The sequence below is a fragment of the Podarcis tiliguerta genome (assembly GCF_965153285.1).
Source record: "Podarcis tiliguerta genome assembly, chromosome: 3".
Taxonomy (NCBI): domain Eukaryota; kingdom Metazoa; phylum Chordata; class Lepidosauria; order Squamata; family Lacertidae; genus Podarcis; species Podarcis tiliguerta.
Genome location: NC_139536.1, coordinates 29672809 through 29797256, shown reverse-complemented (window position 1 = coordinate 29797256; position 124448 = coordinate 29672809). Strand labels below are relative to the sequence as shown.

Genomic DNA, 124448 nt, shown 5'->3' with positions numbered 1-124448 from the left:
TCCATTTCTCTTTCTCCTGTCGTCGCCCTTGTGTTGAATTTTAGATTGGAAGCCCCTCAGGGCAGGGATCTGCCCCTTTTGTACTCTGTAAAGCGCTATGCACGCGGATGGTGTCATGTGAATAACAACGCAGGGAGCTCTCGCCCTTCTTGTAAAATTGCAGCGCCTCTCCCCATATGAACCAACCGTGGACCCTGCAATCACCACCTGAATCCCTTTTCTAGCTGCCCTATCCCTGGGTTTCCATCCAGAAGGTGGAAACAAAGAAGGGGTCTTTTCAGTGGTGGCTCCTCACTTGCGGAATGCTCTCCTCAGGGAGGCTCCCTGCTGATGCCAACTTTTTCCATTTTAAGCACCAGGCAAAAGAAATTCCATATTACATGCGGTTTTGCTTATGATTTGAATGGCTTAAAGTACTTGTTGCCTCTCTTGTGCAGCAGGATCTGCAAGTCCTGCCTTTTATTGGTATAGATGTGTTGTTTAAATTTTTATTGGTGGTTTGCTATAATTTGTTCTAGACTAGAGTTTATATTTTGTTTGCTTTGAGTCACCTGGGAAGAAAGTGAACGATGACGATGCACAGCAAAGGTAAAGTGGGGGGACGACAAAGTAGAATATGGAAGGAAGGAAATGGTAGATTTGAAAGAGACTGAGGAAACACACATACACAAGTTGACCATAGGGAGTATGCTGGGTGTTACTGCAAATGAATTTTTCCTAAGTCTTAGCATCCAGTTGGAGTCTGAAAGACGTTCCATGAAAAGATGGATTCACATGGCTGTGGAAGAATGATAAAGTAGCATTGCCATTTGGATTACATAGACAGTTCACATGTCTGTCATGCTAGAAGGTGATCCTGCTTGTAGAAACGGATAGGGGAATAAGGGTCAAATTTTGTCAATTTCCCCTTCAGCCTCCTTCATTCTGAAACATCCCCAATACTCCTGAAGCATATTTGTGGAAGGGCCTTTACGGGGAAGGAGATGCCAGTAAAAAAAACACTCTTAGTAACTTCTGCTAGCTGCAATTCCATTGTTGTTGTTGTTGTTTAGTCGTTTAGTCGTGTCCGACTCTTCGTGACCCCATGGACCAGAGCACGCAAGGCATTCCTGTCTTCCACTGCCTCCCGCAGTTTGGTCAAACTCATGTTGGTAGCTTCGACAACACTATCCAACCATCTCGTCCTCTGTCGTCCCCTTCTCCTTGTGCCCTTCATGTTTCCATCTTGAGAGCCAGTGTGGTGTAGTGGTTAAGAGCAGTGGACTCGTAATCTGGGGAACCAGGTTCGCGTCTCCGCTCCTCCACATGCAGCTGCTGGGTGACCTTGGGCCATTCACACTTTTCTGAAGTCTCTCAGGCCCACTCACCTCACAGAATGTTTGTTGTTGGGGAGGAAGGGAAAGGAGAATGTTAGCCGCTTTGAGACTCCTTCGGGTAGTGATAAAGCGGGATATCAAATCCAAACTCCTCCTCTTCTTCTTTCCCAACATCAGGGTCTTTTCCAGGGAGTCTTCTCTTCTCATGAGGTTGCCAAAGTTTTGGAGTCTGAGCTTCAGGATCTGTCCCTCCAGTGAGCACTCAGGGCTGATTTCCTTAAGAATGGATTGGTTTGATTTTCTTGCAGTCCATGGGACTCTCAAGAGTCTCCTCCAGCACCATAATTCAAAAGCATCAATTCTTCGGCAATCAGCCTTCTTTATGGTCCAGCTCTCACTTCCATAGACATTGTCAAATCCAGGAGAATCCCCAGGCTGCTATCGTGGTCCTTTGAGGGAAGTGCAACCAAGTCCAAGACAGGTTGCAAGCCTGCATCTAGATCAGCCTGCTGCCCTGTCCTGACTTTGCCTGAAGAAGCAAAGACATGTCTCTCTGTGTGAAGGAATAATGCCTTTGTTTAATGTGGTGCTCTGCAGTTTATATAAGCTCTTGTTGTTTTTTAAAGTCTGCTTCCCAGCTTATTGGGGTCACATTAACAAAAGGTGGGGTTTTTTTCATTGATTAGCCCTGGTTAATTAATTATTGGTTAATTAATTAAGGATTTAAGCCCTAATTTTCATCCATTACATAAATGCTGGAAAGGTGAAATGCTCAAGGAAAGAATATAGCTGGGGCACCTGCATGTACTTGAAGAAAAGCATGCTGTTTTCAACCACAGGCAGTCAGACCTGGGGAGCAATTTGGCATATAATTGCTACCACCTCCTAAGACACAGGACGTCTGACTTTGTTCCCTTTAGCAATGAATTATGAAAAAAAAGATACTGAAATGTTTTCAATTGTGTAACTTTTAAATTATGAAACTTTTGAATGGTTTTTTTTTTAAAAATAGGAAGGTGCCATTAATAACAATGTACTGTTGATATACTTACCGTACATTATTTTCATGCTTTGCTGTGAATCTCCCTGAGTATCCAGAGATGAGATATGCCCATGAAGCGATTATGACTAATAGCTGAGGACTGTAAAACTGAAGTATAAACAAAGCAGGAAATAATCACAGCTAGACTGCTTTTTCACCATTTAAGTGAAGTATTCAAGAGTGAGGCTTAGAGTGGCTGGGGAAATGCAGCCAGATGGGCAGGGTATATTATTATTATTATTATTATTATTATTATTATTATTATTACCTTGCTGGCTATGAAAATCTTAAACTGGCCCTGACATAAAGCTCTTGTCAAGGTACAGATAATCCTTCCCATGGACACCAGGTTGTTTCTGTACTCTCACGTCTTCTCAGAGAAGGGGAAAGAGTTGAAAGGGATGATAAGAATATTTCTGACTCAAGCCTTAACACTGTTAAAAATTCGCTTGCTCTGCATAACAAACATAATCCCCTCAGGAACTGGATAACCTGTCAGTTGCCAGATTCACATACTTACATAAATATATTCTTATCTATGGGGTTTTATGCTCAGGGAGGCTCCAATCCCCTATAACCTTTGAGTCCCAAAAACATTTTCTTTGCAGACAGCTGTGCCGTACACTAGAGCTGACATCTTTTTTTCTGGCAAGGTTCCTATGGGTTTGGTGGGGAGGGGGCTAACACGTGAGCTTCCAAATGTAATTGGAAATACAGTTCCCATCACCCCTGACCATAGCCCTTGCTGCCTTGGGCTGCCAGGAGTTAGAATCCAACATCTGGGGGTGGGGCACAGATTAGCTACCCCTGCTTTCATAACTGCTGTAATAGGAGAAAGCTGCACCTGTTGAATTTAAATTAGTAGGCAGATTTTAAAGCCACAGAGTCTCCAGCACAAAGAAAGGGCAGCAATCTAATTGGAGACCTTTATTCCATCTGAAATAGCAAATGTTTTCCCTGTGATAATATTCAGCTATGTTTGATGGTCACACATACTTAGCTGAATAAAAAAAGGCTCTGGCAACTGATGCCTCTTCTCACCCTTATAGTGGGAACTTGGGCAATAAACTGGTGTTCATCTCTGTAGGATACATTCGAACTTATTGCCTCTGAGCATCTGTGAAGTCTGCTCCTTTAGTATTGTATTTCCAGATGGAGATCCTGGGAAGATTTGAGGCCCAGTGTGTAACTTTTAAAAAAACAGCAACACTTTTTCATCCTAGTGTCAAATATATCTGAAAGTGACGTTAAGAGAATCATACTAATTCTGGTTGATCAAATAATCTCCTGAGACAACCAGGAAATTGTGTAGAATGTACGATATACATTGAATGCTGCAAGCAACAGTCATACAGTGAGATCAATTTCATATAAGTGTAACTTTAAATATGCTATCCGATTCTGTTTGACTGGTTTAGCATGATGACCTCATCTTTGATTGGAGATGGAAGAAGGCACTGGTGTCTCATTTTGTCCAGTTGATAAATCACTTGGCCTGGAAAGCAACTATAGCAATGGTGGAATACCTATGGTCCTCTAGATATTGCTGGACTACAACCCAGCATTCCTACTGGTTATGCTGGCTGGGGCAGATGAAAGCTGGAGTCCACATCTGGAGGGCTAAGAGTTGTCCCACCACTGTTCTAGAGCCTCCCCACTTCTCTCTTTGCCACCTATTCCCATAGAAAATGATATGACTACAGTTCAAGACTAGATGCCATTTTATTTTGGATGTCTGGTCATTTTGGGGAGACCCCAAGGTGCTTTGAAAAGGTATCATTGTACTTTGCATGCTGTGCCACAATATTTGGTAAAACAGGGTGCACAAGTTTTATAGCTGCACACTGTGGTTCCGCTCCTTTCTCTTGGGCCGTGTCCAGAAAGTGGGGGGAGGATGAGTGTTCAGACCCCTGGGCTCTCACTTGTGGGTTGACTCAGGGTTCCGTCCTCTCCCCCATGCTTTTCAACTTCTATATGAAGCCACTGGGAGAGATCATCAGGGAGTTTGGGCTGAGTGTTCATCAGTATGCAGATGACACCCAGCACTACCTGTCTTTTAAATCAGAACCAGTGAAGGCAAGGAAGGCCTAGAGGCAGTTGGAGGATGGATGGCGGCTAAAAGATTGAGGTTGAATCCTGACAAGACAGAAGTACTGTTTCTGGGGGGCAGGCGGGTGTGGGGGACTCCCTGGTCCTGAATGGAGTAACTGCCCCCTAAAGGACCAGGTGTGCAGCCTGGGAGTCATTTTGGACTCAAGGCTGTCCATGGTGGCGCAGGTTAATTCTGTGTCCAGGGCGGCTGACTACCAGCTCCATCTGGTACACAGGCTGAGACCCTAAATGCCTGTGGACTGTCTTGCCAGAGTGGTGCATGCTCTAGTTATCTCCCGCTTGGACTACTGCAATGGCCTCTACGTGGGGCTACCTTTGAAGGTGACCGGGGAACTGCAACTAATCCAGAATGCGGCAGCTAGAGTGGTGACTGGGAGTGGCCGCCGGGACCATATTGATACCAGCCCTAAGAGATCTGCATTGGCTCCCAGTACGTTTCCGAGCACAATTCAAAGTGTTGGTGCTGACCTTTAAAGCCCTAAACGGCCTCACTCCTGTATACCTGAAAAAGCGTCTCCACCCTCATCATTCAGTGATGAGGCATCCAGCGCTGAGGGCCTTCTGGCGGTTCCCTCATTGCGAGAAGTGAGGTTACAGGGAACCAGACAGAGGGCCTTCTCGGTAGTGGCACCCGCCCTGTGGAATGCCCTTCCATCAGATGTCAAGGAAATAAGCAGCTATCCTATTTTTAAAAGACATCTGAAGGCAGCCCTGTTTAGGGAAGTTTTTCATATTTTATATTTTATGAACCCTTGAGTCACATTTGGCAATGATATCTCATGGGGCATCCCATAGAGGACAGACAGACAGCCAAACAAACACAAGCCACTTTCCAAAATATATAGTAGATTCTTCCTTGAATAAAGCAAACACTTTGTGTCAATAAACCAAATAATTACTCCCGACATGGTGGGCTGCTAAAGTGCCAATTCAAACCCAGATTACAACCACCAAATGAACAGGAACCATTTTCCAGCTGAATGAATTTGTTGTGAAAACAAAAGCAGCCATGTCTCTTTTTACTGGAAGTCTGTTGTCTTGGGACAACTTGAAAAGTCAAACTCAAAATTAGAGATTGTCGTGCAGTGCCACCTTGTGGTGAAATATAATGAGACTACCCCCAATTAAAATTGACGAGTATATTCTGGGCATGAATAGGTCCGTTCAGCATGAAGTTCCAGTAACAAGGCAAAGCTGTGTGGTTTTTTTTATTCAAAGCATTCCATATTTAGATGTGCATCAAGTGCTTATTTACAAACTTGACAGTGGCTAAAGTTCATTTTGGACTGGGGAGGCTACCTTCTTCAAGTTCATTGACCACTGCAACAGTGTTTTCCGGAGAATATGCAGGTGTCTCTTTAGAATCAGTGGACCCATATCCAAAGCTCCGCCTCTCCAGGTGCTCTTTTTCATTTGATGCAACAGTCCCCTCCATCTCCTGCATCTCTTCACCATCTTCATCACTTTCACTTTCCTGAAACGAACCCCCAGACAATAGCAAATTCAGGGCACAAAACCAAAACGATTTGGATGTCTTAAAGGAGGCATGTGACAACAGCTAGACAAACGTTTTCTTATTTTGCATAAGAGCCTACTGGATCAGGACAGTGGTCCAGGATGTCCACAGGAATCTCACATTCTCCTGTCCTGCGGTTTCCAGCTGACAAGCCAAGTGTCCCCATCTTATATTGGTGCAGCTTGTACTTCCTGCCCAAATGTACAATCTTACATTTGTCCCTACTGAAATTCATTTTGTTAGCTTGCGCCCAGTTCTCTAATCTGTCCTTAGCTTTAGCTACCCCTCCCAGTTTGGTGTCGCCTGCAAATGTGAAGAGCATCCCCTCAATTCCTTCATCCAAGTCACTTTATAAAGATGTTGAACAACAACAGGCCCAGGACAGAACCCTGCAGCCCCCCACTTGTCATTTTTTTCCAGGATGAGGAACCTTTACTGACCACTCTTTGGGTTCAGTCAGTCATGCAGCGGTCAACAGTGGAAAAGACTCTGAAGATGATGGACCCTCCTTCATTGGAGATTTCAAAGCAGAGGCTGGATGGCCATCTGTCATGGATGCTTTAGTTGAGATCTGTGCATTACACGGGGTTGGACTAGATGACCCCAGGGTCTCTTCCAGCTCTACAATTCTATGATTCTATGGAGGCAGAGCACGGCCATCATGGCTAATAGCCTTTACCAATTTTTTTTATAATCAAGTGGTACATAAATTTTGTGAAATAAATATCATAAGTATTAGTGGAAGCTGAAACGTAGCAGAATGGAAACAGCACTGATTGTGATAAACACAGAACAAGACAGCCTCCCAATATTCCTAAGCCACAGCCCGCCCTATTCAGCCAAAGAAAAGCTTTTGGGAGCCCTCAGGAGGACACCAAGGGGGAGGAGGAGAGAGTGAAAAAGTCACCTTTCCTCCCATCTCCTTTGCTGGTGTTTCTCTGGATCCAACAACGTAATTTAGGTATATCATCAGTTGTAAAGGCAGACCTCAGACATTTTGAAGAAAAACAAGTGTTGTTGCTTCCACGGTCAGCCTCAGCACAGTTGGAAACCACTTTTAGGTTTCTGCATCACAGGCCGACTTCTCACAAAACAGCAGGTGAAATGGTAAATCTGTACCTAGTTCGCCTGCTGTTTTGAGAAAAATTGGCCTATGATGCAAAGTCTATAAGCAGTTTCCAGCTGTGCTGGGGCAAGGGAAAGAGAAGTCTTCCATATGACTCAAAATTGCATAAATTCAGGCTGGAGGTGTGAGAGAGTGCTATCTTAAGAAATGCTCCGCCATCCAACACTAAGTCAGGGAAAGAGACTGCAAGTTTTCTAGGAAAAGATGAAGTCTTGTGGATTCCCACCTGCTACAAGTAATTCTTATCAGCTGTTTTGGAGACTTGTTTGCAGAAACACTTAAAAGGGACCGCAGGAAAACAAAGGTGTTTGTTTTGGGAAGTGAGTGCTAACATGCCTTTAATAGTCCCATGTAACCCAATTTCAAAAGGACCCTCCTTTGTTATTTCCTGCCAAACTTCACAGCCAGGCCCATTTTTCTTTGCTCTTCTGAGATCCCCACATCCAAAGCTGATTGCATTCCAGCCTCATCCTTATTGTCGCTCAGCAGACTCACAAGAAAACAGGAGGGCTTATCCCTGAGCAGCTTCTTAGCCTCCAATGAAACAGCCAGATAACCGGGCAAGCAGTAAACAAACAGATTTGCTCTGAATTCTCTGAAGAGTTGCCAGAGAAAAGGAAGTCATTCCCCGGAGATAAATTCAATAGGATCGGTGCTGTGGGCTTGAGCCATAATAAAGCAACCCTAATTAACCAAACACAAACAATCCCAATGATCTTAATTCCTGTTGCCTTTGCTCCACTTGGAGCTATACTATACGTACCTTGTTCTGTGTCCTGTAGTATTCGTCTATTGCATATTGATATTTGGATTCATTGAGTCCAAACAGCGCGGCAAACTTCCCACCAAGGAATTCGCAAGCTGTAAGGATATTGAAGAAAAACAGCAATTGGGACCTTCATCTTAAAGAGAGAGAATAGAAAATGGATGGAAGGGAAGTGGGAATCACCAGTGGATCCCAACAGATACAACAAGCCACGTCCCACCTGAGTTGAGCTCTTGTTGGATCTCTAGCTTGTGAGCAGAATATATGGAGACCAAAAGATGGGCCATAGTGCAACTTGGTTTATGTGGACTATGGATGCACATTAATCCTCCCACATCATATGCACCACATTTTAACTTCCATTAAAATGGCCTTCAACCTGGTGTCTCTCCAGATGTTGGGCTACAACTCCCATCAACCCCAGCCAGCATGGTTACTGGTCAGGGATGATGGGAGTTGTAGTCCAATAACACCTGTTGGGCCCTACACTGGGGGTGGCTATAGTAAGATAGGCCTTGTTCCTGGTTTGCTGGATGAAGATGAAGACAGACAGACCTTCTCACCCAGGAGCAGTCCACAGACCCAACATGGGCATTTTTTTAAAGCAATTGTGAATTGATGTGGTGACTGTTCTCACCCCATCAATTTGACAACCATATTGAAAAGGAAAATGCTTACTAAAAAAAGTTGTCGCTGCTATTCGAAGGACCCAAAATCGCAGGTAACTAGCCCAGGAGAGGCCAACCTATGAAACAAAAGCAACATTTTACCAATGACAATACAATACACTCCATTAACAGCAGGATTATATATTTGAGATCGGGGCTGTGGATGTCTCTTTTGTCCTCAGAAGACAAAATGTCTTCCTTGCAGCTCAAAAACCTCTTTCTTGACCTTATAAGTGAAACTAATAGAGAGTTATCTTATCTTATCTTATCTTATATATACTATATTATCAAGGGTGTTTAAAATTTGGTAGGGCCTTCACATCCAATTATATGTCTCCTCTGATATTTCTAATTTCTTGTAGAAAACACCTCTCATTCAAGAAATAAAGATGCAGATTCGGAAGGAGTTGAGATGGGGAGAGGAACACTTGGACCTTTGCTGTTTAGACCACAATTAAATAATCTTGTCCTTGTTCCTCCCCCTCATTACAAACTCCTATAATCCAAACCAAATGAGGTAGACTTGCCATTCTAAGGCAGAAGTGGGAAAACTCAAGACTGTGTGTTTGTGTGTGTGTGTGTGTGTGTGTGTGTGTGTGTGTAGGCTAAATTGAGGCCCTCCAGGCCTTTTTCTCTGGTCCTTTGAACGCTCCTCAGGCCACACCTCTTCCCAGCCGTGTGCCACCCACTCTGGGTGCTTCTGCTTGCCTGGACAGAGAGAGATGTATATGAGGGTATTGAAAGACCTTTACACGGCTGGAATGTTATATGTGGTAGAAAAATAAAAGTCAATGTTGCTTCACTTACTCTTGGCCTCTGGAAGGTTGCCCTTGAGGGACTGTGGCCCTGAAAAGGGGTTCACACCCCTGCTAAGGAGAGTTATCCCACAAGAGCATACACAAACAAAATTGTCAGAAGGCCTCCTCAAAACCCATCCTTCTGAAATTTGGCAGGTGGAGAAAAGGGCCTTTTTTGTCATGGCACCCAGCATATTCAAATGCCCTCTTTAGCAAAGCTTGCTTAGACCCCAGTCATTGCCAGGTATATATATATTAATGCTTAGGCCTTCCAGAATATTAAGTCTGATGCCAAGTGATGGTCATTATCAGCTCAACTGAGATTTTAATTACCTGATGTCATATGCTGTGCATGTATATTGCTTTTCAAAGCACATTATTTTTGTCAAGAGTTATGGGCGCTGTCATTACAATTCCCAGCCACCTTGAACAAACTACAGTGTCCAGAATTCTTTGTGGTGTGTGTGTGTGTGTGTGTGTGGATTGTGCTTTAAAGATATAGTGTGTATGCAGTGGGAAATTAGATATATTTACTTTAATTGCTTTTTGTTTTGTGTTATTAGCTGCCCTGGGAGTATTTTTTCTTAAACGTAAGGTTATATACAAATTTGCTGTTTCTAAAAACATTCTCACAGTGTCAGGAAGTGGATTGTGGTCGCTTTCCTCCATATCTTCTTCCTCTGTACTGTATTCTTCCATCGTTTCACCACTTGTAAAATGAATAATCCTCCTTGGAAGTTTCCCCCCCTTTGAACTTTCATCTCCTGGCTGTCTGCCACCATTTTCTTCATTCTGCTCATCAGAAAGATAGTGATCAGCTGAGACAATTTTAGGAAAACTGTGAGAGCATCTATTTGCATCATTATTTTTATCTCATTCACGGTGAGTTGGTAATAAGGTTGTGTGCTGCACATATCCTCTATGTATATATCATATACAAATATGGAAGCTACTTAACATTCCATTGCACTCTTTGCAACTTTTGGCCACACTTTTAGAGTGACCAAGAAACTAAAAACCAAGCAGAGCTATGAAGACAAGAGCAGGCTTGATTCTAGGGTACGAGTCCTCCAGATGTTGAACTACAATTGCCATCATCTCTGACTACCAGCTATACTGGCTGAGGATGATGGGAGTTGGAGTCCAACAATATCTAGAGGACACCATGTTGGCTACCCCTATTCTAGGATAACAGGGAAAAAGTTCAGGACATACAAACACACCCCCATGACGTGCCTGAGTTGTTTTAAATTTGTGCTTAGCTAGAGGGAAAGTGTTTGTCTTCTCAGGCCGATAAAGTATAAAATATGAGAGTCTAGATGTGTTGATTATGAAGCGCTCAGGGCTTCAGCACAGTCCATAAAATCATATTGTGCACTTAAAATATTTTGCACACATATTTTACAATGCATCGGGGGATCGTGCGAAAAACACATCTAGCTCTGGAGCAGAAAATTTTGTTTACCGCTCCATTATCTCCCAGCTACTGTGACAAACAGCAGGGGAGTTAAAGGCAGGTTCAAAGGATTTTCTCTGCTGCCGTGTGCGAGGAATTATAATAGGCAGCTATTGCTAAAGATCTATTAAAAACCCACAATAGTCACTCACCTTCAGAATCCCTTGGCTACCTTCCATCACAGAAATGAAAATCTGACTAAAATGCTGAAGAAGTTGGGAGGAAAACAAGAAAACATAACTGGGCCTCCTCCTCTTTTGGGAACATTAGCAGCTCATAACTGAAGACACCAGCCAGGAAAAGCAGAACTGCTTCAGGAGGGAATTGCGCTCATAAAAAGGGCTGGCTGTATTTGAATTGTGGGCTGGGCTTTTTTCTTCCTTTTTCTGTCATGCAGATCTAAATGATTGCAACAGAAAGGTGGCGAGCCAAGAGGAACAAGTACCTGCAAAAATGATACTTTAGGAGGCTGCCAAATCTGTAATTTCTTTGTTCCAAATCTAGTTTTAGGGCTCCATTTTCAACACCTCCTTTTGATGCCCTCCCTCCCTCAAAATGTTTAACAAGGTTAAAAGTCACAGTGGTATTTGCTCTTTCCCAGCAGCTGACCAGCCAGAATCAACGCCACACCTTTGTTGAATGGAGAGAAGCCGCTGTGACCTGGGATGCTGCGCCACCTACTGCTTGTTTTGTGAAAGTGCCACGTGTTAGGAAGTTACACGTCGCAATCGCAGGTCTTCTAGCTATGCTGCGGATTCCCGACAGAACCGACTTGAACAAGACATTCTCTCATTTTTTAATCAGAAGCTTTTGTCGTATGCATAGCAAAGAATAAGGCATAATCAGACTTGGTAAGGGGATATTTATTTTGAGTTTAACAGCTCCAAAGCTTGAATGATTCTGTCCCACTCTGATTCAGTCTGGTAATAGGTTTTAATTTATAGTGTACCAAGGTATTCAAAATTATCCATAGTCAATCACTGTCAGTAGTCCTAACAACAGTCCTATAAGGTAGCCCCGGCTTTCTCCACTTGGATCCCCAAATGCTGTTGGACTACAACACCCATCATCCCTAGAGAAAAGGGCCAGCAGTCAGGGATGATGGGAGTTGTAGTCCATCAACATCTGGTTGGGGGCAAGGCTGAGAAAAGCAGAGGTAGGCGATTCTTTGCATATCGCAAAGGGGCAGAGGTTAAGAGATGGGGCAGCCAGCTGCAAATAAGACTTGTGCCGCATGGGAAACTATGAAGGCACATTATGGGATGTGCGGGCAGGACAAGTTGTTGCTGCTGCTGCTGCTATTCCAGTTTCCACATGATTGCTTTGCCTCTGACCACCCTACTGAAAGATACTGGCTTGCCTAAGTCATGTAGGGAGTTCATAGGCGAGACAAATTTAACCTGGGAGATGTCCCAGCTCAAGCTTGTAGTCTTAAGACACTATAATATACAGTGGTACCTCGGGTTAAGAACTTAATTCATTCTGGAGGTCCGTTCTTAACCTGAAACTGTTCTTAACCTGAGGTACCACTTTAGCTAATGGGGCCTCCCGCTGCCGCTGTTCCGCTGTTGCACTATTTATGTTCCCATCCTGAGGTAAAGTTCTTAACCTGAGGCATTATTTCTGGGTTAGCGGAGTCTGTAACCTGAAGCGTCTGTAACCCGAGGTACCACTGTACAGGGAAGCACCTTAGTTTAATAGCACAAGAAAAGCCTGCTGGATCAGGCCAGTGGCCTCTCTAGTCCACCATGCAATTCTCACAAGCAGGATCCAAGCACAATAAGAGTCCCCTCTTCTGTGGCTTCCAGCAACTAGTATTCAGAAGCATTGCTGCCTCTGATAGTTGAGACTGAACATAGACATCAGGGTTAGTAGTAGCCATCAATAACCTTATCGTCCATGAATTTGCCTCCTGCTTTTTAAAAGCCATTTGAATTGGCAGCCGTTAACAGCTGCTATACCATGGTTGAACTATTGGGTTGCAACATTGGTACTTTGGTTGGCGCTGGGCTCCTGGGATGTCATCAAGCGTTTCCAAAGGATGAATGACAGAAGAGCCTTTGCATGAAAGCTAGTTGCTTATTTCACAAGAATTGACATGTAAACTTTTAGGCGCCAAAAAGAGAGAGCACCAGGATATGGAAGAATTCACACACACAACCCCATAACAGCTTGCCGTAAAAAAGCCTGTCGTTTCCCCTGCCTGGGGTTAAGCCTTGAGATAAGCAGAGGCTAACAGAGACTGTGAACTAATCAGGTAACAGGCGACCTTGCAAGAATAATTCAACATAGGTTTGTAATCTGGCCTAGCTCAAGGAATCAGGTAGGTTACAGTAGTCAATCTTCTACTTATAGTATCTTGACCAGTACAAGTAGCATGTGATAATTCACAAATTTGTAAGCAGCATCACAATTCTTAAGTGCAGAGTTGTCTTTGCAACAATACATTAATATCCAGCTGTGTGTAAGGCTGTATCACAGGATTCATCGGGACACAAGCAGATTTTTTTAAAATTAAAGGAATCCAGTACCTTTGGCCTCAGCGCAGGTTCTCACATGCTTAGACAAAAATGCTTAACTATGATACATACTAATCTTTTGAGCTCGAGCACTGCACGCTCAATGAAAACCTGGGTGTAACACATGCTGCTTTAGTGTTTCTTCATTGAAAACCAATAATCCTACTGATTTGTCTGAGATATCCAAAGGGGAAATTAAGCTTTTAGGGTGGCGTGTCTCTAACAAAGCTAGCTATTTCCTGCGAGCTAAAATAAAACAGAAAACAGTCAGAGGAGATTTCAGGCATACCGTTTATCATAGCATATTGTTTGCTGAAACTGCAGTTTATGCAGTTCTTTTTTATTAAAGGCCATATCATGCTGCCAAATTTATATATCTGGTTTAATAAAAATGGTTTTAACACTAGTATCCCAAGTTCTGTAAAGTCTCTTAAACCTTGCATTACTCTCAGTTCATGTAAAAGTATATATAATTTGTATAGTCCACTTTAACGCCCAGAGCATATCTAAAAGTGTTTTACAATAAAATAGTGTCACATTCAAATTCTGGTACAGGAAAAGAATTTACATAGCATAGTGGATAATGTTGGACTAGGACATGGAAGACCGGAGTATAATTCCCACTCACCTGGGTCACCTTGGGCCACTTACTGACTCTCAGCCTATCCTACTTTATAGGGATGTTGAAAGGATAAAATGGGGAGGGGAGAGCTACGTACACCACCTTGAACTCCTTGGAGGAAAGGTGGGATGGAACTGTAAGAACAGTAAGGAAAATCAATTATCCAGGCTGTATTTCCTGCCATAATAATAATAATTAATTACTTATACCCCACCCATCTGACTGGGTTGCCCCAATCACTCTGCTGGCTTCCCAGAAAATATAAAGGGACAAAACAAAATATCAAACATTAAAAGCTTCTCCCTACAGGGCTCCCTTCAGAAGGTTGTATAGTTGTTTCTCTCTTTGTCATCTGCAGGGTGGGTGCCACTACTGAGAAGGCCCTCTGCCTGGTTCCCTGTAACTTTGCTTCTCACAGTGAGGGAACTGCCAGAAGGCCCTTGGAGCAGGATGGGGTGAATGATGGGGTGGAGACACTCCTTTGGCTTTAGTGGGTCTCTGTTGTCATACCAGGTAGCAGCTCCCACCAAAATTTCCTTGAGGCTGGGGAGCCTTCCCAGTGCACCAGCAACATCAGAGCAGCTAAGCCAAAAGGTATTCAGAGGGGTTACGTGGTCCCACTGCGACATCAGGGATCTGCTGAAGAATTAACACTCGCAGCCTACAAGCTGTGAACATGCTAGGCATTTTATTATTCCTACAGCTCCATCAACATACATGGTGCTTTACAGAGCAGTGTTTTAAAATCAATTGCTACATTTTCCATCAGATACATTTTAATTATGAGTGCATAAGGAAAAACAGCCCAACATTCAGAAAATAATATGAAAATGTTCAGCTTGCATGTTAAGCAATTCATTCGTCCATAAAGTCCCAACCAGCTTCTCTTAAGAATGTTATGGCAAGCAGGGGAGCAAACCGAAGAGGCAAATCAGAAGTATTAAATGTAGGGAATGCATACTGATACTGAATAGCTTATCCTTCAAGAGAAAAATGTCACAATTACAAAAGAGAAATCTATATACACTGGAGTGTAAAAAGATCATGCCCTGTTTTCATTAATTATATACATAATTATATATACTACATGACATCTGAGTCAAAATAATGGTAAAAGGCAAACAGAAATCCAAGAGCATGTTGATTCATTTCCATTCATACCACATTCTTGATATGCAGTCAAAGGCCACCCAAGCTTGGGAAAGGGACCAGGAAGATCTGTTAATTCCCTCTTGATACAGATCTCAACCAGCATTCCAGTAATGGCAAGACGTAAAGAGTAAAGTTTCCCCAACTCCAAAAAAGCAATCAGGAACTTTCAGCATGTGTTTTCGTATGCGAGTGTGCAAACATGTACACTAGGAAACCTTAAATACATAAACACAGCTGTTCTAAAAATAAATGGAATGTTTTTTTACTGCCAAGGATAATTTTGGAATCCCAAATCTGCAAATACGCTCACTAACATGCTGCCTCATTAGTGACCGGTACAAAAATCAGTATATTCTTCAAAGCATCTTGCAGCGCCAGCTAACATTTCCACAGATTTGAAGCAGTGCCTTTTCAACATCAGAAATGCACCAACAAGCCAGAGGGTTTAACCAACCTTACCTTCTGTCCTGCTCTTTCCAGGCACAGGAATACACTTAAAAGCCCCATGTCTAAGCATTGGTTGTTGGGAGCTTTTTGCCCCACCAAAACATCAGTTCAGATTTTCTGTGGATTGCTGTTTGCTCTGACTGAGCTTTAAAGAACAGATTTTCACAGGGAAAACCCTGGAGGCACAAGAAAGGATGCTCGGACACAGAGCCTTAAACTGTGGGCTGTGCCTGGAAAGAGCAAAAGAGAGGACAGTGCCGATAAGCCCACTGGAATCACACATTTCTATTTAATTTAAAACTGGCCTGTGTACTGAAGACTTTCAACCCGTCATCTCACACCTATTCCTCCAATAGCTTCAGGAAGATCTTACCAGTTGGGAATGTGTGGTCAGAAAGGGAGTGAGGGAAGCAGGAAAGAAGCAGGGTTGAAAGAAAAACTCAAGAGATGAAAAAGTGGTGTACATACTAATGTATGTAACATACAAGGGCATCCACTACAAGCTGGAGTACTGGGCTGGGAATCACAACCCTGACCACACAAAGCGCTTTGTGCAGTAGTTAGTAGCAGCTTCAGAGCAACCAAAGATAAGGGGCTGAACAAGAAAAAGAACATGCAGCCAAAACATCTTACACTGCTGGTTGAGAACTACAGGTGGCTGAACCTGCAGGCATGTGGTCGGGGGGTAGGGACCCACCTGATGCAACAGAGAGGAAAAGAAGGTTATGGAATAAATAAGAGCATGAGAAGTATGGGTGGTAAGTGAAAGCACGCAAAGGCAGCACTTATATGTGAGTTAAGCTCCACTGAAATAACTGTCTGTTTACCTCTGAATACATACAACCAGGACTGAGCTATGAAACATATTTTCGATGCTAAGCCTGGGGGCAGGTTGTTTGCCAACTCCTAACTGTTCATTACCTACATTTTACAAACTGGTTAATTTAAGGTTACTGACCAGAACCCCTAATAAGAACATAACCTACAGTTCCTTAGCACAATACATTCCAAAGATTTGTTAAGCCGTTCAGGCTTATCTGATCCCTACTAATCCCTGGCTGGACATGCTCCCCGTCTTTTACATATGCCATGAGCTTCTCAGTGCATATTCATATATGTTTCCATACATCAGAACACTATTCTTTCATCCAGTGTGGTGTAAGGCAGCAAGAATACATCCTAAACCACTGGATGATTGTAAATTTTGATGGAAATGAAGGGTCCGGACCTGTACTGGCACAGCTGGCACAAATAATAAAAGGAGCCCTGCTGGAGCCAGAAAAAAGTCCATTCAGTTGAGTGTTTCATCCTTACCAGGTGAATATGGGAAGCCCTCAAGGAGGGCATGAGCACAGTAGCATGTCACATCTTAATGGTGTTTTTAGGCTTTGGCAAGTCCAGCCAAGCTGATACCACACTGCATTAAATAACCTTACTTTCTCCAAATACATGTAGCAAGCCAGAGTAATCTACTGAGGACGCTGGTTATACAAATATATACAAATTCAATTGCAGGCTGCAGCAGCAATTTTTCCAATCATGTGTTAGCGGTAGTTGTTTTTACAGGACATTTTTCTTTCAAAGCAATGTTCTGCAAACCAGATTCTACTAGTTTCCCATAGCATAATCCAAGTAGCTCACACAGAGATACAGCAACATTCTTTTGCCTTGACTCTCAAGAGTCAACATTTCTTTGTTTCCAGGTCACAATTCTAGATCTTTGAAATCTGCTGGTTATCCACAACCAGGGCCTCAGTCAGATTGGTAACGAAAAGGCGATTTATAAGCGTTGTATATGCGATATAACATTCTGCCACCAGATGGCGATGTGGAGTCTCGTTTTTCGCTACCCGTTTTCCCTGTTTAAATTTACAACTCATTTAACTGAAACACTTTTTTGATGTGTCTAGACGCAGCCCAGGTTTCTGAACGGAATCAGTACAGCTACTCTATTCCACAAACATCATCCCCATCCTCCATGACACGTTTTGATTCTGCTTTTCCATTCCATTAGTTTTATCTCGTTGCAAGTCCCATAACTCCACAATTTTGTTTCTCCTTCATCCTTCATCTACACTCACAATAACCTTTTAAATTGATTTTACCCCATTTCTGATAACAGCAGTTGGCACAAATATCGAATACTTAACATGAATCCTCTCCATATTTGCTACACAGATCTGCCATTATCTCCAGACTTTCTCCATAATGTGTTATTTACTAGACTCTGGAGTGGGTAGAATTGATTTTTTTAACACAACAGAGCAACTTGATATTTATCCATGGCAGCTCTGCGTTCAATTAAGAGTTGCACTGTCCTTCTGTAAAAGTTTTGCTTCTGTTAAGCCCTTATGGTGCAAAGGCTAAATCTTGCTTAAGATATGTTCCTATAACCTCTCTTCCCCAAGCATGACCAAAATAAGACATTTTGTTTCTGTCAAAGGACTTCAAGGTCAAATACCTTCCAAAAGCATATTTTATGTGTATTTCACTTGCTGTATCTGAGGCGTCAACATGGCATCAGTTGTATTCCTGCCAGGGTAAAAATTACATGAGCTAAAACGTTCCCTTAGCAAGGTGAGGCACTATATTTCCATACCATTTCTTTAAATAGATTATTACTTTGATTCCCCTAGAAGTCTCCATTGCCTCAACTTAACATTCTTGCTCTTAAAATTCAGTACTATGAATTTGTCCTACCTTTTAAAAATGGTCCTTGACTTTTGCATTTTCAGTCAGCTCTTTTACATGCCACCTTAAAGCTTCTACAAAATGTCCTCCTGTTCAGTCTTCCTCCTTCGCAAAATACTGCCTCTCCCAAGACTCACCTGCTGTTTCATCTCTTGTATTCACTATCATTTATTCCACCTTCCAGTGCAAATTCATCTAAACACTCACTTTCGATGCTGAGAGGGTACATTTATGACAATTCCAATTTTAATCACTTAATTCTTCTGAAAGAGAGCTTAAAAGAAAAGTATCTATAAAAACTCGAAAAGCAGTGAATTCCTTTGTAGGATGAGAAAGTCCAGAAAACAAGGTAGATGATAAAAAAAACCCAGAGTTCACAAAATGCAGCTCACAAGGGCTATTTCAAAGCATTTAAGAGATCTGGCACCCAGTGTCTTTTTGAGGTTTTATATCAGGTTCTTTCACAGGTTTCACTTCCTCCTCTGGTTTTGGTTTAGCCTACAAATAAAAAGGAGGAAATGGTGTTACTGGAGAGCAAATGTTTTTTTTCCCTTCTTTTAAATACAGATTTAAGCAATGTGGCTTTCAGAATCAAGAGACAAATAAGCCCCATTTGTGCATTTATATTCACCACATGAAAACAGCCACAAGATGGAGACCTTTGGGGGGGGGGGGTTGCTATCAATGCCTGTGGCTTCCAGTGAGTCAGCTTCAGTCTATAAGTTTGAGGGTAAAGGTTTTGAAGTGGGTAGCCTCCACTTCTTGTAGATCTTCGTTCTCCAACTTGTGGAGGGCTGTAAACAGACAGCAGGACTTGATAGAGCCCCAACCTTTCCCCTGCTCTTTTCACAAGAGCAACACAAATGCCAAACAGGGCTATATTACTCAGGTTTTTGTTTTTTGAATTTGGTACACAAGAATGTAGAAGGCACTCTAAATTTAGACCAGTTCTTCAGCTACTATAAAACTGCAGCTGCATATTATTCGATGGTGGTCTCAACCAAGGCATATTTTGAAAGCTTTTCAAGGGAGTAACATTTCGTGCAGGGAGCCCTTGGAAAAAGGCAAAGATATCCAAGACACCAAAATCCAACGCTTTCACGGCACCAATCTCTATCAACACCATTCTTCCTCCACAAAGCAAGAAAGCAAGGTGATGCTGATGCAAAAGGTAACTCAAGTTGGAAAAAGCAGCAAGAATTGCTTACACTGTCCTCCTTTGGCCTTTTGGTGAGATCAAACGCAGAAAGGGCTTCTGAAGTCCAGTGTGCATGTAAATCAGGGAACTCAAAAGCAATCGGCTCAACCAGACCATAGTTTGCCTTCAGCTCCAGCTGGGGAGCCTCTGGGGGAATCTTCTGGAAGTAACTGGAAAAAAACACCACGTTGGATTTTAGCAACCTCCTCGTTCTTCTCGTTCAGGACTCGGGATTCATGCCATAGGGCAGTGGGCACAATTAAAACAAACACACTTCACAGTCTGCACATTCATTCCTATATCAGGAGTGGGGAACCTCTGGCCCACGGGAATAATTAGGCCTGTGCAGCATCCTTTGGCCCACCAAGCTATGCCTACTGACCCACACTATGACACCATAAAGTATAAATCTGGCTCAGCTGAAAGGTTTGCAGGCACTGCCAATCAGCTATGCTGTAAAGCACTGTGCAAAGCACCAAGTGAGGCAGCACTCTGAAAGGGGCTCTTGAAGATCCAATCATCAGCTGGATGCCAGATCTTCATGTCCCTTTCAAAGCACTGGGCAAGACAGTACAGTGGTACCTCAGGTTACAAACTTAATTTGTTCTGGAGGTCCGTTCTTAACCCAAAACCGTTCTTAACCTGAGGCACGCTTTCGCTAATGGAGCCTCCCGCTGCCACCGGTGTGCGATTTCTATTCTCATCCTGGAGCAAAATTCTCAACCCAAGGTACTACTTCAAGGTTAGCGGAGTTTGTAACCCAAAGTGTTTGTAACCTGAAGTGTTTGTAACCCGAGGTACCACTGTACTTTGAAAAGGGGCTTCTGAACACTCCTGTGGGTCGAAAAGGTCAACTGGCATCACTGTGACATCAAGTGATTGATAGGTGGGCTGCTCTGCCTACTTGCCAAATGTGGCCTGTGAGGAGCAGGGGAGATAATGATCTCACCCACTGGCCAGATCCAGTTCTTCACTGGCTGTCCTGTATTTAAGGTCTTCAACACAGGAGCTCAACCCAAAAAGAATCCTGGAATGAAGATTTCACAAGCACTTCAGGCTGCTTATTTTATTGCTGAAGTCTTGTTATAATTGGGAAATGGATAAAGCACATGCCCTGCCAATTCCTTCTTTAACCAGAGAATGAAGTATGAAAGAATATCATCTTCTAGTGGCCTTTAACATCATTACTCTCAGCCATACAAAATGGCTGATCTTCACACGCTCATGTGCACCCATTAGTACTAATTAATTCCCATAGAACTCAGCAAGATCTACTTCAGCCTTCCTCAACCTCGTCCCTCCAGATGTTTTTGGCCTACAACTCCCATGATCCTTAGCTAGCAGGACCAGTGGTCAGGGATGATGGGAATTGTAGTCTCAAAACATCTGGAGGGCCAAGGTTGAGGAAGCCTGATCTACTTCTTAGTTAATATGTTTGTGGCTTACTTGGCTCATACTGTATTTCAAAAAACAAGCAAGATCATTTAAAAACTGTGCAAGCATTTGATGAAAGCACAGAAGAGACATAACAAACTTACATGAATCCATTCTCTCGCTGGCATTTTTCTAAGGTATTTTTCACCAGAGTTCCCAGTTTCCGAAAGAAGAGGTGGCCGGAAGGCTTAGCTGTAGTTCCAGGACCTTTGGTTTCACCGTATTCTTTGCACAAAGCTTCAGCCTTGGCAAAAACTGAACAAGAAAACAAACGAGACCATACTCTTTAATTACTCCTTTTTGTAAAACCTGGTCAATCTACTGTTTTCACCAGAAAGGAGATTTGAAATACTGAGAACACAATCATGGGCATATCCTTTACACTTTATAGAACAATGACATGTACTTGGAAAAATGACAACAAGCTGAACAGTCACAAAGTGAGAATGTTGCTTTTTAAAAAAAAAACTTTTGCTGATTGTTCTACATTGGCAAAAACCAGACTACAACAACCATTGCATTTCCCCCTATGTAAATCATTCTAGGCTTTTTTAAAGCAGAATCTCATATAGACGATTAGCAGATACAAAATCTGACTATCATATCTTTGTAGAAAATACTTTCAGCAAACATTTATGTTACAATTTTGCTCAGGTACAGTGCAGTCTTTCCTAGACTAATGATTTCTCTGCACCTATCAGTTTGGCACAGGAATATTTACCATAGTAAGTCCTGGACCTATTAAGAATGTTCTGAGGGAGATTTAGGTGACACTCTGATTCTCTGCATTTATGAGCAAGACTTTGGATGTTTTGATGTGTGGTAAATAGAAGGTAAAATCCCATATTTTCTGGAAGGGAGGAACAAGGTACAAAAGAATGTAAGAGCAGGCCTGCTTGATCTGACCCAAGGCTATACCTTGTCTAACATTCCATTTCTCAGTGGCCAACCAGATGCCAGGAGGACAATAGCTCTCTCCCACTATTGTCACCAGTAGCCATTTCCGCCATTTCCAATTTGTCTAAGCTTATTTTAAAGTCACCAGAAGTGGTGACCATCACATGTTGTAGAAACAAATTCCATAGTTTAACTGTGTGCTGTATAAAATAGTCATTTCTTTAGTCAGTTTTTAAAACCCAGTTTTAGTATTACAACAGAAGAAGAACATAATCTCTCTATCTCTTTCTCTTCACCTTATAACCTCTATTATGTCCCCTCATGTTAAGACACATTCTTGAACCAGCATCCCCAAGCATTGCAATCTTTGCTCCTGCTGCCTGAATTTTTTGGTTGCCCTCTTTGGGACCTTTCCCACCTCTAACATGTCTTTTAGAGGTGAGTAATCAAAATGGGAAACAATATTCCAAGTGTAGTCGCACCAAACATTTGTATGCAGGCATTATGATGTTAGCAGCTTTGTTTTTTATCCCTTTCCTAATGATCCCCAATAGGGAATCTGCATTTCTCACAGATGCCAAACCCTGTGCTGACACTTTGATGGAGCTAAATGCTAACAATGCATTTTACCATTTTAATGTCCATTCACCCAGCTTGGAGAAAACTTTTTGGAGCTCTTCCCAAGATTTGTTTTTAACCACCTGAATAATTTGGCATCATCTGTGAAAGCCTGGCCACTTCATTATTGTTCACCCTTAACTCCAGATTATTTATGAACAAGTTAAAAAATTTTTTTTAAAAACCACCATACATACATTTTTCTGATTCCTGCAAAGACCTAATGGCTTCTCCACATTTATCACCAGCCAGGAGTGTTTGACCATGGTAGCAGTAGGCCTGGTGAAAGAATACATTTGTTAAACAATTATGACATGGGTAGGCAAGCTAAGGCCTGGGGGCTGGATCCGGCCCAATTGCCTTCTAAATCCGGCCCGCGGATGGTCTGGGAATCAGTGTGTTTTCACATGAGTAGAATGTGCCCTTTTATTTTTTATTTAAAATGCATCTCTGGGTTATTTGTGGGGTATAGGAATTCGTACTTCTTTCCCCCCCAAAAATATAGTCTGGCCCTCCACAAGGTCTGAGAGACAGTGGACCAGCCCCCTGCTGAAAACGTTTGCTGACCCCTGAATTACGACATGCTGTGGAGCAACATTAAAATGCCACAGCAGAATCATGACCTGGGAAGCATCACCAACAATCCAACCAGGGAGCAAAAAAGGAGAACATGTACGAAGTGCATTTCTGCTCTCGTTCACAACACACATCTTCATCTGAGACAGTACGCAATTGTCACTGTCCATTGCAGCAGAATCGTACAGGTAATGGATTACTGCTGTGGGGACAAGATGCTGGGCCTGATATATTATAGGAAATTTAAGAGCATTCTATCAAAAATACACTCTTCCTGAAAAGTACTGCTTTAAATCGAACACAAAGCTTTGATCGCATTCTATGCTAGTATTTTATGACCCTTTGGAAATCTTCTTGAAATGTTTATAAACAATGACAGAGCACTCACATAGGCCATATAGAAACATGACTTCAGCTGAAGGTATTTTCGCCACTTGGTTGTATATGCTGGGTCCAGACTGGATAACATTTGATCTGGAAGGAGAAGAGAGCATTACATTTACAATAGCAGTCTATTCACAAAGCCATCCTCTTACTGTGACTGCTGAGACCCTAATTTGGTATGAAAGCTCCAGTTACTCTGGAAACTGTCTTTAATATGTATGGTTGCAAGATACACCTCACTTATTTGGAGAAAACTACAGCAAGTCAATTAAGTTCTCAACCTAAGTTTGTTTCTTGCCCCAGTTAGCTATAAAGAGGGAAAGGTAAACATTATCAAGTCAATCTACTTTCTGGAATCATGGTTAACCCAAACCAAGACCCTTCTTAGCTAAATCTGAAAGCCATGGAAATCATTTACTGTCCATAATATTTCCTTGGTATTCTTTCAACGCTTAGGAGCCTGTACTTTAGGACTTGCTTAAGAAGCTATCAAGAATTCATACAGCAATGCTTTTTGACATACCTGCTCTTTGATAGAAATTAGCTGTTTCATAGGCCAGAGCAGCTATTAGACCAGGGTTGTGTTTCAGTTCAATAGCTCGGGCAATAGTCACTGAAACAAAAAATAGATATGCTGAAGCTATTTGCTGTAGTTGATGGTGATTAAAAGTATAAGTGAAAAATTGGCCACACAAGTCCTGTTCAGAAATAAATAAATAAATAAAATCTTTCTAACACTTGAGCTGCACTGAATGAACACAGAAGCCCCCTGCAGGAACAGACTAAAAGGCACATTTAGTCCAGCATCTTGTGCTCACAGCGGCCAACCAGATGCCTCTGGGAAGCCCACAAACAACAGCACTCTCCACACTTGCAATTCCCAGCATATGGTATACAGAGATACACTGCCTCTGACAAAGGAGATAGAACACAGCCGTAGCGGCTACTAGCCACTCAGAGCCTTACCCTCTTTTTAAAAAACCACCAAAATTGGTAGTGATCACTACATCTTGTAGGAGCAAATCCCACAATTTAGCCATACACTTTGTAAATACTTTGAGACCCTGAGACCCCTGCCCTAATTATTGAAGGAAATCGCTCAAATACCAGGCCCTGCTATCTTAAAGTTAAACTGAATTATTCATAGCCGCTGGTAGAAACAGGAAAGGTCAGATTTCACAATGAAAAAAGGTACAAACATTGCTCATGGCTGAATGTAGCTAATTAAATTAGCAAAAGTGATATCATGAGTAATAGAACTGGACAGATGCCCCAAAGCTAATAACACGGGCATTATACCAAAGATCACAATAATGTTCTAGTATAGTTGTGCATATATGTCAGGATGAAAAGGATGGGGACACAGGTGTTCAAGCCAGAACAGAAAATTGAAATTACCATGTCAAGAGCAATGTCAGAACATGAGGAGGTCAGCAGTAACCCTGTCAACCTCTCCTCTTATCCTATTACTGCTCAGCTTACTCAGGAGCATTTGGCGAGGTACTTTATCAAAGGCTCTTGAAGGTCTTAAGTACATGACGCTGACTGGCTCACCTCTATCTATATGCTTGTTGACACTCTCAAAAGACTCCAAAGGACAGAATTTACCCTCACAGAAGCCACGCTGACTACTTCAGCAAGACTTGTTCTTCTATATGCTTGGTAATCCTATATTTCCAGCAGTTTTTCCAGAACAGACATTAAGCTAACCAGATCCTCTCTGGATCCTGTTTTTTAAGTATTCCAGCAATTGAGTATTTCCATTTCCAAGGATCAGAAATAGAAATATTCCTTAATTAACTTGATACAAAGGAAGAAAATCAGTTAAATAAATAATCTACTGAGTTTCATAACCAATGTTTTCAAATCCATTACGAGGAAGGACATTAGTCCTGCATGGAGGTTACAGGTTTGATTGTCCAATTATTGGGATGAGGCAGCAGGTGATGAGAAACATCCAATTATTGGGATCAGGTAGCAGGTGATGAGAAACATTCAATTATTGGGATCAGGTAGCAGGTGATGAGAAACATTCAATTATTGGGATCAGGTAGCAGGTGATGAGAAACATCTCTAAATCACTGGGAGCTGCTACCAGTCAGAGCAGACTACATGCAGCTAGGTGAACAAATACTGGCCAGGGGCATCTTCCTATGCCCCTAAAATATCTGGATTTTGCATTATTACTATATAAAAGGAGCCCCATTGCATCAGGCCAAAGGCCCATCTAGTCTAGCATCCTGTCCTCACAGCAGCCAACTAAATGCTTACAGGCAGCCCACAAGTATGAGGTAAAATGCCAAACCACATTCCATCCTAGAGTTCCCCAGGAGAGAAAATATAAAGAAATCCAGAGAGAGCCCTTAAAAATTTAAGGAGTACCTTCTTGTGCTTCAGCTTGGCACTGGATAACGTAGGAATCTATCAGTCGAGCTTCTAAATCTCTTCCCTTTTCTACAGGAGTGATCAGCTTAGGGATGTGGCTTTCCTAAAGGGGGGAAAATGTAATTTAAGATATGTTTGAAGTGCTATAACCAAACACAGGTAACATCTGAAGGAAATGACCAAGGAGTAATGAGATCACAGGTATAACCCTGGACTGGCTCTGGGATGGGCACTCGTGGCTTTCAGATACTTTTTGGCTGCCCCCTGGCACTTCTGCTATGGGGTTCCTCAAGGTACCATCTTTCCCCCCAATGCTTTTAACAAACTACTGAGAGTAGTCAATAGAAGACTTGGAGCAAGACGTCACCAGGGACCTGATGACACTCAGCTCTACTTCTTTGTAACATCTAAACCAGAGGAGGCTGTGCAAGTCCTGGATCATTATCTGTAGTCAGTGATGGGATGGATGCAGGCAAATAAATAGAAGCTGAATTCTGAAAAGATTCCTGAAGGAGCAGGGACATGATTGCTACATATTAGTATTTTTATTTATTAAACCCGGTTTCTAAGCAAACGAGACTTTTAGCATCATGGCACCACTATTTTAGAACACGCTTCTATTGAAATCAAACAGGCCCCTACAGTTTTTATATTTCATTACCTGTTGTTGAAAACATTATTCTTTTGACACAGCTTTTTATAGAATTAATTTGATCCAGTGCTGGGTCAACCATTCTGTACTTAATACGTTTATAATATTATGATGTTTTAATGAATTCATTGCACACTGCCATATTTTTCACATGTAATGTGGGTTTATAAATAGTCTTGCAAATAAGTAAAAGTATTGTGCCATTCTACTTCCAAGCAAAGGAATGAATTCTCTGACTTTGTGAAGTGTATGGAGCATTTATGGCTACCATGGAATTCCAGAGGAATGCGGATCAACAAAAGACAGTTGCTATTAGACCAGGCCCCACTAGTCAATAAGTCATTCCACAATTAAGAAACAGCATGTGGTATAGTCTCCCTAGGGCTTGACTGCTTGCTTGAATGCACCCTCACATCAAAATCTCCTTGCATTAGGAAGATTTGCCCTATAAACTACAAAAAGAAAAAGAAAAAAAGACAAGCTTCCAAGAGATTTGGAGTGCATTTTTGAAAGGGCATTACTCAAGAGTAATATCTACACAACTAGAAGAAGTGGGAAGCACAATGCAGGGATGAAACCCTCTCCAGTTTAACAGTTTTTAATTTGGGATTCAATCAGAGCAGTGGCACTCATTTATCCTAACCTTTTTCTGAGCATGTGAGCCTGAACAATGAAATGAGGGCAGGCTGGGGAAAATTGGGCAGGGGTGGTTGTGGGAGGGAATAAGAGACTGTTCTGTTTTCCTGTAATAAGGTCAAAACCCTAATAACCATTCCCCCCCCCCCCAACCCACTGTTTAGCTAGTTTTCCATGCATACAAATATGGTGATATTGGAATGCCTTCAAGCAATTCCCCCATATAAATCCTGATGTGCAACTATCCCATGGTGGGTATTCCACAGACTTTTCATAAACATCTGAAGTTGTTCTTCGTTCTCTAAATTAAGTTACTGTATAAAAGGAGGGGAATCAGAACATCCCCCCAAACAAGAGCTGTACTGACCAAAAACAAACAGGAAAACAGGATCTTCATAAGAGGAAATATGTGTGTGTGTGTGTTTTGTTTTTGTTATTTAAATAAAATGGGTTTGTACCTTTAAGTGTTTGAAAATCCCAGCTGCTATTTTCATACTCCTGTGGACGTCTTTTGCTTCATCTTCGGTTATGCTAAAGGAGGAACAACAAATTAGTACTGCAACTCTCCAAGGATATTAAACATCACCCGAATTTACTCCCATTTAACCTCATCAAATTTTCCAGAATTCTCATTGGCCAGGTTTATTTCTAATGTCTATTATCTCACCCCATTTCAGGAGGGGTTGCTGTAAATAACCTTTGTTTTAAATGTCTGATACAGCCAAGACAGTCAGAAGGTAAAAGCTGTCTTATACCAGATCAAAGTACAGTCATACCTTGAGTTTAATGTGCTTCGGGAGCGCGTTACCTCTGGGTTTCACCGCTTGCGCAGACGCTCAAAATGACGTCACACGCATGCACAGAAGCGGCAAAACACGACCCGCGCACACGCAGACATGCCGCCGTGTCTTGCGTTCCATTCGGGATGCAAACCAGGGTCCAGAACGGATCCCGTTCGCATCCCGAGGTACCACTGTAATTGTGTTGTGCATCTAGCTCAGCATTGTCTGTACTGACAGACAGACAGGGTCTCAAGCAGATGCCTTTCCCATTTCTCACACACTGATTTCTTTCACTAAGTATGTCAGGGATGGAACTTGGGGCCATCTGTCTGTAATGTGTGTTCTGTCACCAATTATAAACGTCGTCAACACAGCCCAACAACTGCAGCTCCAGTATGTATCTGTTTCACCACAAATACCCTTTGGACCAGGCACCCCCAAACTTGGCCCTCCAGCTGTGTTGGGACTACAACTCCCATCATCCCTAGCTAACAGGACCAGTAGTCAGGAATGATGGGAGTTGTAGTCCCAAAACAGCTGGAGGGCCGAGTTTGGGGATGCCTGCTTTGGACCCTGGCCTATGTTTCCATATGTAAAACATAACCCTCAAATGGAAAGCGTAAGAACAAAAGATGCAACATATATATCCCATGAAAAACAAGACTGTCTTCACTTGCTACCTTATGGCTAGGAAGGCAAGTGTCAACAGAGCATTCCATAACCAGAGTGCCATCATTGAAGAACGTAAGAGCCCTGCTGGATGGGATGAAAGCCCCATCTAGTCCAGCATCCTGTTTCCATAGTGACCGGCCAGATGTTTAGGGAAAACCTACAAACAGGACATGGGCACAACAGCACTCTTTCATTGTCTATTGGAGGAAAAGAACAGAGAAGGGCCTATATCAGGTCACCAAGTACCAAAAACTCTGAAGGAAGGGGAACCTGGAGCAGGGGCTCTGATGAGAATATCAGAGAAGGGCAGGCTCAGATAACAATAGGCAGTCCTTCAGATATGCTGGTCCAAAGCCATATATAACCACTATATATGCTACTTCACAATTTCGTCTGTTGGCTTAATTGATGTTTCAATGGGCTTAAGCACAACTAATGCTGCACAGGAAAAGAGGTAGATAGTGTAGAAGCCTATTACTAAAGTGAGAATACTTACTCTTCTTTCCCTGCCAACCTCGATGCATATTTTGTGTACCACAAAGCCACATTAAATCCCATGGAAATTAATTCAAACACAGCATCTTGTTGGGCACTAAGGGACAAGGGAAGAGAAAGAAAGAAAAATATAAACTCAAATGGTTTTTTGCATCAACTACAACACACTGTTAAGTACTCCACCTCTCTTTTAGAGACTTCTAAGGCGAACAAACAATCTTATGTTTAGTTCCTTCCTCACCCTCCCATCCCAAATCATGTGAGCAAACCCCAGAGTATTCAAATGTATGCTCCTCACATAGATTTCAGACAACTTGAAAAGGATAATTGTTTAGTCAGAAACAATTTATGCTTTGTTTTAAACTGGATTAAGAATGGTTGAAGCATAACTCTTGTGCAAAATCCAAGTCTCCATCAACCCCTCCAAACAAAGCACAGAATAGCAGTCAGAACTTTTACAGTTCCCTATAAAGAGCAACTGAGAATGTACTAGTTGATGTTTTAAATAGAACATTTATCTTAAAGCAGAATTATTCACATGCCCTGTAAAGATAAATTTCATATGAACTAATCATCCTCTCTGGGATTCTATGATAATAATTTATAATAATAAACTATTATTTATACCCTGCACATCTGGCTGGGTTTCTCCATCCATTCTGGGCAGGTATGGTACAGTAGAGTTTGCAATTCAGGGGGGGGGGGACTGCAATTACCCATACAAATACCCTAAATGTGCAGGTATTGTGGAAGACCAAATCATAGGAGAAAAAATAAATATAGTTTTGTTTCCAGGCACCAACATCTTGCCTAATCATAGTGGCCTGGTTTCATGTGAATGAGCAATGTGCTCTAGCATTCTGCTGAAAACACAAGTGCTTTGCTTGCCCCTCATTCCTGCCAAGCCAGAGAGGAAGCAAGTCACTGTGCAGCTTGTCATTAGTATTCATTTATAAAAATATTTATATACCACTAATTCATAAAGAAAATCTAAGCAGTGTTGTTGTTGTTTAGTCGTTTAGTCATGTCTGACTCTTTGTGACCCCATGGACCAGAGCACGCCAGGCACTCCTGTCTTCCACTGTCTCCCGCAGTTTGGTCAGACTCATGTTTGTAGCTTTGAGAACACTGTGCAACCATCTCGTCCTCTGTCGTCCCCTTCTCCTTGTGCCCTCCATCTTTCCCAACATCAGGGTCTTTTCCAGGGAGTCTTCTCTTCTCCAAAGTATTGGAGCCTCAGCTTCAGGATCTGTCCTTCCAGTGACCACTCAGGGCTGATTTTCTTCAGAATGGAGAGGTTTGATCTTGCAGTCCATGGGACTCTCAAGAGTCTCCCCCAGCACCATAATTCAAAAGCATCAATTCTTCGGCAATCAGCCTTCTTTATGGTCCAGCTCTCCAGGTGGAAAAGCAGTACAGAACAACTGTACAATCCAGCCTCTCAGTTACCAAAATATGGACTACTTGAGAACCCAGGCTCACAGGTTTTTTCTCTTGGAACAAACGATAAGTGGAAGCCAATCAGCTGATAGGATGCAATTGTTTTTAATCATTTATACAATGTTTTAAATGATATTTTTACCACTGGGCCTTGAAAAAAAGGGCACAGCATAAAGAGAAGGAATAAAAATAGTTACAATAGGCACTGAAAACCATACTACATGTAAGTAAGTACCTTGGTACTTGTCCTTGCAAGGTGTCTGTCCACTTAAAATTCTGAATATATCTCAGCTTGCTGTCCTGTGAAGAGTCATCCAATGAAACTATAAAGCCTGTTAAAACAAACAAACTCCTCTAAAATTCAAAGTAACTTTCCAAATGATCTTCAGCAATTGTTCCTGAGTCTACTACTCAGCCTTATATACGTAATTTGTTTGTATGTGCACTTTCACTATTTAATAGCCCCCAAGATCTACTCCACTGGGCTAATTGGGGGCCAGTTTTAATGCTTCATATTGTACTGTACATCTTCTACAGGCTCATTGCATAAACCGGCTAATAAATATATTAAATAAAATTGTTTCATTATTAGTTGGAAAAACAAAATTAAGAAAGCTATAGAAGTACAGCATTTTCCTACTGGTTTCAAATATGTCAAGTACATCCACTAGACATATGAATCTCTGGGCCACTGATACACATATCATGCCCATTGGGCTAGTATCCCATTTCTATCTTTTATTAGCACAGCTGAGAATTTGTGCTCTCTATGCCAAGCACAGAGGTTTATTTACTGAAACTACTAGTAACCAGAACAACTATGCCAGCTGCACTGATATCTTACCTTTCAAGAGTGAAAAATAGGAATCAGTTGCGTTTTTCATCATATCTGGATTACAACTAAGATCTGTAAAAAGCTCCAAGAGTCGGCTTCGTGATAATCTTAGATCACTGCATTAAGAAACACACCAAAAACACAGTTCAAAGACAGATACTTTGGAGAGATTCAGTGTTGGATTGTCTCTTATTTCAGTACTTGCAAATGCATGTTGTATGTTGAGAAGCCCCACTGATTTTTTAGAACCACTTACTTGCAAATCTTTGTTGCAGCTGGAGTGGTGGCTACCCCATAGTAATTGAATGAGACAGGAGCTGTAGCCTTTAAAGGGTTTCGATGAAACCAGTGAGTCATTTCTGAGTGTCTCCGGCAGGTTTAGAACTACAGCAAGCCTGAAACAGCAAAGGGGAGGGAAGAAACTAGAGATTATAAACATAAATACTTCAGCAAAAACAATAATGATAAAGTATCTAATTACTTAGAAATAATTCTTCATTGCAGGAAAGACTTAAGGGTACAATCCTAGACACATTACTACAACGCAAATCTCCCTTACAATTTATTTACTGTATTAAAATTATTTGTATATTGTCTTGCATTTCCAAACACAATAAAGTGGTTACAGGGCAATAAAAACGGCAACATTTAACAAAATGTAACAATAAAAGCTGTATCAGTAAAACATCCATTACAATTACAGTGGCCAGATATGCCAGGAGCTAGTATTAACAGTCAAAAAGAGGTTGGGTAAAAGGAATGTTTTTAGTGGCTGGGGGAAGCATCTAATAGTTGGTGCCTGCCTGATCTCCAGAGCACTTACTTCTGAGAAAGGACTGCACTATATGAAACATCTACTGTATTTTTTAAAGTCAGTATTAGCTAAGGTGGCAGCACGGAAATGCTTAACCCTTTAACACCCAGTTTAATATGACTAGTGCAGCAGAGATATGCCGTATTTTTCGCCCTATAGGGCATACCTAGGTTTATTTTGGGGGAGGGGAAATAAAGAAAAAAAATTATTTCCCCCCCAGAACAGGCTGCTATCCGCAAGCCTGGGGATACCGGCGGGAACTCCCGCGGGCTCCCAAGGCTTGCGGAGAGCTTCCTGAAGCCTGGAAAGCGAGAGGGGTCGGTGCGTACCGACCCCTCTCGCTCTCCAGGCTTCAGCGAAAGCCTGCATTCGCCCCATAGGACGCACACACATTTCCCCTTCATTTTTGGAGGGGAAAAAGTGCGTCCTATAGGGCGAAAAAATACAGTACTACATACCAATCATTCATTTATCACATGATATACTTTTGCAGAAGGATAAATCTATTTTAAGTTATCTTTTCCAGTTTTCATAAGCTAGGCATTGTTCTGGAATAAACACAATAACACAATAACGACAGCTTCAAGAATATTTTAAGAGGCAAGAAGTACAGAGCACTCATACAACTGCATCAACTAGATTTGCTACTCAGAATTTCTATCAATGGGGCCATTATTAACTTGTCTTTTGTATCTGTGAGTTCACGCTAGTCCATAAGATGCCTTTGCTTTAGTGTCAGAAATATTTGCTTAGAACTAATTAAACTTGACTGTTCAGATCTGATATCTGATTGGTTTTTGTTGTAAGCCCACTCCAGAATTAGTAGATTTGTTCAACTGTGAGGCTTACATGTATGTAAAAAAGCATCCAACCCTTTCACACGCTTAGCCTACATTAAAGCAGAAGAAAGTCTGCAGCAGCTGCTTTTGGAAAAAAACCAATATTTCCTAGCAGAATGGACTCCTAGTACAATTAAATATTAAAAGCAAGTAGATTGTGATTAGGATAGTTAAAGCAACACTTTGAACAATCTAATTACTGTAATTTCACCCCCACTGTGTTTTTCAAGAACTTAAGAATGGGATACCTTTACAACAGTTGCCCCAGACAAACTATATTTACAGAAAGCACTTCTATATAATTAGAAGTTGCTTGTGCTCTCTTGATTAATGCGTATCACTTTAGAGCATTAAGAAACTTCTGCTTGAGTCTATTGAAAAGCACTTCTATATAATTAGAAGTTGCTTGTGCTCTCTTGATTAATGCGTATCACTTTAGAGCATTAAGAAACTTCTGCTTGAGTCTATTGACTGAGATGCTGCACAACCACTAAACTTATACTGTACAACATAAATGCTGATGTTCATCTAATATTTCTTAGCAAGCTTCTTTAGAGCAAAACCCTCAGTGCAGGCTTCCTTTACAAATAACATTACAGAATCTTTTCCCATTTGTAAATGGCATAAACAAGGGCTGTGATCCAATGTGCATATGAAGCTATGTACACATATAGTGAGAACACATACAGCTGGTATTATCTTTGAAAGTTCCATTGTAGGCACTTGCCCAGCTCAAGAAGCAAACTGATTTTAAACTGTAAAGCACCTTGTCTGATCCGTCATGCAAGAGGCTCCAGCAAAAAATATAAAAGACACCCCCAATTGTGCATGTAGTTTTCTACCATTACAGCACAAAGGTTTAAAACCACAGCCCAGGTTCTACTCTAACACCATTGTGCATCTAATATCTATTTTATTAAAACAGTTCTTAAAAATAAATATTGTCCTTCTCAAATTGGTTATTTCAGTCCACCATTACAGCTTAATGCATATGTGGATGTTTAGACAAGAAGTCATACTTATAAGGTCAGGACTGGTTAACTGAGCTATTAACCAATAGTCATAAAGACACCCAAATAATAGCCTAACAATGCCTAAGCCACTACACTGACCTCTGTTTCATGCTGGAGAATCATAGCTGTCAATCTTCCCTTTTTTTGCGGGAAATTCCCTTACTCCAGCGCCATTTCCCGCTGCTTCCCCGGATTATTAGATATCCTGTATGTAGACTGACCGCAGGACAGGTGAGGCTGCTGATCCCTTATTTTCAAATCTAAAAGTTGACCGCTATGTGGAGAATCTTGCAAGTCCTCAGTCTGCTGGATGACCGTTAGGCTAAACCAGTGGTTTTCAACCAGTGTGCTGTGGCACCCTGGGGTGCTTTGAATGATGGTCAGAGGTGCTGGGGGCAACACTGGCATCCGTCCCTCTTCCCTCCCCTCCTTCCTCTGATGCCCTCACATCTCTGCCTCCCAAAGGCTTTCACAGCTGTTTATTGCAGTTGCCCTGGCTATCTTTATGGAAGGTGGCAGCTCAGAGACCAGGGATGACTTTAGCAGCTGCCCAGAAAACTCCTAAAGAGATGGGAGAGGAGAGGAGGCTGAAGGAACACTCCACAAGGGAGGGTAATTGAAAAAGGTGAGGCACTGCCAGCTCTGCAGGCAAGGGGTGACATAACTGGGCTCCTGAGCCCCACAGGGGTGCCACAGAAAGAATGTAGTTGGTTAAGGGAGCCACAGACTCAAAAAGCTTGAAAACCACTGGGCTAAACAAAAGGAGATTACTGCATGCTTCTCCTTAGTCTGGGACTAATGAGAGAATGGAAGCAAATTGGGATTGAAGAGGTGTTCCTGATAGCACATATACCCCTCAAGGATTTTTTAAGCTGTTAGATGTCTACCTCTTCACAATGCAATATAAAGAATCTATTGGGATACTTAATTTGGAGCCTCCAACCTAAATCAATCACTTCACAGAACTATTTAAGCCATGAACAGGAAAGAGCCTCCACCAGGTTAATAGGGTAGATCATTAATGGAATATGTATCATCGGAGATGTTTTCCCCGAAATCTCCTGTTTACCACACACACACTTTCCATGCAATGTCTCAGAGGAGTCAAGGATGGCCATCATCCGCCCCAGCACCAGAGCACTATAGTGACCGAACAGATTTCCCCCATCGCTTATCCCCACCTCACCCCCCCCCCATACAAATGTTTGCACTGAATCAATACTTTTCTACTCCAGAGCAGCAATCCTTTACCTCCCTACTGGGCAGCAGGCCCCAGTGAACTCAATGTGACTTTACTTCTGAGTAGACATACGGCATGTAGGATTGCACATACCTCCCTCAAATCCCTGTCAAAACTCAGCAGATTGAGAAAGGCAAAGTAGTGCTTCTCTACAGGGCGTGGTCATCTTTTGCTTATAAAGATTACTTCACTCGTCCCAGGCCCTGCGAAGGGGAATCTCTTCCCAGTCTGGCCTCACCAACACACAACCGGGCCAAACACCGGAGTATTAAAAAGGGCACGAAGTCGCGCCCCGCCAACCCTCCCGCGTGTGTGTTTGTGTCTCCCCCACCACCGGCCGCCTTTCTCGGCCTTTCCTCCCCAGGGCGGGGCTGCTCTGTTTACCTTCTCTCCGCCAAGCTCTTCCTGCTGCGCCGCTGCTACGGCAACCACTTCCTGCTTGTGGGTGCGGGAGGAAAAGAGACCGAGATATAATAAGAAGGATCCCGGGCGGAGCAGCTCCTCCACTTCCGGCGCCGGCTTCTCCTCCCGCCGGTCTCTATGGTGCCGCGCGGATCCGGGAAGCAGGCACGAAATGGCCGCGCCGCGAAAGCCGAGGGAGTTGCTCGCGCAGCGGAGCGGCTTCCCCCCAGTAGCCCGAGCGCATCGATACCTCTCAAGCCTGCGAAGGAGGAAGGGGGGAAGCGGATCCCCACGCCTCGCCCCTGTCTCTTATTGCTCCCAGTCGGAAAGAGACGGGACTGCGAGGGAGTAAAGCCCACGGAGCCCAGTGGGATTTTGAGCCAGCCTGCACCCGGTGGCCTTGCCAGTCTGTTCCTCAGGCAGGTTGCCATGGGCTCAGTGCAAGACACATAGGTTCCAGTCTTGCTTGGATGCAAACCCTGCCGATTAATGGGTGATCCGCTTCCCACAAAGTGTACATTGTACAGGCTTAATGAGTTTCCTGCTTTAGTATCTCCCACCCGCGTGCATTCTGAGGGACTCATCCTGCAGTTTTTTCCTCTCCTCTCAACCCCTGATAAGGAGCCAAGACCCTATCAGCGGGGAAAGGTTATCCATGGCCTGCTCATCGGTTTACTCCAGCTAACTCCTTTGGTTTGCTCCAGGACGCTTACTATGGATGTCAAAGTTGCTCAGTGTTAGAGACCGCAATGGGGCGAGAGGCTTTGCACAACTGCGGTATCTGGCGCGGTTGCGGCAATCCATAATAAACGGCTTGCTCCGAAGTAGTCCCGTTGACTACAGCAAGACCACTTTGATCTGGAATAAAAAGTTGTAGATTGCGATCTCTCTCACTCGAGCTAATGACCACCACAAGCTATCAATTGCAAGAGAAAGTAGGAGGACCTTATTGTTCCATCCTTCCCTTTTGTTAGTGCAACTGCCTTAGGCAGATATAACAGGGAATAAAGGGGGGGGGTCTAATTTTTCGCGGGATTCAGGCTACAATCCTATGCCAATTTACTGAAGAGTAAGCGCCACTGAACGTTTTGGGGTTTGCTTCTAAGTAATCATGCATTCTTGGGCTCCATGATCACTGCAGATGGTGACAGCAGTCACGAAATTAAAAGACGCCTGTCCTTGGGAGAAAGGCGATGAGAAACCTAGACAGCATCTTAAAAAGCAGAGACATCACCTTGCCAACAAAGGTCCGTATAGTTAAAGCCCTGGTTTTCCCAGTAGTGATGTATGGAAGTGAGAGCTGGACCATCAAGAAGGCTGATCGCCGAAGAATTGATGCTTTTGAATTATGGTGCTGGAGGAGACTCTTGAGAGTCCCATGGACTGCAAGAAGATCAAACCTATCCATTCTTAAGGAAATCAGCCCTGAGTGCTCACTGGAAGGACAGATCCTGAAGCTGAGGCTCCAATACTTTGGCTACCTCATGAGAAGAGAAGACTCCCTGGAAAAGACCCTGATGTTGGGAAAGATGGAGGGCACAAGAAGAAGGGGATGACAGAGGATGAGATGGTTGGAAAGGTAGTCAGGCTGCGGACTACTGTGTTAATACGAATCTTTGTTCCCGAGCCTTGTTCCCAACTGTCTTTGGCTGCGGTCATCAGTGAATTTACTTTTAAGGTCATCCTACCTGAAACTAATGGAATTCACTTCCTAGGTAACTAAGTTGCTAAAACTCTTAGAATTATCACATGGAAGGTAGGAACTTGGGTTTAAGTGAAGATGCAATCCGTGCCCATTGAAATCAGTTCCATTTGCTTTGGAGTCAGCGCTGAGATTGTACTTCCTATCAAAAGGATTGTAATAGAAAAGCGGGAAATGGATTGTTTAGTGAGGGGAGCGGGGGGGGGGGTGATCGCAGCCTGAAAAATAGAACAAGCCTTCGAGAAGTGAGGTCTATGCTTAGCTAGGCAATAATATACATACTGTACAAGAGTAGACAAAATAAAGCCAAGGAGGTGGCACTAGAAGGAAATCCCCCAGTGTACAGAAGTTCTCCTATGTCCACATCCACAAATATCCCCTACACAATATAAGGATGAAAACATGCCTTCTTAGCGCCCTGTGCCTAATTCTGCATGAAAGCATCGGGTTCTCGCGGTGTTTTGAGCCCTACCTGAATGCAATGGCACTTCCGTGTAAACATTTTAAAGGATTGAGCTGTTGAAACACTACGATCGGCAAAGAGAGGAAGGAGACAGGTTACATACCGTTGTCTTTTAGTTCGGATGCTGGTGTGGAGGGGTTGAAACGCAAGAAAAACATACATTTTTAGATAACAAAAATAAAATCTGTGGCACTCACCTCTACGCACGGCGGATTCGTTAGCCCACTTATGTAGATCCAGATGTGGTAAGCAGGAGCGTGATGACAGGTTGATCCAAGACCTTGGCAATAAATGCGCTAAGAGAGACCCTAAACTCCCGAGATAGATCTACTAGCCGAAGATCACGTGTCCTCCCTTGCCCTGGCAAGAATCAGGCGGAAGTGCTTCGGCCGGTGCCATCGTAGAAATTGGGCGGGGCGGCTGCTTCAGTAGCGACGACGCCAGGAGAGCAATAGGCAAGGTTAGGTGCCCCTTGGGGAGGGAACGGCTGAGTAAGATCGGGAAGCAGAGAGCGCATATAGGCTTTTTATTAGGGAAGCTCGCCTCCCGATTCCCTCTGAATGCCGCAGGGCAGAGCCGTAATGCAGAAACGGGGCAGTCAGTCTAACATCCGTGTCTCTGTGTTGCCCTGGCCTTTTTTCTTTGCATTGGTTGCCCGGCACGTTGCCCACAGGAGGTAGCCACGCCCACGCGCCCCTCCTCTGCCTCCGGGTTTGAATTTGAGTTTTTAAGCGCGCTGTGGAGGGGTGCAAGCCCCGACGAAGTGCATGTAAGGCAAGGCGCCTTGAGCCCCAGCTGAGCGCTGCGTATTGGTGGAGAGGACAATTCGATTACATTTTTCCTAGAATAACCCTATGGATTTTGTATGTGTTTGCGTGTGTGTATGCGAATATCTATATAGCCCTAAATATAAAGTGACATGTAGGGAGCACATAACTTCTATTGCAGGGCCTACCTTTAAACTCCGCTAACAATATAATCCCCGGGGGGAATTCCGTCGGGCTACTACTGCCTATTGTTCTACAAAAGGAGGGCGACGGTGCATTAGATGCGCAATTACGCCTGATGCTAAGCCTGGACTACACTGCTGGGTTATGGTCTCATGCGCTTACTCAACTGCTCACCTGCCAGTATGGGGAAAGGGACACCAGACTACACGGGAGGGCTGTCCTAAAAGCCACCCTCTCCCAATTTTTGACATGGAGTAACAATGATCGCTTGCGTGCGCACATAGAAATGAATAAATATTTCCCGCAAGAAATGCTCGAGCTCTATCACGAGCAGCCCTGTCTTCGCTTCTGCCGTTGGATCGCAGCCTCCGCGGACTGAATTTCTCTGCGGGCTTCCTTGGGAAAGCCCAGCGAGCATGTAAACCCAGCAGCGCCTTCTTTAGGTTGCCGTCCTTATATCCTCACTGACCAGGGAGTTAAGCCCCCGTTGAACTCAAGGCGGCTTTACTCCCGAGTGGGAACAACGGACTGGCAGGAGGCCCCGGCGCACCCAAAGCCGACGCTCGCTCGCCAGTGTCACCGCGGCTCTAAATGCGCCCGAGAGCAGAGCAAGGAAGGCGGGTCGGGCACAACCGAGCATGATGGCGCGGAGGCGGAGCCGGCCCAGAGGCGGCCGCCAGGTTTGGTTGCGGTGGCAGATGGGCTTGGTCGGTGACTGAGTAGCGGTGCTGCAGGCTTTGGACGGAGCGGCGGTTGCCCGGCGCGAGCCCTCCTCCTCCTCCTCCTCCCCCCCGCGCGGCCCCGGGGGTGAAAATGGTGCCCTAGCAGCGCTGGGACCATGTCGGAAGCGGCCCGGAGCCTCCTGCAGCGCTGGGGCGCCAGTTTCAGGAAAGGCACCGACTTCGACTCCTGGGGGCAGCTCGTGGAGGCGATAGACGAGTATCAGATGTGAGTGCGGGGTGGGCGGCGGCGCCTGGGGCTTCTGAGGCGAGGCGGCTCCGAAGGGCTGGGCAGCCCGGCGGCGGCGGCGGCGGGTGAGAGAGGCGGCGGGCGGCACTGGGTGGGGCAAAGAAGTTGAGGCTGGGGCGAAGGCACTTGGAGGGCTGCGGGCGCCTGGGTGGGTCTGGCGCTTCTGGGCGGAGGCCGAGGGTGGTGACCCGAAGGGCACAAGCATCGAAAAAGCTCTGGGTGGGGCTGAGGAGCTGAGAGGCTCCCGTTCCTCAGGAGACGAAGGCGGTGGAGGCGGGGGGGTCTGAAGGCTGCGAGAGGTTCTGCCTGCTTGGAGCCCATGTGTCGATGCTTCACTTCAGGAGGATTCTTGTGGGGGTTTTTTGGGGGGGTAGGGCCACGAAGGTCCCAGGGGGGGTTGCCTGTGGGTGAAGATGAGGCCGTCTTCAGTTGAGGAGTTGGGGAGCTGTGGGATGGGCTGCTGAGCTAGATCATTCCTATCTCTATTTCTAAATATTTGCCTCCAACATTGAGCTTTGAAGCCTTAAGGAAGGATGGGGAGATATCTCCGCCTCAGTGTCCTTGCCCTGGGTCTCTCTCTCTCTCTCTGTGTGTGTGTGTGTGTCTTGTGCACTGAAACCTAAAGTTAACATTAGAAATAAGACTAAATGATTTTGTTAACGTTGTCTTGCTTCCCCAGGCACAGAACTATCTATGTGTTTGCCAGTTGTGTGGTGTCTGGCGAAAGTTTTGCCTTTGGGAGCCACCTGTTGTTGTCCACATTGTTAATCTGGATGCTGACTATCTCTCAGCCCTCGCTGGAGCTGCCAGATGTGCTGTGGCACAGGGCTTCTTGCAACTCTAGAAACCATCTGTGGAAGAAGGGTTTCTGCAGGTGCAGGTGCTTTGGATGCCGTGCCGTGGAGATTCGTGCTTGCCAATTAGATACCTACCCTCCATAAAAATCGGATAGACCCACCTTTTCTTTCCTGCCAAGCTTTCATGTTTCGCCGATCGGCACCCAGCTGGCACTTGGGGACTGCTGCATAATATTAATAGCTTGCTGGGAAGCAATTATGACTGCTGTTCTTGACTTGAATCAAATCTGCAAAAAGCCAGAAGACAGGCTGAGATCCAAGAGAGCTGCTTAAGCCTTAAACTCATGCAAGGGGCTTTCAGTTAAATTTGTTCCTATTCAAACAGCTGACATCCTCCCTGCCATACCGCAAACAGCTTTTAAAGCGCCTTGGTGACTTCCACTCAGTATGGCATGGGGAGGGCTCCAGTTCAAGAAAAAGAAGTCTAAAAACCCATTGACCTCACAGAATGAGATTAATAATTCTTTGGCATCTTGTCCTAGAGCATGCACCCTTCATTTTTTAAATAGTTATTCGCTGTGCGTTACAAGTTACTTCATAATCTTTTTCTGTCCCTCCCACAACATAGGAGTATCCCTTTTTGAGTGCCATGTAGGTGTGAAGTGTAGAATCAGTTATATGCCCTCTGTTGACATACGCTGAAGCTTGTTCTAGGCCTCCCCTTGTTAGTATATGCCATGCCACCACATCATTGTTAATCAGAGTACAGTGACCCAGTTATTATTATTTATTAAATTTCTATACCACCCTTCATCTGAGAATAACAGGGCAGTTTACAATATTAAAAAACCCACACAATATAGCAAAAAACTAAACAATAGCACCCCCTACACACAGTTTAAAAAGCCATAAAAAGGTAAAGGTACCCCTGACAATTAAGTCCAGTCACGAACAACTCTGGAGCTGCGGCGCTCATCTCGCTTTACAGGCCATAAATTGTTTAATTAGCCAAAGGCCTGGGAGAAGAGGAATGTGTTTGCTTGACACCTAAAGATATGTAATAAAGGCATCAAGTGAGCCTCCCTGGAGGGAGCGTTCTACAAACAGAACCACCTTAGAAAAGGCCCATTCTTGCGTTGCCACTCTCTGAACCGCTCATGGAGGGGGTGCATGGACAGGGTATAAACTACTACTACTACTACTAATAGTAATAATAATAATAATTTAGAACAAACTGACCCTCAGAACATTCCCTTCTGGGCCTTCAGGCTGAACACAGTTCCCCACTGCTGCTCTGAGGAGCTCAAGGTGGCATTCATGGGTCTCAGTTTCCCCATTTTGTACCCACAACCCTGAGAGCTTGGTTAGGCTAAGAGAGAGTGATTGGCCAGATGAGGGGAATAGTCTCTCCATAGTTCTGGAAATTTATGGGGTTCCTAGTTAACAGTCCTTTGTGGCACTTTTTAAAAAAGTTTTACCAATTCATACTGCAATTCTGTTCATATCAGGAAGCAATCCCTATGGAATTCAGTGGGGCTTATTTCTGAGTGATGTACATTTATTGTGGCATGAACCCACAGTAGGCATTGTCACAGCAGGCATATCTTTTGAACCTGAGATTCTTCGCCAACCAGCTTTTACTGAGGTGCCTCAAGTTGTTAATGTTTTTATTCTAGAGTTGTGCTTTTAAGTTGTAGCTGCTTGTAACGTATGAAAGTGTGGTATATAAATAAATAAATAATTTAAAAGTTAAGACATTTAGTTAGGTACTAAGTATCGTGCTCTGGTCCATGGGGTCATGAAGAGTCGGACACGACTAAACGACTAAACAACAACAACAACAACAAAGTATTTGTACAACTAAACCAAGAGACTCAGAACAGATGGAGGCCATGCAACTTTTCTTCTAGGAGAGAAGTAACTGTGACTTCTTCTGAACCTAAAGTATGACACTTTTCAGTTTAGTTAGGCACTAAGTAGTTAGTTGTACAAAGGCAATAAATGTCCACTATATCCTTGCAAGGGAGGAGGATAGAGAGAAAACCAGTGCAACTTGGCTATGTCCCCATGGCCTTATTGGCCACCCCTCTGTGACTTCCTTGCAGTCCCACTGGTTTCAGCTACCTTTGGCTGCCACTGATTTGCAATTGGCGTTACTGATTTATGAGTATGTATCACTTTTTATGTATCATGCAGGTTGTCAAGTAAGAAAACACTTAAATACCTGCTGTTGACATTTGCTGGAGCTGTTCTAGGTCTCCACTGGAATTGCCTGTAAAATGTTAATACAGAGGACAATTCACGCAAGGAGATGCCAAGTACAGTACTGCATCAGATGGTCTGTGCAAATAAAGGTTCATTTCTATGTTTGCGATGGAACTTAATATAGATTTTACATGGAAAATGTTGTAGGGTTTGACGGTAGGCTTGTGGAACTCCAATATTTTTTTCTTGTTAAATTGATTTGGTTTGTGCAGTATGCATTAGTTTCCGACTTTCCTGGAAAACCATGCAAATGGTTCTGCGATAGGAATTTAGCCATTCTGTCTTGCCTCTTTAAAATTTCACAGGTTTTTGAAGGAGGAGATAAACCAGGCGGCAGAAGTGATGAACCTCATCACTAATGTCTCATCAGAAAGCAGTAGTAACAGTGTGACACTCTTTTCCCCTGGCAGCTGCTTAAGTGGTGGAGCATAACATCCCTTTTCATTGAACTGTATTTCAGGGCCGTCTACTGCAACACTTTCACTTGATATGAGTGTGCAAACCTGTCCTAAGTGATGTAATGGTGAAATCTAGAAATGGCAAATGTGGTCCTGTATTTCTAGGACAAAAATAGGGCAGAGTAATCCTGTGGGCGGATTTGGATTTGCATCCAAATCTCATGCACTCAGAGTTGCAGTTTTGCCAGTTTGACTCATGGTGTGCCTTTGGATAACTTGCCAGCTCCCAACTTGGCTTCCCATCTTTAAAATATTGAAAATGGTGCCTCAATAACTGTTAGGTTCTTTGACAGATTTGAGCAACCTTTTGCGTACCAAGGGCTTCATTCTGTGATGATGGTAGATGGGGCTGGAGCAAAAAGTAGGTGGGACCATTCTTCCATTCTCCTTTTTCATACTGCCAAGGACTTGCTCAGCTGAGCAGGCCACAGCACTCTTGCTAGAAGTGTGAACTTGCAGGGACCTTTTGAAATTAGACTGAGGGCCACAGATTGCCCATCCCTGTTCTGCAGCAATATGGAGGCCTGCGAATATTGAGGGACAAAACTTTTTTCCTGTTTTCAGCCTTACATGGGAAAATTGAAAATTTTAGGTAAATGGGGAAAACATTAAGTACTTATCTCTTTTAGAATATTGGATGGGATGCTTTTAAAGGCACTGTTTTAAAATATTGGTGTTCGCTGAACTTCGTTCCCTTAAAATGGTTTTTAAGAGCAATCAACTTTGCTAGATTTTATTTTATTTTTACAATTATATTCTGCACTTCATCATAAAAAGTTCTCAGGGTGAGTCACAAAACATACAAACACATAATATCAAAGATGAAAATAAGACACACTTAAAACCCACTTTGAGAATTGTTCCTTTGCTATTCTTCCTAAAAATGTCCGGTTTCACCTCTTCATATTATATATTTTTTGTAGCTTTATAGATGGGTAGGGACCGTCTTTGCTGTTCTGCCTTAACATCATTCAGGTTTAAGATGAGCAAATTCAATCTTCGAAATGAAATCACAAATCTCATACTTCAGAAAGGCAAAAGAGGGTGTGCTGGACAGAAATCATTGTATGCTTGTATAGAAATCTTGCAAAAGTGACAGTTTATAGTACATGTACAGAATTAGCAAGTTATATATATAGTTCAGACTGTTCCACTTAGATTTGTGGAGTTGTTTGGCAACATCAACTGGGTACAGCTTTCTTTGTCTCTTTCCAGGTAGGTAAGTATGAATTTCCATTTGCAAGTTTAGATCATTTCACTGTTTTTCTTGCTGTTAAATTGATAGCCCTTGTCACTTTACAGGGTTGTATAACCCTGCAAAGGGATTTATTGTCTCTTTTAAATGTATGCTGCATGCTATGCATTTAATTTATATAAGCAAAGTAAAAAGGTAAAGGTACCCCTGCCCGTACGGGCCAGTCTTGCCAGACTCTAGGGTTGTGCGCTCATCTCACTCTATAGGCCGGGAGCCAGCGCTGTCCGCAGACACTTCCGGGTCACGTGGCCAGCATGACAAGCTGCATCTGGCGAGCCAGTGCAGCACACGGAACGCCGTTTACCTTCCCGCTGGTAAGCGGTCCCTATTTATCTACTTGCACCCGGAGGTGCTTTCGAACTGCTAGGTTGGCAGGCGCTGGGACCGAACGACGGGAGTGCACCCCGCCATGGGGATTCGAACCGCCGACCATGCGATCGGCAAGTCCTAGGCACTGAGGTTTTGACCACAGCGCCACCCGCGTCCCCTATAAGCAAAGTAGTACTACTTTAATGAAGTCATATTTTTCCATGTACCTAAGCTCAGGCTTCCTCAACCTATGTTTTTGGCCTACAACTCCCATGATCCCTAGCTAGCAGGACCAGTGGTCAGGGATGATGGGAATTGTAGTCTCAAAACATCTGGAGGGCCGAGGTTGACGAAGCCTGCCTAAGATCTTCAAACACCTTTTTGCCTTCTCAACTACATACCTCCAAAATCTCTAGCATTTCCCCACCTTGCTTTTTTTTGGTCTCCCATCTCTTATTCCATTACACAAGAGGTTTAGAAGCTTGACACTCAGGAGGAACCTGAGCCTATAGCTCCTGGCAAAATTTGTACTGCAACTTGGGCCATGAAGAAAAGTGGACTGAACTCTTGGTCCATCTACTTCTTCAAGCACCTGAGAAAAGAGGGTGCTTCCACTGCAGCATTTACATCTCTTGGCTTTGTGCATTGCTGGAAGCAGCATATAGGTAACATAAATACCAAATGGTCTGATGGTTGATCTGTAAAAACCCTACTAGCTGAAATCATGTGTTACAAGCCGTGTGCTGTGTAGGCTTACATTTCCCCCGTAATTTGAAGGATTTATCATGGAGGGGTATGCAGTTGTGAGGAGAGAGGCAAGCCTTTTCTGATTTTTTTTCCACACCACCTTTTTGGTTGGCCTGCATAATGGGTATAAAAGCTTTCCCCGGTCTTTTGTTTGTTGTTGTTTTTAAAAGTGGAAAATTGATGCCCTGTTTCCATTTACTGCAGGGCTAGGGGAACTTTTTCAGTCTGAGGTCCACATCCCCTTTCAGGTGACATGGAGGCCACATGCCAGTGATGAGCAGGCCAGAGGGAAGAGTGGGCAGAGCAGTAATTGTAAATTTTACCTTAATGCACCAGCCTAGTTTCTATACACACACGTACCCAATTCTATATCCTCCATCCAGGCAAGCAAGAATCTATCAGAGTTAAAGGGCACATTCCAGCCAGGCAAAGGCACTCAAGGAGGGTGGGGAAGCAAGGCTGTTAGGGTGTGTGGCTTTGGGGACAGGGTATGTAACTGGAGAGAGTCAGATTGAGAGGCCCAGAGGGCTACATTTGGCCCCTGAGTATCCCCACCCTTAACTTAGTGTGTTGAATAAATCTGCGGGTGACCAGTCAAAACAACCTGTTTTCTGCATTTTCTTGGGCTTCTTTGCTGGGGGATTTGGGGCATGCCACATACTTTGCTGTTTGCCACTGACCTGCATGGCCCATTCCCTGAGGCAAGAATTAGCTTTGTCTTTGTTGCCACACAGGCAGAGGTGCAATCTTATTTATTTTAGACTTGGGAGAATATTGGTACATTAACTTTCAGAGTCCCTGTAAGCTGTGGCAACCATTTTCAAGCTTTCTGTCTTCAACTAGCCCTGTGCACATTGGTTTGCCTGCTGGGGAGCTGCTATGTGTTGCAAAGGTTTCTAGGGTACACAGTTCACAAAGGCCGTTAGCCAGAGATACAATAATTGCTTTTCTACCCTGGAACACAGCAATGAGGTCGTGTAAGGAAAGATCAGTAAAAATAAGAGGGGTTTCTGATGGCTCCTGCTCCTAGGTAGATTCCTGCTAAATGAATTTTGTCTCATCTTTACCCTTTCTCAATAATAATAATGAACTTTTTCAGTGAAGTTCCACATGTTACCGGCTAACTGATTACGAAACAGAATTGCCAACAGCCTGCTTCTGTACGAGTATTTTTTGGAAGCAAGTATAAATTGTTTAGCTTTGATTGAAATAGTGATAGAAATGGATCATAAAAGTTCAGTGTCTAGATTGGGATGAATTTATTGCTCTTGATCATTATTCCAAGGAATCTCCAATAACCTAATGTTCAGCAGGCTCCAGCAAGACCTTTAGGCACACCTCCTACAGGTTTCCACTGCCTGCTGCTCTACTACACTAGTACCTTAGCTGTTGGGAAGCTTCCCAGTTCCGGGTGCAGCTTTTGGGGCATTGCCAACAAGGGTGGGTAGCTGCTGTTGGGAGGCAGAGATTCGGAAGCACTGTTGGGCGTACTTTTGTTTATATACTAGCCCTAATTCCTGCCACTTGTGTGAACTTGGATTAAGTTGCCTGGAGTCTGCATTATCTTTACATGAAACAGCATAACTTCAGTTCCCTGTTACGTAACTCCTTGGTTTGATTGCATCTGCTTAGAAAGTGTGTTGGAAGTTGTATATCTGCTTCAAACTCAACTTTCCTGCAAGTCAGATTATAGATTTTAAAAATGATAGGAACAGGGATCTCGTTTTGAGAGTGTTTTGGTGCCCTTGATCACATAAATGCTTCCTCAAATATAAAGCAATTTCTGTCATTCTCTGATAAGGACTTGACCTACAGAGATGCTAAATGGTATGGATATACTATGGCTTTTTATAGAGAATAGTAACAGGTGTTGTTAGGGGCTTGGTTGAGATGTACAGTAGTAGTTTTACTATTTCTTATTTACTCAGAACTTACATCATAGGTGGGAGTTGCGTTAATGACAGTAAGAATTTCCATGCAGAATGTAATGATGGAGGCAACATAGACCAACACAGTTGTGTTTTCCAAGCATAAACATAAGAAACATTGGGTGGCTAATTAGTGTATCTCTCAATTAGTTCTAGGTGAACATGTTTGCAGAAGTGCATGTTTTTAAATCTTGGTTTGATTGTCCTTATTTTAATTCTTGTATACCTTCCTAACACTATACAATATACATGCTGTTTCATTACTGAGAACACTGTCTGCCTCTTAACATAAAAAATACAGGTTCCTGTTTAAACCTGTTTTTAAGAATTTTAAGAGCACAGTTACCCTTTTTATAACCCTAAATTTCACTAAGTGTCTCCCCTCTTTCCAGATTAGCAAGGCATCTACAGAAAGAGGCCCAGTCTCAACCCAACAACTCAGAATTCACAGAAGATCAAAAGGTACATGATGGTGTATGTTCATTGGTGGTGGAATATTCTTTAAAATAGTTTTTAACCCTTTCCTTGCAGTCTTTGGGTGGAGGTAAAGAGAAAAACAGGAAGTACTATCTGGGCAGCCATTTAAAAATATTGGGTTTTGTGTGGCAGTGAATGTCTGAAAACTGCCTTGTCATTATCTGCCTTCTAAAGCTTTGGGCATTCAGCTTTCAGGAGAAGAAATTTTGTTCAAAGAAACTTAACATAGATTACCATAGATAGAAAGTACTCTCACTACTAAGTAGGAGATCCCTGCTTCACCATGCACCAACAAGTTTGCCAGGCCATTGAAAATTCATTCATTTTATTATACAGGTGACATTTTGGCTTTAAACCAAATCTTTCCATTCACAATTTGTTAATGAGAAGGCCAACCTGGCTGCCTCCATTGCATCATTCAGCAGAGCTTTTCTGTGTAGTACAGGGCGTTTTATACTCTAGCCTGATGGAGGTGGTAAAACTAATGGTGTCTCACCGTGACTTGTTTGTGCAGCATTTTGAGGATAAAATTACTTGCATCTGCTGGACCTTGACTTCATAGCAGGTGAATCTCAAGAGGGATCCAGAACATTGCTTTGTCTTGTTTTGTTGGATGAACTTCAGTTGGTATGGTTTGAGGATGTGAACAAGGTGCTTGGATTGGTGTGGGTCCGTACCTTTGGTCTTCATTGCTGATAAAAACTAATAAAGAGGGGAAGGCCAGTTAGGCCAGATGTGATTGATGCCTCTTTACTAGAAAGAACGGTCCCTGTCTGCTTAAAGGATGTAGTGGTAAAACCACTCCTTAAGCCTTCCCTGGATCCACAAAATTTAAACAGCTGCCAGCCAGTTACTAATGTCCCCTTCTTGTACATACTTCTTGAGCAAGTGGTTGCTAACCAAATCCAGGCTCTCTTGGATGAAACAGATTTTCTAAATCAATACCAATCAGGGTTTATCATAGCCTTGGGGCTATGATGTGTGATAGAAGTGAATGTGTATGGGTAACTTGTCCACTGAGATCTGGAGCTTGAATCACTTAATAGGTAAATGCTTCCAGACCTAAATTAGGAAAAAATGTATGCTAAAATAGTTTTGATTGAGTCTCCATATTGCTTAACTGACTCTGCCTGGCCTTAAGTACAACAGACAAAATTTTGCTCTTGAACAGAGCTCCTCTCTTTTTCCTACTTCAGTCCTCCCTGCAAAAAATAATAATTAGAAATTGCTTCTCAGAACACCATGAAATATGAGGACTATAGCTGAAGGAAGGATCAGCAGATTGGTGGTCTCCCCTTGCATGAATGGAAATGTCTTCTACTCTAGGGTTCTGTTGAATCCCTGCCATTGTGTAGTAGAGCCTTCAAATGGATCTTAAATAAGAGTATGCATGGTGAGGATTTGGAGATTAATTCCCTGCCTTTCAAGGCACATTCTAGGATAGCATGGAAGTATAATCTTCACACTCTTCACAATAGGGAAGCCAATGCGCACTCTGAAAAGTTTTGGTTAGATCTGTGGTCCATCTTAATCAAAAGAGTGATGGGTGGATAAAGGCAGAACAAGCAGGTGTTAATGCCAAGGACATTTCTTCATTTCTTCACTGCTATATGTTTATATCTGCTGTGACGATTGTACAACTATCATTGCAAAATGATGAGATTTAATGGATCTTGCTTTAAATGTCAAGATACAGTTTCTGAAAGAATAACCAGCTTTGTTTTGGACTATTTTTTAAAGTAAAGAGAGTCTTCTTCCTATCTAGAGTAGCAAATTGCTACATGGCAATTAGAAGGGGGCGGGTCTTCCCTGGACATTGCCATCTCAGTGCATTAATTTCTGATGTTCAGGGGCGGGGGGAACAAGAGCAAAGAAAGCATTCAGGTTCTGATGTTCTAGGAAGGAAGGGTCAGGAAGCAAATGAATGATGTGTTTCTTTAGGGAGAAGGGGATAGGTGACTAAATGAAATGGAGTTGGGTTTGGAATTAGACTGAGAACTTTTTAGCCACATGTCTCTTTTTAAAAAAATATGCAAGTGCCAAAAACATTTGGAGAGAGAAACTGTGTTCAGACATTAATACTAGAATCCACCAAACCAAGTGGGTGAGCTGGAGTGCATGGTCTTGAAGACAAGCATAGATAGAATCGGCATAGCAGAAACCTGGTGAAATGGAGAGAACCAGTGGGACATGGTTATCTCTAGGTACAAACTCTATAGGAAGGACAGGTGTGGGCATAATGGACGTTGTGTCATTCTATGCATCATAGAGGACATAAAAGTCAAATGAGACAGAAATTTCACTAGTTTAATCCCTTTGTTGCTTAATTTCTTCTTACTGGTCACACCTCTCTTCCCATGGTGAGTTCTTGGCTCTTGTAAAAGGGGGGTTGTGTCTTGATCTTTCTGTTACATTTAGCAGTATCAAGTCATGAAAATCCTGTTTCATTGCAAACTATCACTGCGTTAAAACATACCGAACTTATAGCTGATTACTAGCAAATAGACTTAAAGCTCTAACAAAGCAAAATTCAATTTGGATGAAAAACATGTGCAGTAGCACAAACATTACTTGCACAGCAGAGCTAATGGTTAACATATCCAATAGCGCACTCTTAAGATTTAGTTTTAACATAAATTGTGGACAAAGATTCTCACTTGCAAGGACATTACAACTTTAATGCTTTTAATGTGATAAATGTTTTCCCTGCTGAAAAATGAAGCATCTTGTTGGGGAAAGCAACACTTGGAAAAACATTAGCTGTATCTAGCTGTAGTGTTTTGGATTTGGGTTTTTTTTTCCTTTTAAAAAAAGTTAGTGTTGGGTGTGGTTCCTGAGAAATAGCTATGAATAATGCTTGCTGGTATCTTGCCACCATTCAATAGATCTCAGTTTCTTTCTTTAAAAAATAACAAACCAGACCTATTCCTTGTGGCTCTAAATCTCTCCCAAGCAAATCTGAGTGCATTATCATTCTTCAACTCTCAAGTGCCTTCTAACACATCTCAAAGCTTTCTGCTCCACAACAAAGTGCAGCTGGCAAGTTCAAGCAGCTGTAATGCTCTAATTTGGGGAGAAGAAATAGGGCTGTAAGCCTAGCTGTTAAGCCAGGAAAGGAAAGCAGACTGATACCTCACTTGCCTCTGGCTCAGTGCAGGGGGTGAGTGGGAAGGAATGTGGGTGGAGGAAAAAGAAGAGAACATCTTTAGCCCTCTTGTTTACAACATTGTATTTGGGAAGAGTCTCATATTAGAATTTAATATATTCTGATTTGCGTTCTTCTATGAAGATGTGGTCTCTTGAAGCTCAGTCTGGAAGTTGGTTGTCATTCTGCTTTCAAACTACATGTGTTGCACAGCTGAACTTGCATAATAAAATGTATATCTTTGTGCAGGAGTGTGGCTGCATATGGGAAACAGCTCTTAGGAACACAGAGCAATATTCTTGCCCGCTATTTCTGCCTCTACACTTAGATAGGCACTTTGCCGTCTCTTCCATCTTTTACACACAAAACTGAATTGCTGCTGCTTTAGTACATGAGCTTGAAAAGAAATATTCTGTTAGTAAAAAAAAAAAGTTAACTTTCTCCTCTCACTTACAGAAAACCTTAGCAAAGATCGCAACATGTTTGGAACTCAGGAGTGCAGCTTTGCAGGTACAGTTAATTCAGTTTTCACCTTGTGACTTCCAGTTTCTTTGTGGGTCTCAGTGAATGTTAAATAAAAGACACTATCTATGGAAAGATGGCTTGTTACGTATATTGTATTCTATTCCTCTGTTAGCCACTTATTACAGGGAATCAGAAGCAGAAGGAGAGATAAAACTAAGCAGTGGTTGAGAATAGAATCATAGAATTGTAGAGACTGTTTGAGGTCTTCTGGTCGAACCTCCTGCTCAATTCAGAATGGAGCTACAGAATTCCTGACAATCCTATGCTTAAATACCTCCAGCAGAGATGCCATCACTCCTAGGGCAGTCTGTTCCATTGACAAACTGCTTTTTGTTAGCAAGTTTCTCCTAATGCTTAGCTGAAGTCTTCTTTGCAATTTGCATTCTTTGTCTCTAGCCCTCTGGAACATCAAAGCTCTTTACATATTTGCTATCACTTATTTCCTTAATATTATCTTCTCCAGGCTCAACACACTCAGCTCTCTTTCTGTCAGTCTTCATAAAACTTAGTTTCCAAACCCCTCACCGTTCTGACTACCCTCCTCTGTTTGCTCAATGTTCTTCTTAAAACATCTTCTGAATATTGAAGGTGGTGGCTTTCTGCCTGTATTTTCAAGCCTTCCATGTTAATCTCACCGAAGTGTTCCTAAATATCACTGAAGTGCTTAGGGGGCTACTCACGAAGGTGCTCTTGTCCCATGAACAACAAAGTAAAGTAGACTGATCACTTCACTAGTAGTGATGTATTTTGGAGTTGGTCTAGGATGAGAATGGCGTCTAGTTTTATTTGTTGCTTTTCTTCACCTTTTAAGTTTTCTCCTATAGATAACTCTGCAAGAAAAAGTAACAACATCACTCATATATATACTTCAGAGAAACTTTAGTTCCTTTCCTACTGACATGTTAGATCACAATAGAAAGTAGCGCAAACTGAAACCTGTTTCATAATCATTTTACTACAACCAGTACAGGAGTGAAGCCCTTTGGGCTTATGCTGAAATTCTCAATGTGAAACTACCCTATACTGAACCAGACCATGCAACTGTCTATAGTCTATTTTTCTGTGACTCAACCAGTCATTTCTCCAAGCAGAGGTCTCAACCCTGGTATCTGAGATCCTCTTAACTAGAGACACCAGGGACTGAACTTTGGACCTTCTGCACGCAAAGCATATGTATGCTTTACTGCTGGAGCAGAAAAAATAGAACTGAGAAGTGTGATACACGGCAGTATGTTTCCTTTGCCATAAGAAAAGCAGCCAGGTTCTAGTCGTTGAGATTTCTGAAGCCTTCCTCCCCGTAGTCAAGAGGAGCTGGAGGTGCTTGCCTTGATCTCACACTGAGAGGTGAAGAAATGCTGCTGGCCAACAGGCAGACTTCTATCTCTGGTTATCTTGCTCAGTTAATCTCTCATAGCTGTTAAAAAGAAAAGTAGAGATGATAAGCCTGCTGCCTGTGGATTTCTCTCCCTTCAGTTTGACATCAGGACAAGCTCCTTCAGCTTTCCTATTGAGGGAGCCTTTAGACCGTGGCTTATATTTTTCTCACAGTGAGTATAATGTTTCGCTGGGCTCTGACTTTAAACAAATCAACCCAAAGTCTACAGTGTCATTGCTTTCTTTTAAGTACATACTACTAAATTGCATGCTGTTTCAACATGCCAATACTTCAGTCTTAAGCAAATGTGTCATTATTTGGCTTCAACACCAGCATAATTACTCTTGATCTCTATATAGATTGCCAACAGGTCTCCATGCAATATAATATGTGAGCATCACCAGGATGTTTAATTAATTAAATGCAGTGACTAGTAAACTAGTTGTTGCTGCTGTCCTGTGTTCGCTGCAGCCTTTATTTCTTCCTGATCTATAACTTGCTTTGCCCTCCAGTCTTGATCTATGCTATCTTCTCCCTGTAAAGTTATTTTGGCAGAAGGCCCCACCTTAGTTCTGCCCGATCAGACATCTTATCACTGGTTTCTTCACCTCTGGCCTGGTCTGACCACATGAGCAATTAAAACACATCCATAATCCTTAATGTTTTTTGTCCTGGTTCTAGTCCTGTAACCTGCAGTTCTCCATATCACGTTTGAATCCAACTTCCGTCATCTCCAGCATGACCACTTGTCAGGGATGATTGGATTTGGGAGTCGAACAACATCTGAAAGGCCACAGTAAACCCTGTAAACCCTGTAAATCCTGTAAACAGTAAATCCTGTAAACCCTGCCCTGAATTTTGGTGGTCTTAACACACACAAAAATTCCCACCCTATGGTTTAATTAAAATTTATAAGGGACCAGTATGTGTGTGATAAAGTGGATCTAATATGGAAAATGATTGGACATTAGTACCATATTCAATTTTTGAAAAGAGAGCAGATATTGCTTAAGACTCACGAGGGAAATTATTTTTTCTATTTCTAATGCCTTAATGAATCTTCAAGAAGCTGGAGAGAATGCTGTCTTTTTTTGATGCATTAAAGACATGTTGATAATTCAACCTGTTTTCCAGTCAGTTTTTTACATCAGCAGGATTTTGTGTCTCAATAACTTTTTCCCTTTAGGTAAACAATGAAGTTCAAAGGTACCCAAAGAACTAACAGTTAGTTTCTCTTTGAAATACAGGGCCCTTTCAGGAAACAAGAGGTAGAACAAAATGCAAAACCAGCACTACTTTTACCATTGTAACTGGCTGTAGCAATGGATAGTAGATACAGATATGTAATACTACTTTCCTTTTAGTCTACACAGTCCCAGGAAGGATTTAAGCTAGAGGATCTGAAGAAACTAGAACCAAGTAAGTATCTTTTAATTTCAAGAATAATTTAAAAGCAGTGTCAGTGTGGGATGGTGTTCAGTCAGCTGTGCTATTGTGACATTCTGGTTTCTCTTACTATGCACCACAAAGAACAACTTGGAGGGCCCACAAGGTAGTCTTGGTTTTCATATCTAGGTGCTTGGGCTCCTGATTGCTATAAATGTATTCCAAACAGTTCTATAAAGATTCTATTGGTAAGCAGCTAGGAGCTGATTGGTTTTCTCCAGGAAAATAATCTTCCAAGCATGCTGTTCCATCAAGCAAGGGATGAAGCAACTCTCTAGACCAGAATTTCCTAAAACGAATGCTGTGAAAAAGATGTTAATGCATCATGAGAAATTAATTAAACGAGAAGTTACCTTTGAACTGAACGTATCAGCACAGATTTCCACTGCATCTGTGCATGATTCACTGGCTGTTTACCCTTCCAGCACAATCGGCTTCTGCTTGGAGGAGGGGGATGTGTATGGATCATTCAGTCACTGTTGATGTAAAGATAGATTATCCCTCCTCTGAGACAACTGCCCATTATGTGCCTACGCGAGCCACTCACAATGCATGTCCAGAACAGTGACTATTGCAGATACATAATGGGTTTTAGTCAAGAAATGTCTACGTGGTGTAGACTCATTGAAACGAATGGCCATGATTAACCTAGGTCCATTAATTAAATATTTCTACTCTGAGTAGAAGTAAGTTGATTACAAACCAGTGCACAGGTTCCACTTTGGCAGGTCGCTTTCTTTGATCCAAAGGGTTTATTTTAGGGTCTGACTGATCTGGCCAATGGTCTGTCTAGTCCAGGCATAGGCAAACTCAGCCCTCCAGATGTTTTGGGACTACAACTCCCATCATCCCTGACCACTGGTCCTGTTAGCTAGGGATGATGGGGGTTGTAGTCTCAAAACATCTGGAGGGCCGAGATTGCCTGTGCTTGGTCTAGCCCAACATCTTGTTCTCAAAATTGCCAACCAGATGCCCATGGGAAATCTGCAAGCACTCTACCCTTCAGTGGCTTCTGGCAATTGGTATTTAGAGGCCTACTGCCTCTGACCATGTGTAGCCACCATGCCTAGTAGCCTTTGATAATCACCAACTTGGATAGCTTTAAAAGGAAGTTGCGCAATTCATGGAGGGTAGGGGTATCACAGCCTCCTGTGTGAGTGAACTACCCTGGAACTTTTTTAAATAAAGGATGGCACGTGAGTATTTTAAATAAATCAATATAAGCAAACTTCATGAGTGAAACATTCCATTGTACTTTTAACCTTCTTGTGAACTTTTGACCCTCCTATGCAGGAGAGAGCTGCGAGAGCAAGTATTTTACAACCCAAATTTTCTAACCAATGCCCAAATGCAGCATGATTGAAAATCCTATTTCTTCACACATGGAAAGCTTGAAAACAGTAGTGTCATATTTTGATTTGGGCAAAGGGGACTGAATTGATGTTGCTCTGAACCTGGTACTTACTTTTTTCTCCACTCGTAACTCTTAAGGACACGATCCTATGCAAGTCTGAACCCCTCTTTGCTCGTTGTGGCTTATTCCCAGGAACGTGTGCATAACACTGCAGCCTTAGTCTCTAGTGTGCTCTTTCGCAAAAGAGAGAGGTGCCCTGGATTCTTCTGTAGTAAAGCATTGAAAGCAAAGTGCTTTCCTTAACTTCTCAGTGTGTTGGGTAAATGACAGGTAAACCATTAAAAACAAAGAACCTGTATGTGTAAACAGTGTAGCTGTAAATCCAAAACCACAATATGAAACATTACTTTGAAATGAAAGGTCTTGTCCATCTGTAACCAGGGCTACGATTAATTGTACTTCATGAAGTTCAGCAACCTTATAGAACTTCCTCATATTATCAGGACTGGCTATTCCATCTTATTCTGGAGTAGAGTCCTATGTATACAATGCCTTATTCTCTCCCTCCACCCCCTTTAATTTACATGATGGTAGCAGATATTGTTCTATTAAAAAAATACATACTGTGTGTGATTGTGTGGGACTAAATGATAAAAGTACCATCACCAATTCTTCATACTATTTCCGAGAGATTATTGTCTGAGCCTTACTAGGAATGAAGGGAAACATTATTGGTTCTCAGAGTTTGCAAGTTGCTATTTTTTCTGCGAAGAGAGCAAGCTATTTCAACATGAAAAGACAAAAAGTATGGCTCTCACATTGACATTGATTTAAAATACGATTGGATGTAATTTTTTTCACCATGCACTTGACCCTTTTTCTTTCATTCTTTGCTTTTCTTGCATGAATTAGGTTGTAGGAAATGCTGCTTACTTAAAACTCAGAATTTTGAAAATGATAATTACAGTGACCCTGTTGTTATGTTGTATGTAAGGAGCCACTATTTCTTTCAGGTGTTTTCTGGGAGGGCACAAGAATGAAACCCTCTGCCTATTTATTTCATTTATACACTAATTAGGTTTTTTGATAGTTGATGGTGACTGTCTGTCTTCCCTTACAGTCTTAAAGAATATTCTTTCCTATAATAAAGAATTCCCCTTTGATGTTCAGCCTGTTCCGCCAAGGTAAGCAACCAATAAATTAGAAGTATATATGAAGAGGGCTTTAGGAAGCTATACCAGAGATTGGAGTATAGTGTCTAACAGGGAATTGTTATAGGTCAGTTCTTACTTCCTACGGTCTGGAAGGCTACGGATATTTCCTCAAGCCATACTGTTCATTGCAGGCACATTGATCTGAAAATAATTGAGTGATGAAGGTGCATAATCACCCCTCAGTTGTGGTGTGTGTGTTTTTAAAGGAAGATCTTAGCACCTGGTGAAGAGGAAGATTTGGAATTTGAAGAAGATGAGGAGGAGGGTGGAGCTGGAGCAGGATCTCCAGACGCGTTTCCTGCCAGAATTCCAGGTAGTAGGGGCATCATTTTCTTCAAATGTCATTTACTAGGATGAGGGTGATGATGTGGGAGTTAAGATTTGTTGCAGAAGTGTTTAGGTGCACACTTGGATGGTCATTAGCTAATGGATGGATATCAGTTGGTGCATCTTCTGTACCAGTCTGTGCATAGAAGCTTTGCTAAAGTTCTTTTCACATAGTTTACATATAGTAATAAACTATTGGTTACTAGATGGATATGAAACAGGTTTGCTAACTTTGGAGAATTCTTTATACTAGGCCAAAAAGGGGAAACATTTTACAGATGTCAGCAAGGTATCTGTTTTTCTTCAGCAGCTAAGTTACTGTATTTATTGTAGGAAATTATATTCCGCCCTTCGAGTAAATTCGTACGGTGGCTTTAAATACAAAATAAAAGATCCTATAAAAGGTGATGGATCCAGTGGGCTTCCAGATGGCTCTGGAGGATTTTCTGGCTGATATGACTGGCGCTTCTGTCAAAGCCCTGGCTGACCTCTGAAACATCCAAATGGCTCACACCATTGACACGATCGCCCCGAGTGTTCTCTCCTACCTTGTCGAGCCCATTTGGCTCCCTGGTATATTTCAGAGGAAACAAGCTGGGATACGGCTCAAACATGAGTGGAGGAAAATTGCAATCGAATGCAATCAAACACTGGTGAGGGCTCCTCATCAAGCCTACCTAGTGGCAGTGAAGGCAGTAAAGAGGGCATACTTGCCTCCATTGCATCCTCATTGTGCTGTCCAGCAGAACTTTTCTGGGTACTGTGGTGCCTTTTATAGTCTGTTCTAAAAGAGATGATAGAACCAACAGTAGCTCACTGTGACTTATTTTCAAAACATTTTGAGTATAAAATCACTTGCATCCATTGGGATCTTGACTCCGCTCCTATAGCTGATGAATCTCTAGAGGTGTCCAGGGCACCTGATAGTTGTGCTTCCTGTTCCCTGGCAAATTGCCATGTCTGAAATGGCTCTTAGACCACCAGCACTTGCTTTCATTTTTGTCTTCTATGTCTGGACAAAATTTGTAGGTAGATACGTGTAAACGTAGTGTTGAAATACTTTTTACAGAAGGGCTTAAATGTGAAAGGCTTAAGGTGACTCATGCAACCTAAATTTCGGGAGGCATTATATACTGCTATTCTCAATCAGCTGCTTTGCTGAATTTGTACTGTTCATTGTACTTGCTTTGCCTGTACAATCTGCTTGTTTCCATGGATCCCCTATTGCATTATTGTGCTGCCTAACTGTACGTGGTCTTGTCTTCTACATGCATGGCTCCATCGTGTAACCATATACTACATAATTCATCTAACGCAGGAGCCAATGAAGGTATGATAATATCTTAATGTGAGCAGCTATTAATTGTGAATGTGTTTGTATTGGCCAGAGCACTGGCCTTGTGCTTTCACTTGGATGTGAAAACTCTTGTATGTAAAATCATCCTGCCCACAGCAACAAATGCTAGATGTTGCAGAGCTCTTTGCCCATGCCACCACACAATTAAACCCAAAGTCAGAACATCTCCAAGTGTCCGTATTGCTTTATATGACCAAGGCCACATGAAGAAAGTAATTCCACTTTGAGGCTGGTGGCAGGGGGAGGTTGTAATTTGAAGAGTAGATCCTGCAGATTAATACCTGGTACTATCTCTTTCAAAAGGAGGAAATTTATGCTGATATTTATTTATTGGTTACCTTTGATCAGACCTTTGTGAGACTCTGCTTGCCAGTTGCTGTTTTGTTAGTATCCTTTATCTAAGGTGACTCAAATGTAGATTTGTACTTATATATACACAGGTTTATCACCATATAGAGCTGCGAGTACAGTTGTTAATTGGCCCTGAGCCGCCATTTTGCATCTGGCTCTGCCATTTCCCTGATCCACTATTTTACACCTGGTTCCAATTACTGGACCTCAGAGTTCCAGTTAAACAGCAAGGAAGTTGACCTCAGAGCTGACCTCAACCCCCTGAAGTCTGCCCACCTCAAATGAATCGAGGTCTTTGGGTACAGAGGTGAATCTTTTGTCTTCCCACAATGGGTGTATCTGTTCAGTACTTATTTGGGGGATTAGATGTACTAATATAATATATCTGATCCTTGTAATCCAAGTGTACTGGATTACTGGTGGCTGGTACCTTGCTTCCCCATATGGTGAACTTTGAAAAGGACCTGTAGACTTCTAACTCATGAGACTTGCTGCCAGATCCAAATGAATAGCTGTTTGTTTGTGGCTCAAGGTGGTCCTTTGACATTAGGCAGCCCCGTTTTTCCTTGAATACAGTCAGTGGATTGAATCCTCCAGGTTCAGAATGCAGATAAAAACAGTGGTAGAAACTCTGCTGAAGGGCTATAATTCTGTTGCTTTAACACCCCCTTGTCTTATTTTCTTGCCAGGTACATTATTACCCAGATTGCCATCTGAACCCGGGATGACGTTGCTTACTATCAAAATAGAGAAAATTGGTCTTAAAGATGCTGGGCAGTGCATCGATCCCTATATCACAGTTAGTGTGAAAGGTAGTTGTTGTGTTAGTTGCGTTGGTGAGGCAATTAAGTCAAGCTTTGTTCCTTTGACACTTCTGATCTACTCCTGGCTGCCAGCAGACTTGGCAGTAATTGCTTAAGACTCCCGCAGCAAGTATGTAGTTTTCCCCCTCAACATGTACACATTTTCTGACTCAATCAGTGTTTATGAAGGGCTGAAAAATGACACATTTGTGTCATGCCAGTATCCCAAGATACTGGTTTTGAGAGGCATCCTGCATCTGTTAGGAGTTGTGCATTATCCAGACTTCTTCCAAGTGTTCAACATCGTAGCTCCTCTTTTCACTTTGAAATGAATGCTCACTTTCATGCCGTAAGTGTTTGAATCTTTCTTGGCTTTTAACCTTCAGCAAGTCATGACAGATTTCTATTAGATTAACTCCTTCTGACGATGAAAGTGTGTTCAAATATATAAAAGCCTCGTCTACCTTTGTATCTTTCTGTTTCATAAAAAATGCTAATGACAAAGTGTTCCTAAAAGAATAAATAGAGCAACATCTTTTGTGGATTTCTTGAAAATCTTCAAGTGACGTTTGAGGTATGAAAGTATTGAACCTTATAAAAAAAAAAAAGATGGATTATGTGTTTGGAAAGTTCCCTTCGCAGTATTGAATTTATGTTATGCCTACTGTTACTGGTGGGTGATAGTTTACTGGACAATATCGTGCAATATACACTGCAAATACATTCAGATCTAACATGTCAGATTTTCTGTAGCAAAATCACCCCTGGGTAGGAAATAGCATATACCTTGAGCTTACTACTAGGGAGGGTGGTATCCTAGTTATGCAATGGCCTCACCTGGAACCACCTCACGTTATTTTCAGTGCCAGGTGAAAGTATTTGTATTTATCCAGGCCTTTAAAACTATTGAGTTTTTTAAAACATGAAATTCCAGTCTTAATCTGCAAGAAAGGAAATGATTAATGCTGTTTTTATTTTGTGAGTTTACAAGAACTTACACTATAAGAAAATATATTTTACCGAGTAGCCGTACAACCATAATGAACAACACTGCAATTCTACTTACAGAAATGTTTTTGATCCCATGGAGCTGTCTGCTAATGTTAGAAAAGAGGCATTCTTTAACCAATTCCCCAGTCTAGACCACCGTCCATGCTGTACTGGAGGGTCCCTCAGCTATCTGGAGTAGAAGGCGGGGTGCAGGATACTGCAACAGGGAGTAGGAAAAATCGTCTTCCTCTTTTTTTTTATGTTAGTCAATGCTTCTGCTGGATTAAAAGGATTCCTTAAGCAGAATGGCAACATTGGATTTCACCCTAAATAAATATGATGTCATATGCACGTGTTTCTCTTGCAACAAGTGATGCACAATGAGAATTCCTAAGAGGTGTGATACGTCAGTTCCTTGTGGTATTATGTACACAATTTTGGATTGGACGTGATAGTCATGTAAGATACTCGCCTTGTCTAAAGGTGATTCTTGTGCTGTTCCCAAAAACAAATGCTTTTTTCACTAGTAACATGTATAATTCTGTTGTTACATTTTCAGAAATGGAAGCTTCCAAAATTTTATGCAGTGGTCCTTGTATTTTTCTAAGAATTGAAACATCTCTCTCTCCTGATAAAAACATCATCTTTTGCCTCCTAACAGATTTGAATGGGATAGACTTGACCCCTGTGCAGGACACACCAGTTGCTTCAAGGAAGGAGGACACATACGTTCATTTTAATGTGGACATCGAGATTCAGAAACATGTTGAAAAATTAACAAAAGGTTTGTTGCATCGAAATATGACCAGCTGATCAATGCTGAATTTAGAACCACTGCAGAAGTCAAAAATCTAGGGTGGGGAGGAAGAACATGTCCATGTTTTGCTTTCGTGACAGATTGACAACAGTGTTTCTAATAATTGCTCAGTACCTTTTATAACGTAAAGCAAAAAGTGTTGTTTAATGGGAGGCAGCTTTGTGCCAAGCCTATAAAAAGAAGCACTCTGCCATGTAACATGCACTGTGTTGCTACCACTCTGCATCATCTCTACATGGCTCAGTTGAGTCGTGGGTTCAAGCCCCACGTTGGGCAAAAGATTCCTGCATTGCAGGGGGTTGGACGAGATTACCCTCATGGTCCCTTCCAACTCTACAATTCTATAAGTCTATGTGGTTGGGGGTCTTCACCCTCTGTATCCTAGATGCCTCCTTTCAATGAATGATTCTTTTCCCTTCTGTTCAGGTGCAGCTATTTTCTTTGAATTTAAACACTATAAGCCTAAGAAAAGGTTCACCAGCACCAAGTGCTTTGCCTTCATGGAGATGGATGAAATTAAACCTGGACCAATTGTTATAGAACTGTGAGTGACCTTGGGCACATGCTGTACACTCAGATCCTACCAATTGCTTGCATGTTGAAGAACATAACTACTTGTGCTATGCTGGATTGGCAATTGCTGCTCAAAGTCTGCTAGACTTATAAAGAAGCTGAGCATCCTCTGTCAAAGTACAGTGGTGCCCCGCAAGACGAAATTAATTCATTCTGCGAGTTTTTTCATTCTACAAGTTTTTTCGTCTTGCGAAGCACCAATGTGTATTGACGGTTTCCCATAGGACTGCATTGGCGGTTTTAAAAAAAAAAAGGCGCAAGACGTTTCGTCTTGCGAAGCAAGCCCATAGATAAATCCGTCTTGCGAAGCAGCTCAGAAAACGGAAAACCCTTTCGTCTAGCGAGTTTTTCATCTTGTGAGGCATTCGTCTTGCGGGGTACCACTGTATTAAAACTTTTAGTAGGTAAGATAGCAGGGGAGTGATAATCACAACCTAATACATCTTGACATGGGATGCTGCAGCGCACAGAGGCAGGTTCATTGTAACTGTGTGCTTGCACATGTCCTAAGGATTATTAAAGTAAAGAGCCTGACGGTTCTTTATGTAATTATAGGTACAAAAAACCAACTGACTTCAAGAGGAAGAAACTCCAGTTGTTGACCAAGAAGCCACTTTATCTTCACCTCCATCAAACACTGCACAAAGAGTGACTTTTGTGAACTGAACCACTTGCCACAAAACCATAGCAGCTGCCTTATGTAGCACTCATCCTTCAGGACGCAGGGGAAATGGCTGCATTTTACCCAGCTAGTCAAATGGGACCATCACCTGCCGCACATCGAGTGGATCAGCAGCCAAGCCCTGCCACCTAGGTGCAGTTTTCTTTGGAATGTATATTTTTATCACAGATGTTCCAAAGCGTGTTGTGAATTTTCCTAATTGGGCTGGTTGTAAGAGTTCAGTTTTGTAATTTGGTTTCTACACCCATATAAGAACACCCCCAAGTAAGGCGGTTGGGAAGTCCTCATCCGCCAGACCTGATACAGCAATAAAGATGTGCCAGTATCAACAAAATTATTATCGTGATGGTTGCTGCAACTCTTCAAGTATGCATCTCTCTCTAGTCAATGGATTGATTTTATGAAGGTGACCAAAAAAAAAAAAAAGCAGCACTTGAATTTACTTGATGCAAAAAGATACTTGGTCATGCTGCGCCCTGGATTGCCTTCATCTTTTCATATGCCTGTTTTTTCTTCAGTTTGGGGACAAAAGTAGCTACAAATGAATCATGGTGCTTCTGAATTCCTGAAAATAAATAGGTAATTTACACTTGCTAAGGCAAATTAGGAATAATCTGCTGATCACAAGAAAGACTGCTTGGTATTTTTTTTTAGAAAAAAAATCAGGTAGTTTGCCTACTGACTTGAATTTTTTACATTGATCATTAAGGAAATTACCGTATTTTTCGTCCCATAGGACGCACCTAGTTTTTTGGGGGGGAAATAAAGGAAAAATTTGTTTCCTTTATTTCCCCCCCCCCCCAAAACCAGTTCGGGGAACAGCGGTATGGCGGCGCTGCGCCTCCCCGCTGTCCCCCGAGCTTGTGGGGCTGGCCGATGTCTGCCCGGCGTGAGGGGCGCTCTGCTTCAGGGCGCCCCAGGCGGCAGGCTGCTATCCGCAGCGTGGGGAGCCCTGCGGGAACTCCCGCAGGGCTCCCTACACTGCGGATGTCTGCCCCGTGCAAGGGGCGCTCTGCTTCAGGGCGCCCTGCGCGCTGGGCGGCAGGCTGCTATCCGCAGCCTAGGGAGCCCTGCGGGAACTCCCGCGGGCTCCCCAGGCTTGCTGATAGCTTCCTGAAGCCTGGAGAGCGAGAGGGGTCTGTGCGCACCAACCCCTCTCGCTCTCCACGCTTCAGCGAAAGCCTGTATTCGCCCCATAGGACACACACAGATTTCCCGTTTATTTTTGGAGGGGGAAAAGTGCATCCTATAGGGCGAAAAATACGGTAAGTCACCCACTTTGTTATATGAAAAACAAATTCTATAACAACTTTAGAGGAAACAGATGCTGTTACCAGAGGAACTGAGCTCTTTGCCAGCCTCCATACAAAATTCCCTATGAAATTTACTTTATCTTTAAGAGAATGGAAATATGCAAAATAATTCTGAGATCATGGACTTGCATGGATACTTAACTAAGGGTGTGTTGCGTCAACTCTGTGGAGAGGCCAAATAATGAGACCAACTGGGGTGATAGCTATATGCTGTATATTCTCCATTTCTTAGGGCCCTAGACTCTGCAAAAAGTAGGGCTGTCCAAATGTTGCCTGAAGCGCTCTGGACTGTTTGATCAGCAGAGGGTTTTTAAAAAACATTAAATTAAAAGCTTCATTTACTTTTTTTTTAAAAAAGAAGCTATATTGCTCTGCTTTAACAGAAAGAAGCGGGGAGCTCTTCAGAAATCCACAGGCACCATTCTGGGCACCTTCATGTTATAAGGCCTTTTGGAGATGGGTTAGTGTGCAAAGGTTTTTTTAAAAAACAACAAAAAACAGATGAGCAACACTACACACCACTTAACATAAAAGAGACTACTCCCCCCCCCCCCCGCTGGATTGTGGAATAAAATGTATCCCTTTACTTCCCCTCCCTTAAAGCCCTTGTACTTATAATTTGGCAGGCCTAATCCTCTCTGGATTAATTACAGATCAAAGATGAGAATGCACAAAATGCTTTTTTTAAAGTGCAGATACAAAGCAATATATCACTAAACTAGGTCACATGAGAGTCACAGCACAGTCCTAACCGTGTCTACTCTGAACGCAATCCTACTGAATTCGGTGTTTGTTCCTAGCCAAATTTTTTCACTTACCTATTACTTGCTGCACATTAACTAGTTATTGACCCATAAGAGGAAAGGAACCATTTTCTTGCAAGTTTACTCAAGAGCCTTGGTAAGCAAGGACCATTTCTTTGTTTGAGGTGGCCAAGTCACATACCCAGAGCTTGCTTATATATATCCAACAATCCTGCTACAGCCGGCTAGTTTACTTTCTAATGTAAAACTTGTTTTACCCAGCAGAAGGGGGGAAAGAAAAGCCACAGCTGGAGTGTTTCTACTTGATGGCAGGCACATGTCTTAAGTCTTAATACCAAGAACTATTCTGAAAACATTCTTAGTCAAGACTAGTAGTTCCTACTACACTGGTACCTCGGGTTACAAATGCTTCGGGTTACAGACTCCACTAACCTAGAAGTAGTACCTCGGGTTAAGAACTTTACCTCAGGATGAGAACAGAAATTGCACGGCACCGGCAGCAGGAGGCCCCATTAGCTAAAGTGGTACCTCAGGTTAAGAACAGTTTCAGGTTAAGAACGGACCTCTGTATGCTACCCAGCAAAAGTATTTATTCGCCCCCAGAATGCCTTAAGTGATTATCACAAATGGAACTGTTCTTTGAAGTGTGAATTGTCTCTTTACATAATACTCAAAGCATTTTCTGATCCTTTAGAAAGCTTCCAAAAGACCAACATTAAATGATAAGAGAACACCGAAGCCTACTTTTAATGATGGGGCTAATTCTCCTAGAAATGCCCTTTCATACATACCTGCACATTCATAGAAAGTTGTGTGTTGTACTCCAAAGAAGGAAAGTTTGTATTTGTTTTAGAAGAGATTGAAGACCCTTCTTTCAAGGTAAAGCAGCAGCCTATAGAAGCCTCTTTCCATGTGCTTCAAGTCTGAACTAAGTTTTGTTCACTCTTAAACCAATTACATATTGAGATTACTGTTCTAAACATCTGCATATTCAGCAGTAAGCCCCACTGAAGTCACTTCTGAGTAGACATGTTTAAGGCTGGGCTGTAAGGTAGTCTTATCTGAGCTATCTTCTTGACTGATGTAGTTTTGAAACAAGATCTGGCCTACTACAGAGCCAAACATGACAAGCAAAAAGTAATCAAAATGAGCACAAGGGAAGGGTGAGCTTCTGAGCCCCTCTTCAGCAGCCCTCTGTGATAGCATCTCTAGAGAAGCCTCAACAGTACTGCTCATGGAAGCTGCATCTGCCCAAAGACCCCTTCCCCACTGCAGCGCCAAAGCCCACACTGCTCAGGAGGGTCAAATGACTCCAATGAAGCCAGCTGGGGTGGGGTAATGGAAGGAGTCCTAGGCAAGGAGCCACCAGCTCACGTCCCCCTCAGATTCAACTCAAATGTGCTGTTTTATAACAATTACCAAGTGATTTGATGTAAAATGGCACCATTTCAACTCATAATTTTTTGAGCCTGCGATTAAGGAATCTGCACTCAACATGGGAAATTTGACCTGAATTTTCCTGGGCCGCTAGGGCTCTAAATTGCGGGGGGGGGGGGGGGGGTGCTTTACGGAGGCATGACACTGGGTGGTCATCAACTAAGTTTTACTCAGTGTACGCCCACTGAAATCCATGACTGTTACTGAGTTAGGCCTATTAATTGCAATGGGTCTAAAACTTAGCTGAATATCACCCACTAGCCGGAAGAATTTGTTCTATCCTTTCATCTTAAGCCGTCTCGTGACAAGTACTATTCATTACAGCAAAGGAAAATGGATTTGTACAAAATTCATCCTTCTAAATGTAGCAAAAAAAGAGAAAGAGATCTTGCTCACTTTATTAGTAGATTTGTCCTTCCAGTACAGAGTAGTTTGTTTCTGGTCTTTCATACCAGGTAGTTTAAAAATATCTGCATTAGAATCCTCATGTAAACCACTTGTCTACAGTCACTGTAGGCTATATGTGAAGGGGTAGCATTTCTTACCAAAGGTATTTCCACAGGAAATGTTCAAATTATCATTTTGAAATCATTCACCAACTTATTACATAGGCTACATTAATTAAAAACTAACCACACAGGTACTTTCATATATTGCACGTTGAGAGCTGCAGGTCAGCCACAGCTGTAGAAGCAGGCTTCAGGTTCATCACAGAAAAATTATATGTGCATCCCAAGAGGATGAACAAGTCCTCATTTAAAGGTGATCGAATGCGCGTTGCTAGAGAAATTATTTCTGCAAAGGAGAAAGAAAGAAAAAAAAGCTACATAGAAACCAAGTCCAGAGGAGGAAAGAAAAGTTGGTTCTGAAGCCAATGAAATCCTCCCCACATGAAACGTGATGGAGATCAGTCCAGAAATCCAAAGTCATGGTTTCTCTTCAGCATGATGTGCAGAGTCCCGTGAGCTAGCTGGGGATGGGGGACCAGAAGGACCTCCTTGGTAGTCATTGGGTCCTGAAGGTGGCAAGTCTCTGGCAGGAGGAGGGGGGTAGTCCCTTAATCCTTGCGGAGGTAGCCGTGGAGGGCCTGGAGGATAATCTCTTGAGTATGGAGGCCGGAAAGGAGGAGGTCCGCGCTGATATACTCTCTGATCAGGAGGTGGCAGTGGACCATGTGGAAAGTCTCTCATTCCAAATGGTGGATAGTCTCTTGGAAGAGGTGGTGGAGGGGCTCCACGTACTGGAAGGAAAAGCAGTACAGTGAATTATTCACTGGGAGGAAGTACAAACATACAATCTCACCCCAGAAATTTGACAGAAACCAAACAGCAGGCACAGAATTCCAAGTTTACCAACTTCCATTTTAAAGAAGCGTATTTGAAGCCTTTATGCCTGGCAGATAATATGTGAACAGACAACAAAACGTTCCACTTCTCAGAAGAGGAACCATCTGTATTTTGCATGCCTCTCTTGTCACTTCCAGTCCTTTTCCCACATAGTTACAACTGTGCTTTGCTATCAATAGACTCACCAAATCTATCAAGGCAATATTCAGATGAAATACTTCAGCCAAATATTCAAAGCAGGTTATGGCTCTCAAATTAGTATTGCTAACATTGCTCAGCTCTCACAAATTCACCATGAGGCATCCCTGCCCACTCACTCATTGCCGCAAAGATAACTTTGTTCTGCAACAGGTTTAGAGAAAGATTCTTGAACCTGTAATGCCAATTCAAATAAACTTTTTTTTTTTTTTTAAAAAAAGCACAATGGAAAAACAACCATACCTAAGGGAAGAGGTCGAGGTCCATAGGGTAGCCGGGGTGGAAGTCCCACACGAACTGGAGGTGGTGGCAAATGTCCAGCTGCTGGCGGTCCCATTACGGGGGCCCCTGGGTAAGGTGGTGGGCCTTTAGGACCCATGTTAACCTGTGTAAGACAGAAAAGTTAGTCTTCTACTATATACACCAGCGAAATATAAAACTGATCTTCCACCAAAAATGTTAAGTGTTTGAAAGCTATGTATGTTCAAACTCGTTTTCACTGCATACTACCAAACAGGGGTGAGGAATCTCAGGCTAGGGGACCAGTTGCAGCCCTCCAGACCTCTCTAAATGAGCCTCAGACTAAACTCCTCCTTGCACAGTATTTTCAGTGCCCAGCCTGGTTAAGACTATGCCTGTTCCTTGCCTGAACGGAGAATGTAGAGTCTTGTGTGTAAAGCAGTCTTCAAATTTTGACTGGAATGTAGCCTGCTGTACAAAGGCAAGACTCTCATCCATTGCCCAAACTACTTTTGCCTCTGGCTCCACCCATGATTGGGATGCAGACCGCACAAGGAAATGCTGCTCCTGAACTGAAAAACGTTCCCCACCCCTGCTATGGGGATTTTCCTTCTCCTGAATACTCTGGCTAAACAAAAAACAGGTGTTTCAACTAAGTTACAATCCTGAATATTTAACCACCTAAAACCATCATCCATGTAGTTAGTATTTCTTAAAGCACCAGCAAACCCAAACCAACAGTTAAACACAAAGAAATCCAGAAAGTACCCAAGGGATTAAAAAAAAAGCCTCAAATATCTACTATATTAGATTTCTAGAAAATAACTCAGGACCAAAGCATAGCTTTTACAAATGTAGTATATGTTAGCTACCCTCACCAATGTATGCAACCTTAGAAGCCCCAGAAGAGTTGTAACCTAAAATGAGTCTCACGGGGCTCATTTTGCCATGCCAAGTTATGAAGCATCATGCTCCTCTCCATCAAACCAGGGGAAAGCAAAAGCACCATTCCCAGGCTCTTGGTACTCACTGCTGTTGCTTCAACAGATGAAGGTGGGGCAGTAGAAACACAGGGGGCTTCAGGCTCTTTAGGAGGGTTTGGCTTTATTTCCCCCCCAGCAACATAAAGACAGTAAGATGATAGACAAAATAAGAACATGATATGTAAGAGCTGATGAGACCTGTACAGTGGGATAACACACATGGTTCTTCCCAAAATGCCATCTCAGAAGATTTTTAAAAACCTCCCTGCCCCTTGCTTACCATTCCATCCACTACTGCAGCAGGAGATGATGTCCTTGGCCCACAGGTCATTAGGGATGCTACAGCAGGGCCAAGCTCTAAAGAGAAAGACCACATATTTTTTACCATTTTGAAAAGAAATGCACTTTCTCAGTTGACCTGCCATCAGTATAGCTGCAGTCTCTGGTCTTCCCTGGAACGTTCTTCTAGATAGTTCAGAATGTCTTCAGGAAATCATAGCTTGATGAGCAGTTATTTCTGCAACATTATTTGGAGCAATGATGAGGAATCTGTGGACACCCACTTGTTGCTTGTCTACAACTTAGAGATCTTTTGTTCTTCCAAGTGGTATGCACATTTTGTTAAAAATTATTTCTCAATTTATATACCACTTACATGCCCTAATGGCTTCTGAGCACCAGCCAGCACAGCCAGCACAGAATGGGAGTTGTAGCTCAGCAACATCTGGAGGAGCATATATTCCCTACTTCTGGTTTAGAGACCTGGGCTATGCACTCCTTTCCTCCCTGAACAGTAATGTATACAGTGGTTTGAGCATTGGACTAGGACCAGGGAGACCCAATTTCAAACACTCACTCAGCCAGGAAGCTCATTGAGCAACCTTAGCCAATGACTTTCATCCTAAACTACCTCTCAGGTTTGAGAGGATAAAAAGGGGGAGGGAGAAAACCTTGCACACCATTCTGAACTCCTTGGAGAAAGGGAAGAATGAAATTAGCATAGCACTATGGCATTAAGGATTACTCCATTTACAAACTGTGCACATATGCTAGCAAAAAATAAGGTGCTTTATTTTCCTATTAAGGTCAACAGGACACAAAAGGCTTAAAATTAACTGAATTATAACCCAACATCTATAAACACAGTGTGCCATCCTGGCTAATTTAGGACTGCTTTGTTATGTTTACTATTTTCATTCTTAAACCAAAGAAGGAAAAGTGAGAGAATTTCATAAAAATAAAAAATGGGCCCTTTATAAAAGTTTAAAGTGAATAAAGCAGGCTTCTATAGCAAGACAACCTAGGGAAGAAAGAAAAAGGATTGATTTATTGCCATATTCACCTCTTGAACCTTCTCTTGGATTGGCAGAAAGGGGACGCCCAAGAGGTTCCATCATCAACGGTGGGGAAGGAGCTCCCCCGCTCACAGGTGAGGGCCCAAAGGATCCATCTCGACTTAAGGGACCTGTAATAAAGCATGGTCACTGGGGTCAACTTTTTATTTCCTTTTCTGAAAGGTTAGGCTTGACATTTCAGATCCCTAGCAAAAGGTGAACAGAGCATTTACCTCTGCGAGGGGCGGCTTGATGGTCTGGTCGGCCTGCAGTTGGTTTCACAATTAGTGGTCTCTGAAGCGCAGCTATTTTCTGATCCATCTCTATTAATCTATTAACGGAGGAAAATCGAAAGTTAATCTCAAAGTGCATTCATGCTTGTACGATATAGTGCTGAAGCAGGTGCGCCGTGTGGTTGGGGGCTGAGGGGTCTTCAGCCCTCAACATTTTTTCAAGGAGGGGGGTGGGCTCCCCCAAAATCCTGCAGCCCCTGATCCACTTCCTAATCCCCACCGATGTCGTGTAGGGAAGAGGTTGAGCATGGAGCTCTGCTCTGTGCTCCCCGTTCTCCACCACACAAGCGCTGGCATCACAGCGGCAGGATGCTCGAGCGTCTCAGCACGGCGCACGAGCGCTAGGTGGGGCAGGACACGTCACATGACATGTAACATAACACATCACATGATGCATCCCCACAATGTGGGGGGGGGGGCCCTAGTTGGCGCCTTTGCGCTGAAGGAATTTGCCATTAAATAATATGCACTTTCACCAAGAAACCTGCAGTTGTGAATAACGTAGTATTAGTGGCAGTCTATAAAACCAAGCACCTTTTGAAGTTACCAAGTAGAGAACATACTTACTTGAGCCTTAAGTTGGAATTCTCCCTTTTTTCTTCAGATAATGCCCTTTCGGCAGAACGTGCTATGAGCTGCAATAGAAAAAAAATAGTGAAAGTCACGTTCTGCTAGGAAAATACACATTAAAGGCTAATTGCTGCTGCTCTGCGAAAAGCATTAACTGCCCTGCTCAACTATAGGAAAAGGTTTTTTATATGCTTTAATAAAATCCTTACCCAATTCTCATGGGCCTTCTTCTCATGGATGTCAATCTTAAAACATTAAGGAAGGAAGGAAGAAAAGTTTATTTGAGTCTGCACATTGGTTTATATCCTACATTGACTGCTTCAGAAAGATTTATTGGGATAGCATCACACCTGATTCTTGTAAGATCGCTCTGTTTGTTGCAGTTCTTCAACAATTTCGTCAATTCTCTTTCTGTCAAAGAATTTGAGAGATTACTTCTGCTCACTGTCTGAAAATATGAGACATTACATTCATCAATCAATCTATTTACTTGTATTTTTTCACGTCTTCAACTGCCAGGACTGCTTTTTCATCTGCAGCAGAGAGCTTCTGATCCTTCTCTTGACGCTCATACTCTTCTTGTGACAACTTCCTAAAGCAGAAATTTAGGTATAATTAACCCTCTGTGGCCAGACACAACCTGATAGCATTGGAAAAAGTTCTAAAGCTTTTGTATCACTCTTACACAACTCCATGTTTCAGGTAGTCCTCAACCAAGACAAATTGTCAATTGGCGTTTCAGCCTCTCCTTGATTCAATGGTGGGTTAAATATTTTTTTTTAAATTATTTGCAGCTATGGGGATCAATTCTAGCCCTATTGGAATAGCTGAAAAAACAGAAGCTGGGTATGTTTAGCCTGGAAAAGAGGAGACTGAGAGGAGATATGATAGCCATCTTCAGATATCTTAAGGGCTATCGGCGGAGGGAACATGCTTGTTTTCTCCTGCTCTTCAGGGTTAAGACTCAAGGCTATGGCTTCAAGTTACAAGAAAGGATATTCCGATTAAACATTTGGAAAAACTTTCTGATGGCAAGAGCTGTTCAGCAGTGCAACAGACTCCCATGAGAGGTGGTGAACTCTCCTTCCTTGGAGTTTTTTAAGCAGATGTTGGATAGCCATCTGTCATGGATGCTTTAGCTGAGATTCCTGCATTGCAGGGGGTTGGACTAGATGACCCTTGGGTCCCTTCCAAGATTCTATGAAAGGTAAACAGAAAAGGAGCAAAATGATGTTATAGCTTACACAAGCTTTCCAGAACCTTATTCCTTCCAAATACTGTGGGACTACAATTCCTATCATCTCTTGACAACTGGCCATGCTGGTTGGGTTGATGAGAGGTTATCCAAAACATATGAAGGGTTCCAGATTGGGGTAAACTGGTTTATACCATGTTTTGGGGTATTTTTATCATCTTTAAAAAGCCCAGTACTTACTTCTGAAGTGCCATTTCCTTCTGCTGATAAAGCTCATTGAGAATCTCCACTTTCTGTTGCAGAGTTTTACATTCACTTTCTAGCTGAGATTTTGCTCTCTGCAAGGAACAAGAATCATGTTCCAGCTTCTTGATTTGCTCTGCAATAAGACAAACCTATTTAGTACAACATTTCTTAGAGCTAAGATACAGTGACACAGAACATTCAATTGCTCAGGAAACAAGACAGTTTTCACTCCAGGCTCTTTGACAGAAGGAAAACCTGCAAATTTGGGTGGAAATAAGCTTCACACAGAGGCAGGCCAGTGACTTGGAAGAGGTCCCAACATAAAGAGGAGGACCGAAAGATGGTGCCCTGAAGTAAGGAGGCTGAAAGAAGGGTAGGTGGAAAGAGGCAGAAATAAGACCATGAATTAAGCAAAATGCAGTAAGAAAGGGCTGTAAAGAAATTCCCCAGAGCTTAAGATAAGGAGATGCTGTAAGCACTAGGGGAAGTAAGATACCTTAAAGTCAGCAGCCAAAAACCAGAAATCTGCAAACACAACAGGGAGTGGAAAAAGTGAAACTGGGCTAGACTTTTTCTAGGCCCTATGTTCTCTTGGCCTGAAGGAAATGAGCAGACAAAGAATGTCTAGAAGGCTTATGAATGCCAGCCAATGGGGAATGCAGCTGCTGGATCTAGAGCTGAGACAGTGAGAGGTCTAAGCGGTTGACTGTAGTCTCTATCGTCACCACATCATTACACACTGGCAAGGGAAGTATTAGGGACAAAAAGCAGGGTGAAGCAGATGGATTTCATTGACTGATTTGAACTAACCAACCATTCTTGTGCCCCCAAGGTTTCTAGTCTATCAACGAAAGGAAATGGGAACCCCCTTAACTGATGAGTTACTGCAGTGGTTTCTTTTAAAGAACTTGTCATTCCAAATTATATATTTGCTGAACACACCTTCCAACTCATGCCTTGCTGCTACTTCATCATTAAGTTTGGACCGCATGTGATCTCTTTCTTCTTCAATGATAGATAATGTTGTTTTTACCTGCAAAAAGGCAACAAATGGCCAGTGAAACACTCTCCTGGAATACAAACTTGGGCCATATTGATTACACAAAACAATGTTTTCATGGGGTTACTTCATGTACCAAACTGCCCCCAGATTCTCTCACAGCACCTTTGAGGCCTGCTATAACTAGTGGGATATTACTGAAGGCGTTTCAGATTTTTGTGAGCTTCTACACTATGGTGGGTAAGGGGAAGGGATCTGTGTTAACATGGGCTCAAAAGCATTTTGTATTTTGGGGCTCTGCTTGGACTCAGATCTTTCAGCCTACCCAGTTTGTGTTATATGAAATGGGTGTTTTGTGCTTGGGCATGCCCACACAGTAACCATTTTATGAATGTACATGCCCCCATGGCAGCAATTTTGTGAAGCTGCTATGACACTTCAAGAATCCCAAATGTGCCCACTGCCCCCAAAAGATTGGAAGCATCTGCGTTATACCCTTGAAACATCCATCATCTGTTTAATCTGATTCTTCATCTTTTCATTCCTGGTATCTAGAAGGGAGAAAAATTATTTTCATTGTGTCTGTTTAAGCAAAATTTTCAAAACATGGCAAGAGGAAATCTCCATAGATAATTATCTAGAAGTGTACAGATGAAAGCAACACATTTCAACATGAAGCAGGAAAATATTTCAATTATAGGAATTAAAAGCTACTGATATTCACAATTGACTCAAGAAAGGGCAGATCATGATGGCAATCCAATCCAGTTATTTATCTGATGAATTGCTCACATTATAGATATAATTCAGAGTTGAGAAATTTACTTCTCAGTGACACAGCCAGTATGTTAGATGGACATCATCTTACTTTCTGGTCTTTTGTATTAGGAGTATCTGTTCCTATTTGACACATAACAGATGTTAATTATTCACTGTTGTGTACCATTGCCCCTAAGAGTCTTCAGCTACTGCTTCCTCAAGATTAGCTGCTTGAATGGTCTACCAGGTTATCTAAGATTTTAGTACCTGAGAGCTCTCCATTCGCCAGATCATTTCCATCATCCCTCTTGCCTTCTGACTCAGATTCTGCATCAAGCTGCTTCAGCTGCATAATGCAGTTAGTCAAAACCTAAAGCAGCAGCAAAAAGCCAAATTTTAAACTACAGAACCACAACATTAGGTGTAGTAGTTCAATCACAGAGTCATGAACACAGAAGAAAGTTGTTATTCAAGAGAGCTTACTTCAATTTCATTTTCTTTATAGGCAAGTGCTTCTTCCATATCATTCTGAGATTTCTGATACAACTTGATCTGTTCACTGAGCTCACTGTGCCTCTCACTCCAGCCTTCTGCTTGTTGCAGCAGCTGAAAGAACACAAGTACAATATTAACAATATTACTGGGATGACAAACAGCATGTAACTCAGGCCATCAGGTTTTAAAACCACACCAGAGTGGCTAAATATGTCAAAGTTAAAATTGTGCCAAAACAAAAAAGAACATGCCACCCCTTAAAAAAAGAATGCTGGCTCATAATGAGGGGAGGCACAGGCAAAAGAACGATCATCTGCAGCCATCTGCACATGCACAAAATCATTTAAAATGAAAGCACAGCTTTAACTGATATATTTAGATATCGTCTTATAATAAAACCAGAAAACAGGAGGGGTGGGTGGATTGCACAGAGGATCAGCATTTTAATGTTCTCCCTGGAACAATAACATTTCTAAAGCTACCACAAGGCACCCACCCGATACATAAAGGAAACCAGGATGGGATTCACCTAACCATAACATGCATCTTCAGCATCTCTCTAACCATCTATATTTCCTTTAGAATTCATTGTTGAACATTTCCACCTTCTCCAATTTTTCAATATACTGAGAAAGTGTATTGTAAGTGTATTGTATATGGTATATTCCCTAGCGTCAAATGACCTCAGTAGAAGCTGCTGCCCATCAGTGTCAACTGTCAGCAAGGGGACACTTGCCTTCATCATAAGCTGAGCACGATCTAGCTGTTCATCCCCACTCCACTGTGTCAGAGAACCACAGAGAGTTCCCCAAACCAGATGGGGACATAATTTTGGGTGAGAATTCGAGAGCTTCTCAGGAATATAAATGAAGATGTAGGTATTCTACACGAGTTAAATATTGTAGCTGGCAGCTCCTATGGCGGGGTTTCCTAACCACTTATTTTCCTACAATTGTGCATTCATGTTTCACTTCTACCAAGATTCCATCTTTTCTAGCTCCAATAATCATCAATGTAACAAAACGTTAACATGTTGCCAGAAGTCATGGGAAGAGAAGGTCTGATAACTACAGCTGATACAGCTATGGTAATTTCTTCAACAGTCTAGGAATCATCAACTAAGGAAGTTTGACCTGGACTTCTCATCAGCTTTCCTTTTTTTTCTCTCTCAAGGCCAAAAAGTATTTCTTGTTCAATGTGCTTTCATCATGCCACTTATGTTCTGGCATCATATGGATGTAACTTTAAGTTAGGAAGACACTGAAGAGCATGGCCAGAAATGACCTTCCGGACACTATGAATCTGCACAGGAACAACATTGAGCATGGCTGTGGGGGTGGGGTGGGCAGCTGTTCTTGCCAGTCACAGGAACTAGAGGCACCGTCATCAGGTTACATTCTCTCACAGAGCAATGCAAATCAGCCTCCTAGCATTAGGGTTCCAGACTGTCTTTGCAATGACCAGCTTTAAACAGGACAGCAAGTATAATTCACTGTAAAGAACTGTACTTGTGATATAAGCAAAGAATTTAATAAAAGAAAACGTGAAGCTCGATATGGTCAAATGCAGTGCTTTTTTCTAAAAAAAATGTTTAGGGGTACTCTCATTTTGACTCAGGAAAATCACCATTTTATGGTTCAAATTGGGAAAAATAAAAACAGTAAACGGACAAAAGTACAAAGATTCACAAAATGTTTAGGGGTATGCGTGGTTTCTGCACATGCTGTAGGGGGACGTAAAGGGAAAATGGGGCTTATTAACCTGAGAAGGTAGCCCATCTAGGAGAAGGAAAACCCTGAGCCTAAACTTCTGCTGCCTTGTGTGGGATATCTTCAGGAGAGGAAAAGGCTAAGGAGTAAACCCTACACAAAATCTGAGCAGAGTCACTAAGATGCTTGGATTGCACCTTGTACGCCTCCTTCCGGCAACTCCAGCCAAGCTGGTGCCAAACATATTGCTCTGCTTTCCTTTGGACCACATCAGTGAGGCCAGAAGGGGGCTCTTGTTGTCTAGATGGTCCAGGACCTCCATATATACTGCCCAGGCTCACATCCCAGAGAGGTCACTTCGGTGCTGCTAACACAGCGTTTAGACTTCACCTGCGGAGGTGCACTCCATTGTCTTGAGACAGATGGATGCCAACAACTACTCATGCCCCTCAATATTTTAAAATGAGCAAACTTTTCAAGCAGAATTAACTTGGTCTGATATGTACACAAAGCAAAGCCTAATTTATGAAGAACAGCAGTTTAACAAAAACGGCACACTCACTTGCTCCTTACTCTTCTTAAGTCTCGTGTTCTCTTCTTGAATACGACTCAATTCAGACTTCACTTTTTCCTCACTTAGTTTAGCTTCATTAAGAGCTATCTGCACCTAAAAATTCCAATAATTTCAAGTTTAATATGCAAATCACATAAAAATGCCAGCTTACACCAAAAAAGCACAGAAGAATTTAATAACCCGCAACATTCAGAATTTAGATTCTTCTATTATCTTGGGGGACCATACCTCCCATTAAACCATGGTTAAAAACAAATTATGGTTTAATACAAATGCACAAGCTGTATGTGCATGCAGCTAAAAAATTCCTACAGCATTCCTCCCTCCACTTCTGTTGCACCACCTTGAAACATGACAGATTCTCACTTGTTGTTAAGTTCAAACCCAGGCTCATGGTATTAACCCTGAACAAACTGCAAGCAGTAAGCCAAGACCAAACTTTTGTTTATTGCTCAGAGATTTGTTTATTTGAACATCAGGACAAGCCAGACACTTAATTGGTCCTGGTAGCACAGTAGGAGTGCGAAGAGCAGAATGAGAACTTTTCAGCAGCATGCACCAGCAAGTTGTGCATTCACATTGAACCGTAATTTGCTTTTAACTGTGGTTTAAAGTGATGCTGATATCAGGTCAAAGATTTACAGTGGGACCTCAGGTTACATACACTTCAGGTTACATACGCTTCAGGTTACAGACTCCCCTAACCCAGAAATAATGCTTCGGGTTAAGAACTTTGCTTCAGGATGAGAACAAAAATCATGCTCTGGCGGTGCAGCGGCAGCAGGAAGCCCCATTAGCTAAAGTGGTGCTTCAGGTTAAGAACAGTTTCAGGTTAAGAACGGACTTCTGGAACGAATTAAGTACTTAACCCGAGGTACCACTGTACTTGAATTCAAAATCCAGATGTGTTACCTCAGAGAGCTCTACAGAATGCAATGTGATGACTTCTTGGAAGTTCTCCAAAGACTTCTGCGCTTCTGTGAGCTGTGAATAGAAACAAAAAAGGCATACATATTGGGCTTGAAAATGAAAGAGTTATACTGACATTACATTTACTGAGATGTATAAGTATGTAAACTACTGGGTAGTTAAGCTGGCCTTCAGGTTACCAGCAACCTAGTATAATTTATTTCAAGTTCTGTAATGAAACCCAGTTACAAAGACCCATCTGTATTGAGAAATAGGTTCCTTATCCCTCAAAGACACCATAGATATCTAAACACATTTACTAGTCTCAGAATAAGAAAAGATATATTTTGAGCTGGAATACTGGCTGGAGGTACTGGAACACTCTGATGGTGTTTCCTGCTTGGCAGGGGGTTGGACTCGATGGCCCTTGTGGTCTCTTCCAACTCTATGATGCTATGATTCTATATTGCATCAGGAGCAGATTCATAAATAGCCTTAGGCAAACAAGTCACTATTTCTCAGTCTCACCAACACAATATGTGGATACTACTATCCTACCTTATAGCACTGCTGCAAGGACTGAAATAAGCTCTATGAAGTACTCTGAATACTGCAATGTGCTAAATAAATGTTAAGCATTATCAGTATGCTTAAGGTCAGGGATCAGACATGTTGTTGGACTCCAACTTCCATCAACCTCAGCCGCCTCCATAAGAGATGATGGGTATTGTGGTTCAGCAACATCTGGAGAGCCACAATGTTTGCTTTAGGTCCCAAGGAAGGGACACCTGCCCCTGGCCCACACCAGTCCTTCCCTAGGGCCTCCCTCCTGGCGGGTGTCCTTGGGCAAGATGCATGCCCTGAGGTGGGAATACAGAGAGGAGAGCCACCCACTCGCCTGGGGTCCACCAGCACCCACCCTCGCACTGTGCGGCCAAGGAAGGGTTGTGCTTGGCTGCTTGGCCTGCTCTCTGCCACCCTCCTCCTAGGCCTGCTGCAGCTGCAGCTCCAGCACTGCTGGGATGCTGCCAGGTCTGCCAAGGAGTGCCAGCCGCAGCTCCCACTGGGAGCTCACTGAGCTGAGAGGGCAAACAGAGTAACCAGCAGGCAACCTCTGTAAGAAGCAGCCACCGCAAGGGTGAAGTGAAGGCCACCTGTTGCCTCTCGCACAACGCCCACAAGGTGCCTTGCCCCAGGTGCTGGCGACGGACGCCATGCCACTGTCTAAAGGGCTGTCACATGGAAGATGGAGCAAGCTCGTTTTCTCCTTCTCCAGAGGGTAGGACCCAAACAATGGATTCAAGCTATAAGAAAGGAGATTCTGACAGTAACAGCTGTTTAACAGTGTGAAGGACTTTTCAGAAGGTGGTGGACTTTCCTTCTTTGGAGGTTTTTAAGCAGAGCTTGGATGGCTATCTCTCATTCTTTAGCTGAGATTCCTACATTGCAGAGGGTTGAACTAGATGACCCTGGGGGTCCAGTCCAACTCTACAATTCTATAAATGTTGTAAGATTATTAACTTAAAAGTTACCCTTAATCCCCCTGACTATTTTACCTTCAGAACATAGGAGAAATATTGAAAATAAAGCTTGGAGGCATGAGTGTAGATAGAACATTCCAGGAAAAATTCTAAGCATGTTTGACTGACAAGAGCCATTTGTGTGGCTTCCAAAGCAGTGAAGGCCCACATCACACAAAAATGGTCAGGTTTCCAAAACCCAATGGAAAAGATGAGTTAATGGACTTTTCAATCGTAAGTGCTGACATTTAAATATTAAACAGATTAGAGAATTTAATGTCAAATTGAAGTAAAAAAAAGTTCACCTCTTCAAGTGTTCATGAAGTTCTCAACCACCACCACCTTTCCAAGGAGCTTAACCACACTCTCAAACACGCCAACAGCCGGTAGCAAAGTAGGAAAATTTGCTTACTTGTTTCTGTTTCTCTGAGTAGTGCTCTTTCTCAGTTTCTAGCATGGTGTGCAATTTTTTCACTCGCTCGTCTAACAGATGGTTTGTTTCTTTAAGCCCCCTGATTGTGTCCTGTTAACAGCAATGGAAAGATATGTTTATTTTGTTTAAATATTTTAAACATCTGTCATAAGAATAAAATCCTTGTTTCATACCTTAAGCCCTGTAGCCTCATCTGAGAGATTTGTGTTTTGTTTCTGGGCCTCGTTCACAGCTTCTTTTGCTGCTTTTATCTTTTTAAAAGAAAGCAAACAAACATGGAAAGTAAAAACTTAACATTATTTTCATTTTTGATATCCCAAATTATGATCTTCCCAATTATACCACTAAAAGAGAGTAGAGGACACGCACATTTTAGATTATCCAAACAATGATATTAAATTTTTAACTTCAGAATAATAAAGACATGCAGACAGCACAATACCTTTTGATCATATTCCGACATCTTTTCTAAGATTTCTGTCTTTTCTTTTAAGAGAGTTTTAATTTTTTCTACAAGTTGTTTTTCTGTCACTAGAAAAAAGAAAATTAGGGACAAATGTGGAGCATTTTTCTGTAGAACTGAGCTACTCTGCTACCCTTACACATCACATGTACCTCAACAATTACAAATAAAAAATGCCCCAGCGTGGCCCCCACCCCACAACACTGATGTCAACTGCTGAAAATGGTGAGTTTAGACATCACAATATATCATGGATCTATCATTCAACTTAGGTTCAGTTTCCCTGAACTGGGGCTGTCAACTCCAGTGTGCATGCAGTTCACTGGAAAAAAGGGCTCTTTTCCCACCCTGGAGATCTTCTATTAGGCTTCAGTGTGAAGCTCCTACATTTTATGCTAACAGACACAACGCATTATGACCCTTCTTGGGGACTCAAGGGGAAGGTATTCTTCATACTGAAACCTATTATGTCAAAGCTCCAGTGAGCTAGTGGGGAAAGACACGTTCAAGATGCATTGGAAAGAGTTAGGCAGACAGTACAAAGGGGGCTACTGGAAACAGGCAGGATTCAAAGGCCTGTATACACACCAAAGCTTCTCAAGCCTTCCTTTCTCACTGCTTTCCCCACCCTCTCAAAACAAAAACAAAACCACCCTTGGGAGATTCTCCTAAGTAGAATCCAACACAGCACAAAGGTGTAGAGGCAGACATGGTAGTTCCCATGGAAATCCAGGAAAACACCTGAGGAACAGGTACATGTAATCTTTGGATTACAACTTGATCTGCCCAGACCAACAGAGTAAAGAGCAGTCAGAATACTGAAGTGTCCAAATGGCTCTTTATACACGTGCTATTAAATAATAAATTCTGATACTAAGTGCTCAAAGTTATATTAAGCAATAAAGCAATCCTGCCATACAATATGCGATATCGCAAGGACAAAATATTCCTACCTTGATACATTCTACTCTTTACCTACAAAAGGAATGGATAAAAGACAGCATTAGGAGAAAGATTATGCCATTTTATTAATGCTATCAACAATGAAAAGTAAATGGTTGTCAATAACCGCTTTAAGAAACATCAACACAAGCATGGTTTCCATTGCAAGTATCAATTTACATTATGCAAGCAAGCTTCTAATAAAAGCTTTTAGGTTCTGCTTCAAAGTCAGGCCAAAGTTCTGGTTATGCAAGTGCTGTGTGGGTAAAATTAAAAACATTTGATTTTGAAACTAAAAGAGCAACAAGTAAAGTACCAGTTTGAAGCTTGCCCGTCAAGCCATTCTATCATTGATGATGTTGTAATTTGAGGCAAGAATAAACTTGCCACACAAATTATTATAGAAACTTCTCCCTTTATTTTGAGAATGTAGACCACTGTCCATATTATCAGTACTGAAACTGTCTAGCAAGGATCCATCTTTGCCATTACTATTTATTGCTCAGTTTTAACATTGGATTTAGCAACTGCAGAACAGTACGTTTCCAGTAAGTGTCAATGTGGCACTTTTGACACAAATGTTCAGCACTGACTCGTTTTCTGTTAAAACACTTCATTAAAAAGTATTTAAAATAAATTTATGTGCTTTACTGTTGAAGGTAGAATTATTTGACACCAAATATTGAAGCTTGAAAGACTTCATAATCATGACTGTCAAAGCTCGGCCAGTTAACTAAACATTAGTATACTGTATCTGACCTTGAAAATATACTTACAGATAGACAAGTTCTCCACAAGAAAATGGCAAGTGTAGCAAATCCCACAAAGACAGTAATAATAATGGGCTCCCAAGGAAGTCCATGGAAGTCAGGACCAGGCTGCATGTCTTCAGGTAGTGTTGAAACCAACTAAGAAAAAAGTTGGCAAATTTTATTCTTCTTAAAAGCTGTCAAGTGAGTACATATTTAGAAAATGAACCAAACTCAGTGCAGAAGAATGTCCACTAATTTCAATGGGGTCTCTCCCAATTGTGTCTCATATGCCTGGCAAGCTTCATCCTTACAACCAAAAATTATAGCCTAATCATATGCACACAGACCAGAACAGAAAGGACTTAATGTAAAGTATGACAAAATCTAAGGGGTTCTCTCACCAAAGATAAGGCAGCTTGAGCTGCGTTGTGGGAAAGGAATTCACAAACAGTTCCCTCTGTTCTGCTTAAAGAAATTCTAATTTTTGATTCTTCCAACAACAACAAAATCAATATTCCCTGTTACTGTTAACTTTTGGGTTTATTCTTCTTCAACAACAACATCCTACACATTTAAATTCAGCCAAGTTAAACCTAACATAATCTTAAGTCTAAATCCCTGATGACTTTCAAGTTGTTAGTTTTCTTAAATTATTCCTCGTTAGAATTTCAAAATATATATACTTAGAAATTCAGAAGGTAATTTCAGAACCCATACTTTACTAAGTTTTGAAGTTGTGTGTTGAATCAAAGGTATGTATGTTGAATTAAAGCTGTTGGATCCTTGATAGCTTGCTATTACACCACACATTTACAACATCTTGTTATTGAGAGTTACACAAGCTTTCAGTTTCATTCCCAGAAACCTTTGCATCACTAGGTGTACTGATACGCAGAAAACAGGGGGTGGAGAGGAGAAACTAGGACTCTGCTCACACAGAACTCAAAACACAATTATTTCAGGTTCCTGTATCACAATAGATCTTTCCACACAAGAAGAATTAGGTATTTGTCATACTGAAACCTATGACACATATAGCAATACAGGATCTATGTGATCTCTCTCCAAAAACATATAGACACAAACAAGAAAACTTTATTGAAATGTGCATGATTCTAATTTATGTTTTCTAGAGTCGTCTGCAAAGTGGAAGGGAAGGATGCCTTATTTATTTCCCGGAAGAGTCTGAGGTTACATGATGCAGGAGCATGAGGCTTCAAAGCCACAAACATTTACAAACAACTCACTGTAAAATGGGGGCTGGGACTAGAGAAAGCAGTCAAGATACAACTTCAGGGCCATTTACTGAACCCTCGAAAATTGTCTGATCTCCTCTACACTCCTAGCTCCTGTGAGTTCACGAACTTGCAAGAACTACGAAAGCTGATCTAAACAGGTTTATCCCCACTGGAACTCTGTATTCTGCAAAAGTCATTTCAGGGCACAACTTGTTTTTGGGCTGTGCACGCGTTTTGAAAACAGCATTACATTCCCCACCCCCAGCAGCAGCAGCACCGGGCCAGAGTTTGTTAAATCTTTCTGCCGATCCACATCTGCCCTGCGAAAGGGGGTGGAGAGAGAAGCAAGGAGTAAACATATCCTCCTCTGTCCTTCCCTGTCGCTCCTGGGTCGTATAGAAACCCGCGTTTCCCCTTCTCCCTGTGTCATCTCATGCACTAGTTTCACCTAGTTTCTCCTCGCACTGTCTCTAAAGGCCCATCGGGTTACTTTCACCTCCACCCAACCCCCCACCCGCATCCCTCAGCCGCCGGCACGGTCCTTTCCCCAGGTGCGACGGAAGTCCCCAAAGGGCGCTCGGAGCCGTCAAAATACGAAGAGCCCTGGAAGGCGGGCTCCCTGCGAGAAGGGGGCGACAAGAACCCCTAAGACTACCACCCCCCCCTCCTGGGACCCCGCCGAGATTCGCCCCTTGCCTGGCCGCCAGCCCCCGGCTCACCTCCAGAAGGCGGCCCGTGAGGGAAGCGTAGCCGCGGGACAGCGGCCCCAGGAGAAGCGCCGCGCCGCCACCGGGGGCGCCGGGAGGACTGACGGACTCCATATGGGGAGAGGTGGGCGGGGAGAGACGCTTGCCACTATCTGAACGGGAAGGAGGCGGCGGCGGCGGTGGCGAACTTGGCCCGTTTCTCCCCGACCGTTGATACGGCGCCTGTGTTCCCCGCAGGGACACGTCACCTCGCGCTGACCCTCGAGCGACCCCGTGACGTCATCGGCCCGTGCCGGCAGGTCAGGGGGAAGGAGATTCCGGAAGGGAAGGGGGCCGCGCCGGGTCCTTGCCGGAAGTCGGTGAGGGCGGGCAGGGCGGGAGCAGCGGTGACAGACCGGGACGGGTGCTGTTGGCTCGGCAATGGGGTGGCAGGACGTTCCCGCGGACTCTGACTCCCGAAGGAAAGCGCTGTAGCCGTTCACTTGAGACGGGGAGCGGGAGTTACAGCGAGAGCACGGCTGGAGGCGACCACAGGCCTCAGCTCCTCAAACGGCACTGGTTTAAGTTACTTTGCAGGCAAAACTGTTTGGCTTCAAGAGCAAACGTGTACTTTTTACATTCAGGTGTGTGCAAAAAGGGGGGGCACCTATTTGTATATAACGGGAAGTCTAGAAGAACAGGCAATGAAGGCTCTTTTTTTGAGCTGGAGAGCAGCTACTGCTGGTTTTAAACAACTAAAAATCATTGCTCTGCATGCTGCTTTTCTCGTAGAGGGTTCCAGGTGTTTGTTTGCTGAAATCTTTTAAACATGCTTGAACAGCAGTCAACTGTCACTGGAAATTACAGCGGTACCTCGGTTTTCAAACGTAATCCGTTCCGGAAAACCGTTTGAGTTCTGAAACGTTTGAAAGCTGAAGCCTCAATACAGAAAACTCAATACAGAAGCTGCGTGACATGTTTGACTTCCAAGGCGTGTTTGAAAACTGAAGCATTTCTGGGTTTACAGCATTTGAAAACCGAAATGTTCGTCAACAGAGACATTAAAAAACCAAGGTACCACTGTCTTTGAACATCCTTCTCTGTGAACGTGGTTCGGACTCTGTTGCAAGCACACCTGGGTGCATAAGGCTGCAATCCTTTGCTTTTCTACATGGGAGGGATCTCAACTGAACCACAGTGGGACTCACATATGCACAAGATCAGGCAGCTGCATACCCTTTGACTTGCTTAAACTTCTTTACAAATTTTAAATTAAACATGTATTTAGACATTAACACCACACTGATTATATACACCATTAAGTAAGTACTCACAAGCTCTGTGAAGGGGCGCATATGATCCTTTGCTGATAAGATAGCACTATCCAAGGCAGCAGTAATATGTGGAGCGGTAGAGTCTGCATCTGATGGATTACTACTCTCTTCTGTGGCATCATCCTTAGCATTAATTATACCTTAGGTTAAAAAAAATTCCATATATTATTTTCACTAAATGTTTTCAGCAAAAAAAGCATCTTAAAGACATATTTCTTTTGGGATAATTATTAACACGTTTATCTTCTCTTGTACATCACCCACATCCCTTCAGAAGAAGGGAGAGTCATAAATACATAAATAAAAGCAATAAAAACTGGTCACAATTCAGACTAATTTCTTATATTTCACAAGGATATGACCTCACTGTTTACATTTTTTCTACATTGTGTGTGCGTTACACATTGAGGAAGACACTTCATGCAAGTAGGCTCTAGTCCAAAAATATGCAGGAAGAGGCAATCAAAATTTATCAATTACTGTATATTTGTTCAGAGGCCCTACTTAAGTCTTAATTTAAGTGTATCCCAGGACACAGCTACATTAGTGAAGAAAAAGCGTTTTATATGTGTTACAACACTGTGACACCAGATGGCACTGTGGAGTCCCGTCTTTCGCCAACGTGATTTCCCGCTATGAGGTTTACAATGCATTTTCCTGAAACATTTTTTTAATGTGTCTAGATCGAGCCCCAGACCTGTACATCTCAATACTGCAGCTTGTTTATTCATTAGTCAATCTGAGGTCTTGAAATCCATGGGACTTACTTTTGAGTAAATAAGTCCTGGCTTGTGCTATAAGTGCACATACTGTTGCAACCTAACAGCATGATCCTAAGCATGTTCACTAATTAGTACTTCTTATGTCCCAGTAAATGTCTTTAGAATTGCACCCTAGTGGGTTAAGTCAGTTCAAATACACTACTGATTCACTCATAATCCAATACTGTCATCATACCACAATTTAGAGAAAAACTTTCTAAATCTAAAGAGATTTGTCTGTAGAACCTTACTTATATGCAGATACATTTTCTCTGTTGATGACCATAATTTTAGAAGATCTTGTCTGCTGAATTGAAAATGGTGAAAAAATCACCATTGATTAGCTTACACTAGCATATCAAGGTAGGATTTCTATAACACAGGTTCAAATTCTGAGCCCTCTGTGCATCTCTCGTTTAAATGGAGAAAACGCCATATGTATAGAGGCATCTGTCATTTCTACAGAAATGAGCTGGAGCTCATCTGGATGGGAGAACTCCACATGCACCAGAAGCTCTGCAATCATAGTAAGTTGCTTAATTAAGGTGTTGACTTTAATGTCATAAGTAATTTCATTCATGGATGAGTCGGAAGAACATGAGACTCTTAATCTCAGGGTTGCAGGTTCAAGCCCCATGTTGGACAAAATATTCTTGTACTGCAGTGGGTTGGACCAGATGACCCTTGTGGTCCCTTTTCAACTCTACAATTCTATGAGAAGTTTTTATATTTTTATTGGAAATATGCCTCTGGCCATTGGAAATCTTTGAAAACCTATACAATAATGTCACCAGCAAAATATACCATTTTGAATATAAATACAGTGGTACCTCGGGTTAAGTACTTAATTCGTTCCGGAGGTCTGTACTTAACCTGAAACTGTTCTTAACCTGAAGCACCACTTTAGCTAATGGGGCCTCCTGCTGCTGCTGCACCGCTGGAGCACAATTTCTGTTCTCAACCTGAAGCAAAGTTCTTAACCTGAAGCACTATTTCTGGGTTAGCGGAGTATGTAACCTGAAGCGTATGTAACCTGAGGTACCACTGTATGCCTATTTTATAGACTTCATTTGGTATGCTTCCTTTAAAAACTACATTGCTTTTTGTTAAAAGAAAGAAGTTAAATAACAACAGTTATCAAAAAGGTTACCTGGAACGACGTCCGTCTCCATTCCTGAATCAATTGATGTAAGAGTCGTATCCGCAATTGGCAATATTTTATCACTGTCAATGACACCCTTGATTTCTGTTTCATCTGAAGTTCCAGTCTTTTCCAAAATATTCCTATGTTCCTTTGGTTCATCTGGGTGAATAATGTCTTCCTTTGCTGTTGACATCTGTTCCAAATCTCGTGGTAACTCTTGATCAGGGTTCTCTACAGGGCTTTCTATAGAAGGTCTGTCATGCTCGGTTTCCTTTGCATTAGCTACAGTGAACAGAAGTATATATTTTAGTTAGGTTATACACCCGCCAGCACCTTGCCTACTTCTTAAATTAAATTTCACATTTTCCTTTGTTTGCAAATACATTACTTTCATTTCAGTAACTCTGAATTAGGAATTTCTATAAACATTTTTTCAGAATACAAATATTAGTAATATGAAACACTTTTTTTCGTAGGAATGGCCACGATCCCCTGCAGGACTTGTGAACTTTTGTTAATTTATTCTGTTTTTTATCCTGCCTTTCTTACATTATAAAACTCAAGGGACATATACACTTTCTTCTGTGCAGGCCAACTGACCAGCTTAGCTTCAGTAACATTGCTGCATATTGTTGTTTCAGATTGACCACTTTGAATAATTCTAGCTTCCATTTTAAATAAATAAATTTCCAACTAGAGAGATAAGTTAAAAGTTTAAGAACTGACCAACAAACAACCAGCATATATTCAGCGTCAGGATTTTTACAGGCCATTGTCAGGACTTGCCAACTCAAAATATTTCTGCTGTTTAACATTTGTTCCTCAAAAGGAACAAGTGAAACATTTCCAATGGTTATGGATTAGCAACCAAAACTTCAACATGGATATGCAGATTATATGAAGCTGGAAATGCAGCCCATTTTCAGTGGGGCTTTCAAGACTGATCAAACTTTCAGTCTTTATTTTATTGTCTTAGTAGCACAGAATACAAATTACGATTGTCTATCTCAAGGTTGGTAAACTAGTGGTGAAACAAATATATGGTAAAACTTTTTGTCATCAAGTTCATTCTTAAGAGTTTGAAATTTTAATAAATCGCGATATTCCACAAATTAATGCTTCATCTCTCATGTTCATTTTAAATGTAGTAAATATATAATAATCAAACATTTTAAGAACATATGTTCTATAATTATAAAGTTCTTACTGCCAGATAGTGCCAGCTGAGCAACCGTACAGGTGGTCAATTTGTGTGGCAAAACAGAACGACCTCATTGCTAATATGACAAGCTGGCTTATCCCATTAGAGACTTTCTAAGTAAGAATGAAATTCTCACACTTGGCCTTCACAAGCCTCAAGCCAAAACAAAAAACAGGCTAGTTCTTGGTGTGGTATTTTTATTTATTTTTTTATGTCCCACTTGTCACACTAAAGTCCTTGTGAGTGGTATTCAGCTAAAGTTTTGCTCAGGGTAGACTACTTAAAATTAATAGACCTAACTTTGTCATGTTCATTAATTTCAGTGGGTCTTCTCTAAGTAAAGCTCAGTTGCATACTATTCTGTATCCCTTCAGACTGCAGGTGGGGTGTCACATCTGAATGCAAATAAGCTCTCTCTGCATAGGTACACAGGGTATTTCCATCAAGGCTTTCAACATAAAGCACATTCAATTCCATTCTGAGTAAAATGATTTAAATCTGGAAATAGTTAATTTGTTAAATTCACTGATCAATTAATCATTTTGATTCAGAGTTCATCAGCTGTCTTAAAAAGTTTCCTCAGCAATTATCCTAGACAAGGGTTCGAGAAACACTTTAAGTAAGTTCAACATCAAGTTTGCAGGTGCCTATGCGTCAAGGGTTTCTGGCATATTTTGTAGCCCTGTCAATAACTCAAAATATAGCACAATCCTACACAAATCTTCTCAGAAGTAAGTTCCACCAAGTCCAGTGGGTCTTATTCCTAGGAATGCATAGGACTGCAGACTCAAGACTTACCTGTAATGGATTCACTAGAGTCCATCCCAGATTCCGGAAGGGAGGCAAGTGGAGCACTCTCGCTAACTGGAGAGTATTTTTGCCTTAATGAATACATTAGTTCCTGGATGTCATCCATTAAGGCAGCTTCGTCATCAAACAAATCAATTTCCTTGATCACTTCTTCTTTATTTTCTGCCTCCCTGGAATCTAAAACTTTGTTCAGAACATCCAGAATATTAGACTCTGAAGATTCAAGGATCCGGTCCAATGCCTCTTCAGTGTCTGCATGGTTATCAGTGTGTTTCTGAGCAAACATCAGCTCCAACTCCAGGTCATGAAACAAAGATTCTATCCTGAAAATATGTTGCTGTCCAAGATACTTTTGGATACGTGCAATACGTTTTTCATCAAGAAATTCTTTCATTATATTGAGCTGCCTCACAGACTCACTGTACTCTGGCTCTGCAGCTTCATTTGTTTTTTCTGAGACATCTTGAGGCCCAAAGCCATCGCTGGAATGCTGATGCTCTGTTGAGGTCTGTAACTCTTCATGAAAGTCATTCTTCTTTTCTAACTCAGAAGTATTTATTTTATTTGACATTATTTTATCACGTATATACTGGGCTTTTTCCTGAAGCAGAGAATTTTTCACTTGAGGCGCCACTTCCTCCTGATTTTCCTCTTTGATTTCCTTCCTCTCGCTCAGCTGAGAATCTTTATTTATTTGTATTCCTTCCTGTGCCTCATTCCAATCTTCCATGCCATCTTTCTTGGCCTGCTCAAGTGTTGTTATTGCATCTTCTCCTATTGCATCAGCAGGATTAGCAGCTCTTGAAATAGCACCATTTGGCATTTGCAACTGAGTGGTACCACTTTCAGCCTCCAACGTGAAACTTTGTTCATCTGCAAGTCCCTCTTTAGACAGTTTTGCGCTCACTGCATTTTCATCCTGTAGTAACTCCTCTTCTAGTACTTCAAGGAAATCATCATCTTCAGCATCTAACTCCACAGGCTTAAGTTCTTCCGTGTTTTGCTGAGTAAGGTTTCTATGTTGTGCAACTTGCGTGGGTTTTTCTATAATCAATTTCTTCTCTTCTTCCTCCTTTTTTAAATCCTGGGTTACAGTTTCTTGTCCAGATTGGACAATAGGCACTTCAGTATCTTCCTCTGTGGGAATGCTTTCCATAGCAGAGTCATTTGACTGCTTCGTATTACTGAGCACCTTCCCAAGTTCAAGATCTTCTCCATCTTGCTTTGTTTTGCCTTCCAAAAGGTCAGAAGCGCCCAGTTCAGGTTGAGATTCATTTGTTAGTTCCTCCACCAAGTGTGGTACAATGTTCATTGGCCGTTTACCATCGCCATCTTTTTTGCCTATTTTTTCCCATAAAGTTTTGTGTTTTGTATCATTTTCTAAGCTATCTTCAATGTTACCATCTCTTGTTTCCTTTCCTTTTATTATTTTATGAATAGAAAGGCCTTCTGGGTCATCTTTGATATCACCTAGGGGTGGTTTTAAATGTTTTTCCTTAGCTCCCATGGATGCTTTAGGCTGCCGGCCACCTCCATAATTAGAAAAGGCACCAAAATCATGTGTAGAAGTGCTTTGCAGTTCTTCTATGGTGGGTTCAACTTCAGCTTTTGAATACTCTTCTTCGTAGTCCTGAGTTTCATGTTTTTTCCCCTTAGGGTCCCCAACATCTACATTATGTATCTTCTTTGTAATCAGATCATTTTCTGGTGTGATGCTATCATCTTCTGCTGAAGATTCTGAATCAGCTAACACATCTGTATTTTCCTTCTTGCTGATTAGGACCACTTCATCATTATCTTCATCATCTTCCTCCTCCTCCTCCTCCTTGTCCCCATCAGTTTCATCAACTGTTCTTTCACCTCCACTGACAATTGCAAAAAATTTATCGCCTAAATTTGTTAGTAAACTAGAGTCATCTTTTTTCTCATGAACAAAGCTTCCTGCAGCTTCCGCAATGCCATCGTCATAGTCACTAGTTTCTGATTCAAAAACCCCATCAGATGGCATCTCTTCAGCTTCTGGGTCTTCTGATGATTTTGTTTCTTCTGTAAAAGACAGCAAAGGGATTTCTTCAGACTGCTCCTCAGGTTCTTCAAGCTTCTCTGTATCGTAAGAATCAATGCCCAGATCTTCGCTGAAATCATCATCTAGAGGTGTAACAAGGCTAGTTGTCTCATCATCAGACACAAGGGCATCTGCAGTTGAGCCAAGTGTTGTTTTCAAGTCTTCCAATACTTCGTGTTGGCGTAGATGTGTGTCAGTGCCACCATCTTCGCCTCCATTATCTGATTGTTTAGCTTTGCCCTGAGATACACTAGAGTTTTTGGCACTTTCATATTTTGGCACTTTTAATGTTTCTTGCAGCATTTCTTCTGAAGGCTGATGTGCACTTTGGTCTCCCTGAGGATTGTCTGTGTTACTATTTACAGTGAGGTCCTTGCTCTTGGAATCAAGAGCTCCCTCTACATTCTCGTTATTTTCAAAAATAAAATTGTCTTTTTGACCCATTTTCGCATGGTCTTCACTGTCGACTTCCAAGCCCACTTCAGAACCATCAATCTCTGGTTCTACTGACTCTGTATGCTCAGCATCTTCCGTTTCCTCTTCCTTTTCAGTTTCTAGCTGAGCTTCAGCATCACTAGCCACCATGTCCTCTGATAATTTTAAAAGCTCTTCTGCGTTATAATTGTCAAAATCATCCTTGCCTCCATTAAAGCAAACAAAGTCTGTTTCCTGAAAGAAAATAAATAATCTTAGTTACTTATGGAAATAATTTATCTTCTAAAATTTACTACTATATTGGCATCTTGCTTTAACCTAGCTGAAATTTAGATTTTTATTGTTCCCACTAAGATCCACAAGGGAGTCATCTATTTAAAATGGAGAGTAAGAACTCCTTTTGATTTTGAACAAGTTTAGCGCTACAATCCTGTGCCTGCTTCCTTGGAAATAAGGTTATGGACACAGGCATAGGATCAGGTTGTACAGAACAGAAACCCTGATAAATTGTGATGTACCAATTGCACAATGGATTTTGCTTCTGCAAACAGGACTTCCCTTTCCTCTGCTCCCCACCCCGCAGCCTCCCACAAAATCTGCTCCAGAAGACTGGGGGCCCTCCAGAGCAGGGTTGTTGTTGCTGCTGCTGTTGTTTTAGTGTGTGGGAAGCTGGAGAGGGGAAGGGGGGAGAAGTTTTGTCACTTGTGCTGGTGTGATCCTGGATCTCAAACAGAGGAATTTATTGGTCTAAAATACAGAGAATTTTTTTGCTGGAGAAAATATTTTAAAGAACAGCTTTTCTTCTTTTTCCACGTCAATCTGCTCTTTCCCCTTCTTCTCCTGGGTTCATTTATATGGTCTGTTTTTAAAGTGAGCCCTTTAAATTGAATACGTGTGTAGATCAAAAGAAACTCACAAATAACTTACATCTGTTGGCAATTCTAGCTCTTCATAGGTATAAATGTGATTTATCTCAAGTAAATCCTTTGGAAAATATCCAAATTCATTTCCAACCTGAGAGGAAAACAAGGAAATAGAAGGGTCAGTATAAGAAATGGTTTTGTTTCGTTTTAAGTATTTCTGCCTGTTTAGAGTCAACTTTGCTACGAATGCATAGAAGTGGCACTTGCAGTGCATCAGAAGAACTGGTCATGATACTTGGCACGTCAATTTTTAGTACAAATTTTGGACCCCTTAAACCATGGGTAGGCAAACTAAGGCCCGGAGGCTGGATCTGGCCAATAGCCTTCTCAATCCGGCCCGCGGACGGTCCCGGAATCAGCGTGTTTTTACATGAGTAGAATGTGTCCTTTTATTTAAAATGCATCTCTGGGTTATTTGTGAGGCCTGCCTGGTGTTTTTACATGAGTAGAATGTGTCCTTTTATTTAAAATGCATCTCTGGGTTATTTGTGGGGTATAAAAGGTAAAGGTAAAGGTACCCCTGCCTGTACGGGCCAGTCTTGACAGACTCTAGGGTTGTGCGCTCATCTCACTCTATAGGCCAGGAGCCAGCGCTGTCCGAAGACACTTCCGGGTCACGTGGCCAGCGTGACATCGCTGCTCTGGCAAGCCAGAGCCGCACACGGAAACGCCGTTTACCTTCCTGCTAGTAAGCGGTCCCTATTTATCTACTTGCACCCGAGAGTGCTTTCGAACTGCTAGGTTGACAGGCGCTGGGACCAAACAGCGGGAGCGCACCCCACCGCGGGGATTCGAACCGCCGACCTTTCGATCGGCAAACCCTAGGCACTGAGGCTTTAACCCACAGCGCCACCCGCGTCCCTTACACCCGTGTCCCTTTGTGGGGTATAGGAATTTGTTAATTTCCCCCAAAAAAATATAGTCCGGCCCCCCCACAAGGTCTGAGAGACAGTGGATTGGCCCCCTGCTGAAAAAGTTTGCTGACCCCTGCAAACCCTTTTAAGAATAATAGGGGTCAGGAATACAGAATAAAACAAGTTTTATGTATTTGAAATAATACAGTAAGTTTAAATGGCAGCTACAGTGGTACCTCGGGTTAAGAACTTAATTCGTTGCAGAGGTCCGTTCTTAACCTGAAAGTGTTCTTAACCTGAAGCACCACTATAGCTAATGGGGCCTCCCGCTGCCGCCATGCCACCAGAGCACAATTTCTGTTCCCATCCTGAAGCAAAGTTCTTAACCCAAGGCACTATTTCTGGGTTAGCAGAGTCTGTAACCTGAAGCATCTGTAACCTGAAGCATATGTAACGCGAGATACCACTGTATTTGAAATTCATCCTAATAGGCACAGTCAAAGGCCACATACCCTAAAGATTGAAACCATCAAGCATGCTTGCACATATCATTCCATTAGGGGTCAATAACAGTTTGAGGCATCTAGTATATGCAAATGCTTTGCCTCAGCTTCACTGAGAATTTAAAGGAAATATATGGAAAGTTATCAAACAAGTGAAGCAGCAACGCCTAGATGCAGAATTTCACCACTTCAGCTTAGAGCACTGCAGAAAGGTATACAGTGGTACCTTGGTTTGCAAACTAAATCTGTTCCGGAAGTCCGTTCTTAAACCAAAGCATTCTTTAACCAAGGTGTGCTTTCCCATAGCAGTGGGGGATTCAACTTACACTCAACAGGAAGTGGAACATGTTCTGCTTCCAAGGCAAAGTTCACAAACCAAAACACCTACTTCCGGGTTTCCAGCATTCTTAATCCAAGTTGTTCATAAACTAAGCTGTTCTTAAACCAAGGTACCACTGTATTAGATTATTAGTCAAACTCCAGAAAAAAATAGTTCTAGGTCTTGCTGAAATATGGAAGTGGCACTCTCACTAGTGCATATTTATTTGGAGGTTCCTTTAATGGAACTTGCTTTCAACTTAAGGAATTTACTGGGACCTTTGATCCACATTTGAAGCATACTGTGGGCATAGGTGTGCCCAACGTCATCTAGATTGCATTCTTTTTGCCTGGCTCAAAAGCTGGTGTTTGTCTTTGTTTCTTGTACTTGATTATTCTGTATTTAACAGTGTATATTCAGCACCATACTCTTCAGAAATTAAATGTAAAAACCAACAGGCATTGTGGTACTTAGGATCAAACCAGGTGTGATGTTTAAAGCATCTTTGCATTTTTACATTTGATAGCAGCCAATGGAAAATAATTGGGATCACAATCACAGGTGGAGAGCAGGGTTAAATCTTCCTTCCCCTGCTGCAGTCTTCTGCTCCTCTGAAGCTGCAATTTACACTGGCAGGAAAGCTCTAATTTGGTTCTGAGAGACAGGGCTCAGAGGTAGAAGCCATTCTTACGCTGTCTAAAACTGGGAGAGCATGGCTGGAATTTCCAGCTTCTATACAAGCAAAGAGAAAATAAGAATTTTGCATACACAAAGCAGGTTTTTCCCTCCCATCCTACTTTGTTCTCCTCGAAATCCATTTTTCTACCATTGAACATAACAATAATGAGATGTTTTCATTGTTCTTAAACTTAGCATGAGATAAGTTACTTCCTAACAAATAGCATATTTGCAGAATAAGTTATGGTTTGTAGGCCAACATCACATTCAAAATGCCCTTGTGATATTCTCTTATTTTCAAATACTCCACCACCACTCTGCAAACATTTCCCAGTATTTTAAAGTCTATTTGACTCCTTGCTGTTGTTTAAATTATTCACACTCAACATCAATGCAAGACCACCCTTCTTTTGTCAACATGTATTTCAGTAAGAATCATTAATTCCACACAAGAGGCAAGATGCTACTCTAGTAAAATGCAAACTATGGAAGGAAGCTAAATCTCTCATCCTAAACGTGGTGACTAGAGAGTAAGTCCCACTGAACACAGAGGCGCTTATTTCTGAGTAAACATGCATAGGCATGCACTTTCTGATTTTATCCCAGCTTACTGCTTTCTAGAAAAGATTCACACTTCTGCTCTCATTCAGTTCTTACAACTGTTATCAGGAAGCCAATATTAACAGCCGAGAATTGCTACAGAGATTAGATAACTTAGGCATTTAGAAACTGGCAGAACACATTAAGTAAACAAATGCTAAAGATAATGTGCTCAGTTAGAATGCGGTCCATGAGTGTTGTCCCTTTCCTAAATATCCTGGTGGTTTTATTGCCAGGAAAACATCCCAGATATTTACTAATAATTAAATGGACCACTTCCTGGCTTCAAAGAAGTTAGTAAAAGTTGAGAGCAGGTGATTCAGATGTCTTTTCATAGGGCTTGAGAAATATATTTCCAATTTCTCGATGCCAGATTCATAATTTTTTTTTATTATTATTATTATTATTATTATTATTATTATTATGGAGTCTGCATCAAACTCTTAGATGCCAGGCCTACGAAGAGATGGAAAAACAATGCCACACAGCTCTTGGCTGAAAGCATCGGCATCATTTTTGTATGCAATTAAACCAGGGATTTATCTGGTTATCTGGCTTATAGGATGGTACAGTAAAATGAACATCTGTCTGGTATATAAAACTCTTCTATGAACAAACAGAATGCTAGCTGGATAGGGTATTCCCTTTGTTCAATATTTATTCTTAAATATTAGTGCAAACTAGTAACATCCAAAGTCAAGGTTGCACAATAGGTGTTCTTGACATGGACTGCATCTTTTTTGCAGCCGGAATGGACAGTTTTTCCGTATTAACTTTGTAATCAGTTACAAAGGATTTAAGATATTGTACTGTACTCTCACCTTAACCTTTGTTGAGTTACCTTGTATACAGCTGTTTGTATGCACATTAATTTGGCTAATGTGGGTGTGAACTTTTTAATTATTTCTTTTGTTTAAAAACTTGAGGCTCTAATTATCCAGCCTTTTGTTTCAAAGCCGGCCCTCTCAAGTCTTCATATTTTGTGTTTATAAAGCGCTGGCAAGCCTGGAAACAGATGCCTCCTAATTATCCAGGTTATTTGTGGCACAGTAATGTCAGAGGGGAATTACTGGAAGAACACAATGATTCCATTCTGCCATTTTCACTGCATGCAGTGTTTTTCCTGTTTCAACTGTGCAACTTTAATTGGACTCTATTGCCAGCTGAGAGTCTGTTGTGCCATAATCCCACTTGTGTATTCCAGTGAAAGCAGTTGTAATGGTGTTGTAATGGCTCATAGTGGCAGACTTTCCTTTACAAAGGGGGGAAAAAAATGCTCAGCATGCTACAAGGAATTCGTTCAACCAGACAAGTCTGTGTAAGGGGCGGGGGACAGCCAGGTACACTTTTCCTTGGCCTTGGAGGGCTAAGTTGCCTGCAGGAGCCCACCAGGGCCCTACTGGACTTACGCTGTCCTGCCAACATCCTAGGCCTCTGCAAGCTCTGCACAGGCCTGCAGTCAGAATACCCAACTTTAAGGGACTGTTCATTTGTTATTTACCAGTGACAAATTATAGCCTAGTAGGTATCTATAAGTCTATCTTACCTCTCCTCTGACATCTCATTGCAAAGAGGAAGTAAGAATTTGAAGTAAGGTCTATCATGTTTACTGAAAGCCATCACCTTAACAGAGGCCCCAATCTAGTGAGTAGTACTTAAGATCCATTGGTTATGTTAGTTGCTGTTAACTTGTTCCATTCATTTCAATAGAAACCTAGGATGCAGCCTTATACCAAGTAATGCCAAAACAAAACAAAACAAAACGTTCCTCAATGGAAGCTACTGACATTAAATGTTCTTCTGATAGGGAAATTTACCCACTGGAATAGGATTCAAGACCAGTGCTCCTCATGGTATAGGAGTAGGAAAGAAAGTAACTAACTAGCACTTACTAAATTGGGAGCACAGAGAGAGTTGTGAGTTTAGCTGAACTGGAAGCAGCTTGGTGATTGTGGCATGTGTCTACACTGTTGCTATCTAGGAATCTAATGCAAGTACAGTGGTACCTTAGGTTACATACGCTTCAGGTTACATACGCTTCAGGTTGCAGACTCCGCTAACCCAGAGATAGTACCTCGGGTTAAGAACTTTGCTTCAGGATGAGAACAGAAATCGTGCAGTGGCGGCGCGGCAGCAGCGGGAGGCCCCATTAGCTAAAGTGGTGCTTCAGGTTAAGAACAGTTTCAGGTTAAGAACGGACCTCCAGAACGAATTAAGTACTTAACCCGAGGTACCACCGTAGTTTTGTTGCCTCACTTGCTTCCAATAGGCTTTGCTTGAAGAAGTAAAAAATAACAAGTCTCTGATGCTCTCTCATGCAGAGGAAACTTAAAGGCTGTAGGAATACCCTTTGAATTCTCAGCAAAGTGTGGAGTACTTAATGAATATGTTTTAAAATGCACAGAGCAATGTCAATGAAAATACCTTTAAACGTCTCTGCAGGAAGCAGTGAAAGAAAGAAAGAGTAATTAAAATGTTAGTTGAATACCACCACATATCTCTTCTGGTAAGTTTTACTCAGAGTAGACCCCCTGAAAATAATGGACCTAACTTAGTAATATTCTTTAATCTCAGTGGGGCTTTTTGTGAGCAAATCTTAGTTGAATGCCACCCATACAGTTTTTCCCCATTTGTGTTAGATGTGTAGATGGTGAGGGTTAAACCTGGGCTCTTTGGCATTCAAAACAGTTGCTCTGCCATTGAGCTAGGGCCCTTAAATAGAATTAAAGTGTGTATATCTCTGTATCCAAGCCATTGTTAGTTCTTTTGTGTTGTTAGTGTACCACATTTTTAGAAAGCACAATTTATGCTCCCAATATGAAACAGATGAGATCCTTTATCATGCTCCAGAATGCAATTAAAATATTTCTCTTGTGCAATACTGCCTTTGTGGTATATCCTTCCAAATTTTTCAGGACCAAATTGCATATTTTGTAGTTGTAAGCTTCACTCAAAACTGTTCTCCATTTCCCCATCATGGGGTAGGGAAGAAATTACAGGGTCCCAAAATCTTTTCCTCCCATGGAAACACAATTCTGAATGGACAAATGGCAGAGTAGGAGAGGGTACACAACACAGTACACAACGCTTTTCAGCAAACGTTGATGGCAAAAACAGATAGGTAAAAGTAACATGCAATTGTGGGCAATATATACTTAGTGGCTCAAGCCATTTTCAAAATAAATGCTACCATTAAACACAAAAAAACCCTTGCAAAAGTGGCAATACATGCCACAAAAGAAGCATTTTTTAATGGCAAATGATAATTTACCAATGGTCTCGCTTTCCTTGGAAGTTTTTAAGCAGAGGTTGGATGGCCATCTGTCATGGATGCTTTAGCTGAGATTCCTGAATTTAACAGTTACCATTAACCCCCTGACTATTTACCTTCTGAACAAAGGAGAAATATTTAAAATAAAACTTGGAGGCATGAGTGTAGATAGACCGTTCCAGGGAAATCTCTGGGACTGAGAAGAGTCATATGTGTGGATTCCAAAGCAGTGAAGGCCCACATCATGCAAAAATGGTTCCAAATACCCAGTGGAAAATATGAGTTACAGGACTTTTCAATCATAGGTGCTGACATTTAAATATTAAACAGAATTTTAAGTCAAGTTGAAGCAAAACAAAAACAAACAAACAAAAACCCTCATCTGTTCAAGAGTTTGTGAAGTTCTCAACCAAAACCACCTTTCCAGGGAACTTAATCACACTCTCAAACATGCAGCTCTACAATTCTATTATAAGTAACAGGAATCTGCTGTCTTGCTTGGGTGACCTGGTAGATTTGCATTTACTCAAAGTTTTCTGAGTCAAGGCAGAATCTCTTCTGCATTAGAAGCTGATGGTGTGCTATTTCTAGTGCAAAAAAACAAAACAAAACTGCAGAGGTGGTGAGTTTAGCTGGATTGGAAGCAGCTTGGTGATTGTATTGCCTCTTTGTAAGCATTCATTTACTTCCAATAGGCTTTGCTTGTAGAATTCAAAGTTAACAAGTCTCTTATGCTCTCTCATGCAGAGGAAACTAAAAGGCTGTAGCAGTATCCCTTGACTTCTTGGCAAAGTGGGGATTATTTAATGAATATGTAAGATAACATGCTGTAGCACAATGTGAAAATACCTGTGAACATCTCTGGGGGAAGCAGCGAAAGAAAGAAAGAAAAATTAAAATGTTAGTTGAATACCACCCCATGTCACTTCTAATAACTTTTACTCAGAGTACTGTAGACCCACTGAAATTAAGGGACCTAACTTAGTCATGTTCATTAATTTCAATAAGCCTTCTCTGAGTAAAGCTTCATTGAATACCACCCATACTGCTTTTTCCAATTTGTGTTAAACCATATAAAGTACTTAAAAACTTACACTTCCAGCCCAAAGCTCATGTGTTCTCCCGGTTAATTTATAATACACGTACACCGATTCACCTTCTTTAAAATCTACAAAACGACAATCTGGGCCTTTAAAATCCTTCACTGCTTTCCCTCGACACATTAGCACTGTTGAAAGAAAATGAGAAAAAAATGGCAAAGTAAATAAAGAGCCGTTTTCTCAACAGAAAAGGAAACCTGTCTATAACTTGCAGTCCATGTGTATGAAACAATGTAGCCCAGGAATGAGAAGTTATGGCTGGTGAAAATCTGGTATCAAAGTTACTTTGTGTCTTAAAATGTTTGTTAAGGCAATGAAAGGACATAATGAGGTTTCAATGGACATTTTATTGAAGACGTTTCTCCTGGAAAAACGTAATAGACTCCATGAATATATCCCAGTACCACAATCCTTCACTATGTCCCAAAGGCATGTAGTCATATGCATTATGCACCAGGGTGTAAAATCAATTTAAAACTAAGCTTAAAACAAAATACAATACAAAGTTCCTAAAAAGTTCATCCAGTAATACAATAAGAGGAACAAGTCCTCTACCAGCCACTCCACTAAAATATGAGCACAACACTAGATGTTAATTTAACCGCAAAAACTGAGTGTTTCCTAAACATTGACAATGAGGATGCTAAGTGTGTTGCCCTGTGAAGAGCATGCTGAGCTGGGTTGATTTTGTTAAAAAAATAAAACCTTGATATTGTACATTTGTTTCAATTTAAGTTAAATTAATTTATTTGGGAAAGAAAGGCAGAACAAATATATTTTAATAAATAAACAAAATCAATGGAAAGGATTCCAAATTCTATTTTATAAGTCACAAAAGCTTATCTTTGAAAGGTGATGTAGCTAGAGAGTCCTTCTACACATGTATGAGCACACACAACTGTATAGTTAGTTTAACTGAATAGTAAAGTCTACATTTTTAGTCTAGGAATGTCAAACCAACAGCACAAATGTATGCATGCTTACTTGAAAATAAGTGTCACTAAGTTTAATGGGGGATAGGATCACAGTTTATAGCTGCAATCCTATACTCAAATGTCACACCATTGAACTCAGTGGGACTAACTACCAAGTAAGCCTGCATAGGTACAGGTGCAATCCCTATGCACATTTAACAGGACATAAGGAAGTCATCCTTGCAGTTAAACAAGTTGAGGAGTGGGCTGTCAGTAACAAAAATTAAACACACTGAATCCGAACCCACAAATTTGAAACGTCTGAGATATTCTTACAATGAGTTCTGGATCAGAACAATACATTTTAAACAAACAAATGCAGTCCTCTAATTAGCTAAGAACCACTCAAATAGATGAATATTTCCAAGAAAGCGAATTTCATATATCAGATTTCTTTGAGTAATTTGATACAGGACAATGAAATGAGAAGAAGAAGAGAATGAGGTCAAGAATTTGCTTCTCCTAAAAAACAGCTTCTAAAGGATGCAGGTTTGTTTACAAGCAGAAAAAAAGACAAATACGTGATGCTTATTAAAAGCAAATCTTCCTGGTGACAACAGTAGTAGTACAGAGACAGCAGTAAGAGAAACAGGTCCAGCAATAAGTTTTTACTTGGTGATGAATCAGAACCTCCTCTGGGTTAGCCCAAACAAACAAAAACAGCCCATGAAATCATTTGGGGCAACAATTTTTTAGGGTGACAACCACCAAAGTCATGGGCAACGTAAGAGATGCAGCCTAAGACCCTTCGACACCGTGGGACATCTCAGACTGCGTGGTGGAGCTGTTTCGGTGGGTGGGAGGGATAAAATGTAAAAGGATCGCCCCCCGCCCCGGGCTTCCAGTTAAAGTCAGCAATGTGTAAGAAAGAGTAATAATGGTGATCGGGATGATAATTATCGCCGTCTCCACATAGGGAAGGAATAAAGCACGCGCTACTTTACAAAGTAGAAGACAGGTAGCAACCTGCAAAAGCACATTTGACGGGGGGGGGGGTGAGACACTGAGGCAACACTTCCCAGTTTTAGCTCCGATCCTAAATACCTCATTCACACCCAAAAAAAAACCCCTTAAAAAATAAATCCCACTGTGTTCCATTAAGCTCGGGTGCTGTTTTTTGTTGCTGTTGCAAGTTTCGTACTGGCACAAGCTAAGAAACCGTGGCAAGTGGGGGCCACCCTGCCAGGAGCAGCGGGCCCAAGGCAACGTGGACGGGTATTTAAAATGACACGGGTGTAAAATGACAGGGTGGGAGATGGAGATCCCCGCCGTCCCTCCAGGGACGTGGGAAGAGCGGTGGGGCAGAAGCACCCTCGCGGCTCTCCCCCCCCAACCATCCCACCCCACCCTGCGGGGCAGGAGGCGGCCCCCACGCAGAGCCTCTTCTCTGACGCGGCCTCGGAGACGCCGCCGCCACCGCCGGCTCCTGCTTTGCAAGGGCAGACAGTCGCAGGGACCCGGCGGATACCCGGTCGCCTGCCTCTTCCCTCCCCGCCACTTACTGCTGCACTCGGGGTCGGCGCACCGCTTCCATTCGGCGAAACGGCGGTCCGGGGCCCCGCCGGACTGGGCGCAGGGGGGCAGCTGGGCGCACAGCAAGAGCAGCAGTAGCGGCGGCGGCAGCAGCATCCGCCGAGGCGGCAGGGCGAGGGGCCGCCGCCGCGCCGCAGCAGCCATGTTGGGAGTTCGCGAGGCTGCCGGGCTGGCGCCGAAAAAAAAGAAGCTGCGCGTGGGGCGGCCGGGCGGGGGGAAGCCGGAGCAAGACACGTCAGCAGCAGCAAGCAGAGCCCGGCTGGAGAAGGATATGGGGAGGAGGAAGAAGAGGAGGAGGAGGAGACTCGCCCGCTGCCCCAAAGGAGCAGCAAGAGGAGGAGGAGGAAAGGATGGAGGAGAACCACACCCTGCGCGGCGGTGCTTGTCCACAGGGAGGAGGAGGACCAAGAATAGGCGCGCGCCCCACTCCTGAGGCAAATGCACCTCAGGCGCTCGCTCTCTCCCTTTGCTCGCCTCTCCCTCCCCGACTGTATTTTGTGTGTATGTGTGTGTTCACTTTGCACCCCCGGTTCTGTATCTGGCAGCACTGCCCGCCCCCCGTCAGTCCTGAATAACTGCCTGGCGGACAGGCGGAGAAAGACAACAACAGGTCGGACTTGGGGGACCTTCCCCTGTCAGTGGGGAAACACAACTTCGCTTCCGGCAGCTCGCCAAGCCGCCCCGTATGTTTTCACTAGACCAGGGTGGGCGCGTGGAGCGAGAGAGCTCCCGTCAGGCCCAGCCTGCCCGCTCGCGTGGCCGGTGACGAGGGGCCGACGGGAGTTGTAGTCTGGAGGCCCGCGGGGTTTTGACGCTTTTGTAGCAGAGGCGCTCGTCTCCTGCGCGCGATACAATGGTACCTCGGATTAAGTACTTAATTCGTTCCGGAGGTCTTCACTTAACCTGCAACTGTTCTTAACCTGAAGCACCACTTTAGCTAATGGGGCCTCCTGCTGCCGCCGCGGCGCCGCCGGAGCCCGATTTCTGTTCTCATCCTGAAGCAAAGTTCTTAACCTGAAGCACTCTTTCTAGGTTAGCGGAGTCTGTAACCTGAAGCGTATGTAACGCGAGGTACCACTGTATAGTTGGGATTTGTTTACTCTTCCCCGCACCCCCAGCGCGCCCTCACTCCGCAGTCAGGGTCGTTAGGGTTGAAGTTTTAAAGGTGCAGGAAAATTTAAATTGAAGAAAGGGGGTACGAAGATATGGCGAGTCCTGAGTCTGGGCGTAGCCAGGGGGGGCACTTGCCCCCCCAGATCAAGTAAATCAATAAACATATTTAACTGAGGTCCCACCCCCCAGTATAAATCTTGGCTATGTCCATGGTCCTGAGGTGGTAGAACAGGAAGTGTCATTTCGGACTGCAGGAGGATAAAATCACATCTAACCATAGGAGCCAACTCCTAGGGGCCGAGGTCCCTTTGGTACCCCCAAAATAGAATATTTGAGGGGGCTCCCCCCAAGTTAATAGGCATTGCCACTCAAATGGTGTGTGTGTGCTGCATCTTGTAAATCAATTATGCAGAGTGGGGCTTACCTCGGCCTCCCCAATATTTTATTCAAGTTGGCCCCCTGCATCTCACATAATTCCTCCCTATGTACAAAAATCTTTCTGCAAGTAGACATCTAGCACATAAGGGAGTAGGATTATCTAGAACTGGTGGAGAGCTTTTTGCCCCCCAGATGTTGCTGAAGTAAGCAAGTATGGGCAATGACCAGAGATGACAGGACGTGTAGTTTTGCCCGAAGCTTCGTCTACCACCTCATTCTTTAAGCAAGTCACATGGACTGTTCCACTTCATCCTGATGAGGAATCTGAATGGCTTCCTTGTGCATTTCACATGAAAAATCACACAGGGTCATTCAATGAAGCTAAATGGTGGGAGATTAAGTACAGACTGTGCTTCTTCACACAGTGTATAGTTCACTTCCATAAGATGTAGTGGTGGCTACCAACTTGGATGACTTCAAAAGAGGATGAGACAAATTCATGAATGATATCAGTGGTCACTATTAATGATGGCTATATGCTGCCTCCAGGAACAGAGGCGCTATGTCTCTTATTACCAGATTAATTTTATTTCTTAAATGTTTCTTATTTATCCCAAAGGATTCAATCACATACCAGCAAATTCAGGTTGCACAACTATAGCTGATAAGGGATCTTGTGCAACAAACCCACTTGCCCAAAATACCGGACTTTTTGCAATAAGTAAAATGATGGGGAAATGCATTGGAAAGCATAGATTAACATTTGTTTTGATGCAATACCATCTAACCGCCTCTCAAACAAATCAGGCTGAATGTTCAATAAACAGATAGTCTGGAAGCACCTTCTTTTGCTGTTATTCCTATATTATCTATAGGGAACTAATTTAAAGTTAGTACTGTACTCCTATATTTCATCCATGTGCGGCAATCTACATGGCTTGAAAAATGTTCAAAACCCCCTTACCATGCATGTGTTTGGCTGTGTTATGTGCAGTATCTGACACCAGTGCCAGTCATCACTGCAAATATATAGTGCAGCTGCATGACGTTTGACTGGACCAGGACACCTGGTGAAGAACATTCAGATGATGCAGAGAGTTGTTATTTCAGCTTTTTTGGTTAAGACATAGATACAGTGTGGTAGCATTGAACACTCCTCTATGTTTTCAATTTGTTTGCATTAAGGTTATTGCTGGTTTATACATTCACTTTGCATTTGTGCTGAACCAGTTGACTGGTTCAATGTGAAACAAGCGTGCTATACAGGAAAAAGTATGTTCATCCAGGATTCTAACAAAAAGAAGCCAAGGTTTGCTAGAACTTAACTTGTATCTTAATATGAAAAGGAACATAACAGAATAGGCTAATGATTGCAATGTAAATGCTTTCATCTCTGCACATTTGGCAGTATGCAAAAGTGGTCTTTTAAGATAATAAAAATATGTAAAGCACACAGTGTCCCTTGTACCAAGCAGCACAGAGAGAATAATAATGATGAACTAGTTGGCTCGCTGAGTGACTGCATAAGTAGCAGTCTGTTGTGCTCTTCCAGTTATTGCTACTTTGATATCTGAAATTGCTAACAGTAATCTTTGCCACTAATTATATCAGAAGTGAAGCCGATGTTCTTATCATATACTCACAAATATTGATTTTCATTGCATACTATTCTCTTGTGTACTATCTCACTTTGAGCCAAATAATCAGTGGCTGCTGGAAAACAGAACTGTTCTACTGTTTTTCTTCACCCAATAAGAGGAATTTGAAAGTATGTTAACATGAAAGACTTAAAAAACAACAACCCGCACACACTGATAGTTGCTCTCAAATTTTCACTTCTAAATGTGAAAGTAACTTTTGTTGCGATCAGCTTATTTCCACAAATGTTTTTATGACTAGGACTACCCAACTTTCATTATTTTGAGATGTATGACCTGGTTGCTTGTTACCTGTCCCATAGATAGCAGGGTCTGCTTTACAGTACCTTTACTGCCCACAGTAAGGGGAAACAGGAACATGCAAATCCTAAATTTGCTCCAGATCTCACCCTGAGTACAATCCCAGTAGCAAAGTAAAAAAAAGAGAACAAACCAGTTTAAATGGAATGGATGCCATGAACAGAGTTCTAGAGCTTTAATCAGCAGGGGGTTTTTTGCACACTTAATGTCAAGAGATGATAAAACTTCTGACTCTCTCCTCCAAACTGCAGTTGCTTGCGTTCTTAGATGACAGGTCAGCTACAGTCTTGGATGACATGGATTATTTAGATCTATTCCAGTCTGGGTTCAGTCCTGGCTGCAGGACTTGAGTCACCCTTGGTCATCCTGATGGATGACCTTTACAGAGAGTCGGACAAGATGAGTGTGACTTTGCACCTGCTTCTCAATAACTCCGCAGCTTTTGGTACCATTGACCATGGTATCTTCCTGCACTGGCATTTAACTGGAATTGGAGGCACTGTGTTACAGTGGTTTCGGTCCTACCTATGAGTGCAAAAAGTAGCATTGGGAGGGTTTTTTTTTTTTTTTTGGCCCCTGGAAGCTATGCTATTTTATCTGCAAAGCTACTTACTATCTATATGAAGCCACTTGAAGTGGTCTTTATGAGTTTTACAGCAAGGTGCCACCAGTAAACTGCTGATACTCAGCTCTATTTCTCCATGATATGTTATTCAGGAGGGCCGTGCGGCCCTGGGATGATGCCTGGACAGAGGGGTGGGCTGGATGAGGAAAAATAAACTGAGCCTGAATTCTGACAAGATGGAGACATTGTGAGTGAGTGGTTCCCATGTCCAAAAAATTGGTCAGTTGCATGCCCTGAAAATTGGTTGCACTACCCCCAAAGGAACAAGTATACATTCTTGGAGTGATTCTGTATCCAGCTTTGTCACTAGAGCCCCAGGTAGCTTCAGTGGCTTTCCTTGTGCTTGATCCAGAAACTGTAGCTTGTGCAGAATGCTGCAGCACACTTGCTGACAGGAGCGAGACCCTGTTAGCATATACGGTAACTCCTCTGCACAGAGATTTGCACTACCTGCCAATCGCTCAGTGTGGCAGCACTTACACTCTCTGCCTACTAACATCAGCCAAGTGCCTTCTTCTCAGCCCTCTATTTAGTGCTAAATAGCACCCTGAGATGGAGAAGGGAGGTCCACTCCTTGTGATTCTAAATGAAAGATAGGGGAAGCAGATCTGCTTTCTCTCTCCTCTGTCCCTCCAGTGCAGGGGAGGAATGAACAGAAGGTGGTGGAGGAGCTGGAGGCAGAGGGGGAAGATATAGTCCTGTTGCCAAGATCCAGGTGCTGCCTTTGTTGCAGGGATCAGACACACTCATCCAAACAAAGCACATGTGGAGCAGACTCACAGGTTGAGTCTCATGACTGAGCTATGTAAAATGAAATAAAAAACAAACTTGCAACTATTTGTGCATTTAGGAAGAATAGACCCTAGTAAGCCAACAGTTTAGCTCTGGGTATGAATATTTAGGATTTGCAGCTATGCTGCTGCAGCACAATCCCAAGCATGTTTACTCAGAGCCAAGTGCCAAGGGTGGTTACCCGCTTCCTTGCAGAAATGCAGCTGTTGGGATTTAGCTTGGCCCTATGTATGGCTCACTGGTTTAAGTGGGTCTTAATTCCAAGTCTGGACCATAAAGAAGGCTGATCGCCGAAGAATTGACGCTTTTGAATTATGGTGCTGGAGGAGACTCTTGAGAGTCCCATGGACTGCAAGAAGATCAAACGCATCCATTCTTAAGGAAATCAGCCCTGAATGCTCACTGGAAGGACAGATCGTGAAGCTGAGGCTCCAATACTTTGGCCACCTCATGAGAAGAGAAGACTCACTGGAAAAGACCCTGATGTTGGGAAAGATGGAGGGCACAAGGAGAAGGGGACGACAGAGGACGAGATGGTTAGACAGTGTTCTTGAAGCTACAAACATGAATCTGACCAAACTGCGGGTGGCAGTGGAAGACAGAAGTGCCTGGCGTGCTCTGGTCCATGGGGTCACGAAGAGTCGGACACGACTGAACGACTAAACAACAACAATTCCAAGTCAGCATGTAAGATTGTAATCACTTTTTTCGTTCCATAGGTGAAATAGAAGGCTATGACAGTGAGCAGTTAAGTATTTCCTATGGCATAATCACTACTATGAGAAAGCTTGACTTCCAAATACAGTGGTACCTCAGGTTAAGTACTTAATTCGTTCTGGAGGTCCGTTCTTAACCTGAAACTGTTCTTAACCTGAAGCACCACTTTAGCTAATGGGGCCTCCTGCTGCTGCCGCAGGAGCACGATTTCTGTTCTCATACTGAGGTACTATTTCTGGGTTAGCGGAATCTGTCACCTGAAGCGTATGTAACCCAAGGTACCACTGTAGAGATTTCCAGGGCTTTATATGGTAAAGAAATGAGGTGCCAGTACCTGTATCTTGAGAAAAGTGCCATGGGTGCCAGCACAAAACAGCTACCAATGGCAGCAAAGAAAGGAAGAAAGAGAGAAGTGTGCTGGTACTTACTACAAAAAAGGGGGGAGTACTGGATATTTCCCTACAGTCCTATAAACTGCACTTGACATTCTGGTTGAAATTGTGCGGGTTTTTTTGCTTTGTGGGGCTTAGAGGACAACTTTTTGTTCGCTCTCAGGGGTTTGGGAACTTCTGTGCATAATTTTAGCCACCTAAAATTAAGCTTCGAAAACGAAGACGTTCTGCATCTTTTAAATTATATTCTGCTCTTCATTAGAGAGGACCTGCAAGGTTCAGGCACCTCGCGAGCACAAGGAGCGTGTACCGTGCACGGCGACAACCACAAAGCCTCAAAAGTTTTTGCACATGCGCATATAACCGCAAAGTTCTTTACGGCCTCCAGCCCCGCCCCTAACTAAAAAAAAAAAAGACCGGCTGTTGCGTACTACGAATAGGAAGTCGGGATATGCCATGGTCAAAGATGGCGGCGAGGAACGCGTCGGCGTGCTGGAAGGAACTCAAAATGGCCTTTTAGACATTCCAAACCCTCGTAGGGAGCGCGCTTTTCCTGTCGTTAAGCGCGAGACCGGGCCCTATCAGGAGAGGTTACCGAGAGACAGAAGGAAGCTCCGCATCCAGGTAGGTTGGCCGGCGAAGGCTCCTCTCGGAGCTCACGTCGCTTGTATCTGGGAGCCAATAGATTCCCGTGGGAGACAACACGTGGTAGCCAACCGATAACTATAGAGATAGGAAAAGGATAGATTGGCACCTCACTTTTCTGAAGTTAAGGAAGAGAATTCTGACATCCTCTTGTTGCAGGAAAAACAGCGAAGGCACCTGTGACGCTTCACATGTTCATCACGGCATAAGCTTTCGTGTGCTACGGAATCAGATGCAGTTGGAGTGTAGAGTTTCCTGGCTCCTTTTGAGGAGACACGCAGGTTGGACTAGATTGCGCTTGGGTCCTTTTGGAGTTCTGCGAATGAGGGCTACCATAGCAAGCAGTGGAGGAACTGGGAATTTGAGTGTAGCTGTGATTAGGAAGCAGCACTTTCGTCCTGGAACAAAAAGTAATAGAAAGCAGTTCGTAACCTTAGTGCTTTTATTTGGAAAGGCCACTTGTTTGCTGAACATTCATCCTGATTTGTTAGAAAGGGATGCGAGGGGGCATCACGTCAAAACAAGCATTACCTGTATTTCCCAGTGCATTTTCTTGTCACTTTCCTCACTGCAGAAAGCCCAAACTTCAGGGGGAAATGGGTTTGTTGAGCAAGAGTTCCAAAGCAGTTTTAACTGTGCACCCTGAATTTGCCAGTATATGATTGTTATATCCCACCTGAAAGTCTGGAAGCCTGCTGATTATATTTTGCCACAGGTGCACTAAAATATTGGATTTCTCACTTCTGATAAGTAGGAAGGGAAAGGAAGAAAAAAAGGGGGGGAGCATTTAGCGTCAACCTATAATTTGGGCTTTCTGTTTAATTGTTTATGCCACTGTTACTTTTGCAGACCAGGATGGGAAGTGTCAGGGAAACGTAAGTTATCTGATGCCACCTAGTGGCTTCATGCAGTGTAGAAAACTCAAGAGATCGCTGCATTGGCCCATTAGAAAGAAACGACACAAAAGTTGCAATCCATTTCAGGCACTAAACTCCAGGGGATGCTGTTGAATGGGGTGCTGGTGCCTCCTCCGCAGGGGCTGTGGGGCGACAGAAGTCTCCAGGGACTAGGTTAAGTATCCTCACCAGCAGTTGGCTGACTCCGATGCCTATTCATGGTGTGAGTCTGTGTATGTTTACTCCAAAGTAAGGCCCATTGAGTTCAACGGAACTCACTCCCATGTAAGTGTGTGTAGGATTACAGCCTAATAACTTAATTAATATGTGGGGTTAACAAATTATTTAAAAATTAGTCCCCTCCTCCACACCACCGCTATGTGGAGTGATGGGAACGTACAGTCATATGTGGTGGGATTGTCCGTTAGTTAATGAATTTTGGAAACAGATTGGTATAGAAATATCGGGAATTGTGGGAAGGAATGTGGAAATATCTAAATTAATGGTTCTTATTAGCCTGAGTAGTACTGAGTTAAAAACAAAGGAGGAATGTAAATGGGTAAAATTGATGGTAATTGCAGCCAGACAGGTTATAGCGAGTAACTGGAAAAATGCAGAAGAGCTAGGGGTGAACCAATGGAGGAAAAAACTGAATAATATTATAATTTTAGAATACCTAACTATGAAGATACATAGAATGAAAGGGTTTAAGGTCAGTGAGAAAGAGGAGGATTGGTTTGAGAAGATATTGAATTATTTGGGTAGGTTTGAACAATTTGGGGCAATTAAAATGTTAAAAGTTAAATAAACCTTGTGGAGGGAGGAGTGTTAAGGTATATAGAAGTGTACATGTGGTTGATTTGAATATGATATTATTGAATATATATTATTGAATATGTATATTATTGAATATGTATACCCAATGTATCAGCCACCTGGGGGGTTTCACTGTTTGTGTTTTGGTGGTTGGTAAAATAAATAAATAAATAAGAGTCCCCTGCTCTTCTACAGTGCAGTGTAATATTTATTTGTGACGCTTGCATGCTGGCCCATGCTTTAAGGTTCTCTCAGCTGCTTACAATAAATAAGTATGGAAGTAACTTTAATACAGCCGAAAACTTAAAATGAAAAGCAACATGAATGCAAGAACAAAGCACAACTCCAAGGTTAAAACCAATCTGAAACACTGAGGGGAGAAAGACTACGTGAGTTGTTGTCCTGCCCCACTTCTGAAAAATGGGTGACATAGGAGCCAACTCCTAGGGGCTGTGGGGGCTTTGGCTCCACAATAAAATATTTGAGGGGGCCAGCCCCCCCCCAAAGTTGATGGGCATTCCCATTCAAATGGTGTGTGTGCACTGTGCCATGTGATTGATTATGTGGGACGGAGCTTACAAGGGCTCCCACAGTATTTTATTCAAGTTGGGACCTCAAAGGGTGATATGTCATCCTTTCCAATTCTGATTCTGCACAAGGCAAGGAATAAAAACGGTGTGGGGAGCAATGCTGAAGGCTTTTCCAGCCCTGCAGTGGCCTGCTCTGTCTGTCTGTCTGTCTGTCTGTCTGTCTCTCCTTCCACCTTCTTCTAAGATGCACACTTTAACCTTCACATCACTGTAGCTATGGCAATGTTGACTGAAATTTCAGCAATGTGCTCTATTCCCCACTTGTATCGGGCACCCTGCTTCCATTTCATGCCTGTAAAGGGGCAATATTTAATGGTAAATAGTAATAAAAAACTAAACTTATGCTTCATTGTACGGCTGTTTTTAAAGACATTGAAAGTGTCTCTTTCCCCCTGCTTCATTTCTTATTTTGATTTGCCTGACCTGCAAGCATAAATATTTCCCCATCTTCCTTTTACAGAAATGGATACTTTTGTTGAAGAACCGAGAAGAAAAAGAGGGCAGGTAAATTTGGAAGGAGAAACACAGGATGTGCATGCAGCCACCACAACAGCAGCTCCCATCCCAGGAATTTATTTACCTTTACTCCCGAGATATTTTCACTACACAAGTAAGTTCATGATTGCTGGTTGGTAAGATTCCTTATTGCTTTGCATGGTATGATAGCACTATCAACACTGGAAGCAAGAAGCAAAAATGGTGGAAAACCTTTTCCTCATTTATGCTCTCATCAGCCTACAGTAGGTGGCAGCAGCACATTTTTTTTTTGCATGAAGTTATGTTTGCATGAAGCTATGAAGGAAGTTAGACCGTTTAGTAGTATGGAATTGGATTTTATGTTCCAAAGATGAAATGCAGGATTGATTCCTGTATTTCCTTGCCAGATGCAACCAAGAATGTATGGGCTTTTGTGTTTTCCTCTGAATTGCAATTTAAGTCTATAACCGCATTAGAAACAAATCAAAATTATTCTCATGTCTGTTACCAAAATTATTCTTGTGTTGTAGCATCCAGGGTTGGAATGCACTCGGAATTTCAGAAGGCAAAAGAAGGTTGTTTAAACTGCATCCAGGATTCCCTTTTGCAAGGCCAGTTGCAGAGGGCTGCAGAATTAATCATAAGCTACATAGAAATGTTGGAGCATTACACTAAAGACAGACTGCGGGCTGCTCCCGAAGTAAGTAGACGAGCTAATCCCCTGATTCTGAGCAGGAAAGACGGAAAAGGATCTCTGTGATTCCTGTGTCCTATGCTTCCATCATGTAATGTGTTTAGGAACAGGGTAGAACAATTTTTGGACCAAGGGTAGGCTGCCTTTCTTCTATTGATGGCTCTATTCTCTTGGGGATAGCCTGTTGTTGAAGTACATGCCAGTGGTGGAAAGGGCAAAACCTAAAGTAGTTTCTCCTTTCTGCCATCTCACAGAATTATTATAATTATTAAATTAATATACTGTCCTATATCCATAGATCTGAGGGCGGTTCACAACATTAAATTGCAATTATAGAATTGTAGAGTTGGAACAGACACAAGGGTTTGTTTGTTTGTGTACCGCCCTTCTTATGAAGATCCCAGGATACTTCACAACAGGAAAATACAAAATGAGAATACAAAAACAAGCTGAAAAAGCCTGTCCCACAAACACATTTTAAAAGCCATCAGCCAAACGCCTGATTGAAGAGAAATGTTGATTGAGTTTTCAGCCTGTTGGCTCTCATCTAATCCATTAGTGGGGCAAGACAACTGTCCAAAACTTTCATTGCCTCACCTGCAGATGTAAAGGCGAAGTAGAGCTGTTTGTCATCAGCATATTGCTGACCACGTGCTCCGGAACACTGGGTTATCCCCACTCAGTAGTTTCATGTAGATGTTAAACAGCATAAGGGGTAACATTGAACCCTCAGGAACCCCTCATTGAAGGCTCTATGGGGCCAAATGCAGGAATCTTTCGCCCAACATGGGGCTTGAACCCACAACCATGAGGTAAAGAGTCTCATGCTCTACCAACCAGTGGTGTAGCGTGGGGGGTGCAGGGGGGGCTGGCTGTACCGGGCGCAACATCGGGGGGGGGGCGCTCGCAGCTCTCTGCCCCTACCTGGCTCACTCACTCTCTCTCACTGCAGTGCTGGCTGTGCGAATCCGATCCGAGCCGCCGGGTCGCCGCCCACTGTGGAGGGGAGGGTGCCAGGCGTGCGGTGCGGTGCGGAGAGAGAGCGAGGGACTATCTGGGGGAGGGACAGTGCAGCGGGGGGTGTGTGTGTGCAAATTACTTGCCTTGCCCCGGGTTAGGGGGCGCAAATTACTTGCCTTGCCTCGGGTGCTGATAACCCACGCAACGCCACTGCTACCAACTGAGTTTATTGGACTGAGCTATACTCCTTCTGTCTGTCTTTGCCTCTCCAGCCAGTGGGCTGCTGGGATAGGGATAGATTGCGCTTGCCAGAGATATAACCTGATTGCTTGCAGAAGGCTTTTGAAACAGTGTTGAGGGCCATGTGAAATTAGACCAAGGGCCACAGGTTGCTTATCCCCAATTTAGGGTGTTTTGTTGTGCATTTAATTCTGTGTCACGATGGCTGCAAATTTTTGCAATATGCAATTAGAAGTGCTCTTTGTGCCTGTTGTAAGTGACCGTATACTTCAAAGCTATGCTTATGTTCACTTTTTGTAGCTGTCGTTTGCTTCTGTGTTCTGAATGTGTGTTCTCTGTGCTAGGAGATCTGGAGAATAGGAACCGAGATCTTGCAGCGGCATCCACGGAGCAATATTCAAGAGACCAACCACTTTGCAGATCAGATGAAAAATTTAGGAGTAAAAGGATATTTAAAGGTGAGGAGAGTTCCAAAGGATCCTTAAGATACTTATTTTTCATAGAAAACATTATTAACATTATTATTAAGAGTGCTGCTCATTCTTCCACGTATAGCAGGGATGGGGAACTTTTTAGCTCACCATAGCGATTTTGGGTGGCAACTCCTTTGAAGTGCGTTTCAGAGTGGTTTATTTTGAACGTAATTCAGTGTGCAGGCTGTGCTTTTGCCTTCCTCTCGCCTGATATCTCATGTGATTTTAGGGGAGTGGCGGGTGGGCATGGATTGAGGAAGGTGGTCTCACAAACATAATTAGCACCTCTGCAGGATTAGACCGATGAGCCAGAGGTTCCCCACCCTTTCTATTTCTTGTTGCGGGGATTTGTAGCAATGTCCATTACTCCTAGTAGAAGTTTCTTTGGTAAAACATATCCTTAATTACAGAATAGAGTTATTGTTTTGCTGTTTTCTTTTAATTATTTACTTGTTTTTATCCTGCATTTTACTCTGTGAACCGCCCTGAGACCTTTTGCTGAAGGGCAGTATATAAATCTAATAATAATAATAATAATAATAATAATATACAGCAATGAATGCTGATGTAGTTCATGCAGCTTTGGGTTGTAGCCGATGCTCTTGGAATGTGTGATTTCCGCTTCCTCTCCTCCTCCCACACTTTGTCTAAATCTGGTCCTCCAACCATATGAAGCACAGAGCAGGGGGCACAGCAGATGGCAGGAGAGGAAGGGGACGTGCCATTGCACACAAGGAAGTCTCTAGCACACATGGCACTGCAGCACTGGATGCAACCCTTTGAACTGGATATTGTTTTGTGTGTGTGTGTGTGTGTGTGTGTGTGTGTGTATGTATGCAGTTCTGCACCTTGATCTGCAGTAAATTGGCCCCATGTAGATGCAAAAAAGTGTACCACTTGTATACTTGTACAGTTCAAACTGGGAGTCCCTAAAAAATTTACCTGATTTTGTGTTAATTTCTTTATATTCAATTTTCCACTCATTTATAATTCTATTTCATATCATTTGCATATATTTTTCTAAAAAAAAATATTTTAAGCTTTGTCTATCAGTAAACGGAGAAATTCAGTTTTGGTTTACATTCAGAAGTCTAGTTCTTTTTCTTTCTTTCTCGGTGTGTGGAAGCTTTAGTCCTTATTCCACTGGGTTGCTACCGAGCCAGTCTGAACCTTGACTGGGATCCAGTGAGTATTAGTGCATTTGCCAAGATTTTAATGGCGTGTGCTGATGTTAATTGCATCGCCAGTTTGACAGTGGTCCCCCATTTATTTCCAAGTCCAGCATCATTCAAACAGCATATCCCTGTTGCTCTTGCAAAGCTGCCAAAATTTTCACTGAAAGTAGTGGGGAAACCTCCAGATGTAGGAGGTCTCTGAGCCCATTGGGTTTGCATTGTAGCATTTTATTCAGAGCCGCCGCTGCTGCTGCGGATTGTAAGCTAGGTTGAAATTCTTGTAGGTTTCTTTAGAGCACGCCTTCCACCTGCTGTGCAACGGGTTTGAGGATGAGGCTTATCAGAACCTGGTCCTGGCAGAAAGCTGGAAGTACGGAGAACAAACAGTCATTCAGAACAAAGAACTGAAACTCATTCAAGGTTACAGGGGGCTGCTGGACTATTCTAAGTGGTTGAAAAAGAAGACGGACATGTTGGGGCTTGGTGAGTATGCGCCTTAGGGGAAATCGGTGCAGGACATAGATGGCGATGATTATTATGCTCAGCTCTTGAAACTGGAAGCATAGAACGAGACTCTATTGCTGGACTTTGAATATGCACCTAAGTCCTAATAATGTTTTTATTGTCTGTTTTGTATTCCACCCACGGCAAGGATGAAGTAATAGAAGAATAGTTGGTATGAAACAATAATTAAGAACAACGCACAAAATAACACTGTACAGTGCAGCAGTCAGTGGTATTTGGACTACTAAACTGTCCTGAGGTCACAGTTAAATCAGAAGTCATGTGTGTTTAGGATTTCAGCATTAAGCAATTGTTAGGGAGTAAGTCCAGTGACGCGGGTGGTGATGCTGGTTAAACCAGAGCCTAGGACTTGCTGATCAGAAGGTTGGCGGTTCGAGTCTCCGTGACGGAGTGAGCTCCCGTTGCTTGGTCCCTGCTCCTGCTAACCTAGCAGTTCGAAAGCATGTCATGTTCAAGTAGCTAAATAGGGACCGCTCCAGCGGGAAGGTAAACGGCGTTTCCGTGCGCTGCTCTGGTTCACCAGAAGCGGCTTAATCATGCTGGACACATGACCCAGAAGCTGTCTGCGGACAAACGCCGGCTCCCTCGGCCTATAGAGCGAGATGAGCATGCAACCCCAGAGTCGGTCACGACTGGACCTAATGGTCAGGGTTCCCTTTCCCTTTAAGCCCAGTGAACTCGACAGAACTTATGAACAAACATGCTTAGGATTGTGTTGTTAAGTCTGCCTTCCTCATCAGGTGAAGGTTAGTTTTTTTGAATAGGTTGTTGAGAGTTTTTTGCTCTTATCATCATTGCATCTGTACCGCAGGAACTCAAACTGAGTGGCTTTCTCGGTAAAGCAGACTTCATTGATGCTTTCATGTCAGTCTGCTTTGCCGTGAAGTTTAATCAGATTCATTGGCTTGCAGTAAACATAAAGCTTAATCATCATTTGTTGCCTTAACAGGTGGGTGGGATTGCTCACCTGTCAACGTGGCCTCTGCTTGAAAGAGGTTCCCTGCTTAATAGTCCTCTGTTTGACTCTTTTGGGAACAGAAAGATATGTTGTGAATTTCTTCAGTTCTTCTCTTTCAGAAAGCTTTTTATTTTTATTTTTAGGGTGCTTGGAAAGTGAGATTAGTGTCATGATTTACTTGAGTTGCAGATCACTGTGCTTAATATAAGAGGTTATATTATGCCTTGTCTTTCGCAGATGAGGACAGCTACGCAGTATCTTCTATTCAGCAGGAAATGCGCATCTTGTACCGGCAGGCTAAAGTCAGCCTCAAGGAGATCATTAAAATTCCTGGAGTTTGGGATCCTTTTGTGACATGTTATGTGGATGTAAGAGCATGCTTTACAATCAGCTTACTCCTCCCCCCCTTCTAAATCTTGATCTAAGTCATTGCTGGCTGTTCCAAGTTTTTGTAGCTTGGGGAATACTAGAAAAACATCTTTCATAGCATTTAGTAAAATAAGACTCTGAAAAAGTGTCTAGAAAGCATTGGGGAGTCTTGGGACTTCTCTGTCATAACATATGATGATGTTCATTGGCTTAAAAAATTGTGGCTTTTAAAAAATACTAGATAGATTGCCAGTTCAAATGTAATGGCTAACTGGAATTTGCTTGGATCAGGAAGGAGGAGAAAGCCTGTCAGCCCCAAGTTTTGAACCCAATGGTTTGGCAATTTGATCCAAATGGTTCTCTCTCTCTCTCTCTCTCTCTCTCTCTCTCTCTCCCTCTCTCCCTCCCTCCCTCCCTCTCCCTCTCCCTCTCCCTCTCTCTGTCTCTGTGTGCACCAAACCAATCACATTTAGTGATGTATATATATTATCCAGCCATAAGTTCCCACCTGGATTTTGCTTTTTATTCTAAAGCTCTTATTTCTGATCCATTAAATTGGATTATTGCAGTGTATTCTATGTGGGTCTTCCCTTGTGCTTGACCCAGAAGCTGCAGTTAGTGCAGAACGCTTGCTGCACAGTTGCTGATAGGAGTGAGACCTTGCCTACATATAACACCTCTGCTCAGAGGTCTGCACCCGGCTGCCAGGCCAAGTTCAAGAGGTTACAATTAGTATATGAAGCCCTTAACAGCTTGCGACCAGTTTACTTGCAGGATCACCCTACCCCTATAACAGACGTACCTTGGAAGTCGAATGGAATCCATTCCGGAATCCGTTCGACTTCCAAAACATTCAACTTCCAAGGCGTGGCTTCCAATTGGCTACAGGAAGATCCTGCAGCCAATTGGAAGCCGCGGAAGTCCTGTCGGACGTTCGGCTTTCAAAAGAACATTCTAAAACTGGAACAACAACTTCTGGTTTTTGATCGTTTGGGAGCCAAAACATTCGGCAACTAAGCCATTCAAATTCCAAGGTACGACTGTATACCCACTTAGCCTCTTCAGTCTGTGGAACTAGTACTGTTACAGATCCACAAAATACTCATTCCACACTTGTAAGAAATGGATAGTTTCGTGTGGAACTTTAGAACTCCTTGTGTATTGACATCAGGCAGGCACCTTCACTGTAATCTTTCCAGTGTCACCTTAAACATTTTTGTTTAGGTAAGTAACGTTGAAGTTAAACACGCTTTATTTCTTTTTAGCTGCTTGCTGTTGATTTTAATCTTTTGAATATTTTTAAATACGTCATTTTAACTGTGTTTTATCAATAATTTAAAAGGTTTTTTTTTGGTAAACTGCTTAGAGGTGTTTTTTGTTTTTTTGACTGATCAAGTGGTATACAAATTTTGTTTTAAAAAATCATTTCAGTCACCTGATCGTTGACTGTATTATGTTCACTTGAGAAGATTTTTCTTTAAAAACTTTTTCCTTGTTGCAAAACACTCTTTTGGGTACCTCAAGGTGAAAATGTGGTCCCCAACCTTAAATAATCAGCTGTACATTTGTGTGTTTCCTCAGATGCTGGAATATTATGAGGAGTATGAAGAAGCAAGAGAAGTGTTGAGCGAATATGCATATAATTCCAGATTTCCTCCAAACCCTAATGCACATGTCTTCTTATATCAGTTCCTAAAGAGAAGGGGTGAATCGAGGAAAACTCAGATGTCTGCACTCCAGGTATTATATTCGGGCCTTATTTAATGGTCACCATTTAATTGTGTAGCAGTTAGACAGTCAGACTAGGAGCTGAGAGACCAGAGTTCAGTTTCCTGCTCAGCCATGAAGCTCCCTGAGTGACCTTTAGCCAGTCACTGTCTCTCAGTCCAGCCCTCCTCACAGGGATTGTTGTGAGGAGAAATTGGAGAGGTGGAAAACCATGTATGCCAGCCACCTTGAGCTCTTGGAGGGAAAGTGAGATATAAAAGTAATTAAATTTTAAAATGTCACAGTAATCCATTAACTGTGGCTCATTATGACATGAGGTTGAGGTACACTGTGTCTGGAATGCCTATGAACAACAACAACAACATTGTTTATAGGCTAACAATTAGCCTATGAACGATGTTGTTGTTGTTAATTATTATTATTTTAATTATTTATTATACACACATACATGGAGATTTGTTTTCCTGTAAGCACGCTGTAAATTCAATTTTCACACCCCCTCAGACTTGATGTTGCAGAATTGCAGAAGAAATTCTTTGTCCCTAGTATACTTAGGCTATAAAGTGAAATTATTGGACCAATCCACTCCCCTGCTATAGTGAACTGTGGCACAAGCCTCTGCTCATAATTTGTCCGTTGAAACTGGTGGGATAGGGAAGTGCATAACTTGGTCTCAAGATGGATGTTTAGGGTCGTGTCTGTTTCTTTTTAGATCTTGCACGAGCTTGTCCCTTCTCACGAACTGATGCTGGAATATTACGCCATGCTGAAAAAGTCAAGTAAGGCGTTTTAGTTATTGTGCTTTAAGATACGCAGAATTAGGACCAGGTTGCCTCCCTGCCCTCCCCCCTTAATGCGATTCGCTCTTAATTTCAGAAAAAAGGAGAAACCAGAAGCTACGGCTGGAAGTTATTTTTTCAGCCTTGGACTCTGCTGGGTGGAAGGAGAATGTCAAAGCCTGGAGCTGCTTGGCGAAGGAGATCGTAGAAATATTGCAGAAGTGGGTGAATGGTGAAATCAGCTGCCCCATGTGGTGTATCTCTTGCTTGACTGCACCTCTGCAGATGGTGCACTGAGGATATTTGACTGCCCCCTCATTCAAAAACTTCCCAACATATTTGAAAATATGTCAGGGGAAGGTTTTAGACACTTTTACCTGTATTCAAAACTGCACCAGTTTTCTAATGGGATATAATTGGTTAATTTTTTTAAGCTGTTTTCATTTCATAAATACCATTTAGTTCATTATTTAGTTCATTAGTTCATTTAGTACATTTAGCTTGGCGGATTTCTGGATCCCTGCGACCTGGGACCTCCAAAATGTTGCCATTTGTGGACCTTAAGGTCCTCCGCGGGGCATACCAGGAGAGGCGGTCCCGTAGGAACATGGGTCCTAGGCCGCATAGGGCTTTAAAGGTCAAAACCAGCACCTTAAACCTTTTAACCTTTAAAGCCCTTTTTGGCCTAGGACCCTCGTAGCTATGGGACCGCCTCTCCTGGTATGCCCCACGGAGGACCTTACGGTGTACAAATAACAAAACCCTGAATATCCTGAGCCCCAGGGAGATTAGACTGGCCTCGACCAGAGCCAGGGCCTTTTCGGCTGTGGCCCCGGCCTGGTGGAACGCTCTCTCACAAGAGACTAGGGCCCTGCAAGATTTGACATCTTTTCGCAGGGCTTGCAAGACAGAACTCTTCCGCCAGGCCTTTGGCCAGGGTTCAGTCTGACTCATTTTCTCTTTGTATGAACAAGTATGAAGGAGGTTTCCCAACCCGCTCATAGGTCCTTATAATATCAGTGGAAATAATTGGTCCTGGTGAGTATTAACCGCTTTCAATTTTAACTTGAGGATGGCCATTTGTCCAGTCTAATTTTAATTTATTTGAATTAATTTTGGGATGCATTTTAATTGTTCGTTTGTTTATTTTTATGTATATTGTGTTTTATATGATGTTAGCCACTCTGAGCCCAGCTCTGGCAGGGGCGGGCGGGATACAAATAATAATAGTAATAGTAATAGTAGTAGTAGTAGTAATAATAATAATAATTAATAATAAATTTATTATACAGCCCTGCATTCATGAAAGATGCTAGCCTACAAAATGTAGCCTATCTTTTTTTTTTACTCCATGCGGCACCAATTTATATAAAAAATGTGCAGAGCAGGTTGCATGTTTTTCTTCTTGAATTTAGGACAGTAACTGGAAGCTGAACATGTTTTCGCTGCAAGGGCTCAGCCAAAAACAAGAGGTTGCATTTTAATATTAAATCACTGAGTTAAATAACCATAAGTAATCTTCCATGCCCCTGAAATAGGCGTAGCCAACGTGACAGACTATAGTAGTCAGAGACAGTGGGAGCAGCCGTCCACAACATCTGGAGAGTACTACGTTGGCTACTTCTAGCCTAAAACTCCAAACGAAAAAGGGAAGTTTGGACCATGATGAGATTGCCTGTGCACAGAGCTTGGTAGACAAGCATAAGTAATACACACATCTTAGCCTAGCTTAGTTGTGTTCTGGTGTAATACAGAAATCTATCAGCATTCAGCATGGCTCTAACTGAGTTACACCCTCTTCTCTCTCCCTCTCTCCCCCTCCCTCTCCCCACCCCCAGCTCTGACAAACAGCTTCACTGGCTCAAAAACAAGTGGGCATCTCGAAAGGACTGGTGGCCAGCCTTGCATTTCAGCCTTTATTTGGCAAAAAGAAACTGGCAGGAAGATGAATGTCTCGCTTGTGAAAAAGTACTGGTGGCTGGAATGCTGATGGGAAAAGGTAACGGCCTCCCCCCCAATATAGGTTCTGTCTCCTGTATATTGCATAAAGCTTTATCTTGCCCTTTCTCTCAACTGCAACCACCTTTATCCTTGCACCAGCCCTGTGAGATGGGTCAGACTGAGAAATATGGCTGGCCCAAGGTTGCCCACTGAGCTTCATGGCCAAGAGAGGAATTGAACTCTAGTCTCCCAGCTTCTAGTCTAGCACTAAATCTATTGCTCCACGCTGCCATTTGGTGCATAGAACTGTATCAAGTAACATAAGCAAAAGTGATTGGTTTTTGCACCGAGGCAGTTAGCATCTGAAGTTCACCAGAGTGGCAAGCGGAAACGACAAAAGGAAGAGGCAACTGTTGCTCTTAGGCTTTCTTTCAGCTTGGGCTGTGGAGTTAAGCCAAAAGCTTGAAAGAAGAGATCAATTTTGAGGAGCGATGCGAAGAAAGAAAGAGAGGTGGAACTCTGTAGATGCCCCGAGGGAGCATTCCACCTTTAGCCCAGTTGAAGCATCAGTTATTACAATGGGATTTCCTTCCTCCCTTTTGTAGGAAGGACATTTGAGGTGCTGAGAGACCATACAAAATGTGGGAAGTTAATGAACCTCATATTACTTCTTACGTGTGTTATTTTCATGGCCTTCAATGGAGAGGAGAGGCAGTTCTAGCTGCTGATGGGAATAACAACAACAACAACAACAACAACAACAACAACAACAACAACAACAACAATATATTATTTATACCCCGCCCATCTGGCTGGGCTTCCCCAGCCACTCTGGGTGGCTTTCAACAAAATATTAAAATACAGTAATGCATCAAACGTTAAAAGCTTCCCTAAACGGGGCTGCCTTCCGATGTCTTCTAAAAGTCTGGTAGTTGTTGTTCTCTTTGACATCTGGTGGGAGGGCGTTCCACAGGGCGGAATACCATGTATACTGCTGGTTACTCATTACAGCATTAGTTGAGTCCAAACAAAGCAAGATGATGCATTTTCTTTTGCATGTACAAAACCCAGCACCCATCAGACCCCCTAATGGAAACATCTAACATGAGAGATGAGCACATGGTCTGTAGATTAATAGTGCTGTTTGTCAGTATCTTAAACTCTATACAGTACCGTCAAAGCTCTTGTAATAATGGTCTAGATAATTTTTTTAAGAAAATGGTCAAACCTCATCAGGCTTCTGCATTGGGACCTTGTCATTAAGCAAAGTGACTTCCAGATGTAGGCTAACGTCGCTGGATTATTTGCTCCACATAACGATACTGGAGATAATTTACCCATAACTTTTCTATACATTGAGATTTTGACACTTGTGGTGCACTGAGGTTTGAGGATGCTCAGTGGGATTTTTTTATTCTTCTCCCTCTCTATCCTTTCAGAAGCTCCATGTCATAATCACAACATGTTCTTAAGGGTCTGATTGTGTCCAGTTAGTCTTATCCCATTCATGCATTCTAATGCTATTTTCACTTTTCTGTGTGTCTAGATTGCAAATATTTTAGATACGTCATGCGACAAGGTTGTGAAGCCAATAAGAAAAAGTTCAAACCGTTGAAGACATTTGTGAAAAAACACAGCTGGGTCAGTTTGAAGCTCGTCTGATATTTGATTGCTTTTAGAGGCGAAATTCCTTTTCTTTTCTTTTTGGAACTATATCCCACCCCCCACCCCCCGATTGTACATGTTTCGGTCTGCATACAGATCTCCCCTGCAATGAAAAAACCTTGTGGATAATTGACAACCATTTTTTAAAAATGAAGTTCCAGTTTTATAATAAATGTTTCCAAAGGAATTCTACTTTGAGTCATTGCTAAAATAAAACTTCACAGGAAACACATTTTATCATTTATCTTTCAAAGTCTTCATATAAAAACCATTGAAATATGGTCTTGAATTGATAGTGCTTGTGTGTGTGTGTGTGTGTGTGTGTGTGTGTGTATCTGTAGCAGACAATGTATAATATAGGCATGCTGTGACTACAGCTTGCCTTGCATCCTATAACAATAGTGTAGAATTGTTTGCCCTTAAAAATTATTCCAGTCACCCATCATGCAGTTAAAAGAAGAGGCCCACACCAGCCCATTCTGTGCACTGTTATTAACACATGTCTTTAAGAACCTGTGCACATGCACTTTGCACATTTAAACATATTTTTGAGAGAGGTAGAAGCTTTCTGGTGCTAATTGACTTGCAGGCACTTTTGCCGTCCTTGGGTAACGAAAATGGAGACAGCAGCTGGTACACTGCAGCGTGTGTCTGGTAACTTGGTAGGTAGCAAGATGTTCAGACCTGAAGTCAGTATGCATGGTTGAGTACATTAGGCAAAGCAGGGAAACCCAAGAGCAACCCCAAGAAATTCTTCTGTCTTCATTTAGCAACTTTTGTGTACATTATGAACATTTAGCAAATGCACACAATTGAC

The 124448-nt window shown here is 42.5% G+C and overlaps 5 protein-coding genes across 15 annotated transcripts; 2 read left to right on the top strand and 3 right to left on the bottom strand.

Annotated features, from left to right (window-relative positions):
* Positions 1 to 5184: 5184 nt before the first annotated feature.
* FAM177B (family with sequence similarity 177 member B) lies at positions 5185 to 11614 on the bottom strand. Its single transcript, XM_083434594.1, has 5 exons — positions 10952 to 11614; positions 9977 to 10135; positions 8557 to 8623; positions 7876 to 7973; positions 5185 to 5944 (listed from the first exon to the last, which is right to left on the bottom strand). Exons 1-5 carry the CDS (start codon positions 10976 to 10978, stop codon positions 5747 to 5749), a joined length of 549 nt encoding a protein of 182 aa, XP_083290720.1. The 5' UTR covers positions 10979 to 11614; the 3' UTR covers positions 5185 to 5746.
* A 2992-nt stretch (positions 11615 to 14606) lies between these two features.
* BROX (BRO1 domain and CAAX motif containing) lies at positions 14607 to 39195 on the bottom strand. 4 transcript variants are annotated; one of them, XR_014509765.1, is made up of 14 exons: positions 35525 to 35679; positions 31491 to 31629; positions 31244 to 31350; positions 30635 to 30731; positions 28961 to 29056; positions 27469 to 27541; positions 25720 to 25825; positions 23861 to 23950; positions 23342 to 23427; positions 22575 to 22656; positions 20967 to 21117; positions 19439 to 19598; positions 17801 to 18728; positions 14607 to 17764 (listed from the first exon to the last, which is right to left on the bottom strand). XR_014509765.1 is itself a non-coding variant. In XM_083434534.1 (13 exons), the coding sequence occupies exons 2-13, from the start codon at positions 31589 to 31591 to the stop codon at positions 18642 to 18644; spliced, it is 1236 nt and encodes a 411-aa protein (XP_083290660.1). In that variant the 5' UTR covers positions 31592 to 31629; positions 37905 to 39195; the 3' UTR covers positions 14607 to 18641. The 4 variants fall into 4 exon arrangements, 3 of the variants coding, with proteins under 3 accessions (XP_083290660.1, XP_083290659.1, XP_083290661.1); XM_083434534.1 differs by lacking the exon at positions 35525 to 35679 and adding an exon at positions 37905 to 39195 and having other exon boundaries at positions 14607 to 18728; XM_083434533.1 differs by having other exon boundaries at positions 14607 to 18728.
* A 275-nt stretch (positions 39196 to 39470) lies between these two features.
* AIDA (axin interactor, dorsalization associated) lies at positions 39471 to 63155 on the top strand. 4 transcript variants are annotated; one of them, XM_083434567.1, is made up of 12 exons: positions 39471 to 39605; positions 47778 to 47847; positions 51464 to 51517; positions 54155 to 54175; positions 54272 to 54326; positions 56828 to 56891; positions 57128 to 57234; positions 58567 to 58578; positions 59646 to 59768; positions 61411 to 61533; positions 61993 to 62110; positions 62695 to 63155. In XM_083434567.1, the coding sequence occupies exons 1-12, from the start codon at positions 39496 to 39498 to the stop codon at positions 62789 to 62791; spliced, it is 954 nt and encodes a 317-aa protein (XP_083290693.1). In that variant the 5' UTR covers positions 39471 to 39495; the 3' UTR covers positions 62792 to 63155. The 4 variants fall into 4 exon arrangements, with proteins under 4 accessions (XP_083290693.1, XP_083290695.1, XP_083290694.1 ...); XM_083434569.1 differs by lacking the exon at positions 54155 to 54175; XM_083434568.1 differs by lacking the exon at positions 58567 to 58578.
* A 3545-nt stretch (positions 63156 to 66700) lies between these two features.
* MIA3 (MIA SH3 domain ER export factor 3) lies at positions 66701 to 103064 on the bottom strand. Of its 3 annotated transcripts, none has more exons than XR_014509747.1 (28): positions 102695 to 103064; positions 100213 to 100346; positions 92898 to 92984; positions 89459 to 92204; positions 87466 to 87741; positions 85555 to 85694; positions 82321 to 82452; positions 81556 to 81577; positions 80582 to 80670; positions 80313 to 80390; positions 80119 to 80229; positions 78190 to 78261; positions 77266 to 77370; positions 74983 to 75105; positions 74767 to 74869; positions 74236 to 74291; positions 73683 to 73773; positions 72735 to 72873; positions 71790 to 72497; positions 71650 to 71710; positions 71509 to 71544; positions 71297 to 71364; positions 70670 to 70767; positions 70445 to 70567; positions 69383 to 69459; positions 69150 to 69221; positions 68123 to 68264; positions 66701 to 67575 (listed from the first exon to the last, which is right to left on the bottom strand). XR_014509747.1 is itself a non-coding variant. In XM_083434376.1 (28 exons), the coding sequence occupies exons 1-28, from the start codon at positions 102867 to 102869 to the stop codon at positions 67262 to 67264; spliced, it is 5772 nt and encodes a 1923-aa protein (XP_083290502.1). In that variant the 5' UTR covers positions 102870 to 103064; the 3' UTR covers positions 66701 to 67261. The 3 variants fall into 3 exon arrangements, 2 of the variants coding, with proteins under 2 accessions (XP_083290502.1, XP_083290503.1); XM_083434376.1 differs by having other exon boundaries at positions 71790 to 71891; XM_083434377.1 differs by lacking the exon at positions 69150 to 69221 and having other exon boundaries at positions 71790 to 71891.
* Positions 103065 to 106962: 3898 nt separating this feature from the next.
* TAF1A (TATA-box binding protein associated factor, RNA polymerase I subunit A) lies at positions 106963 to 123868 on the top strand. Of its 3 annotated transcripts, none has more exons than XM_083434515.1 (11): positions 106963 to 106986; positions 112108 to 112257; positions 112655 to 112824; positions 114363 to 114476; positions 115951 to 116149; positions 117387 to 117517; positions 119100 to 119258; positions 119959 to 120025; positions 120123 to 120246; positions 121864 to 122024; positions 123513 to 123868. In XM_083434515.1, exons 2-11 carry the CDS (start codon positions 112110 to 112112, stop codon positions 123626 to 123628), a joined length of 1389 nt encoding a protein of 462 aa, XP_083290641.1. In that variant the 5' UTR covers positions 106963 to 106986; positions 112108 to 112109; the 3' UTR covers positions 123629 to 123868. The 3 variants fall into 3 exon arrangements, with proteins under 3 accessions (XP_083290641.1, XP_083290640.1, XP_083290639.1); XM_083434514.1 differs by lacking the exon at positions 106963 to 106986 and adding an exon at positions 109107 to 109324; XM_083434513.1 differs by lacking the exon at positions 106963 to 106986 and adding an exon at positions 109454 to 109626.
* Positions 123869 to 124448: the final 580 nt, after the last annotated feature.

What these genes read in the sequence shown, in the direction of transcription:
- BROX (XM_083434534.1), bottom strand. Translation starts at nt 31,591, where the DNA reads ATGACTCACTGGTTTCATCGAAACCCTTTAAAGGCTACAGCTCCTGTC. An exon ending in CTATTTTTCACTCTTGAAAG is followed by an intron (nt 30,732 to 31,243) that starts GTAAGATATCAG and finishes TTGTTTTAACAG; the next exon opens with GCTTTATAGTTTCATTGGAT. An exon ending in CCAAGCTGAAGCACAAGAAG is followed by an intron (nt 23,951 to 25,719) that starts GTACTCCTTAAA and finishes TTTTTGTTTCAG; the next exon opens with TGACTATTGCCCGAGCTATT.
- FAM177B (XM_083434594.1), bottom strand. Translation starts at nt 10,978, where the DNA reads ATGGAAGGTAGCCAAGGGATTCTGAAG. An exon ending in GTAGCCAAGGGATTCTGAAG is followed by an intron (nt 10,136 to 10,951) that starts GTGAGTGACTAT and finishes TCTGATGAGCAG; the next exon opens with AATGAAGAAAATGGTGGCAG. An exon ending in ACTACAGGACACAGAACAAG is followed by an intron (nt 5,945 to 7,875) that starts GTACGTATAGTA and finishes GGTTCGTTTCAG; the next exon opens with GAAAGTGAAAGTGATGAAGA.
- TAF1A (XM_083434513.1), top strand. Translation starts at nt 109,578, where the DNA reads ATGCAGTTGGAGTGTAGAGTTTCCTGGCTCCTTTTGAGGAGACACGCA. An exon ending in GACTGCGGGCTGCTCCCGAA is followed by an intron (nt 112,825 to 114,362) that starts GTAAGTAGACGA and finishes TCTCTGTGCTAG; the next exon opens with GAGATCTGGAGAATAGGAAC. An exon ending in CTCAGATGTCTGCACTCCAG is followed by an intron (nt 119,259 to 119,958) that starts GTATTATATTCG and finishes GTTTCTTTTTAG; the next exon opens with ATCTTGCACGAGCTTGTCCC.
- MIA3 (XM_083434376.1), bottom strand. Translation starts at nt 102,869, where the DNA reads ATGGCTGCTGCGGCGCGGCGGCGGCCCCTCGCCCTGCCGCCTCGGCGG. An exon ending in ATAAAGAAAATGAAATTGAA is followed by an intron (nt 74,870 to 74,982) that starts GTAAGCTCTCTT and finishes CTGCTGCTTTAG; the next exon opens with GTTTTGACTAACTGCATTAT. An exon ending in TCAAGCCGCCCCTCGCAGAG is followed by an intron (nt 70,568 to 70,669) that starts GTAAATGCTCTG and finishes GCTTTATTACAG; the next exon opens with GTCCCTTAAGTCGAGATGGA.
- AIDA (XM_083434567.1), top strand. Translation starts at nt 39,496, where the DNA reads ATGTCGGAAGCGGCCCGGAGCCTCCTGCAGCGCTGGGGCGCCAGTTTC. An exon ending in GTTCAGCCTGTTCCGCCAAG is followed by an intron (nt 56,892 to 57,127) that starts GTAAGCAACCAA and finishes GTGTTTTTAAAG; the next exon opens with GAAGATCTTAGCACCTGGTG. An exon ending in TGTTGAAAAATTAACAAAAG is followed by an intron (nt 61,534 to 61,992) that starts GTTTGTTGCATC and finishes CCTTCTGTTCAG; the next exon opens with GTGCAGCTATTTTCTTTGAA.